Source organism: Taudactylus pleione, unplaced genomic scaffold, assembly GCF_031769625.1.
Source record: "Taudactylus pleione unplaced genomic scaffold, aTauple2 ptg000007l, whole genome shotgun sequence".
NCBI classification, from domain to species: domain Eukaryota; kingdom Metazoa; phylum Chordata; class Amphibia; order Anura; family Myobatrachidae; genus Taudactylus; species Taudactylus pleione.
The window spans coordinates 22,747,300-22,891,478 of NW_028284410.1; the positions used below are offsets into that span (position 1 = coordinate 22,747,300).

At 47.1% G+C, this 144,179-nt stretch overlaps 1 protein-coding gene and 1 long non-coding RNA gene across 8 annotated transcripts; one reads left to right on the forward strand and one right to left on the reverse strand.

Moving 5' to 3' along the window:
• Positions 1 to 6,543: 6,543 nt before the first annotated feature.
• SRRM1 (serine and arginine repetitive matrix 1) lies at positions 6,544 to 88,003 on the reverse strand. Of its 7 annotated transcripts, none has more exons than XM_088462536.1 (18): positions 87,891 to 88,002; positions 82,037 to 82,126; positions 77,981 to 78,103; positions 76,082 to 76,252; positions 74,750 to 74,853; positions 74,423 to 74,623; positions 71,859 to 72,047; positions 71,133 to 71,252; positions 63,884 to 64,155; positions 63,690 to 63,770; positions 35,247 to 35,333; positions 28,421 to 28,562; positions 28,276 to 28,314; positions 26,460 to 26,564; positions 8,535 to 8,996; positions 8,239 to 8,425; positions 7,788 to 7,955; positions 6,544 to 7,475 (listed from the first exon to the last, which is right to left on the reverse strand). In XM_088462536.1, exons 1-18 carry the CDS (start codon positions 87,909 to 87,911, stop codon positions 7,371 to 7,373), a joined length of 2,667 nt encoding a protein of 888 aa, XP_088318662.1. In that variant the 5' UTR covers positions 87,912 to 88,002; the 3' UTR covers positions 6,544 to 7,370. The 7 variants fall into 7 exon arrangements, with proteins under 7 accessions (XP_088318662.1, XP_088318663.1, XP_088318668.1 ...); XM_088462540.1 differs by having other exon boundaries at positions 7,383 to 7,548; positions 7,754 to 7,955; positions 87,891 to 88,003; XM_088462538.1 differs by having other exon boundaries at positions 7,383 to 7,548.
• A 3,780-nt stretch (positions 88,004 to 91,783) lies between these two features.
• On the forward strand, positions 91,784 to 100,917 carry LOC148542972 (uncharacterized). Its single transcript, XR_015875242.1, has 3 exons — positions 91,784 to 91,864; positions 100,664 to 100,720; positions 100,826 to 100,917. It is a non-coding gene; the product is annotated as an uncharacterized LOC148542972 (long non-coding RNA).
• Positions 100,918 to 144,179: the final 43,262 nt, after the last annotated feature.

Genomic DNA, 144,179 nt, shown 5'->3' on the forward strand with positions numbered 1-144,179 from the left:
CAGCCGGAAGGAATGCCAGAATATCTGGAAATCCTGGACACCAGAGGATCGTATTGATAGGTATAATACCATAAGAATTATGGCTGCCACAGATTGTGGTAGGTCCCAGCAAAAGCTGATCCATGTGCTCCAATCATTCCAACGATGACAAAGCCATGGAAGCCGTAAGACCACTATAGGGACGTAGTCAAAGACAAACGACCCAGGTCCAAGGCAAACCCCAGGACCCTGAGACAACAGGTCTGGGTAGCGAAGCATCAGGAATGGAGTATCGATGGAGAGACTCCGAAAAACCAAGTACCCCTGACATCTGGGGCAATCAGGAGCCACCTGCAGGAAAGCATCTCTGTCTCTATTGAAACACTTCCCTCGAGGAAGAATGGAGACTGGAGAACACAGGTACGCAAATTGGAAGAACCCCTTCACCGACAAAGAGTCACTGAAGGTTGCTTCAGAATCCCCAGAGTTGGACTGTAACACCATAGTGTGATAGAGTCAGAAGGCCATGAGTGTCACCTCAGGAGGGCCCCCCCCCCCCCCCTGCTCACCAGGAGATGAAACCTCTCTTGGGGAAGAGACTAGTCCCCGGGATGCACGTCGTAACGGCTGAGGACTCCCGCTTCCCAATGGAGAGCACCCGAAATGAACACTGTCGAGATGGTCGGGAGGAGACCCTCAGACAATGCCCGAATGTATGACATACCTGACATTGCCACCCAACGAACAGTATTGCTAAAAAGGAAGCCACTGTTCTGACCCTGTCGGACTGAACTTTTTCAGGGTCACCTGGAAACAAGGGCTATGCCAGAGTGAAGCCCAAGACAGGCTAAAGTTCCAACAAGTTAATTGACAGGGTGGAATCGACAGACATCCAATTGCACTGAAATGGATGCGAACCAGACACTGTCCTTAGCAAAGAATACCCTGGACGAGATGGCCATAGTCACCCGAAAAGGGACCGACTTGCCTCCGGGGAGAGCATCATCGTTTGAACAGTGATCCGACAGAAAAAACTCGTTCCATCTGGAGATAAGCCAATTATGGAAAGGCCTGGAATGGAACTGAGCCCATTCCACCCTTCCAAAGGCAGACACTGAATAGTGGACCATGCATCCCAGAGTGTAAAGACATATGGCGACTGCGCAGACATCCATGTACTCCTAATGGAAGAGTGGAGATGCCGTCTTAAGCCAGAAGAATTCTCAGATTTTGAGAATCCAGCAGGGCTCCTAGGTGAAGAATACCCAGAGAGGGATGCAGGGAGGACTTTTTTCCCCTTGATTAAACGTCTGCACCCTGAAGAACCCACAGTCAACCAGACCCGGCTGTAAAGTACCCCGGTGATCCTGCTAAGAGCAGGAGGCCATCCAAGTACAGGAGCATTGGGATATACTGAACAGAAGAACTGTCAGAAAATCCAAAACGCTGGTAAACCCCTGTGGGGCTGAGATCAGTCCCAACAGGCAGAGCCCGAAAAATCGTAAGTGCTGTGATACAGCAAACCTCAGTCCATGCTGAGGTAAGGTCTCTGTAAGTACCCGTAGGCACGCGTCCTGTATATCCAGTGATACCATAAAGTCCCCGGGTTCCAAACATAGTATGATGGAGCATAGGGATTGCTTCCTGAACCCAGGTAGCTTTAGGAACTGGTTCGGGGAATTGAGACAGAGAATAGGCCAAAGAGGACCATTCAGCCACCGCACCAGAAAGAAAGCAGAACAACCAGTCCCTCGCTGAGAAAGTGGGGATGGCCCAATTAGCTCCGCTTACCGCAACAACTGTATAGCTTTCTGGATTTGTAAGGCCCTGTTCCGAATAAGGGCCTGCGTACCATCACATGGAAATAGGCCGCCTGAGCAAAGAGAGGGCGTACCCTCCTACCCACGGCAACTAGACACTAGTACCGGGCAAACTGAGAAATCGCCATCTCCCAGTGGTAGGCCTGTCTCGTCAGGCTGACGATATATCCGTTGGTTCAGAAGCAGGATCGGCTGGCAGTCCAGGCCTGCTCGGAACTGGATATGTCGGCCCTTGTAAAGGCCGACAGTCTATGAAGAAACAGACCTTTAGGCTGACCCAGAGGACAAAAAGACTTAATAGTCTGAGGCCCCGTAGTGAGCATAGCCGACGGCGGGAAATTTGTACTGCCACTGTCAAGGTCAGATATACCCTATAGATGGGTATCTGCACCTCTGCATTCCCAGAGCGCAGCCATAGGGTATTACGGAGGATACCGTCGCAGCCGGAACTCTGAAAGTTTGGAGCTGGTATCCAATATAGGCATGTCCACCTATGACAACTGCATATATTACGTGAGCGACCAAATACACTTGAACCCCAGACGTGTTGGAGGGGAAAAACATTACAAATGCATCAGCTCAGTATGCAATAGTATTAACCAACCATGCTATCGCCATGGTAGGATGGGTAACAACCCCTGAAAGCGAGTATACTGATTTCAGGCAGAGTTACCACCTACGGATCAGAAGTATCCGACCACGCAGGAATGGGATGCGTAGTAACGTCTGTAATCCGACGAGTAACACGCCCATCCACCCCAGGAGGGGCTCATGATGACCCTCAGGGAATTTGGGACAGGAGACCAAACACTGTTGTAATACCTCATATCTGGCAACAGCCAGAGTCCCGCCCTGCGATCCACCCGCTAGTCAGCAACAGGGACCCAGAAGGCATGTAATACTGAGGGTGTATGATACAGGTGCAGGTCAACATTCACTCTAACCAGAATGGACCTGCTACCAGCCCTAAAACAGGGATAAAAATACTTGAGATAGGCTTCCCCCCGTGTAAGAGGGAAAGAGCCCAAAACAGTATCCAGTTCACGGTAGAGCCAAGTGGGAAGTAAGCACAGGGCGTCCACCACGCCAATTTGCGTTTCATAGAAAAACGACTTCCACCCAGGGTGGCTGTTGTGGTAATCCCTGCAAGGGGCATGACAGACTATTGTGGCACCAGGGGGAATTCATATACTCGAAAAAACCCCTGTAGGGAGCGGTAGTCTGTGTCACAGGGAAGAGTGCAAGAAACTGCGAGATACCCTGAGATGAAAAGGGCAGTATGGTGAAGTAACCCCAAGTGAGGTACCACAATGGGGCCCGCCCGGCGATACGCAATTAAGAGGATCCCGAGAAAACAAACCGCCCAAGGGGGTCGTGAAAGGGACCGGCACCCGATGACGCCACATACAGAACCCTTTAAGAGTTAAATCCTCCGCACTAACACCTGCAGCACATGGCTTGCAGGATAGTAAAAATGGGTGCAGTATAACGCTCTATCTCCTGGTCAGACATATCTGACCAAGCCTTGTGATCAAGCAGCGCTATACTGGTCCTGACTGAAACTAAAAATTAGCTGCAGGGACCCATTTTCAGCGTATGCAACACACAGTTCCACTCAAAATATGGCAACGTGCAGCACGCAACAGTATGTGACAAACCTCACAAATATTAACAAGTATATAAATGTGAGGTCTCAGAACCACCCCAAGTACAGTTGTATTAGGGCAGATAAGGAAAGGGATAGATATACACTGACAGGTGAGAGAATAAAGTACAGTCAGCACTAGCATAAGTCACATACCATGCAGATATACACATATATACATAAACATGTCATATAATATACTGCACTATTACACTGCATGCAACTTACCCAGATTCAGTGTCTGGGAAGGCTACAGCGCTGTGTACACTGACCTGATGGTGAGGTACGCAGGGGGACAGGACTAACTGCCATCTCCAGAGATCTCTGCTGCACCACAGAGAAAATGGCCGCTGGAGACCTCAGAGGAAGCGTGGCCCGCGGAGGAAGCAGCTCAGCGACGCCAGACTATGGATACTGAAAGGCGCGCTGAGCTGAGGGGAGGAGCCGCTGTAACAGGGAAGGCTGTCTCCCCTGGCCGGCTATTAACCCCCGGGACGCCAGCTCCCTGCACCGAACACTAAGTCCCTGGTGGTCTAGTGGACACACGGGGTATGGGGGGCCCGCCGCCACTGCCGGCGCCTCCGGTCTGTCCCCAGAGACCGGAGGCACAGGACTGCATTTCAAATGCGCGGATCACCGCAAGCGGTGACCCGCGCCTTACCTGCTCCCCGTGGATCCGGCAGCAGTCCTGGGCGCCCGCAGAGTCCGGCTAGTACAGACTCTGGGGTCCCGCTGAGATCCCCAGATCTGTACTGGCGTCTCAGCGCCAGCGGGGTGACGGAGCGGCAGCTTAGGCGTCCTATGGACAGTCTGACGCTGCCGCTCTGAAGAATCCAAAGGAAAAATAAAAAACTCTGTCCTTCAGAAAAAATAAAGCTTAGGGGCTGCTAATCAGCTCCCCATTGCACTAAACGGTGACCCGATTCCGGCCGGGCACCAACTTAAACTGAGGTGCCTCTGGCTGGGGGTGGGGTTATAGGGAGAGTGGACCCAAGTGCATCCTGGGAGCTAAAAGCTTCAACTGCGTGGTGCCCGGATTTGGTTCCCAACCTATACCCCAAGGTCAACCCTGTGGACCCCCTAAGGACCCTGAAGTAGAAAGATTAATAAGGTGCTTCCAAGTAACTTGCATGTATACGGTTTATGATAACTATCACAATACATGCAGCTTTTGATTGAATTTTTATCAGCCTTATTTAAAGCCAGGGTGCTTCCTTAAACCACTTCCTCAGACATCATAACATTAGGCTACGTAAGCTTATCTCTGGCATAGGGTTCCCAAACTTAGTCCTCAATGCACAGTTCAGGTTTTAAGGATATTCATGCTTGACCATAGGTGACTTAATTAGTGATTCAGTCAATGTGATTTAACCACCTGTGCTCAACCATGGATCTCTCTAGCACCTGAACTGCTGGGGTGCCTTGAGACTGGGTTCAGCTGCTGTCTCATGCTGCAGCCAAATCGAACTCCACAAACTGCTGGATGCGACAAGACCACACACTTGAGCGAAGGAGACTCTGTGGCTTTTTGCAGATAAATATTTTTTACATTTCTGATTAAGTTTAACATGGTTTTAATTTAAAATGCGGTCACCATTTATTATTTTTTCTCCACCTGGACATTATACTTCCGCTACTTGCACACCCTGCCAGATGTAACCTATACAGTGCACCCCAGATGGCTGCCTCGGATGGTTCATTCTTGGGCAGGATGAACAAACATGGATCTATTAATTCAGTGCATTTCATATTTCAAATGTTTCAGTCACCCGTATAGGTCATGCCCGTACTGCAGCACTCTCTGCTGTATTTACTAATCCCTGTATGTACTTCCACCCCACTGTATGATATACTGGTGTGCTACAACTCCACTGAAGTGCACCCTCCATGGGCAGGATGTACTTCATGTGGATCTATTCACAAAGGTCAGTTTTCCCAAATGTTCCTTGGGTCCTTGTATGGTTTATCACCCACAGTGCAACTTTCGTAGTGCGCCCATCATGACTGCCTCACCTGGTACACTAGTGGATGGGATGAAAAATACATGGACCTGACCTGTTATGTTGGGACCCTACTCCTAGCATCAGGACACTGCAACCAAACCCATTTTGTGTCATCTCTTCTAGGCGTAACCTATTCCACAGAGGGTAATCCTACGTAGTGCGTCCAAGACGGCTGCCTCATTTGGTACCTTTGTGGGTGGAATATATAACCCATAGAAGTTATTTCCCAAAGTGTCTGCATCAACCCTGCAATATGCTTATTGTGCTCTCTGGGTTTCGGTTGATTTTAATTTTCTCGGTGTGGTTTTCTATTTTTTGCAACACCAAATCCTTGTACAATGTACTATGTTTTCTGGTGTCTGTAAAGCAACTTTGAGTCCTATGGGAGAAAAGCGCTATATAAATAAAATTATTATTTATGCAAAACATTTGCTTAATGAAACCTGTCTAACCCAGGCTTCTCAATTAAAACCAATATTTATTTTATCCAAGTATATCAATTCGAGCATCCTCTACTAGTTTCTTCTTTCCTTTGTTATTAATGCACCTCAGCCACTGTATGAACCTGTGCTCTTCCAATTCAAAGCAAAAGGTGGTTTCCAGCTACATAGTCCCCCCCTCCCCCCTCTATCTTCTATTTTCTTCCACGGTGATAGAGCAATGGGAGTGCATAGAAAGCCTTTTTGGCTGGCAGCATCGAATACTGTAGTATGTACACAAGGATATTAATGCCACTTATGTGTTAAGGCCCCCCCATACATCAGCAATGGATTGTCACAAGCATCGGTGAAAACTAACATGTTGTATTTCCCTGATTTGCAGATCCCAACAAAAATCTGATTGTGATCAGCAAATCAGGGATCTTTTAACATGAAGAATTTCCCCAATAGATTGGCGATCATCAATGGTTCCCGATCTGCATTTCCAACTGGCGGTTCCAGGCAGTGAATCGGCTGCCAGATGTATGGGGCCCTTTACACAGGGAAAATTATGCAGTTGGATATCCCTTAATGAAGGGAGAAGATAGAAATAAAATAAAAACTTAAAGTACATGTAATTGTAGCAGGACAAGTTGTGAACACACACAAAACAACCCTTTAAATGTAGAAATTCACCTTTGTTTAATCCACAAGCTTTACACAACTCATGTTTTATCTTTTGCAAAAAGAAAAATACAATAGTCAGAGACCAGGTCATTTCATCTAGATTTGGGAACAGGTAATCATCTGGCAGAGAAAGCAGTTACGCAACTTTAGGAATGGAGGCAACAACCCAACCCCTTCAAAAAAATAAAATAAAGTGAAGTTCCAGTGTTCCATGTTAGCTTCTCAAAAGAATACACGTCCACAACATTGTCAAAAACAGGACGTGTTGAATATAGCAGAGCCAGAGGTATACTGGTTTAGTGGCCTCATACACAGGTATAGAACACAATGGCGATATCACACTACTCAATGTTAATGTATTAACAGAAATGCTAAATCTTGAACCCAAACAAATGCTTGGGACTGCCTTCTCACACTGAGTATGCGAGTCACGTAATGGTTATGAAAATAAACAAATGTCTGTACACTTTATTAAATCTGGGAAAGTCATAACATGACAACAGAAAATGAAAAGCACAAAAAAAGAAAATTTGGAAAACATTTTAACCAAAAGTCACACTGACACTACAGCATTGGGCCAATACAATAAATGTTCAAGGTTTGCATAAACAGTGTATTTCCGCTGACTCATCTCAGATTTGCAGTTGTTAAAAATTGGCCCATCACTGTATTCATTTATTAAGTGTATGAAACAAATCCTGGACCTAGTAACACTTGGAATACTCTAACCTTCCAAAATCATTAAACCATCTGAAAAAGGAGGGAAGGTGCAAACAAAATAAAAATTTACAATGTAGCAAATGAGAACATAACAGAACTAGGATTGAGGGGAAACCTGCGCTTTCCTCATGGAACGCAGAGCCTTCTCTCGTAAATGCTTCTCCAAATCGTCCAGATTTCCTTCTCCGTCACTTTCAGTCTCCTGGTGGGGGGGAAATGTATAGGATTTGTGTTTAGGGAGGCACACGACCGGCATCAGCAGAATTTTTATTACACTGCAGCAGAAGACAGAAAAGGAGGCAGAACAGTGATTGGTGACCAAAACTAATCAACGGGGCCCCTCTACACTTCCCACCCACCAATTTATCTTGTGTACAGGAGATAGTATGCTTTCTGTAACAAACATGCAGAAGCAGCTTTAGATATTGGGGAGTCGCATTTTTAGGGAGATAAATTGGTAATGAAATGAAGGTTACATACTGGCAAAACTGGGTAAAATATGCGCCTCCCTCACCTTCTTTGCTTCAGGGTCTGCATCGAATTGAGCTGCTTCCGGGGAGGCAACAGCTGCAGCCTTTTCTTTCTTATGCTTTTTGTGTTTCTTGTGCTTCTTCTCTTTCTTGTGTTTCTTGTCCTTTTTCTTCTTCTTCTTCTTCCCTCCACCACCATCCTGATCTGAAGTCTACAAAGTTAAAAAAAAAAAAAAAAAGGTATGAAAAAAACCATTAAATTTAATCATGGTACAAAAATTTAATTTTATGATCTGGCGTTTGATATTTGGGTACTAAAATTAGTTTTGTTTTATTGGCAATACAGACGGTACTGTAACGATAATAGAAAATTCTAAGCTTGACAAATTCACAGGGTATGTAACTTTACTGAAAGCAAAACTTTATATACTATCATGTTAGTACATAAGCAAATCTCTGCAGATGATCTACTGTATGATTAGAGCAGTTGTATACCTGAGCAGGAGATGGGCTAGGTGTGAGGCTCTTTGCTTTCTTAGCAGGAGGTGGAGCTGGAGACCAGTTGCCAGAGTGGGAACGAGATCTAGAGGGCGAAACGACTTGTTTCTTGGGAGCTGGGTCAGGTGATCCGGAAACAGATCTTGAGGATGAGTCTCTTGTAGGCTGTGGACTTAGAGACTCCCTTTAAAGGAAAATAAACAGAAAATACTTAAAGATCACTTACTACAAGAAATGGATAAGCAACAAGTACATTCTATTTAATGCAATTATATATAAAAAAATAAAATTACTTTTTTTTCGGTTCTGGTGTCCTGGATACTCGTCTTATAGGCCGTGTAGTTGGGGAAGGGGACTTTTGCCTCCTTGGAGGAGATGAAGATTGCCCTCTCCTGTGTGCTGATGGGCTCTCAGAGCCACGGGCTGCCAGTGGATGTGGAGAGATTGATAAACGTTTAGGTTGGGGTGGGGAACGTACTTCACGTCCTGACCTGCTTGGGGAGGCTCCTTTTCTGTGCTTAGAAGGCAGTGACGGAGAACGCCTCTTTGCACTGGGAGATCCTTTGTGTTTTGGTGGTGGCGAATGTGACACTCTGTGCTTTGGTGGAGGAGACTGTGACACTCTTCGCTTTGAAGGTGCCTGAGCAAGTGGTGAAGAAGTTCTCCTTTTGGGTGGTGGAGAGGGGGAGTATCTCCTTTGAATGGGTGGCGAGTATCTTCGGTGTGATGGAGACTGCCGGCGAGGAGAAGGAGACCTACAAAGTAAAATAAAAGGAGTAAATTGCAGCTACAGACACGTCTCTACAATGCAGTAATGTTACTATAAAGTTAAAATAAATAATGAAAGCAACTGCAATTTAGGCTATAAAAACTTCACATGGCTTTAGAAGCTATAGGCATTTGCTTCAAACACAGATTTGTCCTCATACACCTAGACTCAATATGACATGCAGCGCAAGTGAGCTGCCAGATCTCATGAGACTTGGCTTGCACATAGCGTCTTGTGCCCAAAAATCCTCCTTGGTCGCAATCAGCTGCGACCAAAGCTTTGATTCATTCATATGCAACACATCTGTGTACGACTAAATCAGTATAAAGCTGGGCATACACGCTACAATTATCAGGGCGATCCGCCCGATATCCGCGGATCACCCCAATAATAGTAGCGTGTGACAGAGGGTTAAATATCGCTCGGTCGGGCATGCCGGATAGACCAACATGCCCGTCCGATGCGATATCTGTGAGTTAAAATGTCAGTCGCATTGGGCAGTGTATGCCCAGCCGCGGACGACAGAAAGACATTTCCTGTGTTCCCTACCATGGAAGGAACAGGGAAAGGTCTCCTCCTCCAGGGGCAAAGTGCAGATGTCTGGGCTAATAAACTGATATCTCTCAGTGTATGCCGCCATCTGCGGGCTGACAGATAAAATGTCTGTCGGTATGACAGGCATTTTATCTGGCCGTGTATGCCCAGCATAAGAAGCACAACAAATCTTATTGTGGAAAAAAAGTGTTGCTTATCAAATTAATCAGTGCAGTCACATGAAGCAGTTTGTCGCATCGGTTTGCGCCCGAAACACTTTAGGCAAAAACAAGAGATATGGTAAGAACTTACCTTTGTTATCTCTGTTTCTACGAAGTCCATAGGGTCCACAGGGTGACCTTGGGGTATAGCTGGATCCTGGATCCTCGGGCACCACGGAGTTAAAGCTTTTAGCTGCTCCCAGGATGCACTTGGGTCCAACCTCCCCTATACCCCGCCCCCGAGCCACAGGCACCTCAGTTGGTAAGCAGCCCAGGCCGGAGGAGGAGACGAAACAGAGAGAAGGAAGACTGGAACACACAAGAACCATACTCACAGAAATGGGAGACGGAAAACCGGTGACCAGTCACAGAGCCCTTATGAAGCCAGGTGCGTCAGGGCGGGTGCCCTGTGGACCCTATGGACTTCGTAGAAACAGAGATAACAAAGGTAAGTTCTTACCATATCTCTTGTTTTCTACTTCAGGGTCCATAGGGGTCCACAGGGTGACCTTGGGGATGTCCCAAAGCAGTCCAACTAAGGGCGGGGACGCTCCTGTGCTGATAGGAGAACCCGGCGCCCAAAGGATGCATCCTGAGAGGCAAAGGTGTCAAACGCATAGAACCTCAAAAAGGTCTGAATGGAAGACCAGGTGGCCGCCTTACAGAGCTGAACAGCAGAGGCGCCACGGCTAGCAGCCCAAGAAGGGCCCACGGACCGAGTGGAATGAGCCTTAACAGAGGCTGGAACAGCTAAACCCTCCTGCATATAAGCCTCAATAATAACAGAACGAAGCCAACGGGCTAGAGTCTGTTTGTTGGCAGGCCAACCCCTCTTGTGAAAACCAAAGAGGATAAACAAAGAATCCGACTTCCTCACAGAACTAGTCCGGTCCACATAAACCTGGAGTGCCCTTACAACGTCTAAGGAAGTCTCCCCAGCCGAAAGATCAGGTGACTGAAAGGCTGGTACAACAATTTCCTGATTAATGTGGAACCTGGAAACCACCTTAGGCAGGAAATCAGGACGAGTGCGAAGCACCGCTCTGTCCTGATGAAAAATCAGAAAAGGGGGACGACAAGAAAGCGCCCCCAAATCTGAAACCCTCCTGGCAGAAGCAATTGCCAAGAGGAAAACAGTTTTAAAAGTTAGCCACTTGAGCTCCACTGACTCCAAGGGCTCAAAAGGAGGACCCTGTAAGGCCCTAAGAACCACCGCCAAATCCCACGGGGCCACAGGTGGCACAAAGGGAGGCTGGATTCTCAAAACACCCTGGAAAAAGGTGTGTACGTCCGGCATAGCAGCGATCCTGCGCTGGAACCACACCGACAGACCAGACACGTGTACCTTCAGTGAAGAAAGACGTAATCCTAAGTCCAAACCGGACTGAAGGAAAGCCAGAATACGCGAAACTCGGAACACCTGGGGATCATAGTTTCTGGCCTCGCACCACTGAAAGTAAGTGTGCCACACTCTGTGATAGATCCTCGCGGAAGTAGGCTTGCGCGCCCTCAGCATGGTGGTAATAACGGAGCTAGAAAAGCCCCGAGACCTCAGGACGGCTGTCTCAAGAGCCACGCCGTCAAAGATAGTCGACCCAGATCCGGGTGAAGACAGGGCCCCTGAGACAACAGGTCCCGCCGTTGAGGTAGGAGGTACGGAGCGTCGATGGACAGGCTCCGCAGATCGGAGTACCACGGCCTTCTGGGCCACGCTGGGGCCACCAGGATCAGTGTGCCTCCGTCCTGTTTGAACTTGCGCAGGACCCGAGGCAGCAGAGATATCGGAGGGAACAAGTAAGCCAGTTGAAACAGCCATTTCACCGACAGCGCGTCTATCAGACTTGCGCCTGCGTCCCTTGTCCTTGACCCGTACACAGGCAGCTTGTGATTGTAACGGGACGCCATCAGGTCCAGCTCTGGCAGCCCCCACTTGTCCACGAGTAGTTGGAATACCTCTGGATGAAGCGACCATTCCCCGGGATGCACATCGTAACGGCTGAGGAAGTCTGCCTCCCAATTGAGGACTCCTGGGATGAAAACTGCCGAGAGAGCTGGAAGATAGCGCTCCGCCCAAGCCAGGACGCGGGACACCTCCGACATCGCAGCTCGACTGCGAGTCCCTCCCTGGTGATTGATGTACGCCACCGTGGTGGCGTTGTCTGACTGCACCTGAACGGCCCTTCCGTGAAGAGCGGTGCCGGACGACTGCAGGGCTCTGTATACTGCCCGCAGTTCCAGGATGTTGATGGGGAGAATCGCTTCCTCCGCCGACCAACGACCCTGAAGTGACAAGGAGCCTGTCACCGCCCCCCAACCCCGGAGACTGGCATCTGTCGTGAGCAGAACCCATTCCGGGATCCAAAAGGGGCGCCCCTCCAGGAGATGCGCTGTCTGCAGCCACCAGGCTAGGGACAGACGCACCTCCGAGGACAACACCAGCATCTGAGAGCGGATCCTGTGTGGCAATCCGTTCCATTCTGAAAGAATCAGCCCCTGCAGGGGCCTGGAATGGAACTGGGCAAACTCCACCACGTCGAATGCCGACACCATGGACCCCAAAACTCTCATCGCTGAGTGCACCGACACTCTGCCACTGCTCAGACAACTGTGAATCCGCAGCTGTAAGGAGGAGACCTTCTCTGGAGTCAGAAAAATCCGTTGCTGACGAGAGTCCAGCAGGGCCCCCAAATGAACCATCCGTTGTGATGGGATGAGGGAGGATTTCTTCCAGTTGATCAACCAGCCGTGCGCCTGTAGACAAGCGACCGTCAGGTGGAGATGCTGGATCAGTACCTCCGGGGAGCTTGCCAGCAAGAGGAGGTCGTCTAGATACGGTAGCAACCGTATCCCCTGGCTCCGAAGGTGAGCCGCCATGACCGCCATCACCTTGGTAAATATCCTTGGTGCCGTGGAGAGACCAAAGGGTAGAGCCCTGAATTGGTAGTGGTTGTGGAGAATAGCAAACCGCAGAAACCTTTGGTGCGATGTTGCTATAGGCACATGGAGGTAGGCGTCCTGGATATCCAGGGAGACCATATAATCCCCCGGTTCCATCGCCAGTATGATGGAACGCAAAGTTTCCATCCTGAATTTGGGAACCCTGAGAAACCTGTTCAGGGACTTCAAATTGAGGATGGGGCGATGAGAGCCATTGGGTTTCTGCACCAGAAACAGCGTAGAGTAATACCCCATCCCACGTTGAGACTGTGGTACGGGTATAATGACCCCCGCCGTCAGCAAGGCCTCTATGGCTTCCTGAACCTGCAAGGCCTTGGTTTTGTCCTGAGAAGGACTTGTGCAAAAAAACTGGCAAGGCGGCCTGTGCCGAAAAGACAGGGCGTACCCCTGGGAGACCACTTCTCGCACCCAGGCATCCGTGGTGGTATTGTGCCAGCACTGGGCGAATTGAAGAAGTCGGCCTCCCACTCTGGGGTCCCCCAGAGGGAGGCCCGTCCCATCACGCAGAAGGCTTATCTTCTGGCTTGGAAGAAGGGCGCCTAGCACTCCAGGCTTGCTTCTTTGGCTTTGTGGCGGTCTTGGGTGCGGACTGCCTCGGGAAGGACTGACCCTTTGCCTTGCCCTGAACCCGAAAGGAACGAAACGCCGAGCTCCGGACCTTAGCAGGTGTAGTAGCTGAAGGGAGGAAGGCTGACTTGGATTTTGCCAGGGTATCTACTATTTTGTCCAGGTCCGGACCAAATAGTAATTCCCCATTAAAAGGTAAGGCCTCCAAGCCTTTCTTTGAATCCGCGTCTGCTCTCCAAGACCGCAACCACAAGGATCTACGAGCAGACACTGCTGCCGCCGAAACCCTAGAGGTCAACAGGCTAGCATCCAAAGATGCTTCTCCAATGTAGGAGGCGGCATCTCTCATCTGTCCTAACAACGCCCCCTGGACGTCCGGAGATTCATCCGTAAACGTGTCCTCCAAGGCGTTGGCCCACCCCTCAATGGCCTTGGCCACCCAGGAGATGGCCATGGACGGCCGGGCTACAGCCCCTGAGAGAGAATAAATAGACTTTAGACAAGTCTCCACCTTCCTGTCCGTAGGATCCTTCAGCGAGGATATAGACGGCAATGGCAAAGTAGCACTCCTGATGAGGCGTGTTACATGGGAATCGACTGCAGGCGGAGTTTCCCATTTCTTACAATGCGCTTCCGGGAATGGATAATTGGACGCCAAGCGTTTCTGTGGCAGGAAACGCTTACTGGGCGTCTGCCAGGCCACCGCCATGTGATCAGTCAACTGATCAGACAAGGGGAACGCTGTAGAAGTAACCTTAGCTTTTTTAAAACTAGGATACCTTGACTTGGGAGCGGGTGCCTCATCCTCAATCAGAAGAATAGCCCGCACCGCCTTAACCAGAGCCCGCACATTGATGGAAGACTTAGTGTCTACCTCCTGGACTGAGGCATCTGAGGCTGAGTCATCCTGTACCTCACCATCATCCGAGAACCCCTCAGAATCCGAAAGATGCGCAGCCTGTGCCATGACTGAGCGTTTAGACGCCCTGGAGGGCACGTCACTGCGCAACATCGACTGAAAAGCCGAAGATGCTGCCGCCAAATCTTGGACAGTGTGGGAAAGCGCATCCACCCAGGGTGGAGGAGCTGTCACAGGAGCCTGAAACGGCACCACAGCCGGCTGTGCCACAGGGGTGGACTGAATATACATTGGCAACCCCGCATAGGGACCAACAGGCTGAGACCCCGGGGGAGTCTGCAATAATTGTGGGACACCCGGGGAATGGGGGATGGCAGGCTGGGGCAACGCCCTAGTAGGGGCGGCAGTCGGGACCGACAGACGGTCCGCGATGGACACCAGCACCTGGGAAAACATCGCCCATGGTGGCTCCTGCGAAATGGGAGGTTTAGACGTACCAGGGACCGCCTGGCACCGTCCGCACAGGCCGTCCTGTGACAAATCCTCCCTATCCACTCCTGCAGAACAGCGCCTGCAGGAGAACAATGCTGGAGCCCCGGAGTGCTCAATCTCCTCCTCAGACATGACTTAGGAAGAAAACGTGCGCACTCACCAGTGTGCTGAACAACAGCCCACAATATGGTACTGTGTAGCACACAACTGTATGTGACGGACCTCACAAATACGTGATCTATATAGGTGAGGTCAGTAGAAACACCCTTCCCCCGCACACCTGTAGGGCTTGTAGGAGAAGGAAAGGGATAGGTACAGGCTGACAGTAAGTAGAAAAAAGACACAGACAGGCAGCACTAGCAAAAGTCACATACCATGCAGGAAGATATACTCACTGCACCTTTCCACTACAATCAACCTCCCAGATTCAGTGTCTGGGAGGGCTATAGTGCTGTGTACACTGTCCTTCTGCAGGGGAGAGGTACACAGGGGGACCGGTCCGCGTGCTCCCTGAGAGTATCCACGCTGCCAGTAAGAAAATGGCCGCTGGAGACCTCAGAGGAGGAGTGGCCGAGTATCTGCAGCTCAGCGACGCCAGACTCCGAGCTGAAAGGCGCGCTGAGCTGAGGGGAGGAGCCGCTAGACAGGGAAGGCTTCCTCCCCTGGCTAGCATATTAACCCCCGGGTTGCCGGCATCCCGCTTGCCGCGATATTAACCCTGGTGGTCTAGTGGTCTGGCGGGGTATGCCTCCGCTGGAGGGGGGGCCCGCCGCCACCGCTAGCGCCCCCGGTCTGTCCCCTAGACCGGGGGCATGGGACTGCATTTACAAGGAACCCGCGCACCGCCGCTAATCAGCGGTGCGCGGCTTACCTGATCTCCCCGGCGTCTTCCGGCAGCAGTCCCGGGGGAAGCCAGAGTCCGGCTAGTACAGACTCTGGCTTCCCCCGCCGCGATCCCCAGTTCAGTGCTGGCGTCGCGGCGCCAGCAGGGAGAAGGAGCGGCAGCGTGGGCGTCTGTACAGACAGCCCAGCGCTGCTGCTCTAGAGAAAAAACTAATAGTAAAAAATAAATAAATTTAACTAAGTTCAATAAAAAATTAAAAGCTTTAGGGGGCTGCTCCTGCAGCCCACCCCGCAGGGTGACCCGACTCCGGCCGGGCACCATCTAAAACTGAGGTGCCTGTGGCTCGGGGGCGGGGTATAGGGGAGGTTGGACCCAAGTGCATCCTGGGAGCAGCTAAAAGCTTTAACTCCGTGGTGCCCGAGGATCCAGGATCCAGCTATACCCCAAGGTCACCCTGTGGACCCCTATGGACCCTGAAGTAGAAAAAAAAAAAAAAAAGACGCTTGATGCGAAAAAAAAGTTGCACAGAACCTGGTGCGCAGAGATGGGCTGTTTGGCGTGACACATTTTGCTACTAAGAATGTAAACTAAATCAATCAAACATTATCCTTGAAAATGTGATCTGAAATTAAAGTAGATGTTTTTGAATTGTCCACTATATGTGGAGTAAAAATGCCATTTAACTAACTTTGAAAACCACAGGCAGATCACGTAAAAGGTCAATTACTATATTTTTTGCGGTGTCTGTATGACTTCTATAAATGAGACACACACACGATCCTCCAACATGACCCCCTTCCTCCAGGTACAAAAAACTCTATTTCCCTTACTGTGATTGCAGTCACCTGTGTTGGACTAACAAGTTGATGTGAAAAGGGTTTCAACACAGGTGATGGCAATCCTAAATTAAGTGGGTAGTCCAGGAGCAGAGCATTTTGTACCTGATGAAAGGGGTCATAGTATGTCATTTAACAGTCCACACACAGTAAGATGGTTTGGGCATGACTGAACACTATGGTGATAACTTTAACATACATACACAGTGTTCGCAAATACTCGCTATAGCGCGTATTTTACCCGATATCGGGCACTGGGGACTCACTTTTTTTAAAGTAGCCGGGTCCCGGGGACGAGCTGTGCTGTGGCTAATCCCTGACAGCTTGATACAACACTGCGCATCCCCCTGCAGAGACAGACATAACGCTGTCTGTTAGAGCAGCCAATGAGAGTCAGATAGACTCTCATTGGCTGCTGCTGTGGAAAGCCATGCTGGGATCAAGTGTCTGACCCCAGCATCGGCACAGCGTCCGTGCCGGACGCTGGGACAGTGTTTGTTCCCAGCACCGGGGAAGCCACCGCGACGGGTACCTGGTGAAGGGACCACCTGGTCCCTTCCACCAGTGGGGGCGAGAGAAGCTTGGCTCCGGGTGCGAGCTGAGCAGAGCTCGCTGCCCGGAAGCCAAGTAGCAGCGGCGGTTGTTTGACACTGGACGCAAGCTTTTGGCTCACGGTCCAGCAGCAAATAGGAGGCAGACGCGACAACCCAATCGCGGCTCGCCGCGTTATAGCCCCGCTCACTCGCGGTGTCTTGAAAAGACGCTGCTGAGCGGGAACGTTCAGTCCATCGGCGGAGGGGAGGAGTGAAGACCTCCCGAAGAGAAGAGCGGTGCGGCAACAGTTCCGGCGTCCGTGCAAGAGGCCATAATACGCTGTGATCAATAAGGAAGAGGCGGTTCCGCTGGCCAGGTCGGGCCAGCGGCAGAAGACTGAAGCTGAGGACCGAAGAGGAGTGCGGGGGAGGAAAGCAAAAGAGCTAATGAAGCTCCCCCCCCCCAACCTCTTCCACCGTACCGGTAGTTGGCCTTGGGCCACCGGAAATTTACTCCTTCCTAGACCACCAGGGTTGTCGGGCACTAGGCCCGTGGGAAACATTCAGGCAATAGGCCTGTGGTTCTATAGGCGGGCACAAGGCCTGGGCAACATAGGGGGCATTAGACCCAACTGAAGGTATATGCCCCCAAATAGGTGTGTGACTTGGGCATTAGGCCCAGGTCACGAGAGGGCCCACCTATTTGCCCTTTAGTGGACTGGGCCTAATGCCCAGGTCACTCACACCTATTGGGGCAGATACCTTCATTGGACTGCATAGGTGGTCTGACAGGCATACGGGGGGGGCACCTGCTGCATAGGGGGACTAAAGGGCATTAATGTGCGGCATAATGTGTAAAGGGCATTAATGTGCGGCATCATTTTGTAAGGGGTATTACTGCATGGCATAATGTGTAAAGGCTGGGATTTGCTGTGGCATAATGTGTAAAGGGCATTAATGGACGAAATAATGTGTAAAGACCGGGCATTTATCCTTTGATAAATATGCCTATTACCTAAAGTGGCTAACCATAATATCACTTTAAAACGGGACATGTGAATTAATTACAAAGGTTCTGTGACTGGCTGACTTCATGCCTAGATTTCACCTGGTTTTAATGAGCCACAGAACCTGTGTAATCCATGAGTGTCCCAGTTTAAAGGGATGATATGGTAAGCCTACTTATTCACTATGGGTTTTGTGAACAGACAAGTCATATTACCTGAAAGATCATGGAGACATTAAAACATGCATTTAAGGGGCTTGTAGTGATATCTGATGCTGTTGGGGGTATCAGATCTGCATTTTAGGGGCATGTGGGGAGGTCGGAGGCATTTGGGGAGCTCTAAAGCATAAATTATGATAGGACCCAGAAATGGTCAGGTAGGACCCCATTTTTTTTTTTTTTTTAAAGGTGGTGGGTCCCTGGGACCCACAAATTTTGTCGCTCACCGCGATCACAGCATACACACTATTAATTTTAAGCAAAGTCTATTTAAGAGACAAAGTAATGTTTTTAGCATTTATTTTTGCCCAATCAAAAAGCAGCATCTCTATTACTAGAAAAAAAAAAAAAAAAGGAGAAACAGAAGGGGGATGTAGTTATGAGACAAGCAGCTGCAATGCCACTGGTCCCAATACCCACGGGAAACCCGACAAGGGACTTAAAACGCCTATCTTAAGCCTGACGAGGTAAGTCCAGGAAGCCCTTAGCATTAGCCGCAGGGAGGCGGGGGTTAGGTTTAGGCACAAAGAGGGGAGACTAAGGTTTAGGCACTAACAGGGAAGGTTAGGTGCGGGATGGGAAGGGATAGGCTACAATAAGGGAGGGTTAGGGCAGGGGTGGGGAACCTTTTTTCTGTCAAGGGCCACTTTTAGATAAACATTATTTCTACTTCAGGGTCCACAGGGTGACCTTGGGGTATAGCTTGATCCTGGATCCTCGGGCACCACGGAGTTAAAGCTTTTAGCTGCTCCCAGGATGCACTTGGGTCCAACCTCCCCTATACCCCGCCCCCGAGCCACAGGCACCTCAGTTTAAGATGATGCCCGGCCGGAGTCGGGTCACCCTGCGGGGGGGGGGGGGGGGGGGGGGGCTGCAGGAGCAGCCCCCTAAAGCTTTTTATTTTAACTTAGTTTAATTTTTACTATAAGTTTTTTCTCTAGAGCAGCAGCGATGGGCTGTCTGTACAGACGCCCACGCTGCCGCTCCTTCTCCCTGCTGGCGCCGCGACGCCAGCACTGAACTGGAGATCGCGGCGGGGGAAACCAGAGTCTGTACTAGCCGGACTCTGGTTTCCCCCGGGACTGCTGCCGGAAGACGCCGGGGAGATCAAGGTAAGCCGCGCACCGCTGATTAGCGGCGGTGCGCTGGTTCCTTTTAAATGCAGTCCCATGCCCCCGGTCTAGGGGACAGACCGGGGGCGCTAGCGGCGGGACCCCCCCCCCGACCACTAGGGTTAATTAAGCGGCAAGCGGGATGCCGGCAACCCGGGGGTTAAATATGCTAGCCAGGGGAGGAAGCCTTCCCTGTCTAGCGGCTCCTCCCCTCAGGTCAGCGCGCCTTTCAGCTAGTAGTCTGGCGTCGCTGAGCTGCAGATACTCGGGCCACTCCTCCTCTGAGGTCTCCAGCGGCCATTTTCTTCAAGTGGCAGCGCAGATCTTCAGGGAGCACGCGGACCGGTCCCTGTGTACCTCTCCCCCGACAAGGACAGTGTACACAGCACTATAGCCCTCCCAGACACTGAATCTGGGAGGTTGATTGTAGTGGAAAGGTGCAGTGAGTATATCTTCCTGCATGGTATGTGACTTTTGCTAGTGCTGCCTGTCTGTGTTTATTTCTACTTACTGTCAGCCTATACCTATCCCTTTCCTTCTCCTACAAGCCCTACAGGTGTGCGGGGGGAAGGGCGTTTCTACTGACCTCTCTTATATAGATCACGTATTTGTGAGGTCCGTCACATACAGTTGTGTGCTACACGGTGCCATATTGTGGGCTGTTGTTCAGCACACTGGTGAGTGCGCACGTTTTCTTCCTAAGTCATGTCTGAGGAGGAGATTGAGCACTCCGGGGCTCCGGCATTGTTCTCCTGCAGGCGCTGTTCTGCAGGAGTGGACAGGGAGGATTTGTCACAGGACGGCCTGTGCGGACGGTGCCAGGCGGTCCCTGGTACGTCTAAACCTCCCATGTCGCAGGAGCCACCATGGGCGATGTTTTCCCAGGTGCTGGTGTCCATCGCGGACCGTCTGTCGGTCCCGACTGCCGCCCCTACTAGGGCGTTGCCCCAGCCTGCCATCCCCCATTCCCCGGGTGTCCCACAATTATTGCAGACTCTCCCCGGGGTCTCAGCCTGTTGGTCCCTATGCGGGGTTGCCAATGTATATTCAGTCCACCCCTGTGGCACAGCCGGCTGTGGTGCCGTTTCAGGCTCCTGTGACAGCTCCTCCACCCTGGGTGGATGCGCTTTCCCACACGGTCCAAGATTTGGCGGCAGCATCTTCGGCTTTTCAGTCGATGTTGCGCAGTGACGTGCCCTCCAGGGCGTCTAAACGCTCAGTCATGGCGCAGGCTGCGCATCTTTCGGATTCTGAGGGGTCCTTGGATGATGGTGAGGTGCAGGATGACTCAGCCTCAGATGCCTCAGTCCAGGAGGTAGACACTAAGTCTTCCATCAATGTGCGGGCTCTGGTTAAGGCGGTGCGGGCCATTCTTCTGATTGAGGATGAGGCACCCGTCCCAAGTCGAGGTATCCTAGTTTTAAAAAAAGCTAAGGTTACTTCTGCAGCGTTCCCCTTGTCTGATCAGTTGACTGATCACATGGCGGTGGCCTGGCAGACACCCAGTAAGCGTTTCCTGCCACAGAAACGCTTGGCGTCCAATTATCCATTCCCGGAAGCGCATTGTAAGAAATGGGAAACTCCGCCTGCAGTCGATTCCCATGTAACACGCCTCATCAGGAGTGCTACTTTGCCATTGCCGTCTATATCCTCGCTGAAGGATCCTACGGACAGGAAGGTGGAGACTTGTCTAAAGTCTATTTATTCTCTCTCAGGGGCTGTAGCCCGCCCCGTCCATGGCCATCTCCTGGGTGGCCAAGGCCATTGAGGACACGTTTACGGATGAAGCTCCGGACGTCCAGAGGGCGTTGTTAAGACAGATGAGAGATGCCGCCTCCTACATTGGAGAAGCATCGTTGGATGCTAGCCTGTTGACCTCTAGGGTTTCGGCGGCAGCAGTGTCTGCTCGTAGATCCTTGTGGTTGCGGTCTTGGAGAGCAGACGCGGATTCAAAGAAAGGCTTGGAGGCCTTACCTTTTAATGGAGAATTACTATTTGGTCCGGACCTGGACAAAATAGTAGATACCCTGGCAAAATCCAAGTCAGCCTTCCTCCCTTCAGCTACTACACCTGCTAAGGTCCGGAGCTCGGCTTTTCGTTCCTTTCGGGTTCAGGGCAAGGCAAAGGGTCAGTCCTTCCCGAGGCAGTCCGCACCCAAGACCGCCTCAAAGCCAAAGAAGCAAGCCTGGAGTGCTAGGCGCCCTTCTTCCAAGCAAGAAGATAAGCCTTCTGCGTGATGGGACGGGCCTCCCTCTGGGGGACCCGAGAGTGGGAGGCCGACTTCTTCAATTCGCTCAGTGCTGGCACAATACCACCACGGATGCCTGGGTGCGAGAAGTGGTCTCCCAGGGGTATGCCCTGTCTTTTCGGCACAGGCCGCCTTGCCAGTTTTTTTGCACAAGTCCTTCTCAGGACAAAACCAAGGCCTTGCAGGTTCAGGAAGCCATAGAGGCCTTGCTCACGGCGGGGGTCATTATACCCGTACCACAGTCTCAACGTGGGATGGGGTATTACTCTACGCTGCTTCTGGTGCAGAAACCCAATGGCTCTCATCGCCCCATCCTCAATTTGAAGTCCCTGAACAGGTTTCTCAGGGTTCCCAAATTCAGGATGGAAACTTTGCGTACCATCATTCTGGCGATGGAACCGGGGGACTATATGGTCTCCCTGGATATCAAGGACGCCTACCTCCATGTGCCTATAGCAACATCGCACCAACGGTTTCTGCGGTTTGCTATTCTCCACAACCACTACCAATTCAGGGCTCTACTCTTTGGTCTCTCCAAGGTGATGGCGGTCATGGCGGCTCACCTTCGGAGCCAGGGAAAACGGTTGCTACCGTATCTAGACGACCTCCTCTTGCTGGCAAGCTCCCCGGAGGTACTGATCCAGCATCTCCACCTGACGGTCGCTTGTCTACAGGCGCTCGGCTGGTTGATCAACTGGAAGAAGTCCTCCCTCATCCCATCACAGCGGATGGTTCATTTGGGGGCCAGGCTGGACTCTCGTCAGCAACGGATTTTTCTGACTCCAGAGAAGGTCTCCTCCTTACAGCTGCGGATTCACAGTTGTCTGAGCAGTGGCAGAGTGTCGGTGCACTCAGCGATGATAGTTTTGGGGTCCATGGTGTCGGCATTCGACATGGTGGAGTTTGTCCAGTTCCATTCCAGGCCCCTGCAGGGGCTGATTCTTTCGGAATGGAATGGATTGCCACACAGGATCCGCTCTCAGATGCTGGTGTTGTCCTCGGAGGTGCGTCTGTCCCTAGCCTGGTGGCTGCAGACGGCTCATCTCCTAGAGGGGCGCCCCTTTTGGATCCCGGAATGGGTTCTGCTCACGACAGATGCCAGTCTCCGGGGTTGGGGGGCGGTGACAGGCTCCTTGTCACTTCAGGGTCGTTGGTCGGCGGAGGAAGCGATTCTTCCCATCAACATTCCAGGAGTCCTCAATTTGGAGGCAGACTTCCTCAGCCGTTACGATGTGCATCCCGGGGAATGGTCGCTTCATCCAGAGGTATTCCAACTACTCGTGGACAAGTGGGGGCTGCCAGAGCTGGACCTGATGGCGTCCCGTCACAATCACAAGCTGCCTGTGTACGGGTCAAGGGACGCAGGCGCAAGTCTGATAGACGCGCTGTCGGTGAAATGGCTGTTTCAACTGGCTTACTTGTTCCCTCCGATATCTCTGCTGCCTCGGGTCCTGCGCAAGTTCAAACAGGACGGAGGCACACTGATCCTGGTGGCCCCAGCGTGGCCCAGAAGGCCGTGGTACTCCGATCTCCGGAGCCTGTCCATCGACGCTCCGTACCGCCTACCTCAACGGCGGGACCTGTTGTCTCAGGGGCCCTGTCTTCCCCCGGATCTGGGTCGACTATCTTTGACGGCGTGGCTCTTGAGACAGCCGTCCTGAGGTCTCGGGGTTTTTCTAGCTCCGTTATTACCACCATGCTGAGGGCGCGCAAGCCTGCTTCCGCGAGGATCTATCACAGAGTGTGGCACACTTACTTTCAGTGGTGCGAGGCCAGAAACTATGGTTCCCAGGTGTTCTGGGTTTCGCGTATTCTGGCTTTCCTTCAGTCGGGTTTGGATTTAGGATTACGTCTTTCTTCGCTGAAGGTGCACGTGTCTGCTCTGTCGGTGTGGTTCCAGCGCAGGATCGCTGCTATGACGGACGTACACACCTTTTTCCAGGGAGTTTTGAGAATCCAGCCTCCCTTTGTGCCACCTGTGGCCCCGTGGGATTTGGCGGTGGTTCTTCGGGCCTTACAGGGTCCGCCTTTTGAGCCCTTGGAGTCAGTGGAGCTCAAGTGGCTAACTTTTAAAACTGTTTTCCTCTTGGCAATTGCTTCTGCCAGGAGGGTTTCAGATTTGGGGGCGCTTTCTTGTCGTCCCCCTTTTCTGATTTTTCATCAGGACAGAGCGGTGCTTCGCACTCGTCCTGATTTCCTGCCTAAGGTGGTTTCCAGGTTCCACATTAATCAGGAAATTGTTGTACCAGCCTTTCAGTCATCTGACCTTTCGGCTGGGGAGACTTCATTAGACGTTGTCCATGCACTCCAGGTTTATGTGGACCGGACTAGTTCTGTGAGGAAGTCGGATTCTTTGTTTATCCTCTTTGGTTTTCACAAGAGGGGTTGGCCTGCCAACAAACAGACACTTGCCCGTTGGCTTCGTTCTGTTATTATTGAGGCTTATATGCAGGAGGGTTTACCTGTTCCAGCCTCTGTTAAGGCTCATTCCACTCGGTCTGTGGGCCCTTCTTGGGCTGCTAGCCGTGGCGCCTCTGCTGTTCAGCTCTGTAAGGCGGCCACCTGGTCTTCCATTCAGACCTTTTTGAGGTTCTATGCGTTTGACACCTTTGCCTCTCAGGATGCATCCTTTGGGTGCCGGGTTCTCCTATCAGCACAGGAGCGTCCCCGCCCTTAGTTGGACTGCTTTGGGACATCCTCAAGGTCACCCTGTGGACCCCTATGGACCCTGAAGTAGAAAACAAGAGATATGGTAAGAACTTACCTTTGTTATCTCTGTTTCTACGAAGTCCATAGGGTCCACAGGGCACCAGCCCTGACGCACCTGGCTTCATATGGGCTCTGTGACTGGTCACCGGTTTTCCGTCTCCCATTTCTGTGAGTATGGTTCTTGTGTGTTCCAGTCTTCCTTCTCTCTGTTTCGTCTCCTCCTCCGGCCTGGGCTGCTTACCAACTGAGGTGCCTGTGGCTCGGGGGTGGGGTATAGGGGAGGTTGGACCCAAGTGCATCCTGGGAGCAGCTAAAAGCTTTAACTCCGTGGTGCCCGAGGATCCAGGGTCCAGCTATACCCCAAGGTCACCCTGTGGACTTTGTAGAAACAGAGATAACAAAGGTAAGTTCTTACCATATCTCTTGTTTTGTGGGCCTGGTGCAGGCCATGCTCCCTCCATGTGATGTCACACGGGTCAGGGGCGCAATTGCTGATTACAGCAATGCCCGGAGGATCCTGAGGATGCTCCGGGGACCTGTAACGGTAGTGGTGTAGCCGTCTGAAGCATCCTAAGGACGCCCCAGGCGGCACTGCTGCATAGATTCTGGCTGCAGTGTGCCATTCTAGGCTCCCTGCTAGCCAGATGAGGCCAGCAGAAAAAAGCTCAGAGGGCCAGACCAAAATGATTTCGGGGGCCTTATACGGCCCCCGGGCCTGAGGTTCCCCATCCCTGGTTTAGGGGAAGAGAAGGGCCTTTTTGTAGTAGAAGGAATAAAGTCTCTCTCAAAATGGGAACCTAAACCTACAGGACCAATAGCACCTACCCAGACTAATTACTACACAGGCAGCCCTCACTACCCGCCACCTCCAAAAATGACACTCCCCTTCTTCAAATTAATCAAATGAGTTAGCAATCTATTGTAGTTGCTGCAGGTGGACAGCAACATGGTCTCCACTAATGGTACATACACACGATTTTTTGAATGATTATCGATAATATTCATCGTTCAAAAAAATCGTTCAATTTCTGAGTTAAAACAATGAACGATTATCGTTTATGCGCGTTCACGTTTGTAGTTCAGTCAGACTGACGATTTTCAGTAAGGGAATATGCAAAAATAGTTTTGTAGTTAAAAAAAAATAATCGTTCATTACATTTAGAAAATGAACGATCTTAGTAAACGATTTTCGTTAATTTTTCCCTTGAAAAAATGAAGAAAAATAGTTTTCTAAAATTGTTCATTTACTAAATCGTTGTGTGTGTATGCAGCTTTAGATTGTGTTTGGCGGACTGTTCAAACACAATCTTCAACCACAACCTTGATGGAATAGGACCAGATTCCTGCTTAGCTAGGTCCTAAACCCTAAAACTGGCAACAGCATAAAGAAAAAACAAAACCCTCATACCTCAGTTTTTGTTTCTGCGTTTAAGGTACAGTGCACACAGCTGAAAAGGGGAAGATATATGGAATACATTCCTAACACTACAAATGGTGACAATATCTGCTAGAGAGCACATAAAACTGCAAAATCATAGCTCTCATTGTTTCAAGCTACCCATGGCAAAAGTTGCTTAATTCTTCTTCCCCTATGTACGCACTAACAGTAATGCCTCTTAAAGTGATGTTCCATAAAAAGTTTGGACTACTACGAGCTCTCCTTGAATTTGAACAGTGAATACATTTGCATACATGAACTTAAGTTAAGCATGAATCCACATGCCAACATCCTGTAAAGGGCACCGGAATTGTCTGACAAACTAGAAATAAGTTCATAAAACAATGTTAGCAAGACATTTTAGATAATGGATTAGGAGGCAAGCATCTAGAAGAAATACTATGACTCCTTATAATCCTTAGCTTTTATCCACTGCACAATTTACAATCTTGAAAAGAGCATTTGCAATCATCTCACTGGAGATGTATTAAGCCTTGGAGAGCGGTAACATGGAGAGAGATAAAATACCAACCAACCAGCTCCAAACTGTCAAATTACTGGCTGTATTTGAAAAAAATTAGTTAGGAGCCGATTGGTTGCTACTTTAACCTCTCTCCACTTTCTCTCCAAGGCTAAAGCTGGTTACACACCAAACAGTGTACAGAGGACAATCTCGCTCACGACAAGACTAGGGGGTCCAGGCATCACCAAGCGCATACACACTTCCCGATTCTGGGAGCAGCGGTGGGGGACAAGCTCCATTCGGCAGCATGGCTCCCACTGACTATCGCAGGTCGGACCTGCATGCATGTGTACCCGGCTTTAATTCATCTACTCCTAAATATCCTTTGAAAATTTGCATTAGTCAGTTACCTGCGCCTTTGCGGAGAAGGTGAACGTCGTCTCCTAGGGGGTGGAGCTGGAGAAGGGCTGCGACGTCTTCTGGCTGGAGGTGGAGATGGGCTCCTCCTCCTTCGGCTATAAGGAAACCATATGCATTCGTTTAACATAATGCAGTTAACATCCACAAAAATTCTAAAGTGGCAACTACAGATTAAAGATTTGTCCTTTGCCCACTTATCACAAGGAATTTAGTTATGCTAACCAGATTGTCAGCAAATTACCCTTTCACGACAATTATATATAGATATTTATCTGAACCGACAGCCAGGGACAGTGCTATGCATGTGGCAACAACAGCTGCAGCTGTCGAAATAGTTAGCTGCAGTTGTCTCGGTGCGCCAATAATGGCAAGGGTGCATAGAATTCTGTTCACTTTCCTGCATTACTACATTTAGGGAAGTGGTAACTGCAGTACTTAATGTACTTAGGGCCCCTTCATACATCTCCCCCTCCGTTCCAAACTGCTTGCACAAGAAACGTTAGCACAAGAACTTTACACTTGTAGTTCGATCGACAGGCGTTCTATGGTCAAGCAGCTACACACAAGCAATGCTAAATGCTGGCTGGAGTGGTGTAAAGCGCATCACCACTGAAACATTCTCTGAAGTTAAAAACACTTTACCATATGACACAAGAAAAGCACTACCGGCATACTGCCAACTGTAAAATTTCATGAAAGAACAGTGGTCTGGGCTCCTTACTTCCAAAGGAGGGAAATGTTAATGATACAGTATGCAAATGGCATTCTAGAGAATGGTGACCTTCCAACTTTGTGGCAAAACTTTGGGGAAAGCGCTCTGTTTCAGCATGACAAAGCCCCCGCAAAGAAAACAAGGTCCATGAAAAAACGTTTACAGGGATTGGTGTGCGGAAAACCTTGCTGGCATACACAGAACCCTAACCTCAACCCCATTGAGCACCTTTGGGTTTAAATGGAGCCCCTAACAAAGCCAGGCTTTCATCTCAAAACATCTGTCCCCAACAGATTCAGGTCAATGATATTGTGGTTAGTATTCTTATGGCTAGATGGATGTGAATCCCTCAGCCACGTTCCAAAGCCTATAGGAAAGCAGTCTCAGAAAAGTGGAGGGCGTTAGAGCAGCAAAGGCAAGTCCATATTAATGCCCATGGCTTCAGCATCAGACAATAAGCACATACAGATGTGTCCTCATACACTGTGGCTCAAGACGTACTAAATAGCCCCTCTTGGAGCACTAGTTACCATGTGACGCACGTGTACTTGTCTCAAAATGTGCATCTACTCATTCCTTAAATCATGTTCCATTGTGCTTCATCTGCGACTTTGTATGGGTGTTATACCAATCTGTGTGTGATTAAGGTCTCAGCCTAGCGTCAATAAGACAGAGTGACTTTTCACTGCTGTCTGCGATACGACCAAGAAAAATACAGTATCGCACTTGTCAGAGCATCTCAGTCACGCCGGGTGTATGAGGAAGCATCTATATGGGTGGTATATTCAGATGCCCACATAACACATACCTATGTATATATACACACATGGGAACAGCGAAAGGGGACTGCTTACTTGTATCATGCTCTAAACTACACTAAGGGGTAAATCATTAGTCTGCAACCTGATGGCATTGGCGAGTTCCAGGTGAATTTGCTCTATGTTTTAAAGGGGCAATCATTTAAAAAGGCAAAACCAGACTAACATTTACCCCTAGACTACAGGATTAGATTTAGTCCACTACATAAAGCAGCCATGCTACGTTCTAAATTATCTGTAGCAATTACTGGACTTCACACCCAAGATTGAACAAACCTTTTAAGAGGCGAATGCCACCTCTTCACATTCTGCATCCTGAGAGCAGGGAGGAAAAAATTTAAGTTGATGAAAACGGATATCTTGATATCGGCTGGAAAACTGGTAATGCAAATAATATAAACTACAGTATAGATGTACTTACTGTGGGGACGGGTCCTTAGGCCTCTTCCTTGTAGTAGAAGGGCTCCTTGATGGAGAACGCCTGCGCCTTCTCCCAACTTCTCCATTCTTTACCCCTGTGCGCTTTGGTCTCTCATCCTCTGAAGAGGATGACGATCCAGAATCTAAAAATTAATGGAAGAGGAATGCAACATTAATCTCGAAGACAGACTATTTTCTAAAAACGTAAAATGTAACAAAAATAGTTTTGTAAAAACTTGTATAGAGCCAAAAACCACAAGAAAGGAACAATCACCATCCCTGCAACTAGCACATTTCATCTCACACTATTTTTCTTCTGTAACATTTTGGGCCAGATTGAATTAGCTGCAAAATTTACAGCAAGGAGGAAAAGTGCTAGTAGCCTCGGACATTTACGCCCTGAGCTATTAAATTATAAGCACTTTTCCTTGCAAGGTAATATCCCGGAAAAAACAAGAGATATGGTAAGAACTTACCTTTGTTATCTCTGTTTCTACGAAGTCCATAGGGTCCACAGGGTTGACCTTGGGGGGGTATAGCTGGATCTGGATCCATGGGCACCACGCAGTTAAAGCTTTAGCTGCTCCCAGGATGCACTTGGGTCCGTCCTCCTCTATACCCCGCCCCCGGCCACAGCACCTCAGTTGGTAAGCAGCCAAGGCCGGAGGAAGAGACTAAACAGAGAGAAGGAAGACTGGAACACACAAGAAACCATACTCACAGAAATGGGAGACGGAAAACCGGTGACCAGCCACACAGCCCATTTGAAGCCAGGTGCGTCAGGGCGGGCGCCCTGTGGACCCTATGGACTTCGTAGAAACAGAGATAACAAAGGTAAGTTCTTACCATATCTCGTTTTCTACTTCAGGGTCCATAGGGGGTCCACAGGGTTGACCTTGGGGATGTCCCAAAGCAGTACAACTAAGGGCGGGGACGCTCCTGTGCTGAAAGGAGTACCCGGCGCCCAAAGGATGCATCCTGAGAGGCGAAGGTGTCAAACGCATAGAACCTCAAAAACGTTTGAATTGAAGACCAAGTGGCCGCCTTACACAGCTGAACAGCAGAAGCACCACGTCTAGCAGCCCAAGAGGGACCCACAGAACGAGTGGAATGAGCCTTAACAGAGGCTGGCACAGGTAAGCCCTCCTGTGCATAAGCCTCACAAATAACAGAACGAAGCCAACGGGCTAACGTTTGTTTGTTGGCAGGTCAACCCCTCTTGTGAAAACCAAAGAGGATAAACAAGGAATCAGACTTCCTAACCGAAGCCGTCCGGTCTACATAAATTCTAAGCGCCCGGACCACATCTAAGGAAGTCTCACCAGCTGAAAGATCAGGGGACTGAAAAGCTGGCACAACAAGTTCCTGATTAATGTGGAACTTCGAGACCACTTTGGGCAAAAACTCAGGACGAGTGCGGAGCACCGCTCTGTCCTGGTGAAAAATCAGGAAAGGAGGGCGACAGGAAAGCGCCCCCAATTCAGACACCCTCCTGGCCGAAGCAATTGCCAGGAGAAAAACAGTCTTAAATGTCAGCCACTTGAGCTCCACCGCCTCAAGAGGCTCAAACGGAGGACCCTGCAGGACCCGTAGCACCACCGCCAAGTCCCAAGGAGCCACAGGAGGCACAAAGGGAGGCTGGATCCTGAGAACACCTTGGAAAAAGGTGTGAACGTCTGGTAGTATTGCAATCCGCCGTTGAAACCACACGGACAAGGCGGACACATGAACCTTCAGAGATGCAAGGCGTAAGCCGAGATCCAATCCTGACTGAAGAAATTCCAAGATCCTAGAAACTCGGAACACCTGAGGATCATAATGTCTGGACTCACACCACTGAAAGTAAGTGTGCCACACTGTGTGATAAATCCGTGCTGAAGCAGGCTTGCGTGCCCTGAGCATGGTACCAATAACCGAACTAGAGAAGCCCCGAGACCTCAAGACGGCTGTCTCAAGAGCCACGCCGTGAAAGACAGCCGACCCAGATCCGGGTAAAGGCAGGGCCCCTGAGACAACAGGTCCCGACGCTGAGGAAGAAGGTACGGAGCGTCGATGGAGAGTACCAAGGACGTCTGGGCCACGCCGGAGCTACCAGCACGAGCATGCCGCCGTCCTGCTTGAATTTCCGCAGAACCCGAGGAAGCAGGGATATCGGAGGAAACAGATACGCCAGGTGAAACGTCCATTTCACCGACAGCGCGTCCACCAGACTTGCGCCTGCGTCTCTTGTCCTTGAGCCGTAAACGGGCAACTTGTGATTGTGACGGGAGGCCATCAAGTCCAGCTCCGGCAGTCCCCACCTGTCCACGAGTAGCTGAAACACCTCTGGGTGAAGCGACCATTCCCCGGGATGCACGTCGTGACGGCTGAGGAAGTCCGCTTCCCAATTGAGGACTCCGGGAATGAAGACCGCCGAGATCGCTGGAATGTGACCCTCCGCCCAAGTCAGGATACAAGACACCTCCGACATCGCTGCCTGACTGCGAGTTCCGCCTTGGTGGTTGATATACGCCACCGTGGTGGCGTTGTCGGACTGCACCTGTACCGCCCTTCCGTGAAGAGCGGGGACGGACGACTGCAGGGCCCTGTATACTGCCCGCAGTTCCAGGATGTTGATGGGGAGAAGTGCTTCTTCCGCTGACCAACGACCCTGAAGCGACAAAGAGCCGGTCACTGCCCCCCAACCCCGGAGACTGGCATCCGTCGTGAGCAGGACCCAGTCCGGGATCCAAAATGGGCGCCCCTCGACCAGATGAGCTGTCTGAAGCCACCAAGCCAAAGATTGCCGAACGTCCGGAGACAACACCAGCACCTGAGAGCGGATCCGGTGAGGTAACCCGTTCCATTCTGATAGAATCAGCCCCTGCAGGGGCCGGGAATGGAACTGGGCAAATTCCACCATGTCGAATGTCGACACCATGGACCCCAGAACTCTCATAGCCGAATGGACCGACAGGCGGCAACGGCTCAGGCAACTGCGTATCCGCAGCTGTAGGGAGGCGACCTTCTCCGGAGTCAGGAAGATCCTTTGCTGACGCGAATCCAGCAGGGCTCCCAAATGAACCATCCGCTGTGATGGAATCAGGGAGGACTTTTTCCAATTTATCAACCACCCGTGTGCTTGCAGGCAAGCGATCGTCAGGTGGAGATGTTGAAGCAGTACCTCCGGGGAGCTCGCCGGCAACAGGAGGTCGTCCAGATACGGCAGCAGCCGTACATTCTGGTTCCGAAGATGTGCGGTCATGACTGCCATAATCTTCGTGAACACCCTCGGTGCCGTGGAGAGACCAAAGGGTAGCGCCCGGAACTGATAGTGGTGTTGAAGGATAGCGAACCTCAGATACCGCTGGTGTGAAGATGCTATCGGAACATGGAGGTAGGCGTCCTGGATGTCCAGGGACACCATGTAATCCCCCGGTTCCATCGTCAGAATGATGGAACGTAACGTTTCCATCCTGAACTTGGGAACTCTGAGGAATTTGTTCAGAGACTTCAAGTTGAGGATAGGGCGATGAGAACCATTGGGTTTCTGCACCAGAAACAGAGACGAATAATACCCCGTCCCTCGTTGTGATAGAGGAACGGGAACAATGACCTCTGCTTTCAGCAAGGACTCTATAGCCTCCTGAACCTGTAACGCCTTGGTCTTGTCCTGAGAAGGACTTGTGCAGAAAAACTGGTGGGGTGGTCTGTGCCGAAAAGACAGGGCGTACCCCTGGGAGACCACTTCTCGAACCCAGGCATCCGTGGTGGTATTGTGCCAGCACTGGGCAAATAGAAGAAGTCGGCCTCCCACTCTGAGGTCCCCCAGAGGGAGGCCCGTCCCATCAGGCCGCAGGTTTATCTTCCTGCTTGGAAGAAGGGCGCCGAGCACTCCAGGCTTGCTTCTTGGGTTTAGAGGCAGTCTTACTCGCAGACTGTCTCGGGAAGGACTGACCTTTCGCCTTAGCCTGAACCCGAAAGGAACTAAAAGCCGAACTCCGAACCTTAGCAGGCAGTGCCGCCGAAGGGAGGAAGGCCGACTTGGATTTAGCCAGGGTGTCCACTATTTTGTCCAAGTCCGGACCAAATAGTAATTCCCCATTGAAAGGTAAGGCCTCCAGACCTTTCTTTGAATCAGAGTCCGCTCTCCAGGACCGCAACCATAAGGATCGGCGGGCAGACACCGCTGCAACCGATACCCGCGAGGTCAGCAGACTAGCATCTAAAGAAGCTTCTCCAATGTGAGAAGCAGCGTCCCTCATTTGTCCCAACAACGCCCGCTGGACATCCGGAGCGTCGTCCGGGAAGGTATCTTCCAAAGCATTGGCCCACCCCTCAATGGCCTTGGCCACCCAGGAGATGGCCATGGACGGTCGGGCCACCGCCCCGGAGAGGGAGTAAATAGACTTTAAGCAAGTCTCAACTTTCCTGTCCGTGGGATCCTTCAGCGAGGATATCGACGGTAATGGTAAGGTGGCGCCCCGAGTTAAACGGGTGACATGGGAATCCACCGCCGGTGGAGTTTCCCATTTTTTACAATGTGCCTCAGGGAAGGGGTAATTAGAAGCCAACCGCTTCTGAGTAAGGAATCTCTTACTGGGCGCCTGCCAAGCTACCGCCATATGATCCGTCAACTGATCCGACAGGGGAAACACCGCAGAAGCCACCTTAGGTTTTTTTGAAACTAGGAAACTTTGACTTAGGAACCGGTGCCTCATCCTCTATAAGAAGAATAGCTCGCACCGCCCTAACTAGTGCTCGCACATTAATGGACGACTTGGTATCCATTTCCTGGACCGAGGCGTCCGAGTCAGTGTCATCAGGGACCTCCCCATCATCTGAGGAACCCTCTGAGTCCGATACCTGAGCAGCCCGTGTCATGAGTGGGCGTTTTGAAATCCTAGAAGGCATGTCAGTCTGCAACATTGACTGAAAAGCCGAGGAAGCGGCCGCCAAATTTTGCACGGAGTTGGAGAGCGCATCCACCCATGGTGGAGGAGTCGCCATAGGGGCCTGAAAAGGTACCACAGGCTGCTGCGGCACAGGGGAAGCCTGTATATACATAGGCAACCGCGCATAGGGACCTACTGATTGAGACCCAGGAGGACTCCGCAATAACTGCGGGACACCCGGGGAATGGGGGATGGTCGGCTGGGGCAACGCCCTAGTAGGGAGAGCAGTCGTGACCGACAGACGGTCCGCAATAGACACCAGCACTTGAGAAAACATCGCCCACGGTGGTTCCTGCGCCAGAGAAGGTCTGGATGGGCCAGGAGCCACCTGGCATCGACTACACAGGCCATCCTGTGACAAATCCTCCCTATCTACTCCTGCAGAACAGCGTCCGCAGGAGGCCAACACCGGAGCCACTGAGCGCTCAACCTCCTCGTCTGACATGACAGAATATATTATATAGTCAAAAAATATATCTGGCAACAGGGCAGAAGAAAACGCACTCACCGGTGTGCTAAACAACAGCCCACAATACGGCACTGTGTAGCACACAACTGTATGTGACGGACCTCACAAATACGTGATTTATATAGGTGAGGTCTGCAGAAACGCCCCTCCTCCACACACCTGTAGGGCTTGTAGGAGAAGTAAAGGGATAGGTATAAGCTGACAGTAAGCGAAAAATAAGCACAGACAGGCAGCACTAGCAAAAGTCACATACCATGCAGGAAGATATACTCACTGCACCTTTACACTACAATCAACCTGCCCAGATTCAGTGTCTGGGAGGGCTATAGTGCTGTGTACACAGTCCTTATATCGGGGGAGAGGTACACAGGGGGACCGGTCCGCGTGCTCCCTGAAGATCTGCGCTGCCACTTGTAGAAAATGGCCGCTGGAGACCTCAGAGGAGGAGTGGCCGAGTATCTGCAGCTCAGCGACGCCAGACTCCGTGTTGAAAGGCGCGCTGAGCTGAGGAGCCGCTGACAGGGAAGGCTTCCTCCCCTGGCTAGCATATTAACCCCAGGGCTTGCCGGCATCCCGCTTGCCATATATCCCTGGTGGTCTAGTGGTCCCACGGGTTATTCCTCCTCAGAGGGGGAGCCCGCCGCCACCGCTAGCGGCCCCCGGTCTGTCCCCTAGGACCGGGGGCAAAGGACTGCATGTGCAGGCAATACCCGCGAGCCGCTGCTATTCGGCGACTCGCGGCTTACCTTGTCCCCGGCGACTCCGGCAGCAGTCCAGGGAGGGACCCAGAGTCCGGCTAGTACGGACTCTGGCCTCCCGCCGCGATCCCCAGTGCAGTACTGGCGTCGCGGCGCCAGCGGGGAAGGAGAGCGGCAGCGTGGGCGTCTGCATAGACAGCCCGTCGCTGCCACACTAGAGCCTCGGTTTTAAAATAAAAATCTAACAGGCTTTTTTTTTTTTTTAAATAAAAATAGAAAGCTTTTGGGGGCTGCTCCTGCAGCCCCCCTGCGCAGGTGACCCGACTCCGGCCGGGCACCAACTCAAACTGAGGTGCTGTGGCCGGGGGCGGGGTATAGAGGAGGACGGACCCAAGTGCATCCTGGGAGCAGCTAAAGCTTTAACTGCGTGGTGCCCATGGATCCAGATCCAGCTATACCCCCCCAAGGTCAACCCTGTGGACCCCCTATGGACCCTGAAGTAGAAAGTGCCTGTAGCTATGGTTTACACGTTCGTGAAACCAACGATAAGGGCACTTAAGGTGGATTTGTGATAGAGTCTGAGGGAAGCTTGAATAGAAATCCAAGGTAAGTGCAGCCTGCGGGCCACAACTGAATTGCCTGGCCACTGCATTAGTCTATGGTTAATTACCACGGCTTATTGAATTCGGCCTTTTATTTTAACAAGAAAAATGGTTATAATTGTACCCGAAGATGACTGTTGATTCTGTCTTCTATACTGGCGACGCTGCTGCACTGAATCAGATGTTCCAATTCTGCCTCCTTTTTCATCATCTACATAAGAAATTAAAATATAGATAACATTTTTGTACTTGTTAGGAGCTTTACATTTTTAGGTGTCTATAGATATAGAGACTTTAAATGAATTCTCCTTTAACTAAAATGCCGTATATGCTGCTAAAAAATAATAATTAAAAAAAAATAAAAAATGAATGTTTCATAATTAAACAATGTTTGAGAGATACTAGTCACCTGCAGATGACTTCCTGTAACTTGGCTGTGCATGCGGCCTCCGAAATATTTTTAGTTGATTTCTGTTCTCATCAATGAAAGCCTTGACCTCCTGAATTATAAACAATATAGTTGTATGTGGAGAATTCAACTCTGCGCAAAGGATGCGATGTGCCAGCATTGCAAGTTTTCCTTAGCACCCCACTTGCGATGTTGGCACTACTGTAAATGGATATGTGCGGGCCGTACACAACACAGACAGCGACATCCAGACTGAGAATCCCGACAGATTGTGGAGGTTAGTATTAGGGTCAGGGGGAGGATTTAGGGTTAAGTGGAGTGTTAGGCTGCTGGATGGAAAGGTTAAGATTAGGTTGCGGGTGAGGTGGTTTAGTGTAGGGGTTATAATACTTACAAAAATCTCTCTGTATCCCAACTGTTGGAATGATGCTGTCGGTATTCTGACCGTCAGCATCCTGAATGTGGTGATACCGTACCCAGCCCATATGTGCGTAGTAAGCCATCATTTGAATTTGACCTTAAGCAACTACTGCCTAAAGTCGTACAGTGGTGGCCAAAAGTCTTGCATCACTAGTTTGACAATTTGAGGCAGCTTGCATTACACTACATGCACATGACATACTGTTGTTTTAGGGAATTTTTCTTCTTCACACTTCCATAGGCTTAGATCATGGGTATAGGGTGGAGCATGAGTCATCAACTAGTTAAACTGCTTCTCCCAGCCACCACTGGCTCCTCCCCCAATACCCCACCGATCAAGTCACATTAGAGACTGCTCTGCAGTCTCAGCTTTTTTTTCCTTTAGTATTTATTTTATCTATTTTTTTTTCCTGAGTGGGCAGCGCTAGGCGTCCTATAGAACGCTACCACTGCCGCTCCACTGGAGAGTGGGTCAGTGACCTCGGCTGGTCCCTCAGCAAACTCCGGGGACCCACAGTAAGACGCTGGGGGGAAGGGAGCATGGACAGTGCTCTAAGGTAAGATCAACTCCCTGCTTACAGGGAGCCGCGCTGCAGTGACGGTTAACACCGGTGTGCTTCATCTAACAGTTTAGTAAATACCTCGTCTGTAAAGCCCCGCTTATTGTGGAGTGAGGTCACATTCATTGCACTCCCCCTTTTATTGCACACAGTAGTTTACCTAACTGGTGTGTGGGGACTGCCTTCGGCGACACCTCCCTGAATACGCCAGAGATTGTCTAATCTAGGAAGCTAAACAGGGTCAGGGCTTGGTTAGTACTTGGTCCACCTGTCAATACCAGGTGCGGTAGGCTAGCGTTTCAGTTTTTAAACTTCGATAGACTGTTTCTGCAGAATTCCCATCTTTTGCACAACGTGTGGACTCGCCCTAATAGGCACCTCCAGGTTTCTAAGCACATTGGGACCGGGCATAATGAGCCTACTCCTGTGGATGTTGACATGGCCCGCCTAGTCTAGAACGATCCCCTTCCTAGTCCAAATACAGCATTCCTTGGGATCCGACAGACAAGAAAATGGAACTTCCCTCAAAAAAGGACTTCGGGCTGGATGCATGATATATTCTGCAGAATATGACTCCTGCTTATGTAGTTAAAGCCATTGGAGGTTGGAAGGATGCTCTTTAGGAGAGCCTCAGCTTAGTTTCATATTGAAACGAGTTGCGTCAGGTGAGAACAGAGAGTGGCCTCTTATGTAGGAGAGGCAACAATAGCTACTGGTGTCCTGACTTCAGGGTGTCAGCATCCTTGGTGGCTGTTAGACTAGCGCTCTTGCTTAATTTCGTTGGGATCCAATTTTTGACAGGATTGCAGCCACAATGATGGCGTAAAGGTCGATCTTCCTCCCTTCTGTGACCTAAGTCGAGAACTTATAATTTTGGTTCCTCTCCTCAGAGGGAAGACCAAGGGTCAACCTTTCTCAAAGCTCCGGGCTACTCTCACAGGCCCCGAGCTAAACAGCCCAGATCTATCAGTTATCCTAACTCCAGGCCTACTGACAGACTTGCGCTTGACTAGGCAGACCTCCACCTAGGGTTGTTCCTGCGTGGGAGGCCGACTTTTGCTGTTCGGATCACATGGATGGTGATCGTACAGAATGCCTGAGGGTGAGGTTCTCTCTCCTGGGGCTACACCGTAGCCTAGCAGGAAAGGCCTTAGATCCTATGTTTTCCAACTGGGGGACTCTGGTCTCACCCCTGCTAGCCTCCTGAATGTGTGTTCCAGTTCCCCTGAGAGAGGCAAGGAGTTTTTGCTAGTCTCCTCTTTATTCACCTGGAATTCTTCAGGCTTTTTGGTGAGTCATGGAGTCTCTATCCATCATTCTGGCATGGGGGATTTTAGGGCCTCCATGAATTTCCGGGAGGCCTATCAGTTTCCTATCTAGCCTAGTCACGAGTTTCTTCTGGCTTGTAGTCGGAGAGGAGCATATTAATTTTCAGACATTGCCAGTTGGTCTTTTCAGAGCTCATCGACTTTTAAAGAAAGTCATGGAATATCTTTTATGCGCAGGGGCATCAGGTTTCTACCATCTCTAAACAGCCTTATGATCCTTGCCCGGTCTCCGGATGTTCTCAAGGAATACATCGGTCTCTCAATAAGTCTCTCCAGTCCCTCGGAAAGCTGGAGACAGGAGATGTACCATCTGGGGGCCTTGCTGGATTACAAGGTTCAGCGGATCTTCCTCTTCCAGAAAAGCTTGGGACCTATAGGCCAAGATTCATAAGGTTTTTAGTAATCGCTGTGTGTCAATACACTCTTACATTCAAATCCTTTGCTCGTTTGTCTTCACATTCGTCATGACGGATTATGCCCAGTGTACTCCCGGCCTCTATTCAGAAGGAGGATTGTCACTGTGGAACAGGTCCCACAGATAGCTCACACCTTCCTGGGAGGTTCGGTTCTTCCTATTGTGATCCAGACGTCCTGCTTAGACAGGGATCGCCCTCTTCGGGATTCCACACGGGGCACAACCTTCCAGGGTCAGTGAAAAACTTCCATGAGCCGGGTACATTCAACTTTGTGGATCTCCGAACAATTTTCAGAGCTCTCTGCCTGGCTCGGCTGCTGCTAGGGCATAGTCCGGGTCCAGATTAAATCCGATAACGTGACTGGCAACGCCTACATAAACCATCAGGAGAGTAGAGTTCTCATCTGGGCAGTGTTTCAACTTCCGGCTCTGTCGGTTGCCTTCCTTCCTAGAGTCTGGGTTGGGGGAAGAGAGCTTCCTCGGCCATCTGGGTATCTACCCAGACGAACTGGGACTTTGTCCGGACGCCTTTCGGATCCTAGTTCTTCGCTAATTGTAGCCAGACATCGCCTTGGGTCCTCCGCAGGCTGCACTAGGAGGGAGGCATGGTAATCCTGGTTGCCTCCTATGGGCCTTGGTGAGCTTGATATGCAGATCTTCTATCAACACTCTGCTGCATCTTCCTTGTGGCCGGATCGTCTGTCCCTGGGCCCGTGCTTCTATCCGAATCTGGCCCGTCTCGTTGCTGTTGACTCGGTCTTTTGCACTTCAGGGTTCTCCAGGTCGGTCATTCATACTATGCTGTATGCCCGTAAGTTCTCCTCTGCAAGACTGTCACTGCTTGGGCGGATTTACTTTGCTTGGTGTTCTGTCCGAAATTTTATTCCCAGAAGGTTTCCCTCTCTTGGGTCCTCTCCCTCCGCAGGTGGGGCTGGATTGTCTCCCCGCCTCTCTTCTTGGAAATTGCAGGTTTCCACACTTAACCATCAGAGCAATCTGCCTCTGAAGAGGACAGACGTACAAACTTTCCTTCAAGGTGTTCTCCTCGGAAGGTGTTGTTCCTCGACTCCTTGGAGTTTGTCTTTAGTGCTTCGAGTTCTTCACTCGTCGCCCTTTGAGCCCATGGGCTCTGCTGACATTCCGTTCCACCTATACAGGAGCAGCCTTTGCAAAGGCCTGGAATGGAACCGAGCATATTCCATCATGTCGAAGGCGGACACCATGAATCCCAGAACCTGCATCGCTGAGTGGATCAACACTCATCGACTGCGGAGACCTCTGCGCACTCGTAGTTGAAGTGTGGAGATCTTGTTTGATGTCAGAAAGATTCTCTGATCCTGAGAATCCAGCAGGGCTACCAGATGAATCACTCTGAGGGATTCAGGGAGGACTTTATATTTTTTTCAATTGATTAACCATCCGTGCTTGTGCAGGAAAGCAATGGTTAACTACAGACGACGGTGAAGCACTTCTGGGGATCCTGCTAGGCGCAGGTGGTCGTCCAGGTATGGAAACATTTGGATACCCTGACCTTGCACGTGGGCCGTCCTGATAGCCATAATTTTGGTAAACACCTGTGGAAAGTCCATAGAGCAGAGCCTGAAATTGGAAGTGTTTCTGTAGTATAGCAAACCGGAGATATCGCTGATGTGAGGGCGCTATAGGTACGTGTCCTGAATATCCAGAGATACTATAAAGTCCCCAGGCCGCAAAGCTAGGATGATGGAGCGTAGTGTTGCCATCCTGAACTTTGCCACCCTTAGGAATTTGTTCAATGATCTGAGGTTGAGGATAAGCCGATGAGACCCATTCGGCTTCTGAACCAGAAAGCAGAATAACAACCAGTCCCTCATCGAGATAGTGGGACTGGCACAATTACCCTTGCTTGCAGCAAAGACTGTATGGCTTTCTGGATTTATTAGGCCTTGTTTGGGTCTGAATGAGGGCCTGTATAGATAAACTGGTGGGGAGATCATCTGAGAAATGAGAGGGCATAGCCATTTGAGACCACTTCTCTTCTTACCCAAGTATCCGTGGTGTTTTGACACCAGCACTGGGCGAACTGAATTCGGCCTCCCACTCTGGGATATCCCAGAGGGAGGCCCGTCCAGTCAGGTTGAGGGTTTATCCTCGGGCTTTGAAGCAGGGCGTCTGGTGTTCCAGGTGTGCTTGGTCCTGGGTTTGGCGGCACTAGTGGAAGCCGACTGCCTAGGAAAGGACTGACCTTTCGGCTTTCCCAGGCCTAGTAGAAGTAGTTACAATCTTGTCAAGGTCTGTGCCCAACAAGATCTCCCCATTGTAGGGTAACCCTTCTAGGCCTTTCTTGGAATCAGCCTTCCATGAGCGTAGCCACAGGGTACGGCGGGAAGACACAGCGCAACTCTGGAGGTTAGGAGACTGGCATCTAATGTCGCTTTTCCAAAATAGGAAGCTGCATCTCGAATGTGAGCAACAAGACATCTGATCCCTATAAGCATCTGAGGGAAAAGTGTCTTCAAGTGCATCAGCCCAGCTCTCTATAGCATTAGCCACCCATGCAAAAGCCATGATTGGACGGGCAACAGTCCCTGAAAGAGTATATCGATTTCAGGCAAGCTTCTACTTTCCTATCCATAGGATCCTTCAAGGAAGTAACTGTAGGAAAAGGCAACGTAGCGCTTTTACAAACGCATAACATGTGAATCCACCGCAGGGGATGTTTCCCATTTTGCACAATGAGCTACAGGAAAAAAGTAATATGAGGTCAGTATGAAATCTCTTACCAAGCTGCAGCTATGAGTTCAGCTAGATTATCCAATAGAGTGAATTCTGCTGAAGCTACTTTCTGTCGTTTAAACAGAGGGCACTTGGATTTAGGAGATGGCTCGTCATCTTCTATTAATAAGATGGATCTGACAGCTCACACCAAGGCAGGATTCATTTACGACAGACTCATCCTCCTCCGGTGGGGAGTCAGGGTTAGAAAGATCAGCATCTGTGCGTGGACTGTGACGATAACACAGGACGTGTAAAGGGTTTACTGGGTAGAGGTTTCCCACCTTGCAACATGGTTTGAAAGGCATTAGATGTAGCCATTAGTCTCTGTACTGAGTTAGAGAGTATGTCTACCCATGGTGGGGGTACAGGAGGTACCTGTATTGCCTGAATCTGATGTGACAACCCCAAAGGGGGCATTACGTCCTACTGTGATGACCCCCCTCGGGTGGAATTACAGCCGGATCAGCTAGGCGGTCTGCAATAGTGGCCAGTGCCTGAGCAAAGGAGCCCAGGATAGGATAGATATATATCTAAATCCTCCTCACTTAAGCCTGCAGCCCATAACTTGCCTGATAGCAATATGGGGGCATATGCCTGTTAATACTCCTGCCTTTGCTAAACATAGCTGCAGAGTAAATGGCACTGGGTATAATGCAACCACCGTGTATGTAAGATACTAGTAGGAAGCAATATACTGGTCCTGTCTTATGGCTGTGTACAGCACAGACCAAATATGGCACAGTGCAACAAATGTATGTGACACAACCTCACAAATACTTAGTTCTATAAATGTGAGGCACAGGCAAACCCCTGAATACACCTGTATGTTAAGGTAATAGTCTGAGAAAAAACACTGGTCTTGACTGACGCTTGAATAAGCTGCAGTAGCCCATTGTTTAAGTATGTGACACATTGGGGGCGTGGCCATGGCAGCAATGTAGATGGACGTGTTCTCTAGGGCTCTCCAACTGAACATCCTGCATCCCCTATCCTGCGACCAGAGGGCTGACTCTGGTGGGTGACTTACCCTCCCCTGGGATCCAGGCTTCCGGTGGTCCGGTCTGTGGGCGCCAGGGACAAAGGAGAGACGCGGGCGTCGTCAGTGAAGTCTCTTGCAGAGGTGCAGTGGTGCTGCTGAGGTCAGACTGCTAGCACTGACACATTGCGGGCAGTGGCGCCTTGACTGCTCTGGTGCACTTCCTGAGTGGGCCCCCTTTGCTGTGATCCTGCTTGCCTGGTCGGTGTGGTCTGCCCTGACTCACTGGCTGTTTGGTGCTGATTCCTGTGGAGGTGGCAGCCATTGTTAATGTAAAATCCTGCTGCTGTGCTCCCTTCTTCTCAAAAGCCCCCTGCTAGAGTACTGCAAAATTGCATGCTGCATAACCCTTTCACTGCCAGAATGGGTAAATCAGGCCATGCTGCTGCAGCAGCTGCTAGACTGGGGCGTTTCTCCAGATTATCTACTCAGACCCCACCTGAAGTGACCCTTCAACAGGTCCTGGAGGCAGTCAATTCAAGCGAGCAGAGGCTGTCTGATAAGATAGGGAAAGTACAGTTTGATTTGTCCTTTGTACGCCAGGATTTGCAACGAGTCCGTGAGAGAGTTGAGGAAGCTGAAACTGGCATCTCCACTTTGGAGGATGTACAAGCTCCTTTGAAAACGCAAGTAGCCGCCCTGACCTCCCAACTCTCTTCTATGCAGCATAAAAACAAGAGATATGGTAAGAACTTACCTTTGTTATCTCTATTTCTACGAAGTCCATAGGGTCCACAGGGTGACCTTGGGGTATAGCTGGATCCTGGGGCACCACGGAGCTAAAGCTTTTAGCTGCTCCCAGGATGCACTTGGGTCCAACCTCCCCTATACCCCGCCCCCGAGCTACAGGCACCTCAGTTGGTAAGCAGCCCAGGCCGGAGGAGGAGACGAAACAGAGAGAAGGAAGACTGGAACACACAAGAACCATACTCACAGAAATGGGAGACGGAAAACCGGTGACCAGTCACAGAGCCCATATGAAGCCAGGTGCGTCAGGGCGGGTGCCCTGTGGACCCTATGGACTTCGTAGAAACAGAGATAACAAAGGTAAGTTCTTACCATATCTCTTGTTTTCTACTTCAGGGTCCATAGGGGTCCACAGGGTGACCTTGGGGATGTCCCAAAGCAGTCCAACTAAGGGCGGGGACGCTCCTGTGCTGATAGGAGAACCCGGCGCCCAAAGGATGCATCCTGAGAGGCAAAGGTGTCAAACGCATAGAACCTCAAAAAGGTCTGAATGGAAGACCAGGTGGCCGCCTTACAGAGCTGAACAGCAGAGGCGCCACGGCTAGCAGCCCAAGAAGGGCCCACGGACCGAGTGGAATGAGCCTTAACAGAGGCTGGAACAGGTAAACCCTCCTGCATATAAGCCTCAATAATAACAGAACGAAGCCAACGGGCAAGTGTCTGTTTGTTGGCAGGCCAACCCCTCTTGTGAAAACCAAAGAGGATAAAGAATCCGACTTCCTCACAGAACTAGTCCGGTCCACATAAACCTGGAGTGCCCTTACAACGTCTAAGGAAGTCTCCCCAGCCGAAAGATCAGGTGACTGAAAGGCTGGTACAACAATTTCCTGATTAATGTGGAACCTGGAAACCACCTTAGGCAGGAAATCAGGACGAGTGCGAAGCACCGCTCTGTCCTGATGAAAAATCAGAAAAGGGGGACGACAAGAAAGCGCCCCCAAATCTGAAACCCTCCTGGCAGAAGCAATTGCCAAGAGGAAAACAGTTTTAAAAGTTAGCCACTTGAGCTCCACTGACTCCAAGGGCTCAAAAGGAGGACCCTGTAAGGCCCTAAGAACCACCGCCAAATCCCACGGGGCCACAGGTGGCACAAAGGGAGGCTGGAAACACCCTGGAAAAAGGTGTGTACGTCCGGCATAGCAGCGATCCTGCGCTGGAACCACACCGACAGACCAGACACGTGTACCTTCAGTGAAGAAAGACGTAATCCTAAGTCCAAACCGGACTGAAGGAAAGCCAGAATACGCGAAACTCGGAACACCTGGGGATCATAGTTTCTGGCCTCGCACCACTGAAAGTAAGTGTGCCACACTCTGTGATAGATCCTCGCGGAAGCAGGCTTGCGCGCCCTCAGCATGGTGGTAATAACGGAGCTAGAAAAGCCCCGAGACCTCAGGACGGCTGTCTCAAGAGCCACGCCGTCAAAGATAGTCGACCCAGATCCGGGTGAAGACAGGGCCCCTGAGACAACAGGTCCCGCCGTTGAGGTAGGAGGTACGGAGCGTCGATGGACAGGCTCCGCAGATCGGAGTACCACGGCCTTCTGGGCCACGCTGGGGCCACCAGGATCAGTGTGCCTCCGTCCTGTTTGAACTTGAGCAGGACCCGAGGCAGCAGAGATATCGGAGGGAACAAGTAAGCCAGTTGAAACAGCCATTTCACCGACAGCGCGTCTATCAGACTTGCGCCTGCGTCCCTTGTCCTTGACCCGTACACAGGCAGCTTGTGATTGTGACGGGACGCCATCAGGTCCAGCTCTGGCAGCCCCCACTTGTCCACGAGTAGTTGGAATACCTCTGGATGAAGCGACCATTCCCCGGGATGCACATCGTAACGGCTGAGGAAGTCTGCCTCCCAATTGAGGACTCCTGGGATGAAAACTGCCGAGAGAGCTGGAAGATAGCGCTCCGCCCAAGCCAGGACGCGGGACACCTCCGACATCGCAGCTCGACTGCGAGTCCCTCCCTGGTGATTGATGTACGCCACCGTGGTGGCGTTGTCTGACTGCACCTGAACGGCCCTTCCGTGAAGAGCGGTGCCGGACGACTGCAGGGCTCTGTATACTGCCCGCAGTTCCAGGATGTTGATGGGAAGAATCGCTTCCTCCGCCGACCAACGACCCTGAAGTGACAAGGAGCCTGTCACCACCCCCCAACCCCGGAGACTGGCATCTGTCGTGAGCAGAACCCATTCCGGGATCCAAAAGGGGCGCCCCTCCAGGAGATGCGCTGTCTGCAGCCACCAGGCAACACCAGCATCTGAGAGCGGATCCTGTGTGGCAATCCGTTCCATTCTGAAAGAATCAGCCCCTGCAGGGGCCTGGAATGGAACTGGGCAAACTCCACCATGTCGAATGCCGACACTATGGACCCCAAAACTCTCATCGCTGAGTGCACCGACACTCTGCCACTGCTCAGACAACTGTGAATCCGCAGCTGTAAGGAGGAGACCTTCTCTGGAGTCAGAAAAATCCGTTGCTGACGAGAGTCCAGCAGGGCCCCCAAATGAACCATCCGTTGTGATGGGATGAGGGAGGATTTCTTCCAGTTGATCAACCAGCCGTGCGCCTGTAGACAAGCGACCGTCAGGTGGAGATGCTGGATCAGTACCTCCGGGGAGCTTGCCAGCAAGAGGTGGTCGTCTAGATACGGTAGCAACCGTATCCCCTGGCTCCGAAGGTGAGCCGCCATGACCGCCATCACCTTGGTAAATACCCTTGGTGCCGTGGAGAGACCAAAGGGTAGAGCCCTGAATTGGTAGTGGTTGTGGAGAATAGCAAACCGCAGAAACCGTTGGTGCGATGTTGCTATAGACACATGGAGGTAGGCGTCAAGGATATCCAGGGAGACCATATAATCCCCCGGTTCCATCGCCAGTATGATGGAACGCAAAGTTTCCATCCTGAATTTGGGAACCCTGAGAAACCTGTTCAGGGACTTTAAATTGAGGATGGGGCGATGAGAGCCATTGGGTTTCTGCACCAGAAACAGCGTAGAGTAATACCCCATCCCACGTTGAGACTGTGGTACGGGTATAATGACCCCAGCCGTCAGCAAGGCCTCTATGGCTTCCTGAACCTGCAAGGCCTTGGTTTTGTCCTGAGAAGGACTTGTGCAAAAAAACTGGCAAGGCGGCCTGTGCCGAAAAGACAGGGCGTACCCCTGGAAGACCACTTCTCGCACCCAGGCATCCGTGGTGGTATTGTGCCAGCACTGGGCGAATTGAAGAAGTCGGCCTCCCACTCTGGGGTCCCCCAGAGGGAGGCCGGTCCCATCACGCAGAAGGCTTATCTTCTGGCTTGGAAGAAGGGCGCCTAGCACTCCAGGCTTGCTTCTTTGGCTTTGAGGCGGTCTTGGGTGCGGACTGCCTCGGGAAGGACTGACCCTTTGCCTTGCCCTGAACCCGAAAGGAACGAAACGCTGAGCTCCGGACCTTAGCAGGTGTAGTAGCTGAAGGGAGGAAGGCTGACTTGGATTTTGCCAGGGTATCTACTATTTTGTCCAGGTCCGGACCAAATAGTAATTCCCCATTAAAAGGTAAGGCCTCCAAGCCTTTCTTTGAATCCGCGTCTGCTCTCCAAGACCGCAACCACAAGGATCTATGAGCAGACACTGCTGCCGCCGAAACCCTAGAGGTCAACAGGCTAGCATCCAAAGATGCTTCTCCAATGTAGGAGGCGGCATCTCTCATCTGTCCTAACAACGCCCTCTGGACGTCCGGAGATTCATCCGTAAACGTGTCCTCCAAGGCGTTGGCCCACCCCTCAATGGCCTTGGCCACCCAGGAGATGGCCATGGACGGCCGGGCTACAGCCCCTGAGAGAGAATAAATAGACTTTAGACAAGTCTCCACCTTTCTGTCCGTAGGATCCTTCAGCAAGGATATAGACGGCAATGGCAAAGTAGCACTCCTGATGAGGCGTGTTACATGGGAATCGACTGCAGGCGGAGTTTCCCATTTCTTACAATGCGCTTCCGGGAATGGATAATTGGACGCCAAGCGTTTCTGTGGCAGGAAACGCTTACTGGGCGTCTGCCAGGCCACCGCCATGTGATCAGTCAACTGATCAGACAAGGGGAACGCTGTAGAAGTAACCTTAGCTTTTTTAAAACTAGGATACCTTGACTTGGGAGCGGGTGCCTCATCCTCAATCAGAAGAATAGCCCGCACCGCCTTAACCAGAGCCCGCACATTGATGGAAGACTTAGTGTCTACCTCCTGGACTGAGGCATCTGAGGCTGAGTCATCCTGTACCTCACCATCATCCGAGAACCCCTCAGAATCCGAAAGATGCGCAGCCTGTGCCATGACTGAGCGTTTAGACGCCCTGGAGGGCACGTCACTGCGCAACATCGACTGAAAAGCCGAAGATGCTGCCGCCAAATCTTGGACAGTGTGGGAAAGCGCATCCACCCAGGGTGGAGGAGCTGTCACAGGAGCCTGAAACGGCACCACAGCCGGCTGTGCCACAGGGGTGGACTGAATATACATTGGCAACCCCGCATAGGGACCAACAGGCTGAGACCCCGGGGGAGTCTGCAATAATTGTGGGACACCCGGGGAATGGGGGATGGCAGGCTGGGGCAACGCCCTAGTAGGGGCGGCAGTCGGGACCGACAGACGGTCCGCGATGGACACCAGCACCTGGGAAAACATCGCCCATGGTGGCTCCTGCGAAATGGGAGGTTTAGACGTACCAGGGACCGCCTGGCACCGTCCGCACAGGCCGTCCTGTGACAAATCCTCCCTATCCACTCCTGCAGAACAGCGCCTGCAGGAGAACAATGCTGGAGCCCCGGAGTGCTCAATCTCCTCCTCAGACATGACTTAGGAAGAAAACGTGCGCACTCACCAGTGTGCTGAACAACAGCCCACAATATGGCACCGTGTAGCACACAACTGTATGTGACGGACCTCACAAATACGTGATCTATATAGGTGAGGTCAGTAGAAACACCCTTCCCCCGCACACCTGTAGGGCTTGTAGGAGAAGGAAAGGGATAGGTATAGGCTGACAGTAAGTAGAAAAAAGACACAGACAGGCAGCACTAGCAAAAGTCACATACCATGCAGGAAGATATACTCACTGCACCTTTCCACTACAATCAACCTGCCCAGATTCAGTGTCTGGGAGGGCTATAGCGCTGTGTACACTGTCCTTCAGCAGGGGAGAGGTACACAGGGGGACCGGTCCGCGTGCTCCCGGAGAGTATCCACGCTGCCACAGAGAAAATGGCCGCTGGAGACCTCAGAGGAGGAGTGGCCGAGTATCTGCAGCTCAGCGACGCCAGACTCTGAGCTGAAAGGCGCGCTGAGCTGAGGGGAGGAGCCGCTAGACAGGGAAGGCTTCCTCCCCTGGCTAGCATATTAACCCCCGGGTTGCCGGCATCCCGCTTGCCGCGATATTAACCCTGGTGGTCTAGTGGTCTGGCGGGGTATGCCTCCGCTGGAGGGGGGGCCCGCCGCCACCGCTAGCGCCCCCGGTCTGTCCCCTAGACCGGGGGCATAGGACTGCATTTGAAAGGAACCCGCGCACCGCCGCTAATCAGCGGTGCGCGGCTTACCTGATCTCCCCGGCGTCTTCCGGCAGCAGTCCCGGGGGAAACCAGAGTCCGGCTGGTACAGACTCTGGCTTCCCCCGCCGCGATCCCCAGTTCAGTGCTGGCGTCGCGGCGCCAGCAGGGACAAAGGAGCGGCAGCGTGGGCGTCTGTACAGACAGCCCAGCGCTGCTGCTCTAGAGAAAAAAACTTATAGTAAAAAATAAATTTAACTAAGTTAAATAAAAAATTAAAAGCTTTAGGGGGCTGCTCCTGCAGCCCACCCCGCAGGGTGACCCGACTCCGGCCGGGCACCATCTAAAACTGAGGTGCCTGTGGCTCGGGGGCGGGGTATAGGGGAGGTTGGACCCAAGTGCATCCTGGGAGCAGCTAAAAGCTTTAACTCCGTGGTGCCCGAGGATCCAGCTATACCCCAAGGTCACCCTGTGGACCCTGAAGTAGAAATGGCTGATATAGAGGGCCGGCTGAGATTCAATAACGTTCGCTTTGTTGGCTTGCCAGAAAAGGAGGAAGGGTCATCCCCTGAGGCCATTTGGAAAAATGGCTTGCGGATACGTTTGGTCGGGATTCCTTCTCGACTCAGTTTGCAGTGGAATGGGCACAGACTTCCTGCTAGACCAATGATTCCTGGAGCCCCTCCGCGCACCTTCATAGCAAAATTCTTGCATTACTTTGACCATGACTCTGTGCTCCGCATGGCTAGGATAAAGGGTCCGCTGGAACGTAACGGGGTGAAAGTATCTGTGTTTCCAGATTTTGCCGCTGATGTGCAGAAAGATAGGGCTAAATTCATACCTGTCCGAAGACGTCTATGTGAAATGAATATACAGTATGCCATGCTGTTTCCATCTAAATTGAGGGTTGTGGTAGATGGAGAATCAAAATTTTTTGTTACCCCTCGTGAGGCTGCAGCATGGCTAGATCGCATGGCACCGGGCGCCAGATATTTGGCTCCTGATTGATATGTTTAATTTTGAACGCTCGCAGCCGGGCTACTTTTTCTTCCTATATGCGAAGCTGTTTGCTCTATTATATTGTAGGTGCACAGTTATTTCTACTTTGTGTCTATTCGGATGACGCTACCTGTTGCATAGATATATGTAAATTGCATCAGCTTTCTTCATATTCATATATATGTTTATATTAGATTATATTACGTTAAATAGTACTGTATTGGATTAAGGGAAATTATATACTATGTTCTATTGGTTTTAAATATGTTGGAGAGCCCCATTGCTTTGGTGACTTTGATCTCCATTTGCTCCGCCACTTAGCTGGGATATACGGCATAGTGGGTAGCGAAGTTTAGGTTCTAGTTTGGGATTAGGTATGCCAACATTTGGGGTGGTATACAGGGAGGGGGGAGGTTGTTGGGGTTATATAATGTTTAGTTATATACGGTATCTTATTTTTATTTTTGCCTGCATTGTATCGCTTATTGCATAATCAAAGTATTTTAGATGGAGGGTCTGATATGGACCTGATGGTATTTTTGGTAAACACATTTAACATTTTTGTCGATGCTGAATCTTTTGACATGGAATGTGCGTGGTGCTAATGACAAGATCAAACGGTCATTAATTTTTAGACTCCTTAAACAATATTGTCCGGATATTGTTTGCCTGACGGAAACCCACTTGGTGGGAAGCAGAATCCTATCATTGAAACGCCCTTGGGTGGGCTGGGCATATCATGCCTCCCACACCACATCCTCTAGGGGGGTACCAGTACTCAAACAAAAATGTGCCTTTTATACTGAACAGAGTCCAAACTGATACGTATGGGATATTTGTATTCTTAGACTGTAAAATTTATTCTACTCCGCTTTTGTTGTTAGCAGTTTATATTCCTCCTCCGTTTAGCTATGATGTACTTAAATTGACTACTGGATTTATTGCCGACTCCCCTAATACTCATGTTATATGCCTGGGGGACTTTAACAACATTATGAACGGGTGCTTGGACAGGTGGCGGCAGACACCCATTAATCAGGGGTTGACTGACACTAGCTTTGCAAGATTTATTGAGGGCTTAGGTTGGATTGATTGCCTGGCGTAAAAAGCACCCTGCAGTACGCCAATTCTCATGTTTCTCCTCCTCATATAACTCTTTTTCAAGGATTGATATGGTACTGGTTTCATCTGATCTGGTTCCCATGATAGGTAAAATTGAATACATGACTAGAGGGGTGTCAGACCACTCTCCGAAGACACTGAGTTTGGATTTAGGTGGGCCGAGAGGACAGAAATTCTGGAAGCTACATCCCTCTTGGTTGATGCAGATGGGGGCCAGGTCTGAGCTTGAGGCATTATGGTCGGGCTATTTTGGAGACAACATAGGATCATGCTAGGTCTGACATGATTTGGGATTCATTTAAAGCTTTCATGAGAGGGACTCTATTGAGAAGGGTTGCCGAAATTAAAAATTATTATAGGGACAGGGAGGTAGAGTGGAATGTACTTGTAGAAATTCTGAACTGCAATTCTTACAAGATGGGCTTGATGTTTCTAGAATCAAATGGTTGGCTGCTCAGGAGGCTTGGTCTGCCCACTTAACAGATAGGAGGAAATTGGAGTTGACGATTAGTTCTAATTCCCATTACATGTATGCTGATAAACCAGGTAGCTATCTAGTAAGATTGGTCCAGCCCACCAGACCTGTTACTATTTCAGAGATTGTGGGAGGGGATGGCGATGTGGTCACATCCATCTCTGGTATAGCTGATGTTTTCCTGTCATTCTACAAGGACGTCTATAAATCCCATTGGTCATGTAATTTAGAAGAGTTACGTGCGTATATTACATCGATTGAGTTGCAAAGCCTTTCCTCAGAAGCTAGGGCCTTTCTTGATGCTCCACTGACTACAGAGGAGGTAGGGGGGGGCCATTGATTCCTTCCCTGGGGGTAAGGCGCCGGGTACGGATGGTATCCCATTAGAGGTCTACAAAAAACATGCTAAAGTATTTGTCCCTAAACTATTAGAGCTATATAAATGACCTTTTTCAATTTAATTCTCTTCCACCATCCATGTCAGTGGCCCTAATTATTGTATTATTAAATCCAGACAAGGACCCCAGGTTCCCAGACTCGTACCGTCCTATTTCTCTAATACCAACGGACATAAAAATTCTTGCCAAAATTCTGTCTTTAAGACTAAATCAGGTCATCACCTCTTTGGTCCACTCGGATCAATCCAGCTTTATGCCAGGCAAATCCACTTCTATAAATGTGAGGCGCCTGTTTACTCATGTTCAGGCCTCTCATGGGGACGAGTCCTCCTCAGTCATTGTGTCTTTGGACGCAGCTAAGGCTTTTGATTCTGTGGAGTGGCCGTTCCTGTGGGAGGTCATGAAATGTATGGGTTTTGGACCAGTGTATTTGCGGTGGGTTCAGTTATTATACTATAGGCCAGTTGCTAGGATCTCTGTCAATGGATTTATCTCCTCTCCTTTCTTATTAGAAAGGGGCACGAGGCAGGGCTGCCCACTGTCCCCGGCCCTTTTTGCGTTGGCAATTGAGCCTCTTGCTTGTGTATTAAGGTCACACCCTAAGATTGTAGGTCTTAAGACAGACACCAGAAACCATACTGTGGCTTTATACAACGATGATCTGCTGTTATTTTTAACCAATTATATAGAGGCTATGCCTATAGTTTTACAGGTTATAAATATATTTGGTGTTTACTCTGGGTTAAAAATTAATTGGAATAAATCCTATATCCTTCCTCTTAGAGGACAACCACCTGAACTTCCTCCCATACCTCTTCCGCTGCGATGGGTATCCCAATTTAAATATTTGGGCGTCTACATTACAAACTCCCCGCTTGACTTTATAAGGCTCAATCTGGATCCACTATTTGACTACCTAAAAGTAAAAATTTGGAGTAAGCTGCCAATCACGGTTACAGGCAGGATAAACCTGATAAAGATGATAGTACAACCTAAGATAGTGTATATACTTCAACAGTCCCCAGTGTTTATTCCAGCCTGAGTATTCCGTAAACTGGACAACAAGCTATCTTCCTTGATATGGGTGAACAGACGACCTCGAGTTAGACTTAAAATACTGATGAGACCTAAGTATGCCGGTGGGTTAGCGCTCCCTAATTTTCGACTATAATATTACGCGACACAACTAACGTATGTGAGAGAATGGCTTCAAAATAACTCCCCTAATGCATTACACTCGCTGTTGGTGTCTCAGGCCTCCCCTGGTCACACACCCTTACAGGCCTTGTTGAGTGACAGGGTTAATAAACCTCTTCCCCAGATACTAATACAGGCTATCAAGGTCTGGCGGGCTACCATTAATAACACGCACTGTTCTGGACTGGATCCTGATGTACCCTTATGGAACTCCAGGGCATTATCTGAATTGAGTTCACTTGAGGTTAGACAAATGTGGGGCACCAAAGGTATTAACTCACTGGGTCAGTTATATGACTGCTCTACACTTAAATCCTTTATTCAATTACAGGAGGAGTTTTCTTTACCGAAAAACTAATTTTTACAGATATCTGCAACTGCAGCATGCCCTCAGTGTTCAGTTTGATGCTAGTCCGCCTGATATTCAGCCTTTTCCCATCAAGAAAGTACTCACTTCATTGGGTCCCCGTAGGTCTTTGTCCTTTATTTATTCATACCTGTCATCTTTTCAACATGAATCCAGGCTACTTGATCTTAAAGGAAATGGGAGGCATATGTGGGCTTAATAGATGACAAAGACTGGGATATGGCTTTGAGTATTCCCCGAATCGCCACTGCCTCCGTGAGATTCCAGCAAATCCAGCTATATATCTTGCATAGAGTCTATCTAACTCCAACTAAGCTGGTGAAATTTGGGGGCCTTGCCTCTAATGTTTGTCCAAGATGCCAGATGGCTGTTGATACATTCTGGCACTTACTCTGGGAGTGCCCCACAGTTCAGACATTTTGGCGCAGGGTTATACAGGTTCTTTCCAATATTGGGATTCAAGCCCCTCTCCTCACCCCGTTGGTATGCTGTTTGGGTGTTCTGGACGATACCACTCTTGATAAATATGAAAGGCAGTTGGTTATCAACTTGTGTACTTTAGCTAAAGTCAGTATAGCTCGCAATTGGTTGGCCTCTCAGGGTCCGGACTTCCGTGCTTGGCTGGCGCTGGTTCGCACCACTGCCAGACAAGAGAAATATTTGTATTTAACTCGAAAGGCTGAATTTAAATATGACCGTATTTGGGGTAGTTGGTACAGGTCCAGTTATGCTCTCCCTGAAGTGTAATGGCCAATTGTTGTTTAAATGATTGTATGATTTACTGCAGACTTGGGAGAAGCTCCTCTTCTCTCTTATATACACACATACACAAATATATAAGATACAGTTTTGTCTATAATAAAAGTAGATTTTGTTTACCGTAGGATATGGGTGTGAGTATTAAATATGGTGGAATAGATGTCTCCTAATTGTGATATTGTATTAGAATATTTGTGTTTAGGGATGAGTGGTACCAATTGGATGTGTTTGTAATATATGCAACATTTTTACAAAGTCGAGATGTATAAAATTTGAAGACATGTTACAGTTATTTAAAATACTAAATATTTCTATACCATATTACGGTGTAAATATACCCTTATTTTATACGATTATGTATATGTTTTTTACTGAAATATGCAATTATTATTGTTTGTATTGAGTGTTGGTTTTGTGAAAACGCCAATAATAATAAAAAAAAATCAATAAAAAAAAAAATAAAAAAATAGTATGCGACACATTGGTCCTATCTGACACTTTGGTAAGCTGCAGGAGCCCTTTGCCTAAATATGGTACAATGCTGCACACAACAGTATGTGTCAGACCTCACAAATATTATCTTTTATATATGAGAGTTAAAAGAACCACCTTAGCTACACCTGTATTAGGGTAAAATTAGAGGAAAGGTATTAGGAAACAAAGACACAGACAGCCGGCACTAGCATAAGTCACATACAATGCAGAACGTATATTGCAAAGTGGCACTACAATCAATTGCCCAGATTAAGTGTCTGGGAAGGCTATAGTGTTGCATACACCAACCCAAAGGAGAGGTATGCAGGGTGACTGGTCCACACGCTGGCCTGAGAGATCTGCGAGTGCACCATCCAAGAAAATGGCTGCCAGAGACCACAGAGGGGGCGTGGCCACAGTAGGAAACCGCTCAGCAAACACAGACCGCAGTGGAAAGCTGCGCTGAGCTGAGGGGTGGAGCTGCTAAAAAGGGAAGGCTGTCTCCCCTGGCTGGCAATTAACCACCAAGACGCGGCTCCCTCGCCAACTACAAGTCCCTGGTGGTCTAGTGGAGCGCAGGGTATTGTGTGCCTGCTTCCACAGCCAGCACCTCCGGCCTGTCCCGAGACCGAAGGTAGGACTGCTAATACGCGGGTCACTGAAAGCGGTGACCCGCTCTTATCTGTCCCCGTACATCCGGCCGCAGTATGGGATGTCCTGCAGGGCCCGGCTAGCAGAGACCCCGGGGTCCCGCAGAGATCCCCAGATCGGTACTGGCGTCGCAGCGGAGCGGCAGCGCAGACGACCTATGGACAGTCTGCTGCTGCGCGCTCTGAAGATAGTTTTTTTTTCTACCAAATAATAAATGAAAATCAGCTTTTGTGCTGCTAAAAAGCCCCCCTGCGTTAACTGTGACCCAACTCCGGCCGGGCACCAACTATAACACTGAGGTGCCTCTGGCTCGGCGGCGGGGTATAGGAAGGATGGACCAGTGCATCCTGGGAGCAAAAGCTTTAACTGCATGGTGCCCGGAATCAGATCCAACCTACATCCCAATGTCTCCCTGTGGAGCCTATGGACCCCGAAGAAGATCATAAACTGTTGCCGACCATTCAGAGAGCAAACATGGAGACATGAAGTGACCAGTCTATAGATTAATGCACTGCAAAATGTGATCTGGATGTGGCCAAGTGTTTCTTGGCAGATCAACAGATGTATCTCCTTAAATACTGCAAGTATCCTGGCAACAGTGCATTGGTTACAGAAAACCCCTCATCGGTGAGCACGGTCACACGAATATGGGTTATTTTGCCAACGCAGGCCAAAGGCTTCATTGTTTAAGACACTGGTCGGGGAACAGGGGTAAATTACCCCAAATGGGGTAAAAATGAAATTCCTGGGGGTAATGAACGGACAGCCGGGCATGCATATCAATCATTGCATGCCCGGCTGTCCGTTCAATACCCCCAGGAATGGAGGTCACTGGCGCCGGGTGTGGCGCCAGTGACCTCCAGCCCAGCGCCGCAGGGAGGCTCTAAGCCGGACGCCCGCTGAGATGTTATTACCAGCGGGCGCCTGGCTCCCTCCATGCAGCGCCGCATTAGCCGGAGTTCTCTTCTGAACTCCAGCTTCCGGCTCTCCCCATGCGCACTATGGGAGAGACTTCATGACGTCTCTCCCATAGTTCCGAGGAGCAGCCGGGCGAACAGGATGGCGGCGGATGCAGGATCAGGGATTAAGGTGTTTTTTTTTTTCTTTTTTGTACAAGCGGCACTACAGGGGCATTGCTACAGGGGCATTATATGGGGCTCTACTACAGGGGCACTATATGGGGGCACTGCTACAGGGGCATTATATTTGGGCACTGCTACAGAGGCATAACTACGGGGGCACTGCTACAGGGGCATTATATGGGGGCACTGCTACAGGGGGCATAACTACGGGAGCACTACTACAGGGGCATTATATGGGGGCACTACTATAGGATTTCCTTCTCTTCAAATCAAGGGGGTAACGTCGGCGTATCTAAATATACTTTGGGGTAAACGGTAAAAAGTTCCCTGACCCCTGGTTTAAGACACATGGAGAGAACGCACTTCAAATATGTCCAAGAATGCACATGTTGTATGTATATGCCTACTGATACTGATTGGTTGACAGATAGTGGCCAGGCACAAAAAATTTGCACAACGCTGTATGTTTTAACACTGTTTACCTGTATTAATACATACACCAGAGGTTCCCAAATTATGCCATTACAGTCCAGGTTCTAAGGATATCCATGCGTGAGCCCAGATTTTAAATCAAGTTGACTGCGGCACCAAGTCACTTGTGCTCATACACTGACAGCCTTAATACCTGGACTGTAATGTAACTGTCCTACACAAGAATATATAAAACATTACACAAACTCAAAGTAGAATGCGGAAAATGTCACCTTATGCCACAAAACATGCTGAACACGCTAGTTATGCAATACAAAAATATATGAATGAGGCAGAGCTTTGTTGTGAGAATTGGCCATACATGGATATCTAATTATTTCCCCACACGTGGGAGACTGGCAGAGAAGGAGACCTACAACCATCTTGTCCAAAAATCAGAATTCATTAAGGTCAAAAATCAGTCACTTCGGATTTCTTCGAAGAGAAAAATCTCAGACTGACCCCCACCAGGACTAAACTCTTCATCTAGGCCCCACAAAGAGGTACACTTTAAATTCTTCACTAAACTAATTACCGATTTAGTCTGTCTGAACCCAGGCTGGCTCCTCAAAGGTTAGAAAGTGACCCCTCTAATCCTTATTTGAAGTACTTTTGAAAAGGGAGACAGGAGAGAAGGAACAGCTATGCTAAAACCCGTGTGTCATTTGTTCTGCAAAGTGAATGAATGCTGCAATGGACTGGTTCTGCCAGATCTGATGTGCTACCCACAAGCATTTGGGGCAGCCAGCCTTCAGATATACACGCCGTATGCAAATAAAAAACAAGAGATATGGTAAGAACTTACCTTTGTTATCTCTGTTTCTACGAAGTCCATAGGGTCCACAGGGTTGACCTTGGGGTATAGCTGGATCTATGGGCACCACGCAGTTAAAGCTTTAGCTGCTCCCAGGATGCACTTGGGTCCGTCCTCCTCTATACCCCGCCCCCGGCCACAGCACCTCAGTTGGTAAGCAGCCAAGGCCGGAGGAAGAGACTAAACAGAGAGAAGGAAGACTGGAACACACAAGAAACCATACTCACAGAAATGGGAGACGGAAAACCGGTGACCAGCCACACAGCCCATTTGAAGCCAGGTGCGTCAGGGCGGGCGCCCTGTGGACCCTATGGACTTCGTAGAAACAGAGATAACAAAGGTAAGTTCTTACCATATCTCGTTTTCTACTTCAGGGTCCATAGGGGGTCCACAGGGTTGACCTTGGGGATGTCCCAAAGCAGTACAACTAAGGGCGGGGACGCTCCTGTGCTGAAAGGAGTACCCGGCGCCCAAAGGATGCATCCTGAGAGGCGAAGGTGTCAAACGCATAGAACCTCAAAAACGTTTGAATTGAAGACCAAGTGGCCGCCTTACACAGCTGAACAGCAGAAGCACCACGTCTAGCAGCCCAAGAGGGACCCACAGAACGAGTGGAATGAGCCTTAACAGAGGCTGGCACAGGTAAGCCCTCCTGTGCATAAGCCTCACAAATAACAGAACGAAGCCAACGGGCTAACGTTTGTTTGTTGGCAGGTCAACCCCTCTTGTGAAAACCAAAGAGGATAAACAAGGAATCAGACTTCCTAACCGAAGCCGTCCGGTCTACATAAATTCTAAGCGCCCGGACCACATCTAAGGAAGTCTCACCAGCTGAAAGATCAGGGGACTGAAAAGCTGGCACAACAAGTTCCTGATTAATGTGGAACTTCGAGACCACTTTGGGCAAAAACTCAGGACGAGTGCGGAGCACCGCTCTGTCCTGGTGAAAAATCAGGAAAGGAGGGCGACAGGAAAGCGCCCCCAATTCAGACACCCTCCTGGCCGAAGCAATTGCCAGGAGAAAAACAGTCTTAAATGTCAGCCACTTGAGCTCCACCGCCTCAAGAGGCTCAAACGGAGGACCCTGCAGGACCCGTAGCACCACCGCCAAGTCCCAAGGAGCCACAGGAGGCACAAAGGGAGGCTGGATCCTGAGAACACCTTGGAAAAAGGTGTGAACGTCTGGTAGTATTGCAATCCGCCGTTGAAACCACACGGACAAGGCGGACACATGAACCTTCAGAGATGCAAGGCGTAAGCCGAGATCCAATCCTGACTGAAGAAATTCCAAGATCCTAGAAACTCGGAACACCTGAGGATCATAATGTCTGGACTCACACCACTGAAAGTAAGTGTGCCACACTGTGTGATAAATCCGTGCTGAAGCAGGCTTGCGTGCCCTGAGCATGGTACCAATAACCGAACTAGAGAAGCCCCGAGACCTCAAGACGGCTGTCTCAAGAGCCACGCCGTGAAAGACAGCCGACCCAGATCCGGGTAAAGGCAGGGCCCCTGAGACAACAGGTCCCGACGCTGAGGAAGAAGGTACGGAGCGTCGATGGAGAGGCTCCTGAGATCGGAGTACCAAGGACGTCTGGGCCACGCCGGAGCTACCAGCACGAGCATGCCGCCGTCCTGCTTGAATTTCCGCAGAACCCGAGGAAGCAGGGATATCGGAGGAAACAGATACGCCAGGTGAAACGTCCATTTGAACCGAAAGCGCGTCCACCAGACTTGCGCCTGCGTCTCTTGTCCTTGACCCGTAAACGAGCAACTTGTGATTGTGACGGGAGGCCATCAAGTCCAGCTCCGGCAGTCCCCACCTGTCCACGAGTAGCTGAAACACCTCTGGGTGAAGCGACCATTCCCCGGGATGCACGTCGTGACGGCTGAGGAAGTCCGCCTCCCAATTGAGGACTCCGGGGATGAAGACCGCCGAGATCGCTGGAATGTGACCCTCCGCCCAAGTCAGGATAAGAGACACCTCCAACATCGCTGCCTGACTGCGAGTTCCGCCTTGGTGGTTGATATACGCCACCGTGGTGGCGTTGTCGGACTGCACCTGTACCGCCCTTCCGTGAAGAGCGGGGACGGACGACTGCAGGGCCCTGTATACTGCCCGCAGTTCCAGGATGTTGATGGGGAGAAGTGCTTCTTCCGCTGACCAACGACCCTGAAGCGACAAAGAGCCGGTCACTGCCCCCCAACCCCGGAGACTGGCATCCGTCGTGAGCAGGACCCAGTCCGGGATCCAAAATGGGCGCCCCTCGACCAGATGAGCTGTCTGAAGCCACCAAGCCAAAGATTGCCGAACGTCCGGAGACAACACCAGCACCTGAGAGCGGATCCGGTGAGGTAACCCGTTCCATTCTGATAGAATCAGCCCCTGCAGGGGCTGGGAATGGAACTGGGCAAATTCCACCATGTCGAATGTCAACACCATGGACCCCAGAACTCTCATAGCCGAATGGACCGACAGGCGGCAACGGCTCAGGCAACTGCGTATCCGCAGCTGTAGGGAGGCGACCTTCTCCGGAGTCAGGAAGATCCTTTGCTGACGCGAATCCAGCAGGGCTCCCAAATGAACCATCCGCTGTGATGGAATCAGGGAGGACTTTTTCCAATTTATCAACCACCCGTGTGCTTGCAGGCAAGCGATCGTCAGGTGGAAATGTTGAAGCAGTACCTCCGGGGAGCTCGCCAGCAACAGGAGGTCGTCCAGATACGGCAGCAGCGGTACATTCTGGTTCCGAAGATGTGCGGCCATGACCGCCATAATCTTCGTGAACACCCTCGGTGCCGTGGAGAGACCAAAGGGTAGCGCCCGGAACTGATAGTGGTGTTGAAGGATAGCGAACCTCAGATACCGCTGGTGTGAAGATGCTATTGGAACATGGAGGTAGGCGTCCTGGATGTCCAGGGACACCATGTAATCCCCCGGTTCCATCGCCAGAATGATGGAACGTAACGTTTCCATCCTGAACTTGGGAACTCTGAGGAATTTGTTCAGAGACTTCAAGTTGAGGATAGGGCGATGAGAACCATTGGGTTTCTGCACCAGAAACAGAGACGAATAATACCCCGTCCCTCGTTGTGATAGAGGAACGGGAACAATGACCTCTGCTTTCAGCAAGGACTCTATAGCCTCCTGAACCTGTAACGCCTTGGTCTTGTCCTGAGAAGGACTTGTGCAGAAAAACTGGTGGGGTGGTCTGTGCCGAAAAGACAGGGCGTACCCCTGGGAGACCACTTCTCGAACCCAGGCATCCGTGGTGGTATTGTGCCAGCACTGGGCAAATAGAAGAAGTCGGCCTCCCACTCTGAGGTCCCCCAGAGGGAGGCCCGTCCCATCAGGCCGCAGGTTTATCTTCCTGCTTGGAAGAAGGGCGCCGAGCACTCCAGGCTTGCTTCTTGGGTTTAGAGGCAGTCTTACTCGCAGACTGTCTCGGGAAGGACTGACCTTTCGCCTTACCCTGAACCCGAAAGGAACGAAAAGCCGAACTCCGAACCTTAGCAGGCAGTGCCGCCGAAGGGAGGAAGGCCGACTTGGATTTAGCCAGGGTGTCCACTATTTTGTCCAAGTCCGGACCAAATAGTAATTCCCCATTGAAAGGTAAGGCCTCCAGACCTTTCTTTGAATCAGAGTCCGCTCTCCAGGACCGCAACCATAAGGATCGGCGGGCAGACACCGCTGCAACCGATACCCGCGAGGTCAGCAGACTAGCATCTGAAGAAGCTTCTCCAATGTAAGAAGCAGCGTCCCTCATTTGTCCCAACAACGCCCGCTGGACATCCGGAGCGTCGTCCGAGAAGGTATCTTCCAATGCATTGGCCCACCCCTCAATGGCCTTGGCCACCCAGGAGATGGCCATGGACGGTCGGGCCACCGCCCCGGAGAGGGAGTAAATAGACTTTAAGCAAGTCTCAACTTTCCTGTCCGTGGGATCCTTCAGCGAGGATATCGACGGTAATGGTAAGGTGGCGCCCCGAGTTAAACGGGTGACATGGGAATCCACCGCCGGTGGAGTTTCCCATTTTTTACAATGTGCCTCAGGGAAGGGGTAATTAGAAGCCAACCGCTTCTGAGTAAGGAATCTCTTACTGGGCGCCTGCCAAGCTACCGCCATATGATCCGTCAACTGATCCGACAGGGGAAACACCGCAGAAGCCACCTTAGGTTTTTTTGAAACTAGGAAACTTTGACTTAGGAACCGGTGCCTCATCCTCTATAAGAAGAATAGCTCGCACCGCCCTAACTAGTGCTCGCACATTAATGGACGACTTGGTATCCATTTCCTGGACCGAGGCGTCCGAGTCAGTGTCATCAGGGACCTCCCCATCATCTGAGGAACCCTCTGAGTCCGATACCTGAGCAGCCCGTGTCATGAGTGGGCGTTTTGAAATCCTAGAAGGCATGTCAGTCTGCAACATTGACTGAAAAGCCGAGGAAGCGGCCGCCAAATTTTGCACGGAGTTGGAGAGCGCATCCACCCATGGTGGAGGAGTCGCCATAGGGGCCTGAAAAGGTACCACAGGCTGCTGCGGCACAGGGGAAGCCTGTATATACATAGGCAACCGCGCATAGGGACCTACTGATTGAGACCCAGGAGGACTCCGCAATAACTGCGGGACACCCGGGGAATGGGGGATGGTCGGCTGGGGCAACGCCCTAGTAGGGAGAGCAGTCGGGACCGACAGACGGTCCGCAATAGACACCAGCACTTGAGAAAACATCTCCCACGGTGGTTCCTGCGCCAGAGAAGGTCTGGATGGGCCAGGAGCCACCTGGCATCGACTACACAGGCCATCCTGTGACAAATCCTCCCTATCTACTCCTGCAGAACAGCGTCCGCAGGAGGCCAACACCGGAGCCACTGAGCGCTCAACCTCCTCGTCTGACATGACAGAATATATTATATAGTCAAAAAATATATCTGGCAACAGGGCAGAAGAAAACGCACTCACCGGTGTGCTAAACAACAGCCCACAATACGGCACTGTGTAGCACACAACTGTATGTGACGGACCTCACAAATACGTGATTTATATAGGTGAGGTCTGCAGAAACGCCCCTCCTCCACACACCTGTAGGGCTTGTAGGAGAAGTAAAGGGATAGGTATAAGCTGACAGTAAGCGAAAAATAAGCACAGACAGGCAGCACTAGCAAAAGTCACATACCATGCAGGAAGATATACTCACTGCACCTTTACACTACAATCAACCTGCCCAGATTCAGTGTCTGGGAGGGCTATAGTGCTGTGTACACAGTCCTTATATCGGGGGAGAGGTACACAGGGGGACCGGTCCGCGTGCTCCCTGAAGATCTGCGCTGCCACTTGTAGAAAATGGCCGCTGGAGACCTCAGAGGAGGAGTGGCCGAGTATCTGCAGCTCAGCGACGCCAGACTCCGTGTTGAAAGGCGCGCTGAGCTGAGGAGCCGCTGACAGGGAAGGCTTCCTCCCCTGGCTAGCATATTAACCCCAGGGCTTGCCGGCATCCCGCTTGCCATATATCCCTGGTGGTCTAGTGGTCCCACGGGTTATTCCTCCTCAGAGGGGGAGCCCGCCGCCACCGCTAGCGGCCCCCGGTCTGTCCCCTAGGACCGGGGGCAAAGGACTGCATGTGCAGGCAATACCCGCGAGCCGCTGCTATTCGGCGACTCGCGGCTTACCTTGTCCCCGGCGACTCCGGCAGCAGTCCAGGGAGGGACCCAGAGTCCGGCTAGTACGGACTCTGGCCTCCCGCCGCGATCCCCAGTGCAGTACTGGCGTCGCGGCGCCAGCGGGGAAGGAGAGCGGCAGCGTGGGCGTCTGCATAGACAGCCCGTCGCTGCCACACTAGAGCCTCGGTTTTAAAATAAAAATCTAACAGGCTTTTTTTTTTTTTTAAATAAAAATAGAAAGCTTTTGGGGGCTGCTCCTGCAGCCCCCCTGCGCAGGTGACCCGACTCCGGCCGGGCACCAACTCAAACTGAGGTGCTGTGGCCGGGGGCGGGGTATAGAGGAGGACGGACCCAAGTGCATCCTGGGAGCAGCTAAAGCTTTAACTGCGTGGTGCCCATGGATCCAGATCCAGCTATACCCCCCCAAGGTCAACCCTGTGGACCCCCTATGGACCCTGAAGTAGAAATGAAATGCACAACCCACACAACAACCCTACTGGATTATTATTCCCTAGTGAGGGATACTGGTGGCATGCACGGTTGCTGCTGCATAATGTGTCTCAAACTTATTTCTCCAAGCCATAATTCAGCATCTCCTCAGTCCACCCCTAGCAACCTAAACATCCTGAATTACTGTAGCTGCTGTCTTGTAGTGAAAATTAAATGAAAATACAGGGGAGATGATTTTTCAAAGCTTGGAGAGATAATATACCAACCAGTCTAGAAAAATGATAGTTAGAAGCTGGTACTTTATCTCTCTCCAAGATTTAATATATTTCTTCATACATTTTGCTGCTATAAGTAGCACTGTGCTAAAGCACCCTGCTTTGAATATTTAATAATTTCCAGTCTTGTTTTATTATTTTGCTACCAATATGAACTATCGTATTGTCATGAGGGACCAACTTACCAGAATCGGATACATCTCTTTTGCGTGGCTTTGGAGGTGGTGATGGGGTCTTCCGCTTTTCTAGAATTGAGTGTTTTGGTGCTGAAATTATTCAAATGCATGAATTCAAAAAGGAGGACACTAAAATATATAAAATTGGTCTAGTGAAGAACAAAAGAAAGAAAAATAATTTTATCTAAATAATTAGCGATTACCTGGAACCCGAATAGGGGAAATGGATCCTCTAATCTTTCTTGGACGAGAAGACTGCTGTGGTGATGGAGAACGTCTTTTTGGAGGTGGGCTTGGGGGAGGAGACTGCCTAAATCGCCTTCGTGGTGGGCTTGCAGATGGGGAGGAGCGACGAGGCTTGCGTGGTGGACTGGAAGAGATTCTTTTAGGTTGCTTCTTAGGGGGTGGTGGTGGTGATCGCGAAGAGGAAGAGGAGCTGCTGCTTCCAGACAAAGATGCTGAAGAATGTCTTCTCCTGTGTATTGAAAATAATTTAGAGACCTCAAATTTTGATGCACATAATTGCACAATACATTGTCTCAGTTTCCACACAGGACACTGGAGTATATACAATGGGTATAAACGAGTGATGAGTGGAGCCTGGGACTTTAAATTTCTTTAGAAGTGTAGTTGGCTCCTCCCCCTCTATACCCCACCTGACCTAAGTTAAGATTAACCAAGCCCGAATGGAGACGGAGAGCATAAACCACAGAGGTAGGAACAAGGAGGAGGAACCAACTAAGAAGTCAAAGACTGAAACCAAAGACTCGCTGCAGACAACAAAGATGCAGCAAAAAACTTGCCAAACAAAGCAGCAAGGAGCAGCGCTGGGAGGGCGTCCAGTGTCCCCTATGGAATTGGAGACAAGGATTTGTCGGTAAGTACCAAAATCCTATTATCTCAATAATCAACTAGAGGACACTGGAGTACATACAATGGGGACGTCCCAAAGCTGACCTCCTGGGTGGGAAGGCGCTGACAAACTTGCAGAACCCAGCGACCAACAGAAAATAAGGGTCACCAGAGAACAAATGGGAAAACCTAGCAAGGTATGAACTGGACTTAACAGCCGTTTGGCAAGCTAAGAAATGCTTTGCTAGACCACAACGGAGAACCCCACTAAACAGTGTATTGAGAGATCAACAAGAATTTGTTGGAGCATGGCAGAAACATTAGAACAAGACTGAAGAAAAAACGTAACCACATCCAGAGATGATGCAGACCAAAGAGGCAACACAAAGATGACCATCATGGAAGGTTGATACCACTATGATTATCTTGAAAGGCCAATACCACCATCTTCAAAAGAGTTTGGCAATGAAAACAAACTAGGGAGAGGGATTGGACAGAGCTGCAATCCCTGACCCTACCGAGTGACGGCCATGGCCAACTGCAGAACAGTCGTCCAGGACTATATTTGAGGTCGACCTAGGCTACGAGCTCAAAGCCATCCGTATGTAGGAAAAATGAAAAAAAGATTGGCTGCCCTAGGAAAACACCACCAAGGGAGAGTCCATAAGACAGGAGAAAGCACCAAGGTGACTGGACTTAATCAGACTCCCAGCAGAGTTTGTAGATAAGGTTGCTGGGCAACTGATGCAGAAAATAATAATCTGCACCCTCCGCTAGCCAAAGACCAGCTTTCACACCTACCTGGATGAATGACATGGCCAGGTAAGCCGGAACAAAAAAAGGTATAGAAATAACAGGGAGAGTACACAAAGTAACAGAAAACAACCAAAGTGATGGAAGGATGCCGTTTATGCCGGCTACCTGGCAAACCAAGCAGGAAAACAGATTACGGGCCATCTTAGCATCTCAGGACCACGGCTGTAACAGCCACACCGCTAGAATGCTTCCTTAGCACACTGCGCTATCTTAATACAGCCTATTGCTCTGTACTAGAAAATAGCAGCCATCCCAATTGTAGGAGCGCGGCTACATTACGAGGTGTTACCTCAACCTGGGATTCTGGTATGGCCGGGTCCCTGCGGAGCTTCTTGCTGCAGTCTGAAGTCCCCTCCAGAACATAGGAGCAGTGGTACATGAGTTGCCATGCTGCCACTAAGCCCTACCCCTAAGCCCTGGCAACCGACATCTGCTAACACTATGCTCACGCTTGCTGCGAGTCTAGTAGACAATTCTACAGCGTGCCTAGGAGCACAGCGGCGACCCTGATGCAACCTGCCTGTAAGGAGACCACTATATATGCCCTAGTAGTTGTGGGGGAAAGACAAGGATAGTAGTGGCAGCTCTGGAGATTTGCAAGCCTTGTTAAAAATCCCTGTCACTGTTGTGCTGGGGCTCCATGACTTTGTATAACACCCAGTTCCCCTGGTAAGCAAGGGAAGATGAGTATACTTACCGCTGCTAGCAAGCCAGTGCGTGGTAGGCACACACTTTTCCAATGACCCAGTGGCCAGTGATACCGGATACTAGCCACATTAAGCTGTGGAAGTCCCTCCGGTGGCTCCCACGTTGCAAGCAGACTGTTGAAACCTTGATCGAAGTCAAAGCAAAGAAAAAAGTAAAAAATGGCTGGAGCCAGTCCTAAAAGCACCTGCCTCCCTCGAGGCAGTAATCTAAAACTGAGGTCGGACGGGGTATTGAGGGGGGTAGCCAACTACGCTTCTAAAGAAATTTAAAGTCCCAGGCTCCACTCATCACCTGTCTATACCCATTGTATATATTCCAATTTCCTCTAGTGGATGAAGGAGAAATTACCTCACCATAAGTATGCATGTTAAGGTGCCTACACGCTGAGCTATATTTTACACGATTTGTCCAATTCAGACGCATTGTGGTGACAAAACGTGTAAAATAAGCCCAAATCGTGAGTGTCCACTCATGATCACGATGCGCGTCCCCACTGGTCGTACATTGCATCTTCAGATCTGCCAATCTGGGACACGATGCACTGGAAAAAGTTAGGAATGCACGATAGATCGTTTGTCACATTGGACACTTTTTACACCAAATCGTGTGCAGGACTGCCGGGGGAGAGTTCAAGGGAAATCGTACACAATGTCGGATAGTGAGCACATTGTCCAGTGTCCCCCTGTGGAATCGGAGAAACCAAAATCTCGTTTTCTCCTTCATCCACTAAGGGACACTAGAACTACGACATTGGGGACGTCCCAAAGCCCCCATCGTAGGAGGGAGTGCGCTGAGAAACCTGCAGGACTCTACGGCCAAAACTAGAGGCTGCAAAGGTATCTAGAGAGGACCAAGTAGCTGCCCTACACAGTTGAGAAACGGAGGCTCCCCTGTGCGCAGCCAAAGAAGTACCTACTGAGTGCGTAGGATGAGCAACAATGGAAACAGGCAGGGACAGAGAATTGGACAAATACGCCTGACAAATAGTAAGGCGAATCCATCTCACTAAGGTCTGTTTAGACACCGGCCAACTCGCTTGGCAGCGTCATAAAGGACAAAAATGAGCATCAGATTTTCAGATCCCTTCCGTGCGAGAGACAAATTCGGTGAACCCATATCACATCCAGGGAGTGAGAAGCTCCCGAAATATCCTTAAGCGCAGGAACCACAATAGGCTGATGTGAATAGCAGAAACGACCTTAGGCAAAAAAGAAGAGCAGGTACGCAGAACCGCCCGATCCTCATGAAACACCAAATGAGACCTGAAAGGGCGCTTAGTCCCGAAACTCATCTAGCTGACGCCAGCGCCAACAGGATCAGCTTCCAGGTAAGTAATTTTAAGTCAATTTTGTCCACAGGCTCAAAGAGCGCAGACTGAAGAAAAGTAAGTACATTGCTGAGTTGAGTTCCCAAGGAGAGGTAGGTGGAACAAAGGGGGCTGAACTTGAAGAAAGGTCGGAACCTCAGGAAGCAGCGCCAAAGTACGCTGAAAGAAAGCGGACAAGGCAGACACCTGCACCTTAAGGGAACCCACCCTAAGCCCAGCTTGGGAACCACAAAAAGATTGGAGTAGAATCCCAGAATCTTTTGTGAAGATGGAACAGGAACACCCAGGAGTCTGACCAAATTTCGGTCCAGATTTCTGCAAACCACAGAAGGCAAGCCCCCCACCTTGGGGTCTGAAGCCAGTCATGCTACAGGCAGGTTTGGGATCGGGACGACAGGAGCTGGCAGCCTGGCGTCCTCTGGCACAACTTTTTCTGGAAGCTGAGGAAAGCTCCCCTTGGTCTGCCTTGGAATTTTGCAGAAGTGCGAAAGGAAGGTCTTTAAAAAGGTCCACCGTGGAGTTGGCACTGAAGAAGGCAAAAATGAAATCCATTTGGCAAGCTTGGGTCCGAACAAGATGTCACACCTGTGAATGGGAGTCCTTCCACCACCTGCTTGGATCCGCATCCGCCTGCCAGGAACGTAACCACAAGGCTCGATTAGTGGCAACAGCTGAGGCTGAAATCCTGGAGCGTATCTGGCCAATATCACGGGAAGCTTCGCCCGCAGATTCCTGTATGTGTTCCGCAAGGATGATGAGTTCCGACCTGGGAGTACTGGATCTTAATCCCTCCGCTAGTTGCTCAGCCCACTTTTCTACCGCTAGTTGACTCTAGAGCCTACAAGGGCCAGTCTAAGAAGGGCACCAGCTGCCATGTAAATGGACTAGAGAATGATCTCCATCTTGCGCTCTGACCCCTCTTTCAAGGTCGTTCGTTGCACCTGGTACAGGAAGGGTAGTTTTCTTGGAAAGGCAAAGAACAAGACTCCACCGGTGGAGGATTTTCCCATCTATTTCTATTATCTGAAGGGAAAGGATACAGGGATAGAAAACTGAGGAAGATGCGATTTCTGGTCTGGAGGCTTCCAGGCTGCAGTCATCTAATTTGAGACAGGAAGAGTAACCCTGGGTTTAAGGTTCTTACCGAAAAGATCCGCATCCACGGAGTCCTGAAACTCTATCAGATACATGAAGAACCTTCCGAACGGCGAGGATCAATGCCTTCACACCCTGACGGGGCTTCTGGTTCCTGAAAACCTCCATGTCCGAGTCCTCCACCGTTTCGCCTTCCTCCTCTTTCGAGGAATTATTTGATTCTTCTTTTTCAGACTGGAGAACGGCAGGGAGGGTACGCTTCCTGGACTGTCGGCTGATGTCGACATTAGATATTCCTCTTTTAGAAGAACCCATAAGCTGAACTAGGCTATCAACAGAACGTGTTAACTCCTGAGCCCAGTCAGTGACTAAAAGGGAGGACTGAGAAGTACCAGGAGCCTCTCGTGCAGCTTCCCTATCTTTCCTGGAAGAGGCTAACTCTGATGTTAAGTCCGCCATAACCCCAGTGAAAGACTGCATCCAGTCTGGTAGAGTATTCACACCCTGTGGGCAATACAGAGCTCTGCACCACATACCTCATTTAAAAACTAGGGCTGATGGGGCATAGAGGGGGGAGGAGCTAGTCACATCTTTAGAAATTCTTAAAGTGCCAGGCTCTACTCGACCCAAGTTTATACCCAGTGTCGTAGCTCCAGTGTCCCCTAGTGGATGAAGGAGAAATTACATAATTGTACATCACAGGAAACACCCACAAACAGTGGAAGACAAGCTTTGCATCACTAGTACTACATGCCTTTTCTGTATATTAGACAGCAGTTTGAGGAAGCTTGCATTGAGCTACGTGCATGCTTTAAACCGTTTAGGGAATTTATTTGGCTATTCTAGTGTAACTACTTTTATATGATTGACACGTATCTTGATTTCAGAAAACTTGTTTTAGTCAGTAAAATAATTAATTTTTCTCAGCATATACATTGGAAGGGTGAAGCGATCTCAGTGGTTAGCATTTGGTTTGCCAGCCATTGGACAGCTCTTATTGACGAGTCCAGGTTCTCTAGAAGAGACATACTAGATTCCAGACTGTACCAAGTGTTGCAGTTAGCACCATTTTTGTTGTGGGCTTCTTTGAGATCTCATACCAAACCTCGTGTCACAAATTTTTCATAGGGTTTAGATCAGGAGACTGACCAGGCCAATTCAGCAACCTTTGTGTTACACTACATACACCAATTCTTCATGCTTATGACTTTTGCTCTATGACATGGTGCATGGTCATCTTGAAAGCCTAAATCCTCATCCGGGAAAAAAAAAAAAAAAAAATTCTTTCAAAACGGAAGCATTCTTGTTTCAAGTGTTGTGATGCATTTTGTTGGTCTCATCATTTGAAGATGTTCAACACTAGTGGCTGACAAGCATTCACAGGTCATGAGGGAGATATATTAAGCTTTGCATAGAGATAAAGTGGAGAAGTTGCCCAAAGCAACCACTATCATCTCAAACACTGCTAGATAAAGGAGTTAGAAGCTGACTGGTTGCTTTGGACAATTTTCCACTTTCTCTCTCACCAAGGCTTGATGCATCTTCCCCATGACTTTTACCAGAAGCTTCACAGTCACGCTTAACATACAGTATGAAATTCTGCGTGTGGAAATCGGCGCACATACTGGCTTGCTTGATTGCGGTAAAAGCAGAATTTACTTTAGTCACTAAAAAAAGACTTGCTCAATGGTCCAGGGTCGATGCTCATTGGCATCTACTTTGAAACGGTCAGCGCGGCTCTCTCCTCACCCGCTGACGCACCAATAATGTTGACACACAGGAATGTCCTAGTTTGCTTTTGCCGACCATTTAGATAGCAAATCTGGAGAGATCAAGTGAGGGCTGTTTAGGCAAGTGCGCCGCAAAATGCGATCTTGATGTGAAGTCTTCCTTGACCTACAAGATCTACAATTGGTAGATAAAGTCTCCTTAAAATTTGGCAAGTATCCTGGCAGCACCAGAATGGTTACAGCCTATCCTTTTAGCAATCACTCCTTCAGAGTACTATCACCAGAACACAGTTTCCTTCACTGACACAGGTCAGACTTTGTTGCTTACAACACTGAGAATATGCACATCAAATATGTCAAATAGCATGCATGGAAACATATATAAAATGTTTTTGGAACTATACTATTAACCATTCACTCCTCATTTAACAATTTTATAATATTAATGATTTACCTAGTACACACTTAAACAGGGTATAAAGTGCCCCTGCTTACACACCAACTGGGCAACTGACTGCGGCACCTGACTGGTTGATGGATATCAGGGCAAGCGCAAAAAAAACCAAACTGTTTCAATGCATTTTTCTAGCATTAAGTTTTCAACTGCTTTATTGATATATAGATCTAAATAAACACAACTGAGCCAGGTATTATTCGCCCTTCACAATGTTATATAACGCTACACTATAAACTCAATGTTGAATGTACAAAATGTCACCTCAAGTCACGAAAACACAATGTGCTAGTGATGCTAAACTTTTGACTATCACTGTAGGTGTAGCGCTTGGACTAAACTCCCATTTTCCAAACCTTATAATCAGGAGGCAGGACACATCCAGTCTTAGCAGCTCCAAGCCCCCACAGTTAAACCCTGAGAGCAGAATCCACATATTTACTTCTGAGGTTGTTAAAATCAATACTTACCGCCTAACTGGACTTCTACTTCTTTTGTGTCTAGGTGGGGGAGGCATTCGCCGAGGGGGGCTCCTTCTTCGTGGCGATGGTCTCCGTCGGGGACTAGGTCGTCTTCTTGGGCTGTAAGACCTATTAAAATGAAAGTCATCAAGAACAGATATACAATTATTGTGCTGGGATTAGGTGAGGGATGATGGTAAAACTAAAAGAGAAATGGGGGCCCTGCTCATGAGAGCTTGTAATCCATAGGGGAAGGGCAGATAGACATGGGTGACACAGGGTAAGTGTGCGAGAAACAGAGGAGTTATGCTGGGTACACACTAAAGCACAACCTCGTTCGTGACGGGACCCAGAAACACACTTGACGATGCCGAAAGCGACAGTTGGGGCCATGCTGCATTCAGCAACATGGCCCCCGCTGACTATATCGCCTATCGGACCTGCAGGTCGCTGATGACACGATAAGTGGATGATATGTTGTCCGTTCCGCCGGATCGAATGACATATTGTCTAGTGTGTACCCGGCTTTAGAAATGAAACGGTTTTCATAAAGTGGTTTCAGGAGAGGAGGATACCCATTTACATTTAACTTAAGGTAATTCATATTTATGAAGACCTTTGATGTGCACTCATGCATCAATGTGTATATTAAATCACTCTTAAGCAAAACTTTTGTTAAATACATGCAGTAACATTCCACTTCAATGGAAATCTCAAACAAAAAAAACAAATTACCTTGATCTTGATCGATGCCGCCTTCGTGGCCTTGGATGGGAAGGAGAGCGAGATTTTGACTTTGATTTAGAGCGTGAACGAGACCTGTGGCGATGTCTCTCTTTCTCCTTAGTTTTGCGAGAATTTGGTTCTGGCGATGTATCCTTGGTATCTGGGACAGGATCTGGATTGGAGATCTTCAGTATATCACTGTGATAGAGCAAGTTTAATTAATAAATGATAATGAAAATGTTTTGGGAACTATGCTATTAACCATTCACACATTAGGAAGTTAACATTACAGACTTGTTTGCCTTGACCAGCTTCCTAAATTCACTAAATTAGCAAATAATAGCCGATTCAGCAAACATCTGGGAGGAAAAAAATGTTTAAAGCTCTGCCTAAAATTAAAGTTTTTAGTCACATATCGACAGCATACTACAGAATTGTAAGTTTACAGCTTGTGACTGTCATTTAGATTACAAAAAAATAAAAAATTGTGTACGTTTTTCAGCTTAAGATTGATTTTGTTTTTCAATGAATTCACAACAGTATGGGGTCAATCCAAGTACAGTACCCCCCCAGACTCGCACATTTCTGTTCACAGAAGATGAGTCCGGGGTGAGATTGGGCTGCGAGGAGAGCGAATTGCTGTGCTGTTGCCTGCGTTTTTATGCCATTCCAACGGCAATTCATCCTCCTTGACACCTAATTGGATTGTCTCACTATGGGCCATATTCAATTAGGAGGCAAAATCAGCCATTTTAGTCGTCGTTGGCGTACCGGCTGTTCGATATATCTTCCGCCATCGTCCGAATTCCAGCCGATATTGCAGACAACGAAAAAAAGGCAATTTTTCGCCTAAAAACTGGAGAACAGTTTTCTCCAGCCCACGGCAGGCGAAAAACAATGTGCAAAATCAATATTTGTGTGTATAAAAATCTGGGGATTTCTTACAGAACCCTTTGGACAGCCCCCTTTTAATTATACTTTAGTGAAAAAAAATAATTTGTAAGTTGCGTATTTTGGTGAAAAATTGTCAAAATAATTTCTTTTACCGGGGAAAAATAAGTTTAATGTATTGGGTCTAGTATTTCGGAGGGCCATAAAGATGCGCCAAATGTTTCAAACATCGCACGTGGCTGGAGCAGGTGGTTTTTTAAAACTGCTAAAAAAAAAACCAGAAACACCTGCGCCAGCCCCGTGCGATGTTTAAAACACTTGGGGCAAAAATGTACCGAAATTTCGGTGGTCGTTTTTTGCCAAAGTATGCAATTTATGGGGGGGTGGGAAGGGGGAGAATCATTAAAGCATCATTAGGGGGGCTGTCCAAAGGGTTCTGTAAGAAAACCCCACATTTTTACCACAAAAATAGGGATTTTGTACATTTCCCCCCCTCTTTTAAAATGGAGAAACGTTTTCTCCATTTTTACATGAAAAATCGCGATATCACCGAAAAATCTGCGAAATTCTCGGGCGCGATAATATCGCCGCTAATTGAAGTGTGGATTTAGATGCGCAGACTTGTACTTCAGCTGAAAATGTCCTGACTTAAACAATATTTTTGAGTGCACAGTCTGTTGCCACCATGACTGCCGGAGTATTCTATATAATATTTTCTTCTACCACTGGGTTTATTCAATTTGCAACTGTTGGACAACAATGTCTTTTTTTAGGACATTCAAAATGCATTTGGTATTGAGTTGTACCATTATTTAATTGTAAACATTTTTATTTTTCCTTCAATCCATTCTGGAGCCATGTTATCCCTATTTCCGTAGTCAGATCACATGATAGTGACCTCCCTGCGACGTATTAAGATCCCTGCGGTGATTAATGTAAATACTCATCACAATAAGCTAAATCTCCCACAATACCCCACAGCTGACGGTCCGACTGCCGTGGTCAATGTTTACATCACATGCCGCATGCACACACACACACATATATATATATATATATATATATATATATTTTAAAGGATTGCCTCCTTACAGTTGAGCTCATTACAGCTATAAAGTGCAGCTTGATTAAGTGACCTGCATTTACAGCTAATTCACCAACTCCACAGAACTACTCGCACTTGCTTCTGAGGGGCACTACCTCAGCGAACAAGAGGCTATTTGCATACCAATCAGCATTGTCCATTTTGGTGGTTTATTAATCTCGTTATCCAGCCGTTATTACTGTTTTTATACTTCTGCTTACGGTACGTGCTTTTTTTTCTATTTGTACTGACTAAATATATGTTAATACAATTTTACTATGATTAAACCATACTACTTTTAAGATCAAGCTGCACTATACATCTAGATTGTTTTAGTGCTGTAACACCCCTTACTACTGTAAAACTATAGTTAACATGTCAGCTCTTGGATAATAAACGTATGCTCAAAGTGAAAGCCCAACTGGATTAAATAGTTTTTTTTAATATGGCAACATGCATTACATTCATTTTTTAAGCAGAAAAATAAAATGCTATATCACTAAGTTTCAAGGAACAACTGTGCGTAAAACTATTTTAGGATACTTGCTTGGCTTTGATATGCCAAACATATTTGGATCCAAAGTAGTGCTGTAATCACCTAGTTGACGTTGCCTCTTGTACAGATGGTTCTTTCACTTTAAGAGACGGCTCAGGTTCTTGTATCTCAGGCTCTTCCTTCTCAAAAACTGGAGAAGGACTAGGACTTTTTGTCTTGTGTCGGGGTGAATGAGAGTGGCTTCTCTTCCTCTCTCTTCTGCCTGGAGATCTCCTCCGTGGTGAGGATGACCTGGATTTGCGCCTAGAATAAACAAAAGCCAATGAATATATTAAAAGTTGAAAATTCTCACTGAAAGCAGAAAGTAATTTTAGCAACTACACAACTGGATTCAGACTACAACCAGGGAAACCGAAAACCGCCAAGTACCTTCGTGGACTTCTGGATCGATCTCTTTTGTCTCTGTCTTCTTTGTCCCTTCTATCTTTGTCATCATCTTGTTTTTTCAGAGATGACAACTTCTCTTGTTCAATCTGAAACGGGAGGTGGATGGGGGGGTAGAATAAAAATCACCAAAAAGGTGCCAACAGTTGTAAGCATTTAGAAGATATGCCACTAATTTCTGTCTTCAGTTTTACCAATATGTGATATAACTGTAATCAAAGTACTTGTAAACACAGAGGAGATGTATCAACCCTTGGAGAAAGATAAAGTACCAACCAATCAGCTCCTGTAACTTCAGCGTTTTAGTTAGGAGCTGACTGGTTGGTACGATCTCTCTCTCCACAGCTTAGTACATAAACCCCAGACTCTGATAAAATGGTCAACAGAAACCTAGACAGAGTGGAGGCGGAGATTTTGTGGGCAGATTCAAAATTCAGTCTATAAATTCTTTGGGAACTTGTAACACAACTGATACATGATCATAAAGTGTCTCATGAATCAATAATGCCACCAATATGTATACAGGTGATTGGTACACTGTAATCAAACACTACCAGATTAAGTGAGGACCAACAATTTAATTCCACCACTCCCCAAAAGAGAGGTGGAAATGTACCAAGATCTCTAGGTAGAGGTCAGTGCAATGCCCATGCTCTTCTTTCAGATGGTGATGAATGTTCTGTACTTTCCCACGCTACTGATGTCATTCTGCTTATTAAGACAACCAAATGCACTTCACCATTCACTCTCCATAATCATTTCTATGGGTTTACGCCTACCCGTGTCAACAACTGGGAGTTCCGGGAGGCAAAACATTACCGTTGGAGCCCTGCTGATTCCTGCAGCAATACTGCAGGACTGTTTCCATGGAATTTACGCTCAGGATAGCGAGCACTTCCTTGGGGCCCTTTCACATTTTAAATATTTACTAAGATCAGATGCTAAGATCCCAGGAGACCGTAAAGGCCCCATATACACGGCACGAAATACGCGCCGATCTGACGGATCGGCACGATATAGGTGCTATATTGTGCTGTGTAGGGGTACGATATCGTGCCCGATATTGTGCTGCGGGGTCATACATCGCATCCCCAGGTCTTCCTGCAAAACCATCTGATCTGGGATGCGATGTACGATCCCATTCAGATAAAGGAGGGGAAAGCCGGCATATCGTGCGGCCCGCAGGGACCGCGTGATTGCCGGCGGTGACAGCATGATCCGTCTGTCGACGGATCGGCAGTCGCCCTAAACGGTGCATTGCACAGTGTATGGCCACCTTAAGGCTCTTTGACCCAATCACATCCTAACTACACATACCTGTCTCTGCTTTATTTCTTCTTTCTTTAGTTCAAGGAACGCTGTTGGGATACCAGCAATATTTTCCTGAGCACTCAAAAGAAGTGGCCATAACTCGCCCATAAATTCCCGGGCATTCTTGCCATTTAGAAAGCCTGTCAGGTTAATCTGCATCATTTTGGAATCTGGGTTCTGAAATAGAAACAGGAAGATTTTTACAGGTGAGTACTGAAAAGGAAAGTCCAGGGAGTGTGTTTTCCTTATATAGCAGATTATATAAAACTAGTTTATACAGTTGTGGGAGACAATTTAACTGTCCCTCAGACATTGCAGGTTACATTTCGCTAAAGACCTAATATCTTGCCTTAGCAAACAGCCTGTTAATCCTTTGTGGAGTTGCCAAGATTTTCGCAGAGATGCATTCTACTCCTCTGTCATTTCAGAGTCTACTCTACATGCGCATTAAGAAATAGTACTTATCACTAGAACAATAACTTACTATACACTTTGTAGGCTAGAGGTATTTCATGCATGTCCCTGCAAAGTATACAGTCCATTGACTACACTGGTAGATAACATGTGGAAAAAAATGTATGGTCCACAAAGGCTTAAAAGGTTAAGTTGTTGACATTACTGGGCAGTGTGACACATTATGTGCATAGTCAAGCAATAGGTCTCCGTAAGACAAGCACAGAGCAACAGCACAAAGTACAGATTCCAGCAGTCTTCAGTCTCTTCTTGGAACCTTGGGGGAGGTTTTGGGTATCTCCAAGTTCCCCTGGAGAGAAAGGTGTTCGCTTGGGCTTGCTTCCGACTGCCTACAGCAACTCAACCACCTTGAGTTTAATGTTATATCATTTATCTAAATTGCAAAAAATGAACAAGCAATAATGAGTACACAGCCACAAATAAAAGGTAATCAAAGAACTACTCATTAAACTCATGCTTCAAGTTAACACAAGTATAAAAGTTACTTAAATGTAATTTCTTCTACCCATCCACTTTCTTTAAATACAGGAATCTACTTAAATACTTGCAGCCTAATACTACTATATATATTGAGGAAGATGCATGTATCTCACCGATATTAAAATGCAAGTGGTGTGCTTAGCTTGAAGAACAAAGTATACAAGTGTCCAACAGATGCCTGGACCAACAGCTTTTTTTTGTTAATGGTGAAGTGTGTAAGGAAGGGAAGCCACCTTCTACCTGAAGTACCTAAAGCAGAACTGGCCACATTCTGGGAAAGCACTTAAAATGTGAATTGATGATTAAATGTTCAGGCGGGAGTAAGGATTGAAGTAGTACTATGAAAACAGCACTATTCTGTGGAGACAATATTTAATAGTGGACAAACAATAGTCTATTCGATAAAAAGACAGCTTATATCTGATCTAAATACATAACCCTCTCCACACATTACATCACTCAACATGACAGCTTGCATTTATGCAAAAACATCTCCTAAAGAGGGTTTTTTTTGTTTTGTTTTAATTGTACATATTTTTTTCACTGCTTTTTGTTTTTGCTCATCCACCATAACACAACTCACCTCCAGAACACACACTGCATCATCAAGAGTTGGGTCAGAGCGACAATGGACACTCACTCTGCTGTGCCCTAATTAGTTGATGGTGCTATACTTCACACGCAAGGAATAACTTCCATTTTGGTTCAGGCCTTTTAAATCATAAATCACATCATCATTAGAAAACTGCCATCTAACCGATCATGTCACACAGCAAAACAATAACTTCTTCCTGAACTGCAGTCTGAATAGCATGTACCGTCAGCTAAACTTAATCCATCAACACTTGTTCTAAAAGATTTGCAAGTTTGCACAATGTATACACTAGAGTCAAGTGTTGCTTTTCACAAAGAAATAAAACAGCAATATTTAAACCCTTCAATGAGGAATACCTTCACTTCCAGCTGGTTGAAAATGAAGTCAATAACCACATCGTCTTCAAACCCCAATATTTCCGTTACACGCTTGGTAATCCAGGGCTTGATTACTTCTAGATTTACTTTTACCATATCCACCTATAAAATAAATATAAAAAAAAAACATTTCACAAGGAACTATACTATTCAGAGACTATAGGGAATAACCGTGATTGGATGGATCCATTCACATCAGATAAACTAGTGGTTCTCAAACTCAGTCCTCAGGATCCCAAACAGTGCATGTTTTCCAGGTCTCCTCACAGAATCACAAGTAAAATAATTGGCTCCACCTGTGGTTCTTTTAAAATGTGTCAATGAGTAATGAATATACCAGTGTACCTGCTGGGTGAACTGGAAAATGTTACTTGTGTGGGGTCAGTGAGGACCAAGTTTGAGAACCACTGATCTAGAAGATTATGAGAAATGTGTAAATAAGCCTTAATTTGAAAAACAATATGAACACCATTTTTTTTTAAATTGCATTAAATGCTTGTCTAGAAGTGCAGCCGATTGCTTTAATTCCCCGAGGATCGACATATGGTACATCAGTAAAATTGTCAGATTGCATCTTTATCAGGTTTATCCTTAAACAGAATTTTAAACAGTTTACCAGTAAAGAACAATAAACCTTTCAGACTTAAGATCTTGGAAATTACTGGGTCTATCAACTCTGCAAATTCCTGGGTATCAGTCTGACCCTGGTAAAGAGCAGGGTTGAGGACCAGGGGACTTCATCCTGGGTTGTTTCTTTTCACACATACCAAAATCCTGGGACGATGCGCGTTTGATGTATATGTGAAAAGAGCATAAGTGATCTTAACCAATTCCTGTCCCGACCAAAGTCCTTGAAGGGTACATTGTTGTATCAGTCCCCCAAGACTAGCATTAGTCACAATTGTCCAGTAAAAAAATGAAAATGGACAACCTCTGCTGAAATGGTCTTTTCTATCGTGGCTGCAGGACATTCTTGTCACAGGGGACAAACTGAATAATTCACAGGTTGAAGAGAGTTTTTCCATTTAACCAAAAACTCCATTTGGAATGATCTTGAGTGAAAAAAAGCTATCTAGACTGCCTCAAATGTGGACACCATCTTCCCCAAGACTCATGGCCAAACAAACCGAAAACCGTTTAAAAGCCAAAGAGTCCTGACAAGACTTCTTAATGTCTGAATCTTTTTCTAGTGACAAAAATGCCATGCTGAGTCATAGAAAATTATCCAAGCACTAATTACAATAAAATTCTGATAATTTATGAACCGTCCACAAGACTAACACCAGAAAAGTCATCTGAGTATGAACCAGGAGTCGGGAGAACAAATCTACCTCAATTAAAAGGTTGTCTAAATACAGAGTAACTATAAATACTGTTGCAACGACTCCATCATGAAGGATTTCATCTGAACATGGACATTGAGCTATTTTAAATGAAAATTAAGCAAAAAGTACCTACTGGTTTTGGACAAGGAACAGGTACGAATGAAATCCCAACCTCCTCTGAGATGAAACTGGAGTAACAACTCCTGAAAAACGATTAAATTGCCTCTTACAAGGCCTGCTGTTTTATCTTGTCCACAGGAAAGTCTTTGGTTTTAGAAGGTTAGAATATTTCTCACACGTGTTGTTGTTGAAATGAAACCCTGCTTCAAGAGAAGATGGGTGCCTACCACAGGCAATCCCTGGTGGGCAAAGTGCCCATCATGAGGACTTTTTATCTGTGGGTTTTGTGATCTGTTTCTTTGTAAACCAGGTCGCTCCTCCTTTTCTCTTGTCCTGAACATGAGACAGGGAGCATGCCTTTGAAAACAAAACTCTTGCCATACTATAAAACAAGATGTAGGAAATCTAGGACACCTAGATTTAGGAGCATTAGCAGGAAAAAGAAGCTTAATTCTCCCTTTGCCTGATTAACAATCTTTTCCAAAAGAGAACAGTTGCCTGATACACTGGACTCCAATGGAAGCAGCAGAAATACTAGGGTAAATTAAAATTGCATACAAGGCAGCGTTTGCAGTGTATTCGGATGCATCCTGAATACATGCCAAGTCAATAGTCTAAACATCGATCTATCAGCCTGGGTAGCATCGAACTGTAGCTCTTACCAAGGGAGAATAGCTTTATTGACCCAAGCTGTAGCAAGCATGGGTATGAGACATTATAGCTGCTACCAATATGGACTCAAGGATGGATTAGCATTGCTAACTGAACGATCCTTTAAAGAAGAAACATTTAAACAAAGGTATAGTTGTTTTAGAAAGCATTGCTGTTGTGGCTTTAGCAGGGATTTCCATTTTACCCGAACCTCCTGAGGAAAGGGGCAAAAAGATAATTAAAAATAAAGGTGTGTATCCACTACGCGACACAGGTAAGACAGTACGATTAAGACATCGTAATTGTACTGTCGTTCCCCATCCCCAGCAGTTCCTACACTGAACGATTAGTCGTTCAGTGTAGGCACCCTCCGTCATCCCCGAACATGGTCAATCTGTCGTTATCGGCAGATTGACCGGCATGTTTGGGTGATGATGTCGGAAACGACCAGCGGGAGCATCGCTGGTAGTTTCCGACATTTTCATGAACGATTTGTGCCCGATTAACGAGAAACTGAACGTTATCGTTCAATCGCTCTGTTAAATCGGCTAGTGGATATCCGCCTCTAGAATTCCTACAGATTTTAAGCCTGTGTCCACGTGTCTACCGACAGGTTGTCAATTTCTCTCAGGTAGGACAGAAGGGCAACTAATTAAATATTAGTTATTGCTGTAATTAAATTCTTACCCAATGCAGGTTTCACTACGTCAGTGCTTCCATCCAGAGGCAAATACGGCTGATAGGTAGCAGTAGGATAGGACTGGCAAAGAGAATCTGCTCGAGATGGTCCCGTATTTAGAACAGGTAAAAGTCAAATAGGCCAATCCATTAGCAGAGGCACTAGTACTTTTCCATTTGTCACACATGCACCAGAGACAGGACAAATCACTGTAATCACTGTCTATGTGATTGTTCCAGTGTCCCCCAACAGAAGAGGAAGTCAACTGACAGTATTTTTTTTTATTTTACTGTCACTTGCAAAAAAGGTAATTTCAAGCAGGCCACTAAGTAGAGGAGTAACATTTATAGCCACTGAAGAATTTTTTTTTTTTTTTTTTTTTAAATTAAGTATTTTATCATATCTTCTCATGAGTAAAGGTCTTTCCAATAGTTAGTACTTTTAAACTATGGATATGAAATACTGCACACAGCATATACAGCCTTATCTAAAATAACTGATAAAAAAAAAAGGAGGCCATTGCAAACTTAGATGGCAGACCCTGTGTGCACCTGCTGCTGCGTTTTAATAATTAAAAGAAAAAAAAACCCACACTGGTCCGCTGCATAAACACAACTATCCAACACAGCCACTACTACTAACAATGGCCGCTGTTACTGACTACCTGCCCAGAGCACGCGCATAGCGCAGGTTAAGACAGATGACGCTTTGCTGGTGACTGTTTTGGTGGTGCCGTTGCATCTGAATACTGGCCCGCAGAGGAGTAATGGAGTTCAAAGTAAAGAAACAGGAGAAAAATGATAAGCAGACTAGAAACAGTGAGGAGGCAGGCACAGGAAGAAAAGAAAAAAAAACATGGGCAACCATTGGGACAACCGCTAGTACTAAGTACTACAATTTACGTACAAATGTTTTTATATAGCATTCTCTATTGAATCCAGAGAATAGCAAATACATTTTTAGTCTTCCTGCTAGCCTGTTTTAGCAGGGCGTTGTGCCCTGCCTGATTTTAAATCTGCAACATGCACCCTGCATTACCAGTGGAGACGGACACTGGCGAGGAGGGTGTATAGACTCCCAGAAAGAAGTACAATTTGAAAGAGTGAAAATTAAATACCACATTTTGTCAAATTATTGCAAACTTGTTGCTAGATGCCTTTTTGAATATAAAACTGTAGTATTGGGGGCACCTCAGATCAGCATTATAATTGGATTCAGAAATAGCAAGAGTTCATCTTTGTTTAACACATTCCAACCTACCTTTTTTTCTAGACATTCTGCAAATTTCAGCTGCTTCAAAAGCTTCTTCTGTTTGTTGCTGAATCGATTATCCTGCTCTGCACTGGTGCCCTGTAGATCAGATTTTTATTTTAATTTCCACATCACACAATCTCTTTTCCACATTGGAGAATGGTGTTAAAACCAATTAGACTTCAGTACAGTTGAGCAGTGTTATAAATGGGGATGGTCTGTGCTGCACGAGCACAAATATTTGATCAAAAAGGTGAATTTTACATTTTATATTAATGCAAGTCCATGTCCATTATGTTCCATTAATGACATACATTTTCTAGCAAAATAGCTACTTGTACTTGAAGGTGATGAATAGCACTTTGGGAGAGGATTGTGTGCAGTCCTGTGCATACATTGGACAGATTAAATTACTTACCAATTTCCAGGCGCAGTAAACCCGCAGCTAACTCGTGTTAACTCATATCTCCCGAGTTAAGTGCCCAGAGCTATGGAATTACACTGCGCTGTAAGTAGGGCGGTCTTAACAGCATTTTAGACCCTGGGCAAAGCAATACACTTGGGCCCCTACACACCCAATCATGAGAATACTACTGTGAACGGTCAATAAAATTAAACCTTTTGTATGTATTGGTACTTTCAACAAAAACAATGTGTAATTATATAAAAACATGATATAAAGCGAAGTTTACAGACTCCATATCCCTCTTCTCCAGATCGCAGGGCAGTTCCTACTCTGCACTGCAGCTGTGATTAAAGTTTGTTGGCCCTCTGAGATGGTGTCCCAGAGGGACTTGTTACCTGTGCCCCCTGCCAATCCGGCTCTGTGGCCGCAGGCTGGAAGACAGGTAGAGAATGCTGCCTGGCCACTGTGTAATTCACATTCAGAGCATGAATCAATCTCTGCCTGCTTCAACTGGCTGCCCAATAGAGAGCAGCTGCAAACTTCATATAGATGCCCCCTGGCTCAACCTGGCCACGCCTGAAGGCTCCCGGGATCTTGGGGCCCAGGGCAGATGCCCAGTGTGCCCATACATTAAGATGGCCCTAGTGGTAAACCCCATAGGGTGAACTTAGTGCAAATACACATTAAAATAACTCTCTGTGGTGTCCCACATGGAGTAGTGGCAGTAATTAAATAGCTCAGGGCAGAGCTGCAGCAGTGCAGTAAGTCCTGAGGTTAATTGAGCCTTAACTTAACTTCTGATGGTCAGTAGTTTTGAAATGCCCAACACAAAAACCATTTGTATTTGGAAGTTTAAGACCACTAAGAGTGCGGACAAAGCAGTGTGGTCTGAAAATAAGCAGAGAACTGCAATCAATAAACACTTCAAGATTACTCTTCTACAGGTACATAGTAGATCAAATCAAGAAAACAAGTTGACCAGCTACATCTATTGGTTAAATTAATAATTTATGTATCAAGACTAATTTAAAAGGGTAGGGTGGGTGTGTAGATATAATATATAGATATCATCTACATATCTATTTATATATCTCACATTAAAACCCAAAAGTAGTTAGCGGACAAAAAATATCAGTCACAGTACATAACATCTAATACAGGTTGAGTCTCCCATATCCAAAATGCTTGGGACCAGGGGTATTTTGGAGAACGGAATATTCCGTATTTTGGAAAATTTGCATATCAGAATGAAATATCTTGGGAATGGGACCCAAATATACACACAGAATCCATTTATGTGTTATATACACCTTATACACACAGCCTGCAGATCATTTTATACAATATTTTCAATAATTTTGTGAATCAAGCAGTTTGTGCACAGAAATTAAATTCATTTATGTTTCACATACACTTTATACACACAGCCTGAAAGTAATTTTATACTTTATTTTTAATAATTTGCGCCTTACAAAAAGTTTGTGTACATTTAACCATAAAAAAATTAAAGGTTTTTACTATCTCAGTCATGCTAAAATAATTCCGTATTACACAATATTTGGATATGGGAGACTCAACCTGTAAAGAAAAATTATATTTTGTCAGTTACCATCCTTTATACAAAATAAAAATATTAACACCAGTCACCAAAGCTATCTATACAGCGATGAGCTATCTGCAGTATTTGTTCATAGGGGGTCATTCCAAACCAAATCAACAGGGTTTCAACCTGACCGTTTCAGATTGTAATGAAATTTCGTATATTAATTAATTCCCTGGGTGTTAAGATAAATTCAAAATCTAAAGCTGCATACACACAAAGATTTTCTGTCCAACCATCCAACTAGTTGATTGGTTGCTTTCATATGTTACCAGATTTTCATGCCAAATGACAATCAACAATTTGCTCCCAAATGCCGGGAAACGGACAAAAACTGTTGTTTGAACAAATTGTTTAGAGCAAACATTTAACAAACTTGTCTGATGACCATTTTCATTTGTTTTCTGGCATTTAGGAGCAAATTGATGGACAGTTACTCCCATACGTTACCAGATTTCCATTCCAACCAATCAACTGGTTGGACAGAAAATCTTTACGTGTGTATGCAACTTTAGGCTGATAAGTACACTGGTTTTGAAGATATATGCCTTTAAAGCTGCCATTTTTTAATGACATATTTGCTATTAACAGTATTCAAATTGCTTTTGCAACTCACTTAATTTAGCTAGAGTTGGGCAATGTCTCATTTTAAACCTTTTTATGGGTTTTCATCTGATATATAACAGCAGTATATTTCAATAAAAAAAAAAAAAAATTGGGATTTTCTAAGAAAGCCGTAATTTTAAAAAAAATCTTTTAACATTTTTTCATACTGTTAATAAATCCAAAAGTTTTATTTGGGGGTCATGCCATAATCACCCAATAAGTACATATATGTATTGACTATATAAAATTACCAAGCATGGATACTAACTTAATCAGTGATGTGCGGTGAATGGCTGGGGAGGTACTGGCTATTATCAGAGCCTCATTTACAGATAATATAAACTCGAGGGCTCATGTGGGTAATATACAGAGGTGCAGCAATATATAGTGCGTTTTGATCAGGGATGTGTGGAAAAGGAAGACAGGGGAGGCAGTGCCTCACCTGCCATACACTTTTTACTCCAGAGTTTTGACTATAAAATTAGAATACTACAAAAGAAGATACTTATAATATTTTATTTAAATTTTTCTTATTTTTATAGTCAAAACTCTGGAGTATACTGAAGTATTACAGGAAAGGCTCTGCCTCACCTGACCACACATCACTGAACTTAATGCACAATCCTCCAAAGAACTCAACTTTTCTTTGACAAAAAAAAAAATAAAAAATTGGTACAGACAATAGTCCATTAGTACAAGTTCATGGGTGACCTACAACACTGGTTGAGATGCTGCAAATTAAGACTGCAAATAAAGTTTTATCATCATTTAACACACGTGTAGCTCATGCCTATACACCATATATTGGTAACTGGTGTTAAAGTAAAGACCCTTTATTATTTCATACAATAAATGATTCAAAAAGCGTTCTATGTAGAAAGTACATTTCACTCTTGTCTAATTCTGGTGTCACTCCTAATCGACATTCATAGTTCTCAGGGAATGAAACAAACAGTATTATTTCAATGTAAACTTTCAGTTGATGCAAAAGTATTCTATCCAGGAGCTCACCTAACAAAGGTAAGATACGTTCACATAAAGGTATCTAATTATTCAGCTGCTCAAAACTGTGTACACCAGGAAATGTCTCCCCCCTTAGAAAACAACTCACCGGGGAACAGACCATATTCATTGAGCGTTCCCCATAGGTTTCTATGGGGGTTGTGAAGCTGTCAGATTAACCATGCTGCAGAATGCAAAGCATTCAGGAGTTTGGCCCCCACATCTGATGATGGTGTTGTGCTGCTGTTGTCTATGGGCTATACTTCCAAATATTTACCGGGAGAAGGTTCTTAAGGCACCCTCTGTGACAATGGTCGTGGTACATGCGTGGTTATCAGACGGTGCATGTGGTCTTAATGGATGATGCGGTCAGTTCACTCAGATTTCATAACCCCTATCCCTGAGTGTGCTAGTTTATACATTCAGGAACTATTATAGAATACTGCAATGAAACCATGGGCGCAAATATTGCGCTCAGATCGCATTGAAGTATGTGATCATTAGTAAATTGTGATGTAGTCAGCATCCCGACAATCACAATACCGACAGCGGCATCCCGACTATCAGAATCCCAACAGATTGCGGCGGTAAGTTTTAGAGTCAGGGGAAGGCTTAGGCTTGCGGGATAGGAGGATTAGGGTTATAACACTTACAGAAATCTGTTGGGATTCTGACTGTGGGGATGCCGTATCCAAGCCAATAAATGGGCCCCTTTGTATACACTGTATAATTTGTATATACAAATGCTTAAATGTAATAGCCTTCAAGTTGCCAGCAGCAGTGATTTCGGTTATGTAGCCAGGATTTAGAGTGACAATTTTATTTTTTATTTTTTTCCAAAAGTTGGTGTTTTTTTTTTAGATGGCTGCTTTAAATCTCAAAACTTCATCACTGTAATATCGTTGCTGCGGGTAACTTGGCTCAAAGGGCGGAATTCAATTGTTTTCGCGCCCCAGAACTCCCGTCTAAAGTGACAGGAGATCGCGGGTCGCTATTCAATTGTTACAGCTATTCACGCTGATTGTGCACAAAGTGGTAGGGTTTAGCCGCATAAATTGGCTAACCCCGACCAAAGTTCTGGGTGCGATCGCGAAAAAGTGCCGTTTGGGTGCCCAAACAGGTCAGTTTTCGCCGAATGGAGCGCTGGCAGCTGATCGCGCCGGAGCAACAATTGAATAGCTCCGTCGGGCGCAATGGGGGCAGGAAACAATTGAATTCCATCCAAAGTGCCCTTATTGTGCCAAAGTTCTTTGCTAACATTACTAACCATGTACAACAATTGCTTTTCCTTTGCAGAGGAGAAGCTCTGTTAAAAATCAGATAGCTATCAGGATGGGAAAAAGTCCTGGCAACCAAAAAAATGGGCATAAAGGCAATGCAACCCACTGGTGCTAAAAATCAGCAATATAATCCTTCCCTGGCACTTAATAAACGGGGTGGAATATCCTTGTGAAGACATGCACTAAAAAAATGGGAGGACATAAAAACAGAGTAAAATTGTACATCACACCACATAAGCAGATACACCAGTTACAGCAAGTTGGGCCTAACAACTAATACAATCTGCTACTGAGAACCAGCTTGTCCCATGTGCTGAGAATAGCTTCGAGCAGCTGCAGGCCACATAAGTGATAGTATCCCTGTGTATCAGCACAGGATTGTGTGAAGGGCAAGGGCTGGTATGTTGCATCCAAAATTAGGAAGAAAAGAGTATTGCGATCAGACCTTCTGCCTACAACACACAGTACCATGTGCTGCAGCAGAGACTTCCCCCGCTGCTGTGCACGTCTGACATGGCTACACATACTTACCGAGACAGACAGTCAGCAGACGCCCGTGTAACATAGCGTCACCTACTTATCATCGCTGCCTCACAGCAGGCAGCCACCGCCGTGTAACACCAGCACCGATGCGGTGGAGACAGGAGCCGCTGTCCAGGCGCCGGATCCCCGCCTGCTGGTAATGTCTGATCCCAACACTCAGCACCAACAGCGCGGTAACGACCCGGGACAGCAGGCAGCGGCGCACAGGCTGCGGAGACACAGTTGGGGGCGTGCGGGCAGCACAGGGAGAGCCATCTCAGGTGTCTGCTCCGGTACAGGCCAAGGCCTTCTAGCGGTGGCCCCGGATCGCGCCTCTCGCAGGCGGGACACCCTCCACTCGGCCAGGATCCCCGCCACAGGTATCTAACGACCCCCTTGTCCCACTCTACGTACACTGCCCCCAGTACCCCCGGCCCCGTTACTTACGCGGAAGAAGCCCGCATCCATCTTGCCTCGTCCTCGCCTCCTAACGCAGCTCAGTTCCCCGCTACCCACAAGCCACTGCGCGCTCTGAGAGAGAGGGCGGAGTAGAGTAACTGTGGTCACGTGGTGAGATGGAAGAAAGGCGACACGTGACGACAGTTCCGGGCGGTGGGCCTGACAGTCAGTGCGACGGCGGCGCCGCGCGCTAAGGTCTACTCATTTTGTCTCACTCACTCTGTGCATATACCTACTGCTACTTACCTATGTTTTCACTCCTGGGACAGTCCTGTGAATAATCTTGTGTAAATAATAGCTTTTAATATGATTCTATTAGGGGTATTCAATATGGGTGCGATAACATCGTTGTTTGCGTTAATATCACTGGTTTTAGTTTTACACCGTATTCAATTTCATAGACTTATCGCAGTTTTGAAAAGTCTTTGATGAAAAACGGTGATAACTTTTCACCATTGAATAGGTGTCGAAAAAAAGTGCAGAATTGGGGTTTAGGGGTGCAGGCTTAAACAAAATAGCCTGCACCCCTGAGATTGACATTTAACAAAGAACTGTGTCAAAAAAAGTAAAAAAAAAAAAATAGGGACACCCCAAAAAATTAATTTACAAATTGGGGTGCAAAAAAAAAAAAAAGGGAAAAAATTGTTAAACAATAGGGAAATAGGTTCAGGGCTATTCTGCAAGTATGCGGCAGGTGTTTTCTAGAATAGAATCATAGCGGCAGGTGCACAAATGCAGAATTTTTAAAAACTGACTTTAGGGACTTAAAAATATGCTAGTACCCATTTTCATGTACCCCAAATTTGATGGGACCACTTAAAAAAACGAAAAAAAATAACCTAAGTGATCTTCTGCATCACTTCTTCAATGTCGGAAAAAAACCACCTGCTGCGGCTATTTAAATCCCCGACTTTCAATTAAAGGCTAAACCGGGGGTACCCATAGTGTTCCCCCATGTTTTTACAACTTTAGGGGGGTCTTACAATTATTTTAAGGAAAAATTCGTAACTTTACGCAAATCCAACTTCAGAGTTTCTCGTTTTCGTTAATTTTATTTTGAATACGGGGATAAGCGGGAGTGCGCACCATACCTTTACGCAGAAAAAAACTCCGATATGAAACGTTAACTTCGCCAGGGAAGTTAACCTTTCATATTGAATACCCCTGTATGTCATTAAATATATACATATAATAATAAAAATAAAGCGCTTTTCTCCCATAGGATTTAAAGTCGCTTTATAGACATCAGAAAACATGGTACATTGTACAAGGATTTGGTGTTGCAAATAATAGAAAACCACACCGAGATAATTAAAATCAACCGAAACCCAGAGAGCGCAATAAGTATATTGCAGGGTTGGTGCAGACACTTTGGGAAATAACTTCTATGGGTTATATATTCTACCCACAAAGGTACCACATGAGGCAGCCGTCTTGGGCGCACTACGTATAGATATATATATATATATACACTAATTTTATACACCCTGCAATAAGAGAAGCCAGGGGAAGGTGATTTTTTGGATAGGTCATCACTGTAATACCCCTTTTCCACCTAAATTCTGGGTCTGACCCGGAGTTGGAACAAAGTTCCTATCCGGATCAGACCCGGAATTTTGCCGGCGTCGACTTGGGATATTCCCGAGTCGGCGCCGCTCACACCGGAGTCGGGTCTGCATAGACCCGGCTTTTCCGGACTGAAAGTGGTCGCTTGGAGATGTCATCTCCAAGCGCCACTGAAGCCGGACCAATCGGCCGGCTAGCAGCGCACTCCAGGTCATCGTTACCCGGAGTGCGCTGTTCTCACAGCAGAGTTTCACGGGCTACGCCCGTGTGAAACCCTGCTAGTTACCTGGGTTGGATTGCCGGGTCACTCGACCCGGCGATCCAACCCTCTCCCCTTTTACACCAGGGAGCTGCCCGGGTTAACCCTTTAAAAACCCGGGTTTTAGCTCCGGTGTAAAAGGGGTATTACTTGGAATAGAGGGATAGAAACGGAGCAGGTGTGGTTGCAGGTAATACTTTCCTTATCTCCCGGATCACAATGCAAGTGATTGCAGCCTTGTATAGTAGTGGTGGTGGGGCCATTATAATGCAATTATGTTATCACACCCTCAGCACCGCAGACTTCTCCGCGCCATGCCCCCTGCACTGCCAACTCGGCTGCCCAAAAGTCGGAAAATATGGACCAGGGGCTTGATTCAGCACAGTACGGAATTGCACGCAAGCAGCTCTGAAATTCCGTCCATGCAATTATGGTAATGTAGCAGGAGGCGTACTGCACATGTGTAGTATGGGTCCAGCACCTGTGCAGGTTCCCGACCATCGGGAATCTGCGTTAGGCAGTGCATATATGTGCATTGCTGAATCAGAGCCCAGGTCCACAGGCTGATCGGTGATCTTGCTAGGAACCACCGTTCATCACAGTGTGGCCTGGGAAGAGAAGGTGTGAAGCAGCAGCTGCCCTGAGCCCTTTAAACTTTGGCTGCAGAAAGGTGGTCTTTCTGCAACCATGGGTGGCCAATTCTAATAGGATCATCTTTCACTTTGGCTTGGAGAGAGGCGTAGACTAGGAAGGGAGCTGTTGGTGTATAGGGGTTGGCACAGTGCACTGAGACTGGCAGCTGCAGGAAGATTAGCCTTAAGCAGCTACGGTGGGTGTTTCTGACAGGTCGAATCAGATGCAACAGTGAAAGTCCAGTCTTGTGTGGTCGCATCTTATGCAACCATGCCAGGCAAGTAGTTATAGATTTGTGTCTGAAAAATTTCTATATTTTTTTTTTTATATTGGACAACTGTATATATAACAGGGTTCCTGTTTCGTATTTAAACTGGAGATGGACATCGGCAGCCTGTAATTGAATGGTTTGAAGTGCTTTCGCTATCAAACGATGTCATGCAATGGTAGCTAACCATTGCATCAAAAGCATTAGATGGCAAATCCATTGTGATGGTTTATGTATTCGTAGTTATCCGGATTCGCACATGTGCAATACCTGGCTAGCCGGAGTGAATGGAGTCCGGCTGTATATCACTAGCTGGGAGGCGCAGCAGGACAGTCACAGGACAAGGCATACAGGGCTTCCTGTCTGTGTTGTACTAGATACTTATTGTTTATATATATGTATATATATATATGTGGCGTTACATCGATCTGCCATACGCTCAGCTCTAACTGGCAAACCGTCTGATAAACCAGTGTACCGGCACTTCTATATGGCTGGCCATAGTTTGGCCACGTTAAAACATATGATTATCGATCATGTCCCGAAGACATTACAAGGAGGTGACCGTGGTGGCCAATTACTTAAATGTGAGACACGCTGGATTCACCAGCTAAATACCATCAACCCGCGGGGACTAAATGAGAAAATACAATGGAGTGTATTTTTTTGAGTGTTTATTTGCATATTAGTAGTACCTGGGTATCCTTTATGAATATAATGTGCACTTTGAAATATTCCAGTTAATGTTTCCACTCTGGGTCATTTAACATGCAGGCGACTATATCTATTTAATAATTCTTGTGAAATATGATGTATGTAGTTTAGAATAACTACTGATTGATCCTGTCCCTCGATTAGTGCAGTTGTCTTAAGTAGTATATTGTTATGTGATTTTATAGTAATGGGTCTATATATGTAGATGTCTATAATGTACGTTACAATATGTTCAGTGTTTTTTATATATTTCCTTTTCGTGTGGATTTTCTTTGGTAATTCATTCTTCAATTATTGTTTAGTTCATGTATTGTGGGAACAATGTAGTCTTTGTTTCTTTTATAGCTGTTGTGGGGTCGGAGAGACGACATGCTAGCATAGCATCGCGTTACCATGGTAGCGGCGGTGACAGAGCGGCTAACGTCATCAGCCGGGGACGCTCCAGTCATCACTCTGCGTGAGCTGCTGGACGCGCTCCTGCACCCGACCTCACTCAGCTCTAATTACTTCTGGGTATTTACGGTAAAACTCAATGTATGTTTGTCTTATTGTCTGCATTCCTTGAAAAAAGAGCCTGAAGGCTCTGAAACGTTGGAGTAAATATATGCTTTTTTGATTCAATACAAGTCTCCGAGTGCCGCTGCATTTTTCCCTGTTTACCTGTCCATCATCAGCGGAAGGCACCTGATATGTTGCTCTATTATCTAGAGTGCCGGATCACCAAGATATCATATATATATATATATATATATATATAGTCATCCCCAGGGGCGTCTTAAGAGAGGAGGGGGCCCATGTGCACTCCTCGTGCGGGGCCCCCTCCTCTCTCCCCGGTGGCCGGCAGCCGACTGACGCGGCTAGCCAGTCACCGGAGCCTTGGTAGACTTCGGGCACTAGAGTGTGCCCGGAGTCTACTGCGCATGCGCAGAACGCCGGAAAATGGCCGCGGCGTCCATTTTTCTGGCGTTCTCCGCATGCGCCGTAGACTCCGGGCACACTCTAGTGCCCGGAGTCTACTGCGCATTTGCAGAAAACCGGAAAAATGGCCGCCACGGCCATTTTCCGGTGTTCTGCGCATGCGCAGACACCCGACGTGGGACCACGGACAAGTAGGTCTAAAATAATGTGGGTGCAGTGTGTGCAGTGCGGGGCCCCCCTGGACCCGAGGGCCCGTGTGCCCTGCACACACTACACCCATTATAGATACGCCACTGATCATCCCCCTGTCCTATTGCAGTTCATTCCTTCTCTCCCTCTGCAAATCAATGCTCCAGTCATCTACAGACTATCCCTCCTCTCCCCTTGCAGACCTCACCCTCACTCCTGCAAATCTACACTCCTCTACCCCTGCATATCATCACTTTGCTCCCCTGCAGGTCATCTCTTTGCTTTCCATGCAGACAATCACTCCTCTCTCCTGTCTCCTCCTGAGCCCTGTGACCGCTAGCTAGCTGGCTGCTGCAGTGGCAAAGTCTGCGCTCTGATTGGCTCTCTAAGACATTGAGAACCTATCAGAGGTAGCAATGTGCTCTGCTGCCTAGAGAGCGGAAGGACCAAACAGAGCCAACCTTCAACAAACCCAAGATGCCCTGATGCAGAGAGTAGGAGCCTGGGGCAGCGCAGCTCTCAGGATATAAAAAAAAAGTTAACGATTGGAACACCATTAAAACATTACTATTCAATGGTGGAAAACATTGGAAAATCACCATCGAACGGTAAAAATCCTGTCATTGAAGGTCTGTAACCATCGAATTTCGATGTCCATCCCTAATATAAACCCATTGCTCATGGCTGTGCTGAACCTATTATTTCATTGGTAGTATTCAAACATCAATGTTGGTAATTATTTTATGCATTAAGCTGGGTACACACTGAAGCTGGGCCACCATCAGGTGGGGACTGCTGGGGCCGGAGTCCCTGGCCCGGGGAGAGCGAAGAGCATGGGTGGCAGTTTTACAGATATGCACCGACAGCCAGCGAGAAACAGCGAGCAGTGCACTGGCAGCTGCATTTCTATATGGTGCCTGCCGCGAGCCAATCACAACTTGCTTAATGTCAACCAATAAGGAGTGGCTGCAGCTGCCGCTCCTGATTGGCTGCCGTCCCGCAAGCTGTGATTGGCTCACGGCCAGTGCCATATTAGAAATGCCATCGCTATTTGTCTCGCTGACTGCTGGTGCATATCTGCTGAAAATTGAGAGAGGGTTCTTTGTGTCCTTTCAGGATTTGGATTGCTCAGATTCAAGTGAGTAGTAGACTATAATAACATGGCTAGTGTATAATAATAATTCAGCCTTCCCACCTGTCATTTTTGTGTAATTATTCATCTGTGGGCAGTGCATGAAGCTACAATATGCACTTGCGAACACCTTCACTCCATTACTGCACCAATCCAGGATGTCACTACTGCGCCATGATGCATTTTATATCATCATACATAGGTAATACAAAACTTTGAAGCAGTTTACAGGAGGAATATATATATAAATGCGCCAATTGATGTCCCACCCCTCCAGTGTAGCTCTGCCCACCTCTGCACCACCACGGGGGGGAAGGCCTGCCTATTTTGCCAGTACCAGGCCCTACAATTTCTGATGGCAACCCTGTACTCGAGCAATGTCGGGATGATTTGCTGTTTGTAACGACAAATTGCTTACATCACTCTGTGTACAGGTGATTGCAAGCTCCCACGGCCACTAGAGACGGTCGCTAGGTTTTATGTGCAGCACATCAAACCTAGCAATATCATGGTATGTTAATGAAGGATGGAACAGTGATCGTTCCGTCGTTGATCAACTCATTCAAGTGTGTATGTGCAATCCCTGTTCAAGGGCATCCGTACTGATGTTGGAACGAATGTGTGAATTGAACACATATGAGTAAAATCAATTAGACAGCAGGGATGTTAACCCTAAGTCCTATGCTTATTAATAGGTAACATATACATTCATATAAACAACCATATCATTACTTCATAAAATATATGCAAACCAGACTTTGTGAAAATGAAAATAAAATCAAAGATATAGCCAATCAATAATAATAATTAAAAATATATCTAAAAAATATACATTTTAAAAGAACCATCACCGGACATTTTAAAAGGACCGTGTAATTGATTTTACTCATATGTGTTGAATTTACTAATAGAGATTACTATTTAAACATGACCCACAATCCTCTGATGAACCTTAACACTGAAGGGAAATGCATTAGGACTGTGGGTTTATCTAATCATTATCCACTCCAAGCCTTCCTGCTAGAGCTGTTACTTGCTGTGCTATATATGGATCTACTACTTGGAGCGATTACATGCTACGTCCGCTCTCCGTGACTACATATGACTGGTATCATTCTGTCTACATAATGAGTGTGTGAGTATGCAGTGCAATTGTTGGATTTGAGCTATACTTTGCTGATTACATACATGAGCTGTGTATGCCCACTGGGCCTGATTCAGAGCCGCTCGTAAGCGGCCGCTCGTTCGCTCCGAGCGATGTTCGCACAACTGCGCATGCGTATGGGTTGTAATACGCATGCGCGAACCATTCATTGCGGTCGAAATTCATGTGCTCGCAAAATAGCGAATGCCTGACAATTTGAGTGACAGAATTTGAGGCGTTTGTGGGTGGTAACAGGGGAAGGTGCTTGAAAACGGGGAGTGGAGATCCGAACGCAGGCGTGCCAAAAGGTCAAAACGGGCGTTTTAAGGGTGTGCATAATTAACAAAGCAGCGTCATCGACCACGTCACTTGGTTGTTTCTTAGCCTGAACTGTTCGCATGATTGCGGTAGGAAAATCCAACCACAAGCACTGCTAGCAGTTCAGACGCCTTTCGATGCACTTGATTAATCAAATAAATAGCGGAGATGATGTAGGAATGAGAGCGGCCAGGGGGCGTCTTTACAAAATAGCGAGCGCATGTTTCGTTCGCTCGTTCAGACATAGAGGCGTCAACAGACCGCAAAGAGCGAGTGCTCAATTTTAATAGCCGACCCCTTTTTCTGAACGAGCGAGCGCAAATAGCGTCCGGCTCTGAATCAGGCCCACAGCACACACAGGAACTGCACACGGAACTCATTCAGAGCCGCTCGTAAGCGGCCACTTGTTTGCTCTGAGCGATGTTCGCTCAACTGCGCAGGCGTACGGGTCGTAATGCGCATGCGCAAACCAGTCATTGTGGTCGGAAATCGTGCGCTAGAAAAACAGCGAGGGGCTGCTAATTTGATTGACAGAATATACCGTTTGTGGGTGGTAACAGGCGAAGGTGCTTGAAAACGGGGGTGTGGAGATCCGAACGCAGGCGTGCGTAATGGTCAAAAGGGCGTTTAATGGGAGTGCATAATTAGTAAAGGAGCGTCATCGACCACGTCACTTGGTTGTCTTTTAGCCTGAACTGCTCGCAGTGATAGCGGTAAGAAAAACCTACCACAAGAACTGCGAGCAGTTCAGATGCCTTTCGATATACCCGATTAATCTAATAAATACCAGAGATGACGTGTGATGCGAACGGCAAAGGGGCGTCTTTACAAAATAGCGAGCGCATTTTTCGTTCGCTCACTTGCTCAGACATAGAGGCGTCAACAAACCGCAAAGAGCGAGCGCTCAATTTAAATAGCCGGCCCCTTTTTTGGAACAACCGTCCGCAAATAGCGTCCGGCTCTGAATCAGGCTCTCAGTCCTTATACCACACTCCAATTGCGTGCTGGCTCTCTACACCAACAACAGAGCCTATGTATTAGGACACCAGTATAGAACTTTAGCGGAGGCAATTACAGCTTGTACAGCTTTTTTTTACTTCCACTGATGGCTATTGTCCCAAGGATCATGCCCTATTGATGCAAATCCATGCAGCATCATTACACAGTGGGCCTGATTCAGACCCGTTCGCAAGCGCTGAGCACTCACAACTGGGTCGATGTTTGCCCACTGGGCATGCGCACGATGGAACTGGCTCCGTCGTGCGCATGCGCGAGACCCAGCTAGCGACGGCTGCTCCGTCGCTCAGGGTCTCGCACCAAAGGGAGCGAGCTGTCGATGGTGAGTGACAGCTCGCCCCATTTGGTGGCCGGGCCGGGGGGGGGGTGGCCGGCCAAACGGAGGCATTCCCAACGGAACGCTTGCCGTTTGGGGGCGGCCCCACTGTCATCACTGGGACACCAGTATAGAACTTTAGCGGAGGCAATTACAGCTTGTACAGCTTTTTTTTACTTCCACTGATGGCTATTGTCCCAAGGATCATGTCCTATTGATGCAAATCCATGCAGCATCATTACACAGTGGGCCTGATTCAGACCCGGTCGCAAGCGCTGAGCGCTCACAACCGGGTCGATGTTTCCCACTGGGCATGCGCACGACTGAACTGGCTAGCGACGGCTAGCACAGGGTCTCGCACCAAAGGGGGCGAGCTGTCGATGGTGAGTGACAGCTCGCCCCGTTTTTGGTGGGCGGGCTGGGGGGGTGGCTGGCCAAACGGAGGTGTTCCCAACGGAACGCTTGCCGTTTGGGGGCGGCCCCACTGACATCACCAGTGATGTCAGTGGGAGAGCTTCCGGCTCTGTTAGAGTCGAAAGCTCTCTGGGGCTTGCGGCAACGAGACCCTACCACAAAGGTCTCGTCGCAAGCCCGATGGTCGCGATGGTCTTGTCCATCGCGGCCATCAACCTGGCCGCTCGCTATAGCTGTGGGTGGTCACCCACAGCTATGCGAGCGGCCAGGAGGCCGCTCTGAATCAGGCCCAGTGTTCATATACAAGACTGCATCTCACTGTGTTTCTTAAGCTGAGGTAAACTCTACCTGTTAACTTCTACGGAGTATGTATTGCTGCTGATAATACAGCCTGGAGATTATTGGGACACTTTCTATGTGAATTTAAACTGGATATATTCCTAATAATGCGCAGAACAAAAAGGCTTTTGAGGAACCAGTGCCAATTGCAATTGTTGCTGTATTTTTCCGAATTGTCACATTCAGACAAGCAGGATTGGATTTTATGTTTACAATTGATTCATGCTACACATGTTTCATTTAAATTAGTGTAATTGAAGCTAATATTTCATTATTAGAAGGATTTATTCCTTGTGTTTTTATTTTGATGTTTATTATTTTTATTTCCATTTTTTATTAATTATAATAATATAGACTTTTTTTGTGTCCTTGTATATTGTTATGTGAATAAAAATATGTGCAAACCAGACTTTTAGATTGGAACATTACCAATTGGACTAGCGCAATTATATTGTTTTTTTTATTTTCTAATTTACATTGCAGGGTGCCGATCCCTCTGTTAGTTACAGCTGTCCATTTTTGGTTCTTTGTATATCGATAATTAGATACTGTGATTAGGCGCCATCAGATTTGATCTTTTTGATTCATGTCACTGGCATGACTGACTCCTCTCCTATTCGGGATTCCTCCGGAGGATCCTGCATTGCTATGCCTACTGCTGCCGCTGCTCCTGGGAGTCGTTCATCATCCCAGAAAGGAAGTTGGAACACCACTACTTCTTTTACTAAGCAATTGACCCTCCAACAGTCCTTAGCGAGGAGGATGAAGTACAACAGCAGTCATCCTGTTGCAAAGTGGATAACTAAGGCCTTGACAGCTATGTTGGTGTTAGACGTGCGTCCGGTATCCGCCATTAGTGCAGTGGGATTTAGACAATTGATGGAGGTAGTGTGTCCCTGGTACCAAATCCCATCTAGATTCCACTTCACTAAGCAGGCGATACCAAGAATGTACAGAGACGTCAGAAAAAGTGTTCTAAAAAATCCGGTTGTACCCAATGTCCACTTAACCATAGACAAGTGGAACAGGGCAGACTAAGGACCTGATTCAGAGCCGCTCGCAAGTGGCCGCTCACTCATACGCGGCCGATGTTATCAGACCACGCATGTGTGCACTTCTTTGTGCGTACGAGTCCTTGCAATGCCATATTCCGTCGCTTGCACGGCCTGCGAGCAGGAAGTGACTCCCGATAGTTGATTAACAGGAAAGGCCGTCTGTGGGTGTTGACGGGGGTGGTGGTCTAAAAACGCAGGCGTGCCCCAGCATTCGCACGGCGTTTTAGGGGCGTACATGCATTACCTGCTGCGAGCTACATAGAAGGCCAGAAGGAGTAATACATTACTCTGCGAGCAGGTTTCAGGTCTGGATGATCGTACAGCTTGTGGTAAGGTATGGGCTCCCGCAAGCCCCATAGTAGATTCGATACTATCTAATGTAACTGATGTTAGGAGTGCAAGCACCTAATAATCGTCTAAGTTGTTGCTAATAACAGGGATAATTGACTGACCAATTATTCCGGTGCGTTTGCATTTGCGAATTATCTTAACAAATTTACTATTGATGCCTTAGCAAACATGTTTATATATATATATATATATATATATATATATATATATATATAGGTACGTTACTTTTGCATATTATTGACACCAGCTGTTTAAGATAATCAAATGGCTTTTTCCTGTGTTTCTTAACCCTGTATATTTGTTAATTATATTACAAATGAAAATTTTCGAATGTCCAAATTTTTATTGTACAATGTATTTTATTTGTGCTTTTGTAACGTAATTTTGAGCCATTTAAATTCCTGGCTTGAAACATTTGTTTGCAAACAAAATGAAAACCATAACTTTAAATGAATAAACATTTTAAAATCACGAGAAAGGAGATGGAGGTATGGGTTGCAAGAAATATGGGGACTGCACATGAATGGCTGGAGGTCGAGATAGGCAGTGCTATTTGCGGTGTTTTTTACGCCTCGGCTGAAGATTCGGCTTCGCAACAGTCGACTGGCGTGTAACACGCCGAGTGGCCTGGCCAGAGCTTGATGTTTTGGCTTTGGCCTAGGCATAGGGCTCGCCATAATTTGGGGGGTGGCTGATGGGCTGCCAGAGGGGGTGGTCCTTGCTGGAATTTCTGGAAGGGAGGGTCGCTCCAACATGGCAAATCTGTTTGCCTGCTCCTGGGCATCAGCCATCCAAATCTGGGCCGCAGCAGATGTCTCCAGGGCCTCCGCCACCCTCAGCAGAGTGGCCTCTATACTCAGCAGATGTATTCTGCTGAGTCTGGTCGACAAACTTGGTGAGGAGGGACAATGCCTGGGCGGGTGGTGCCCTAGGAGTGGGCTCCACAGGGTCCCCAGATGGTGAAATTGGGTCATTCCCTGCAGAGCCTCCATATCTGCTGGGCCCAGCCCTCACCTCAGGAGAAGACTGTTCCTCCTCTGGTTCTGTAAAGAAGCAAAATTGCAAAAATCAGATTGTGTATGTTTTTTTTTTTTAAAAGTTGTTTGGTTTGTGATGGGTGTTTAAAATAAAACAATTACCTTCTCTACCATGTGGAGCAAAGTTGGGCATATCCGTGTCCATAATGGACATGCCGACTACCTCCTCTTCCTCAACACACCCCTGAGCCATCTCTTCCAAAGATGTTAATGTGAGGGACTCAGGGGTGGAACCACCACCTGTCCCCAAGGCATGCTCAGCCCTATTTGTGAGCTTCCTCTTCAGCCGATACTTGAAGTCCATCCACCTGTCAATGTTTTTTCAAAAATTAGTATTTAAATTACTATGTAAAATTTGACACGTTAAATAGCAAACAACATTAATAATAGCAATACCGTACCATCTTCGAACCTCCCCATTGGTTCAGTGCATGTTCCCCGCCATATTGACAGCCCTGCCTATCTCATCCTATATCCGTTTCTTCTGTACAGCCCCCATATTTCGGGGTGCATGGACAATATTGAGGGTCTACACCTACAAAATGTACATTTGTAGTTTAGTTTGTGAAGCATGTGTAATTCAAACTGTCATTCATTTTAGTGTGAAGTGCAAACACTGGTAAAGAAACTTACTTAATTGAGCTGGTGTCTGGTTTTTAAGCTCCTTAGAGTCCATGGTCTGAATTTTGTTGAAAGCATGAGTACTAGTGTTGGTTTGAGGCGTATTTATAGAAGCTTACGCATGATTGGTTGTGTATGCATCATTGCTTATGCGGCGAGGGCTGTGCGTACGTTTTTTTTTTTCTATTTTGTTTTTTAATTATCAAATCACTAAAAAAAAAAAAAAATCTGGAGTTTGCACCCTATTTAAGATTCAGGTGTTTGGGCCATTACTTGCGCTTTATTGATGGTTGTTGGCTGGTGTTTGTTGGAGTGTTGGCACAATATCTTGTTAACTTTTCAGCCTGGTAAGTACATCTGAGTTCTGCATGCATCTGTAGTTTGAGTTTGTCTTAACCTGACATGTTTTCCATGAAGTGTTTTTGGAAAATCCTAAATGGTTATTGTTTCATTTTGTATCTTTTCTGTAGTTGTTTGGGTTTATATTTGCCTACAGCTTTATCAAGCATCCTTATTTGTTGTCCCTGGTAAGTACATCTGAGTACTGCATGCATCTCTAGTTTTGAGTTTGCCTTAACCTGACATGTTTTCCAGTAAGTGGTTTTGGTTAATTCCTATATTTTTTTTTTCAGAAAAATTAAAGAAAAACACGCTCTGTTTTTGCCGTCTACTTCATTTTATGTATTACATTTATAGAAGGCCATGTTTTTTTGCTTTGATATGTTTATTTTATTTTTTTTATGTCGAAACAAAAGCTTGGAGGAAGCCAAGATGTCCCTTCCCAACCCTGTAAGAATCTGCATAATTCTGTTTTTTTTTTTCATTATAATTTTTTACGTAAGGAAAGGGGAGTGGGGATATCCTAAGCACTGGTGATGAACGCTTCAGAGATATAGTTAGGAGGTAAGTATATTCCAATATTTATTAAATTGTGTTGTGAAAAGATGTCTATGATATTCTCAGTTATGGAGGTGCACCCTAGAGAGTTTTTGTGGGGCCATCCACTGAGAAAGCCTCCGGCGAAATGCGCGTCTGGGCGACCACAGGGCGTCCCTGGTGCACAAGGGAACCCTGTCTACTGATGACCACCACGAGCAGCTCTCATTACTATTAAACAGGTATTCTGGGAAGAGTGCTGAGCGTGCTCCCCCTCTCTGTCCCTGCGCTGACTAATCTTATCAGGGCACATTGGGGATAGCCCTCTACACAGATTCCCTCCTCCCTGCACTTATTCTGTGTGATAGGGAGCCCCTAGGACCGCTCACTCACAGTTCACTGTGTATATACACACACTATGAGAAGTAGCACACTAAGGGATTTACCCTATTTTCCACACACATATTCTTCACTGAATATCTATCTTGCTAAGGCACTTTCATTAGCAGACTCAAAAGTGTGGAGCTGCACTGGTATTCACCAGATTCACCCTTCTTAGTGATTCTGTCTAACAGCAGATGCCTATGTACTATCCTCCTATCTCCATGTATAGGGAGGGATCCGCTCACAAGGCGTCCTATGCATATGAGTATGACACCCTGCAGCAGCCATTCCTGCCATACATCAGTGGAGAGACTTTTTCTCTTTTAGAACATTGTGGAAATTGAAATAATCATTACAAATATCTTGGATGTATATTTCTGCCTGATGTGGGTTAATACTGCTGTAAACTACTGCTTCATACTAAGTGGATGATTTGGTATGATCTCACAAATGCATATGTTCAGGAGGATGCCTGTGATATCTGATCGGTAGTATTTTGATATCTGCATATGTTAATTTACTAATTGGATATTATTATGCTTTTTCACTGCTCAATTACCTGTTATTGCTCAATTACCTGTTATTCTGAGAATGTAGAGGTATAGGTCATATATACTTAATCAGAACAGTATCTTATACTTTGATACCTATTTATTTCAAATATTATTTACTTAAATTCACAGATACATAACAGTGTATTTAACCTGTACATACAGGACTGTTATTTGAATTGGTGGTCATCAATGCTACTAACAAAAAGGAAAAAAATTCCCTCTTTTCCTGATCTACATATATATGTATATTTTCTTTGATAATAATTTTCTCCACCTGTCTGACGTTTAGTGTTATGACTATTGTGTCTAATTTACCATAACCAGGAATTAAGAGTTTTTCTCTGATTACAGTCAGGCAGTTTTTTTGTAACTGGACCTATAATTGGCCAGATTCAATGTTTGTTTTTTGTTCTATGTTATGTATGTATAGATTTTTCTTCTGTTGATATTTGATGTCCAAAAAAATTTTTTTAGTGGCTACTATTAAACGTTAATTTTTATTTTTTTATACTAAAGAGGTAGGTTGAGTTCCCCACAAAAGAGAGTACTTCTTTCCCCCTGTTTTCTCTGTTTTTTCATTATCAGCCAACATTATTTTTCTCACACATTTCAGAAAGCTGTGGGAGAGTTGGTAGTCTCACTGCTCTCACACCCCTACCTACCTGATCATCCTCCGAGGCATAGGAGGCGTGCAAGGCCCCAGATATATAGAACACGTGTCACCCTTTTTGGAATGCCAGATGTTGTGTTAAGAACCTACTGCCTCCCACCCAGCATTATCCTACACTCTCATTAATAGAGAGTGATCTAGAAAGTCAAATTGACATTCCTACAGCAATACCATTGCAGTTTATGTCGGTGTTACATTTCTGCGCCTCAGGGTCCTTCCAGACCACTGTGGGTCTGGTGGGTGGCATCTCTCAGCCATCCTTTTCTAGGATCCTGAGGCGTGCTATAGATGCTTTTTTTAAGTATATTGGACCTTTTATTAGTATGCCTTTGGATATGGTAGCCCTTGGTGTTGGAAAGCAGCAGTTTAGGGACATTGCTGGCTTTCCACACATCATAGGGGTAGTGGATGGCACTCGCAAAGCCCTTTAGCCTCCTGCATTGCACGAGCATATATAGGAACAGAAAACATTACCATTCGTTGAATGTGATGGTGCTATGTGATGCCTCACTCCAGATCCTGTCCTTGAATTCCAAATTTCCAGGAAGTGCACATGATGCATTCGTAATACAGCAATCAGGGATTTGGCGAAAATTATCCACACCGCAAGCTGGTGACGCGTGGCTTCTGGGTAAGTAAAATTTGTGTTAGTCAAATGAAGTACATGTGACTGTATTTTTCTGATATGTATTTGTCTGGATCTTTTGGTGCAGGAAACAGTGGATATCCTTGCACGCCCTGGCTGCTGACTCCTTATTTGGCCCCCACACCAGGGCCACAAACACGATATAATGCCGAGTTTACTGCCACCAGGTGGTGGAGAGCTGTATTGGCCTCTTAAAGGGCCGATTCAGATGCCTCCACCACTCTGGTGGCGAACTAATGTATTCGCCGGATATGGTTTCCAATATCGTGGTCCTGTGTGGGATATTTCATAACATCGCCATAAGGAGTCGAGTCCCAATGCAGCCAGAGGATGCCTTGCTGGAGGATGGCCCCCATGAGGTAGGTGGTGTGAGTGTCCAGGGGGGCCATCCGCAATGCTGGGGTTGCTCGGTTTTTCAGTTATGTATTTCACATTGGAGCATTGTTTTTAATATTATGTACCATATTCCGGGCATTGCTATTTAGATGATTAACAATGTTTTACTTTTGAATTTATGCCATGTATGTTACTAATTTTTTCTTTTCTTTTTTTTGTTCTCCCTACCCCATTTTTACCTTCTAAAAACATGTACAACACATTCTCAATACCATTGTATGTTGCATTTTGCCAAACAACACTTGGGATGGATTGGACCAACATCTTGTGATTCTCCATCTTCGACCAGTTCTTGATTTCTGATGTAGCAACCTTTGTTATGTGTATTTCCTTTTGTAAAAAATTAATTGTTTGCACATTTTTGTGTGTTTGCCTGTAATTTATGTTAATAAATGGCACATTTCCACATCACATACATTGTATCTTTGGAGTGTAAAGGGAAACAATATGAACACCCCTTTAAACATTTGTTTTGTAAATGTGTGATTGAGGTAATATGGATTGCACTTTTGTCACAAGTGGGTTTAAGCCTAGACAGCCTTTTTTAGACAAATACAACAAAACACTTAAGGGCCCCAGATTTACCCAAGCTTTAGGAAAATATGTTATGGGTAGTAGGGGAAACCTGTTTTTGTTTTTAAACTATTTTCTAATCTTTTTGAAATGTAAAAATATGCACAAATCATAAATATTGTTAAAAACAATCACGCCTGTTTTGCAAAAAACAACCACAAATGTGGTTACAGTTAGCCATTGAATTATGAATGTATGTGTAAATCTGAAATTTATAAAGTATGTGAATAACCAAGCAAAAAAGACAAACATTTGGCCAACTTGATTCTAAACTTCATTAACAATTAATATGGAGTCTGTGGTAGTAACAAAATAATATTTAATTGTGGCAAATATAATAAAAACAAAACAAACATAAAACTAAATATAAAAAATCAGGGCTGCTCCAGGGGTTGGTGCACATTGTAACAATGTCCCAAACCAAAATCCCCCCCAAAATATTAAAATAAAAAAACAGTGTTAAAAATACATCTATAGACATTCCCATTATCTTGCCCAAAATCCCAAAAAATTGAGGAAGCCTTGTTTACAAGTTAAACCAAACAAAGTCCTACACATTACATTTAAGCTAAGAAACACATTGAAATAAATTTAAAAAAGGCTGAACGGGGTGCAAATCTGCATTTGTGCCCTCCCTTGAAAAATTAAATAATAGCAGACACCAAAAAAAGTACATTAGCTAAAGTGCCATGGCCTCAAGATAAAGGGCCAGGTAACAGAGGGTAGCCCACTATATGTTGGTGATTAAATAGACAAGTGTTAATAAGGGCAAATGTCTCAAACACTAACAGCTACACAAGGCCTGTGTTGGGCTGTGGCATGGTACATGGCGTGGAATGTTTCTAAAAACAAACAGTGAAAAAAACTACATTGTGGTACTTATGTGTGTGTAAACTCACACCTTCAACCATTTTTGGAGTGTTTTGAGGCAAATTATAATGTTGACCATAAATTTATAATTATGATTTATCAACAACAGGGAATAGTAGTGAGCTTATGATGATGCTGGTCTAAATAGTGGTTTGTCAAACCAAAACAAAGTGCTCTGGGTAAAGGCATTACGGTTTCTTTTGTTTATGGATGAATGTGGATACATTTCAAATATTTAGCTTTTTCATTGCTAAAAATAACATGGTGACACCAAGTATGCTTCAACATGCACCAAATCCAAGGTTGCCTTCTTTGTATTTAATTGTTAGCACATTGTAAAGAGTGTAGGCATATGAAATTGAAAAATGTTGAATACAAACCTGTAGCAACGTCCAATTATAATTACACCATCAAGACATAGGCACAATATTATTGTGAATGTTATTTCAGCAAATTATCAATTGTGATTATGTAAACAAGGGCCTGTTTTTTAAATATTATATGCTCAACCTTATCAACACTACCATGTAGATCTACACACATACATGCTAGTTACAATAAAGGACATATTGTTACATTATAAATCATGTCAAGTACACATTACCTGGAATCCTTGCCAAGGCTGGGGACGGTGCAGACTGCTCTTCCAAGAGGTGAGGGGAGGGAGGGGTAATTTGGTAGGAGTGGGCATAGGAGGGAGGGGTAATTTGGGAAGATTGGGCCTGGTCGGGAGAGGTAATTTGTGATGAGTGGGCAGGGGAGGGAGGGCTAAATTGGTAGGAGTGGGAAGGGGAGGGGTTTGGCGGATTGTTGGTCGCATTTTCAGTGCGGCGTGCTCTTATACACCGTCTCCGCTGTTGTCCTAAGTGAAGGTATATATTTGTTAAACATTTTTATTTGTTTCGGATTTAGATTTTATACAACAAGAATTTAGCATCCTACAACATTAAAGAAGTAGTGTTTTAAAATCTAATTGACAAAACTAGCTTACATACTGAGAATAATATAAAGTACAGTAGGCCCATACTGTACAATAGCTGCAACATACATTACTACTTATTAACATATTTACACTACACTAAAAATTAGTATACTTTAAAAAAAAGGTATGTGCTAAGTAATCAGTTTTAAAATTCATACTTACGCTGATGTATACGCATCCGCAAATTCGCCAGAAGGGCAGGTGAGCATCTCCGCAAATCAGACCACCTCCTTTCTAATTGAACAATACGAAAGCGACAGCGCACCTCTATGTACGCCTCTCTTTTTAGGCAATTGGGGGGGGGCTAGAGTGCCCAAGCGCCGGTCCATAATTTGCACCAAATGTCCAGCTCCCGGCTGTCACTCGCTAGCTAGAGGAGGAGCATTGTACAGGAATGGGCATCAGTTTGGTTGCAGGCGACTGGCCGTGCGAAGGCAGCCATTATTTTTTTGCTCGCTCAGCTTACAAGTGAGCGGCTCTGAATCAGGTCCTAAGGACTATATGACTGTGGCAGCCCACTGGGTAGATGTATCGCCTGATGGAGCAACAATAGCAGTGTCACCAGTAGCAGCAGCTCAGAAACGCCAGCTCGTTCCAAGACAGGCTACGCTGTGTATCACCGGTTCCAGTAAGAGGCACACCGCCGACAACCTCTTAGAGAAACTGAGGGAAATCATCGCCCAGTGGCTTACCCCACTTAGACTCTCCCGGGGATTTGTGATATCTGACAACGCAACCAATATTGTGCGGGCATTACATCTTGGCAAATTCCAGCACGTCCCATATTTTGTTCACACAATTAATTTGGTGGTGCAGAATTATTTGAAAAACGACAGGGCCTTGCAGGAGATGCTTTCGGTGGCCTGAGAAATTTCGGCCATTCAGCGACTGCGTGCCGAAAACTGGAGCGCCAGCAAACATTCTTGAACCTGCCCTGCTATCACCTGAAGCAAGAGGTTGTAACGTGGTTGAACTCAACCCTCTATATGCTTCAGAGGATGGAGGAGCAGCAAAAGGCCTTTCAAGCCTATACATCCACCTATGACATGTTCTCCAACCCGTCGAGCTTGCTACATGTGAAGTCAGTTCAGACACTGCCAGCTTGAGTCAGGTCATTCCCCTCACCAGGCTTTTGCAGAAGCAGCTGGAGAAAGTGAAGGAGGAGCTAAGATGGAGCGATTCCACTCGGTATGTGGGACTTGTGGATGAAGCTCTTCATTCGCTTTGCCAGGATTCAAGGGTGGTCAATATGTTGAAATCAGACCACTACATTTTGGCCACCGTGCTCGATCCTATGTTTAAAGCCTACGTGGTGTCTTTCATTCTGGTGGAGACAAGCCTGCAGAGGTGCAAACACTGTCAGCTGGAGCGGATCATGACACGGCAACAGCTCCTTTATTTTCTCCCGCAACTGGGGCTGCCAGGAAACAACTTAGAAATCCTAACCAACCCGCTGGCGGTGATGCAGGGCGGACAGGACCAAGTTTGGACATCTGGTCCAGACTGAAGGATCTTAAAACTGTTCTGACATGTCTACTGTCACTGCATATGATGCTGTCGCCATTGAAAGAATGGTGGAGGATTACATCATCCATGTAGGCATGTACTGGCAAGAAATAGAGGCAATTTGGAGGCCCCTGTACAAATTGGCTCTATTTTACCTTGTCCCCCCTCCAGTGTGTACTCTGAAAGAGTTTTTAGTGCAGCCGGGAATCTTGTCAGTGAAAGGCGTAGGAAGTTGCTTCTACAAAATGTGGAGAAGCAAAGATAGGTGTGCCAAGCTTGTGGTATCATATTCAAAAAGATTTGAGGCTGTAATTGCTGCCAAAGGTGCATTAACTAAGTATTGAACAAAGGCTGTCAATGCTTATGTACATGTGATTTCTTAGGTTTTTTTTTTTTTTTATTAAATATGCAAAAATCTCAAACTTTTTACATGTCGTCATTATGGGGTTTTGTGTGTAGAATTTTGAGGACAAAAATGAATTTATTTCATTTTGGAAAAAGGCTGTAACATAACAAAATGTGGAAAAAGTGAAGCGCTGTGAATACTTTCCGGATGCACTGTAGGTTAATGCACAGATGTACTGCAAGAGCAGAGTAAAAGACTGTACTGGAGATACTGCAGGTCTGTGGAGTAGTGTGAGCATATGTGGTGCTACAGGAGCAGTGTGAGAGAGAGAGACTGTGCACTGGAGTTGCTGTAGGTCTGTTGGAGCAGTTCAATGGTGAATGCACAGGTGGTGCTACAGGACTGCAGATTCAGTGTGAAGGTGGGCACACTCATAGCGATCTGAACATGATCCCACGATGTGTGCGATTTCACTTCAACTCTCCCCTGGCAGCTCCCCGGCAGTCCTACACATGGAGTGAAAAGCATCCAATCTGACTTAAGATCTATCTTACATCTTAATTTTTTTTTTTTTCCCAGTGCATTGTGTCCCAGATTGTCAGATCTGCCCTACTGCATGGCAGATCTGACAATGTGATGTGCGACCAGCGGGGACACGCATCGCATCGTGATCGTGAGTGGGGACTCACGATTTACTCTCAATTTGGCCATATTTTATACGATCTGTCGTTTCAATGTGTCGGAATCGGCCAGATCGGGTAAAATATCGCTGTGTGTGTGGCCAGCTGGAGACTGTGCACAATAGATGCTGCAGCCAAGACACTGGGATATCCACAAGGGATTCCAGAAGTAAACACAAAAGCAATTTAAGCTCTAGAAAGCCAGAAACTGAATACTGCACCTAAGATTCAGAGTCTTCTAGGAAGATTCCAGAAGTAGATGCAGGAATTCTGGTGCACAAAGATAACTAGAAACCATGAGCTGCAGATTCGCTGACCATAAATGTAAAGAGGGCATCAACAGGAGCCTCCTCTAAAGTACCTAGCCAGGATGGGATTGTCCCCCTGCAAAGGGAAGTGGTTTCAAGATGGCAGTGTGGGATGCTGAGGCAGCTGAAAGACATTGGTACAGAGAAAATTACAACAAAGAAGTGCCGCTGCCCAGAGTCACCCCACCTCCCGGATACTGGATAAAAACTGACACCTGTAATTTACGCACAATAGGATGCTGCTGTATAACCATGGTAGTCACCTATGGAGAATCCTTAAGCAAGAAATAAATAAATAAACATCGGCGCATAAAGTGCATAAATCTCTAACAATTGAAAAAACATAACCTGCAGCCTGTGCTCAGGGGCTCCGAGAAGGAGGGAGCGGGTACAACTTACCTGGGCCCGGACTTGCTAGAGAGGCCCGGCGGGGCCCAGGGTCCGGTGCTCCCTCTTATCCCTTAGCAGCCGCAGCAGTCTCCTATGTGGGGGGGGGCTATCACACCGATCGTGCTCCCCTACTGGCTTTGCGCCGGGCTGAGGGGCTCACAGCTCCCCCCTTCCCGGTGCACAGCTCCGCTAATTGGTGCTGCAAAAATTATAAAATAAATGTAAGCCTAAGGAGGCATGGCCACACTTCCTGCGATTAGGCCTCGCCTCCTCTTCAGAGCTCGACTCTTGACACCCCTGCCTGTGCTGTCCCTTGCTGTTGTATATATCCCACCGCTTGTGAAAATTAGTCTGGAGTGGACTTTAAAGTCGATAATCTGGTCTGTGGTACAGCAGATTGTTTATTTCCAATAGTGAATGCAGTGGACCCAGTTGTATAGAGAACGCTGGTGAAATGGCTTAACGTGTTTCCCTGTCTGCTGACAGCTTTCTCAGAAGCAATAAAAATCAGTGGAGAGGAGTCACAGCTAGGCAAAACCTTTATTGAGAAGAAGGACCAGTGACTGACTAAACCTGATCAATGAATCAGTAAGAGGGACTGTGGGCATGATTCAGAGCCTCTCGTTCGCTCCGAGCGATGTTCGCACATCTGCGCATGCGTATGGGTCGTAATGCGCATGCACCAACCAATCGGTGTGGTCGGAAATCGTGTGTTCGCAAAATAGCGAGTGTCTGCTAATTTGAGTGACAGGATGAGGCATTTGTGGGTGGTAACAGGGGAAGGTGCTTGAAAACGGGGAGTGGAGATCCGAACGCAGGCGTGCCAAACGGTCAAAACGGGCGTTTTAAGGGTGTGCATAATTAACAAAGCAGCGTCATCGGCCACGTCACTTGGTTGTCTCTTAGCCTGAACTGTTCGCATGATTGCTGTAGGAAAATCCAACCACAAGCACTGCGAGCAGTTCAGACGCCTTTCGATGTACTTGATTAATCTAATAAATAGCGGAGATGACGTATGATGCGAACGGCCAGGGAGCGTGTTTACAAAATAGCGAGTTCATATTTCGTTCGCTCACTCAGACATAGAGGCGTCAACAGACCGCAAAGAGCGAGCGCTCAATTTAAATAGCCGGCCCCTTTTTCTGAACGAGCGAGCGCAAATAGCGTCCAGCTCTGAATCAGGCCCTGTAATTGCTGCAGGTACCAACAACTATATACCATAGATACAGTGGATTGCACTGCAATGGTAGCTGCTGAATCCAGCCAGTCAATGGAGCTGTGGCATAGGGAGCTAGGACAATATACAGAAGCTTCAAAGTGGTATGGCAAGCTGTGTAGAGGGCAAGCAAACTCATTGCACCTTTCCCAAGTTTGCATCCTGAACACAAATGCCATTGGCATTAGTGCTTACCGATGTGTGTGGACCAATGGAGGTAGAATCCATGACTGGAAATGTTACTTCCTGACACGCATCGATGAAGCTACAAGGATGACACGTTTATTTTCTTAAGGACAAAACTGAAGTAACAAGATCAAAGTACAAGAATCATGTAGAAAACCAAACAGCTCTGAAACTGAAGGTACTAAGGGCCTGATTCAGACCCACTCGCAAGCGGCTGTCCGCTCGCAAGTGGGTCGATGTTGTGCACTGCGCATGCGCACGACGGCAGGAGCTCCGTCGTGCGCATGCGCCAGACGCGACGAGCGAAGGACTTTCCTTCGCTCGTTGTGTCTGATCAAAGGGGGCGTGCTGTCGATGTTGATTGACAGCACACCCCCTTTGGTGGGCGTGCCTCCCTGACGGGGGCGTTCCCAAGGAAACGCCTACTGTCAGAAGCTGGCCCACTGACATCACTAGTGATGTCAGTGGGAGTGATTTTGGCTCTGATAGAGCCAAAATCACTCCGGGCCTTGCGGTTGAAAACCTCAACCGCAGGCTCCGGCTCGCAGTGGCGATGGTCGCGATGGTCAAGACCATCGCGACCATCAAACTGCACGCTCGTATAGGCTGTGGGTGGTGACCCACAGCTATACGAGCGTCCAGGAGGACGCTCCATAATTATGGAGGCCGGCCCTCATTCAGAGCGTGCGCTCTGCTCAGAGCGTACGGCTCTGAATGAGGGCCTAAGATCTGACAATGGCAGAGAATAAAGAGCTAGCCAACTACCTTAGAAGAAATAGCATACAGCATCAGCTTCTGTAACTATCGCTTATACACCAGAGCAGAAAATCGATCACCTATAGTAACAGTCAAAGACAAAACACCATTGAAGGTGTGGACTGGTCCAAAAACAAACATCAGTCTTTTACTTGTATTGGAAGCAGAGCTTATGCTTATGTACCTAAAGAGAGAAGACACAAACTTGATTCTAAATCCATCGAGTGCCTCATGCTAGGATACTGTAAACAGAGCAAAGGTTACCATCTGGGTATGCTGAAACCACTGGCTGCACCATTGGATGCTGTTTCACTAGCTTCAGCAGCGTGAATTTCCCGGCCATCCTGAGTAACCTGAGGATTACTCAGATGAACAGTGTTCACACCGATGATTCATTGCTGCATCCTCAGCCAGAGCAGCGGATCAGAGAAGTCCGTACAAAGACACAGCAGCTGTGAGATTAGCATACATCTCTGAATCAGGCCCTAAGTGTCATTTATATGTTTGCTTTTGAGAAGGCCGTCAACATTGCTACCAAACATTACTTTGCCAGGGAGCTGATAGAGGATGCATTATTCAGTGTGTTTCATGTTTGAGGTGAAAACAGTATTACCCACATGTTGACAACAGTTTTGATTTCTCATGTCCAGAATGTTTTCTTTCAGGGATGTGGACTGGAACATATTTAAATGTTGATATATTTTCATGCTTTGTAATGTTATGTTTGCATAACCCTCCTTGTTGTTTCACATTACAGGTGAGATGTCAAAGTGCGTGATGCTCACATTGTGGCATGTGATGAAAGGCGTGTGATTGAGCAATGGGGGGTGTTTGGATAAGGAGTGATCCTGCGCTGTCTCCATCCTCAGTGCAAACCGGTAAGTGAACCGGTGGTGTCTAGGCTCAGCTGGAGGCCTGACCTCCAACATGCGCTACTGCCCATGAGTGCTTCATTCCTAGTGAATAGACACACTTCTGAGACTCCTGTAGATATACCAGAGCCCACAGAGTACCTACTGCAAGTACACTATATCACCACTGCTACATTATGCTACTATCCGCTTGGGTTTTTACTACTCTCATGCCTGGCACACTACAAAGCCGAGGGATACCCTAATGCTTTTGCTGCTTCAATACTACTATTTGTAAACCTGTTATACCCGTGTCTTATGAAATTTGTTGTTCTACCTGGTTCACTAAACCAAAGAGGTGGTTAAGCTGTGCCACGCATAGATTAACCACCACCAGCATCAAACAACTTCACAACACTTAACACCTTATACACTCTGGCCCAGTGTATTGACTGTTATCCAGTGGGACTATTTCCACCCAGTGTCATTCTGCTGCACATCTTCGCCCTCGATACTCTAATAGGTTATGAGCCTCAAGTTAATAGGTTCTGATCCCTCATCCCCATACTAATACTATGATACAAATGGATGGCTTATGTTTTGGAAGATACATAGAAAATGCTCTACCTAGATAGCAATTTAGACAATTGTCTCATAGACACTGTTAACATATAGAGTATGGTTTGTGGTGTGGGCAATCTTTTTCCTTTTTGAAATTTGAATCCAAATTTAAATAAATGGGAAAATGTTTAAAAATAAACTTAATTTAAACAAACCTAACATATTTAAAGACCTTTACATTTAAAAATGCTTTTTTCAAGAACTAAATATTATTTTAAAGTGATAAAATTATTTTAATCAGTACAGGTATTGTCACGGTACGAGTACGACCATAACCTCTGTGCAATTCACATGGGAAAATCTTCTGACAAAAGCCAGCGAATGTTACTGCCTGTGGTACTATAGGGCAAAAATCATTCAAATCAAAAGATTCTGCTTTCCTGTTAAGCTCAGGATCCTCCATGTCACTTCTGATTGACACCAACAGGTCTCCAAGACTACAGCAGATGAGGAGGAAGAAGGCAAGGTGTAAAGATATAAGAAATGCAAGAAAAAAGGATTGAATGTGGTGCAGGAAGAGAGTTTTGAGGAGCATAATTGAAAGGTGGGCAGGTTGAGAAAATTGAAGAGGTACTGTAGGTGGGGGGGAGCTCACAGGGGTAAATGGATGTGTGGAAAATAGGGAAGATCGGAGATCCTGATGTGATGGTCCAGATGGAGTGGGTGGAGCAGAGGGTCAATGGATACAGCATGTGAAAATAGCTGCGCTCTCAATGGGCATAAAGTAACCGCATTCCAGTGGCATCGCTGGGTTTGGTGTCATCCAGTGTGCCTACTACTTATCGTCACTCCCATTGTGTATTCTTTGTGCATGCCGAAAGTGAGCGCGTTTGCGAAAAGGGCATGGTTTCGTGTCTGTGAAGCCATGCTCCCTATTGAATGACGTATTGGGGGCGTGACTGTGTGTCATGTCCCTGTACTCGCTACACTGGGGGCTTGCCCAGCGGTCTGGTAGCTGCTGGGCAGCCCCAGACTCTCCAGACACGTTGGGGCAGATGTATGAAGCTCTAGGAAGTGATAAAGTGTAGAGTGATAAACGACCAACCAATCAGCTACCAACTGTCATTTTCAAACACAGCCTGTATCATGACAGTTACGAGCTGAGTGGCTGGTCGTTTATCACTCTCACCTTAATAATTTTCCAGAGCTTCACACTTCTGCCCGATTTAGTCATCAATCACTGCTATCAGTTCTGCTTGGTGTCACCATCCGTGGAGGTGACACCAAAAGAGCAGAGCAGCTGCTATTTTGGTGTCACTACCTTGGATGTTGTCATCCAGGGCAGCCCGCACCCCCCTAGTGACACCACTGCCGCATGCTACCTCTGGCAATAGGCAGTATGTGGCTGTGCTCTGGGCGCTTTTGTTGACCGCCATCTTAACACTGTTCTACCACCAAGGGTAAAAGAAATTGTGGAATATAAAATCATGGACAGTCTACAGTGCCTCCTGTACCCTCTGAAAAATACAATCTTGTTAGAACTCAATTAGAAATGAAGTGCAATTGATATAAGTTTAAAATGGATATAAAATTAAAAACTGTATGATAATTTATCTTTATCCTAAACAGTATTTACTGATCATCCCTTTTACCTCCCAACATGCAGAAAATCAGATACACGATGTGTGAAAAGGGGGTGAGACCTCGTCAGCTAGCCACACCCCATGATGTGCCATTTTAGGGGCATGACTAGATGTCACATACGCATTTCTGATCATGCAGGGAGGTTCGGACTGGGCTTCAATGAAATCCCCGGTGGGCCTTGGTGATTTGTAGCCACACCCTCTATTGTGGGAGGGCATGGCCTATGGCGCAATTCGTTTATAGCAGGTGCAGTGCAGCTGCTTGCCAGACAACCATCAAGGCTGTGACTGACCCGGCCGGCAGCTACACCCAGACCACTGAATGCGGTGAGTCAGACTTAGCACTGCAGTGCACTCAGGGGCGTATCTATAATGGGTGCAGTGTGTGCAGGGCACACGGGCCCCTGGGTCCAGGGGGGCCCTGCACCGCACACCCTGCACCCATAGCATACAAACCTCTCCGGAGTCCCACGTCGGAGCGGGGGTCAGGCGCTCTAAAAACGACTGGAAAATGGCCACGGCGGCCATTTTCCCGTCGTATGCACAGTACAGGGAAAATGGCCGCCGTGGCCATTTTCCTGGTGACCTGTGCATACTCTATAGACTCTGGGCGCACTCTAGGAGACTGCACATGGGCCCCCTCCTCTCTAGAAATGCCCCTGAGTGCACTACTGGGTAATAATTCCAAGTAGTCTCTGCAGAGGGGTCAGAGGAGCATGTGGTAAGCTCTTACTGGATGAGCCCATCACATGCTCCCCTGACCCATGGAGACTAGCAGCAGCAGCACAGCCTCATGGGTGTGACTCATAGTGAGGCTGTGACGGCTGTGGCTTCTGGCGAGTACTGTGGGCCTGATTTGCAAGCAGGTCGATGTTGGCCTAGTGCGCATGCGCGAGCCCCGTATAGCGAAGGGCAAGCCCTCGCTCCGGGTCTCGCTACAAAGGTGGCGTGCTGTCGATGTTGAGTGACAGCACGCCCTCTTTGGTGGGTGTGCCGGGGCGTGGCTGCCCAGATGGAGGCATTCCCATGGGAATGCCTACCGTCTAGGGCCGGCCCCACTGACATCACAAGTGATGTCAGTGGGTTGACTTCTTGCTCTGTAAGAGCAAGAAGTCCACTGGGACTTGCGGCAACAAGACCCTACCACAAAGGTCTCGTCGCAAGTCCGATGGTCGCGATGGTCTTGACCATCGCGACCATCATCCTGACCGCTCGCACTAGTTGTGTGAGCGGCGAGGAGGCCTCTCTAAAAATACAATAGGCGGGCACTGATTCAGAGCGAGCGCTCTGAAAGAGCGTCCGGCTCTGAATCAGGCCCTGTGTGTGGGCAGTACAGGTGGCAAAATTTGTTGGCACTACAGTGTAGCATAATGTGGGGGCATTACAGGTGGCATAATGTGAGGGCAGTATAGTGTGTGAGCACCGCAGGTGGCATAATGTGTTTGCACTACAGTGTAGCATAATGTGTGCCTGCTACAGCTGGCATAGTGTGGTGGACATTCATGTGGTATAATGTATTGACACTACAGTGTAGCATAATGTGTAAGCATTACAGGTGGCATAAAGTGTAGGCTCTATAGTGTGGTATGTGTGGGTACTACAGTGTGGTATAATGTGGGGGTACTACAGTGTGGCGTAATGTGGAGATACTGCAGTGTGGCATAATGCGGGGGCTACTATAGTATGGCATATTGTATGGGCACTATAGGTGGAATAATGTGGGCACTACAGTGTGGCATAATGTAGATGCACTACACTGGTATAATATGGAGGACACTACAGTGTGGCATAATGTTACACACAACTGACCAGCATTGCAAGGGTTACTGGGTGACTAACCACTACCTCTGACTTTTTTTGTGCTTGCCACTACCTCCCTTACCTCCCCATACTCACCACTACCTATCTGCACTTCTCCGCGACCCTTCCTTATCGAACACTATCTCTCTGCACTACCTCCCTGAGCCCTCCATACGCACCACTACCCAACTGCATTTTTTCCTTGACCCTTCCGTACCCAACACTATCTCTCTGCTGTTTATATTATCCCCCTGTCCCCTCCATACCAAACGATGCACTGCCTAAATGACCACCCCATGCCTACCACAACCTCCTTTGCCCACATAACTGACTGCCTGATCACTGACCTCTCCCACTAATATATATATATATATATATATATATATATACAGAGACCACTCCTGTGTAACAAACAAAGGTGACCGGTGCCCTTCCTGAAAATAACATGCACAACAAACTGGATGGATGGCACTCCTGGTTAATTAAACTGAAAAAACCACGCTGGAACAAGTGCTGTAGCTGTCAACGTTTCAGAGTCTCAGCTCTTTTATCAAGACATGTCCTGATAAAAAAGCTGAGACTCTGAAACGTTCACAGCTACAGCACTTGTCGAGAATGTTTTTTTTTATTTAAGCAAACAGAAGTGCCATCCATCCAGTTTGATTATATATATATATTGTGATAGGATCATTGGTAAAGTGGTCTGTGGCAGGTACATTTGTCCCAGATTCCTGTCTTATGTGTTTTAAACCTCCAGGAGAAAGTCTGCAGTGTAGCAGGCTTGAGTCTCGGCTTTTTGAAAAGCCGGTTTGGGACCTGGGGGTTGTGGGTGAGAGAAGAGGAAGGGCTCCACCCACGGCCACTCCAGGTTTTGGTTCTCTTAGCCTGGTAACAGGCTTGTTAGGGTTTCCACCTGAGAGTGGCCAATATAAGTCTAGTGTGTTGAGGGCTGATTGTCTCACCTGGGAGAGCAGACAGGGAGTTTGCTCAGAGACACTTGAAAACCTAACTGTAAGTGTTGTGCTGTGCCCTTGTTGCTGGTGAGGGCATTAGGCCCTGCCAGGTTCTGGTAGTGAGGGAACTACCTGTGAAGTTAGTGCCCCGACAGGGCTAGGATTTATGTTTATGTTTTCTTTATGTTTGTTTTTGACATTGTACAATAAAGACTGGCGCCGACCAGCTTGTACTTGCATCCAGTCTGGCGTACTGTTTCCCAGCTGCTGTGTGTGAAAGGAAGGAGTCCTCTACCCAGGAGAGGGACCCCCTAACCTAACTGTGTCACAATATATATATATATATATTTTATTTTTAGTATATAAAGGGGTCATAAATTATACCAATACTTTTTCCCATTATAGTTGGCCATGCCCCTCCAGTGACTGGCCACACCTCTTTGCGGGCCTGTGGCTAAACATTTCTTAGAGGCTAGACACAACTTAGCTTCCTTGAAATACAGAATTATTGATTTCATACCTCCATTAATCAGAGGCGGAAATAGATCTCTCTGTCTCCTACAAACAGAGGCCCTGATTCAGACCCACTCGCGAGCGGCTGTCCGCTCGCAAGTGGGTCGATGTTCTGCACTGAGCATGCGCACGACGGAGAGAGCTCCGTCGTGCGCATGCGCCAGACGCGACGAGCGAAGGAAAGTCCTTCGCTCGTTGTGTCTGATCAAAGGGGGCGTGCTGTCGATGTTTATTGACAGCACGCCCCCTTTGGTGGGCGTGCCGGGGGCGTGCCTCCCTGACGGGGGCGTTCCCACGGGAACGCCTCCCGTCAGAAGCCGGCCCACTGACATCACTAGTGATGTCAGTGGGAGTGATTTTGGCTCTGATAGAGCCAAAATCACTCCGGAGCTTGCGGTTGAAAACCTCAACCGCAGGCTCCAGCTCGCAGTTTCGATGGTCGCGATGGTCACGACCATCGCGGCCATCAAACTGCACGCTCGTATAGGCTGTGGGTGGTGACCCACAGCTATACAAGCGTCCAGGAGGACGCTCCATTTTTTAGGAGGGCGGCCCTCATTCAGAGCGTGCGCTCTGCTCAGAGCGTACGGCTCTGAATGAGGGCCAGAATCGCGTTGGATCCACAGGTTAGATACTTTGGCCCCCAAAGGGTTAAATGAACAGCTTGGGTTGCATTGTTTTTTGTGAAACATACAAATTTCTTATTTATTCTAGGCCAGTATATTAGCGTTTATATTAGTATTTCAGCCAAACATCCACAGATTCAACATTTTCATTTTTGGTTTCTTTTCTCTTTCCATTTTTAGGTCCATAATGTTTATGTGTTACTATATTGTCTTAAGTAGTTATATATTTAACAATTACGATCTTGATTACTTAATCTTGTTAGAATATTCTATATTTTTACATTTGCTAATTATTTTTGAACCATACAGGCTTCCGTACTTGTAGTTCTGTGGTGGTGGGTGTCTCACATTTGTGACGTCATAGGGCCCGCGCCTCCACCGGGATCCGAACTTCCGGTGCACTGGGTGATAGTTTGTATAAAGGTAAGATCATTTTCTATGTATCTCTTGATGAAAATGCGTTGGCATTGAAACGTCGATTGCACTAAGTGGTGTCAGTTTCATTTTTGTTCAAGCCGTTCAGAGTGCCGCCAGTCTGCCACATATATATATATATATATATGTTTTATAGTATTTTATTTTTAGTATATACAGGGGTCATAAATTCATAAATTATACCAATACTTTTTCCCATTATAGTTGGCCATGCCCCTTCAGTGACTGGCCACACCTCTTTGCGGGCCTCTCTCATTGCATTCCCCTGTGGGCCCTTCATGCTGCAGTCCGCCACTGCATGAGGGGGGCGAGCCCAGCAGCTACTGCGCTGCCCCAGCCTTCTCTCGATACTAAATGTCCCCCAGCCTCCCGACCAGCCGCAGGTCGCTGCGTCCTGCCTGTGGGACCGCGGGAGACTGCCCGTAAAGCAGGACTGTCATGCTGAAACCGGGACTGTTGGGATGTATGGTTTTACACTTTTTAAAATAATCCTCTTTTCCCTTTTTAGGGGGTAATTTCCCCTAACTTGCGGTATGCAGAATGTTTTTAGCAGAAAATAGTTTATGCAACTGAACTGTGTTTTTCTCTGCTTGACTTTTAATTGTCTTCAATTAACTTGCACACTTATGGCATAAATCTGAGTTGCATGCAATTCCGCCTGTGAATGGATCCCGCATTTATTAGCAAACTGTACATTCATATGCAATTTAGGGCAATTATGGATGAGTCGTATGGATCTCAGTTGGGTGTATGGGTGGCAGCATGGGTGTATCTGGGTGGCAACTGGGCATTTGCATGTAGGATAAGTTTGCCGTGGGTGTGCAGATGGGATTGCTGGCTATTCTTAGATCAGCAAATGCAGAGATCTGGCCAACATCAAGGATAGGACTGGTGCAAATGATGATGGCTACTTTCACCAGCAAAATGGATTGGGCGATATGGTCGCAGAAATGTGGAAATCTGCATTTATTTCCAAATACTAAAGGCCTGATCCAGAATTGTAACAGTTTTCTTTTTTGAAATTCGTTTCAGTGTCAAATTGCAGTAAGGGGTTTAAAGGTGTTTCAAAAAGGTTATTCTCTATTAACTTTATTAGCAGATTTTGCATGCTCAAAATGAAGGGAAGCACAGATGGTGTAATGATTAGCATTACTGCCTCACTGCACTGAGGTCATGGGTTCAATTCCACTACAGCCCTAACTGTGTGGAGTTTGTATATTCTTCCTGTGCTTGCGTGCGCTTCCTATGGGTGCTCTGGTTTCCTCCCAGACTCCAAAAATATACTGGTAATTGGCTTCTTACAAAATTAACCCTGGTGTGTATGTGTGCGAGCATGTTATAGGGAATATAGTGTAACCTCCACTGGGGCAGGAACTGATGTGAATGGCCAGAGTAAAGCGCTGCGGAATATGTGTGCGCTATATAAATAGCTGATAATAAATAAGTACAATCAGAGCCATAACTAGACTTTTTAGTGCATTGGCACCCCCCTATTTTTCAAATGGGGACAAAACGCACCTGAAAAAGGGGCATGGCCTCATGGGGAAAGGCTAGGGAAAAGATGGGGAGGCCAGGAGATGCTGGGGATAAAATAAGAGGAAGCTACAAGTGAGAATGGTTATAAATAGAAAATTGACAGGCCCGAACAGCGCCCTCCTGCCTTGCGGTGCCCTGTGCAGTGGCACAGGTCGCAAAACCCTAGTTACGGCCCTGAGTACCATATAACAAGAACTATTGCTGATTAATGATCATATATTGGTAAACAATCTTTTACCAGCTGACTTTTAAAATGTCCTTGTAGATGGGGCTGAAATAATCTGTCTTCACTAGGGTAAATTCATGTGTCATTCTATAAATATAGGCGCTGTAATTGTGACATGCAAAGCACACCAACACATTTGATGTAGCACAAAATCTAGTATGTACTGTTTTACCTGCAGTTCAGCTAATGAGCAGAAGGTGGCACAGTTTTCACAGACATTGAAAAGTAATTCCTTATCTAAATGCATTAGTTTAGCTGCTTTATGTTTCTGTGCAAATTGTAGCAATTATAGTAATGGTAATATCGCTATTTTTTTCTCACAACCCCAGAAGTTGCAAGCAAAAAAGTATGATATAAAGTATATTTAATCACGCGACAATTACCTACACATCATACGGAAACAGAACGTGCCAGGCTACTGATTGTATTGCCTCTTATTTGTGTTAGCTTAATGGATTGTACTTTATATAGGCATACCAATGATGTTTACAGTTTCACATTTTAAGATTTATTTCACTTTGATGCATAATATGCGCACAATTTAGTCCTGATTTAGATTTGGTTATATGCCGTTATTTATTGCATACATATACGCAATTCTTTACTGACATACACACCAAAATGTGTCTACATCTACATTGTGGATAGCATAGACTTGCATTCCCTTATGTATGGAGAGGCAGGACAGGGTTGGTCAGTCATAACTTGAGTACATTATGGGCATGTTCACATAAATGTATCATGCCCCCTGGAGTTGCAACATAAGTGGACATGGAAGCATCCCCAAATACGGCTCTTACTAAGAATATATGTTTTGGGTACCTGGTATAAAGATATATGGTGGTCATTAATGCATCTAGATTTGGACAAGTCATTTGATTTGGGCTACTGCAGGAAAAAAATATTCCCATTGTATTTTTAAATAGATAAACACGGATGCGGGGATGTTTGTATTTAATTACATTTTAGGGTCGTATTCAATTTGGAGCGAATAGTCCGTTTCGGCGATACTTTTTTGCTGATGACGTAATTTTCGACGATTTCATTTATCCCCATATTCAATTTGGCCGACTTTTCGCCGGTGCGTAAAGTTAATGCATCAGACCCGGCGAAAAAGTATCGCCTATGAACAGGTGGCAAGAAAAAGTGCAAATTTTGGGTTTTGGGGTGCAGACTTCCAAATACCACCCTGCAGCCCTTGGATAGGTCCCTAAAGGTAATCTGTGTCAAAAAATTTTTTAAAAAGTACCTTCAGACACCCCAAAAAAGTACTTTCATTTTGGGGGTGAAAAAAACCCCAAAGTTGGGGTACAAAGTTAAAAACTAGCAAAATAGGGGGGTCCCCAAGTATGCGGCAGGTGTTTTTATGATTGCAGGTAGTTGCGGCAGGTGGATTTTTCATGTTTTTTTAAAACATCACATTGGCAACTTGTGTAATATGCTAGTACCCATTTTCATGTACCCCAAATTTGATGAGACTAGTTATTTTCTCCAAAAAAACTACCAAAATGCTGTTCTTCACCATGTTCAATAGCACCTATTGAGACCTTTTAAAGTGCCCAAATACCTTCAGCAGGGCTATTCGGGGGTATCCAGAGTGATCCCCCATGTCAGTGCATCTTTTGGGGGGTGTCAGGCTGATTTCCCCAAAACTGACAGAACTTTTCGCTGAGTTCAGTTTCGCCGGGTCCCGTTTTCACCGATTTGGAATTGAATACGGGAATAAGCGGGGACACGCGTGATACTTTTTCGAACCCAAAACCCGCGATGACAGTGAAAAGTCTGGCAACGATTGAATACGGGCCATAGTTGGAAATGAGGCTCACAATTATTACTTCCTCCCACTTCTGCCTCCCAAGATTTTGCTCGTGCTGCTCCCTACCTTTGGAACTCTCTCCCTTTCCCTATCAGACTCTCCACCTCACTACAAAACTTCAAACGGAGCTCTCAAGACCCACTTCTTTATCAAAGCTTTCCAGCTCTCATCCCACTGCTCCATGCTGCTCGCTCGCTGTCTCTCCCCTGTGTGTCTGCCCCTCTCCTTTAGATTGTAAGCTCTCACGAGCAGGGCCCTCTTCCCTCATGTCCTTTTTCTGTCCTCACTTATACCTTCCCACTGCAAACAACCAAACCTTTGGGTTTTTCTGCCCTGCATCATATTTGGGGATTATAACTGTTGCTCTGCAATGTTTATATAAATGTCCATGTCCTGCAATGTTCTGTACTGTAAGTCACTTTTTTCTTGTTCTGTTCATACGGTTTCTGTACTTTGTAAGGTGCTGCGGACCTCTTGTTGAACCAAATAATCGAAAGATAATAATAATAACTGTTAAGACACTTTTCTCTCGTGTCCTATATATGATGCTTCATTCCATTATACACCACAGTTATGGCAGTACGACTTTCAACTCTCATCTACTATTAACACTGTGAAGCCACGTCTCTACCATTGGGAATAAGTATATGCATTTGTACGCTGGATGCAGAAATACTGTTGCTTTGCAGCTAGACATATCTCTACATACACATGGCAGTGTGCTATTTTTGTTACAAATTGCTTACATGTAAGCAAATCAACAAAATTTATATGTAAAAAAAAATAAAAAAATCAGCCATGTATACATACAGTAATCAGTCGCATCTCCACATACTGACGGATGTAATTAGGTGGTAGCACAACAGTCGCACATAGGCTAAGTTCAGTGAGGGCGGGCTAAGTGCATGTAGACGGAATTGCAGTCTATGCAGTGTTGACTGAACACAAAGTTACACCTGTTTTCAGATAGATTTCTTGCACCAAGGATAGAACTGGGGTAAGTACGCACTAATAATGATGGTGGCTATGAAACCAAGCATGGAAAGGGGTGGTGTGTGGTTGCATCATGAGTACAATCTGAATATCCATGCACGCAATGGTGTAATAATGGGCAACATGCACACAACTATAAATCTGCTCCTTAGAAATATTTTGACACCGTGATGATGCTTTACAGCGGCCAAAGAGCATCATATGACATTAACAGTGCCCCTCCCAAGTATTGAAAGCTGTTTTTCATAACCACCCTTTCTAAAGCTGGATTAAGGATACAATGAAATAGTTTAGCTACAAAAAAGGTGATGGTTTTGTGGCCTTGGTAGTAAATGTAAGGTCTACATAAAAAAGAAGGCTGTACTGTACGGTAGGGGAGATTTTCTGAGGAAACCTCTTTCCAAGTCTTGTTTAATAAATTCATACATTGCCTGTTTTCCAGTACTCTATACAAATTTCTTGTATTAACCCTTTAGGGTGGACCTTAGGGTGGAAGTCTTATGGCCAGCAGGGTGGAAACTGTAAGCAACAACACCATGCCATTTGACTAACGTTTGGTATACTGGATTTGGGTATTGTTCATAATTAGTAAGTGCCTGAATTTCCAGGGGCAGCCTCAAGTATTATGAAGACTAACCCCAAATGAATAATTCTCTTACAAGTGCTCATATTATGTGTGTAGTAAAAACACCATTGCAGCATCCACCTGACCGTCAGTATGTTGGCAACTTTGCTCATGCTCAGCCCTGCGGAAAATTGCCGCACCAGACCAATTCAGTTACCAGGGTTTCCTCGCGCGTGAGTCCCGAAGACCACGCACGCGAGTCTCCGCAGTCGGACTTTACCTCACAGCTCATGGAGGTGTGAGGTAAAATCCTCGTAAAAACAACCAAATCGGCCTCTCGCACAGGGAAAAAACCCATTGATTCTTCCGTTTAAGTGGAATCAGTGTGTTTCGGTGCGTGAGTCCCGATTTTACGGCGCAGGAAAAAGGCTATTTGATTGAATAGCATTTCCCTGTGCCGCAGGGATTTTGGACGGCAATTGGTCGCGGGGAAAACCCTGCAGCTAATTGAATCTGCCCCCATGTGTTCAAGGTCTGGCCAGACAGGGGGCTGTGGATATCCTCAGCAGGCCCCACAGATTTATAGCCCTACCCTGTACCATGGGGGGGAGGAACCTGCCACAAACTAATACTAGCTAAATATATAATCTGGTGGCAGTCTGCATGATTTTTGAACAGGTGACAGGCTGATCAAATCACATTCTTTCAGTGAATAATGCAGGGATTGCATCGATGTTGGTGGGAGGAGCCCTGCAAGGGGCACATGCAGAATGAACAAGGAGGCCGTATCAAACACTAGTGATGGGTAAAGCGAGACACGTGATTCAGCTCGGTGGAGTAGCTCAAGACAGTGCATGGTTCTTCTGGGAATGCAGACTGCCAGGACTGTGCGGGTACTGATTAATCCATTACACGTTTGCAGCACTTGAGTTCTAATTCCGGCACATGACCTGGCAGCAGGGGCGTTTTAAGCGAGGAGAGGGCCCGTGTGCAGACTCAGTGGGGGCCCCCTCCTCTCTGACGGTTCAGTAGATTCTGGCTTGGTGCCAGAATCTACTGCGTATTCGCAGGTCTTGTGAAAATCAGCACAGCGCATGTGTGAGTCACTGGGAAAATGGCCGCCAACATTTTCCCAGTGATTTTTGCAGCACTCTGGAGACTACAGACAGGAAGTATAACACTATATGAGTGCAGGGTGTGCGGTGTGGACCCCCCTGGACACAGGGGCCCGTGTGCACCGCATTCGACTGTCATTTGCTCCCATACATTACCAGGTTTCATTCCAACCAGCCAGATTGGACAGATATCTGACAGAAAATTGTATAGTGGATGCCCAGCTTGAGAGAGCGAGTACAAAATAAGAGTACATGGGAGAGGGACTGATAGTTATTTACATGTATTTAGTCAACAAATAATGAGATTTACAAAATAGCGTATATGGCTACATAGATGACAAGAGCCCTTGAGGATCATGTAAGGACGGGGCTGTAATGATGTGTACTGTTTGTGGGTGTGTTCTCAGTTTTTTTACTTATGTGTTCTACCTCCCCTAAATGTAATCCAAAGCCCCACAAAGAGGAGAAGTCTCAAGCTCTGTGGGACAGTGTTAAGTACATTTAAGGACTCATGCCATGTGGGTGGTCAGAGGTGCATTTAAGGGCTTTGTGGGAAGGTCTTATGCCATGTGTGGCGGATGTTGGATTACACTACTACATGTTGTCAATTACACTGTTTTTTAATCATTCTTCTCTAACTGTTTTAGATATGACACAAAATCTTATACAGGTTGAGTCTCCCATATCCAAAATGCTTGGGACCAGGGGTATTTTGGATATCGGAATATTCTGTATTTTGGAATAATTGCATATTATAATGAAATGTCTTGGAAATGGGACCCAAATATACACACAGAATGCATTTATGTGTTATATACACCTTATACACACAGCCTGCAGGTCATTTTAGACAGTATTTTTTATAATTTTGTGCATCAAAAAAAGTTTGTGTACATACATGAAATTCATTTATGTTTCATATACACCTTATACACAAAGCCTGAAGGTTATTTTATACAATCTTTTTAATAATTTGTGCCTTAGACAAAGTTTATGTACATTAAACCACCAAAAGTGAAAGGTTTCATTATCTCAGTCATGCTGAAAATATTCCGTATTTCGGAATAATCCGTATTTCGGAATATTTGGATATGGGAGACTCAACCTGTAGTCCGATGGTACCCAGAACCAGTAAGGTAGGTCCCCATATTGATCATTTTTGTCTCAGCACGATCTCACTATTTGTCAGTCAATGAAAACCTTTTGACTTGGCTAGAAGATTAAAATATTTAAAAATATACATGAAGATGTTTACTGTAGTAATGTAAAAAAACTAATGATCTATATACAGTATCTCCAGGTGAACAACAGTTACAACACGCTACAAAAATTGTTCCATCTTTATGTCTGTGTTTGAATGTCCTGTTAGCACAGGCACTTGACTTCCTGATGGCACCATTGCTATTTGAGAACTATCATCTGCCCCTATGATGTTCAGAAAACCTGCAATTTGTTGAAACGGCTGTTTTATGTCCACAAAGGATTCTTCATCCAATTGCAAATTAGTAATCTGGGTGATGCATGAAACGAATGCCTGCAGTACCTACTACCTGACTGAAATAAGTTAGACATATTCCTGCTGTGGTAGCCTGAAGTGGTATATCACCTGTGCATCTGGTATCCCAATGATGCTTACATGTAACCTGTAGACAGTCGGGAAGCCGACGGACGAAATCCCGACAGCTGTCTTCCCAACTGTCTAATCCCGGCAAGGTACAAATGACAGGAGTCGAAATCCCTACGCCGGGAGCCCGACACCCGGCTTACCAATCGAAGGTAAGCCGGGCGTCGGGCGTGGACAGCCGGTTGGGGGGAGGGTTAGGTTAGGGGCTCCTGGAGGGGACTTAAGGTTAGGCACCCCCCGGGAGGTTAGGGTTAGGCTAGGGGAATGGGGGGGGTTGGGTTAGGCACCCCCGGGGGGAGGTTAGGGTTGGGCACCCCACCGGAGACTTAGGGTTAGGCTGTGGGGAAGGGGGGGTTAGGTTTAAGCACTTAGAGGGGGGTTATGGTTAGGCACTTGGGGGGGAGGTTAAAATTAGGCACCTCTAAAGAAGGGTTAGGGGGTAAAAAAAGGTTAGTTTATACTTACCTTTAGTAGCTTCGGGATCTTCACCCCTGCCGGGCTTCCGTTGTCGGGTTTAGTCATACTGATCCCGTAGACAGTCCCTGAGTCATAAATGTTTTAGGAGTCACTGGCATAGGAGGCGAAAATGTCTTTGGCTAATATCACTGGCCCCCATCGTCCATAAGGTTCTGTGTGGCAGAAAAATTATTCTGAAAAAATTGTACGAGGCGAGTGGATGATGGTGTTTTGTTACATTTAGAAGAAACTGAGCTATTTACTGTTACTGTATGTATAATTTTACATGATTTGGACACAGAACCTTTAGCCACAAAATATATCAGTAAATAGACTACCAACATTTACTTGTTGCTATGATTCCCAGGACATAACACCTTCATCTATTAAAAATAGTAATTTTTCAGAAAATTGTTACATAACACCTTCATCTACTCACAACTGATACTGATAGCAAAACCATGGTTAAAAGTACATATAGTTATATCATCTGAAAAATACATGATACATTCCACAACAAAGTCTGAACAGGTAACATAATAAAAACCTTCCTTATTGAAGTATGAAAGCTGACATCATTGCCATGGTAACAACACATGTTGAAGGAGGGGAGGTTGTGTGTTTATATAAGAAAAATAAAATACTTTTTTTTGTATTCAGTTCTCTTATTTCAGTTAAAGGAAAAAGATTCTTCTTTGATACAATTGGTGTCATAAACTACATCTGGAAAGTCTATGAAGCTTGTTATAGTGCAGAAAAATACATACCAATATGAGAATTAGCAGGCCTATGTTTCTCTGATACCTGCTAATGCACTTGTGTTTTTACAGCAAACTTTATTAAAGCTATTAAGGAGAAATCCAAGGACTAAAACAACTACTGAAATACACTGTCCCCATTTATATGTGGATAAAGGATTACTGTGTTGTGTTGGCCTTTCCAAAGTCAGATCTTCTAGGAAAGTTCCTTGTGCCCCCCATTTAAACAAGTAGAAAAAAAGACTTTGAAAAATATTATTTGTTACATTTTCTTCTGCATTTAAAATGCCAATATTTTCTTTACACGTTTTCGTGCCTTTCAGAGCATGCCCTTATTAAAATGGAGTGTTAATTTTAGGTCCCTATAGAATGAATTCCTGTGTATGATTCAAAATTGGTTCCTCTCTTGTTACTGAAGTGACCTTTCTCAGTTTTGTTTGTTTTTATTACAAAATCTTGTTCTACATGCAATGCATTTGCCTTATGGAAAAAAACCCTTAAATGCTACTTAAAGAAAAAAAAAGGAGAATGTGTTATTAACAAAAGATCATTCACTCTATATATTATATGTATTTTCATTATGTTCTTTTACTATTCTGAGGTGTTTTATTATAATTGAGGAACAGCATTATCTTTATACATTTTATTTTGCAGGTCATAATAAATTAGTGTTCACATACATGTAGTGCACGCTAGAAGCTGAGACATAGGGGTAAATTTACTAAAGTGAGAGTTTTTAGAAGTGGAGATGTTGCCCATAGCAACCAATCAGATTCTAGCTTTTATCTTCTAGAAAGTGCTATATAAATGTTAAGTAGAATCTGATTGGTTGCTATGGGCAACATCTCCACTTCTAAAAACCTGCACTTTAGTAAATATACCCCCCAGAATCTGATTGGTTACTATGGACAACACTTCCACTTTTCCTCTTTAGTTTTAATAAAACTACCCATAAGTCTTCTATCCTTTTTGCTTGACAATAAACCTGTTTTATTTGTCCCTTTGGGATGATTATCGGCTGTATTCATCTTACCTCTCCTATGTTTTCTATCTGAACACAATTCCTTCACATAGGGCCTGATTCAGAGGTGGACACGGCTGTGCCCGCTCTTGCATCTGTTGCCAGAGATGCAGCTAAGATAATATGCAAATGCTAGTATCAGCCTTTCCCTGGTATACTAGCCTGCATCTGAATGTGCAAGGACTGGGGCGCCCACTTTCAGCATCTGCAAGCTGTAACACTGCTGGTGATTTTTTTAGATGCCACCCTTGGTGCACCATTGTTGCACCATTGACAGCTGCACCAGCCCTATGCAAAGCCGGCCCTAGGCATAGTCATTATAAGCAAATGCCTGGGGTGACTGGAATGCCTAGGGGGCATTCCAGACCTCTGCCGCTGCCCCCCTATCGTGTGTTGCGCCTCCCCCGCCGCCATAATTGGCGCTCAGCTCTGATCAGGCAGTGCACAGAAGCTCATTCTGGCTACAGGAGGAGATAAGATGGCCGTGGGAGGGCATGCCGCACATGCCCAGCCACGGCCAGTCCTCCCATGGACATCTGCTCTGCCTCCATAATCAATAATCGCCTCCCAGCACCCAACATCAGAGACCAGACTAGGCAGCATTTTCTGCAGCAGCATTAGCTGCATCAAGGAAGAAGGTGGCAGCCAGGACGAGGGAGTCCACTCTAGGTATTAAGTACTAGCTGGGAGAGGGGCGGGCACCCACTGAACTTTTTTTTTAATTTTTTTTATAATTGATAGGAAAGAGGGCTCGAACAGTCCCTAGAGCCACCCGCAGTGTGTGTCTACGCGGCTGGCTCAGTAAAAAGGCTGGACTGTCACAGTCAGTGTGCCGCCCATTCCCTCCCATCTGCCTTCCCATCCACCCGCCTGCTTGTGCCCTGATCCGTCCACCGCCGCAAGGTCTCTAGGGTGACTCCAGCGTTGTAGCGGAGCCATTCCCTGCCGGAAGGTCTCTGCAGCATCAAGCTGCAGAGTCCAACATTATGGCTTGTACCGCCACAACCCCGCTCACTTGCCCGCATGTGACCGACCGCCGCATGCCAGCCGGCCCCCGTGTGCCGGGAGCCTGTTCCCCGCTGGAAAGTCTGCAGCATTTATTACTCTCTGCAGTCCAGTATTGTGCCTCCGCCACCGCCCGCCCTCCAGGCCGTCTGTATATGCCTGTCCCACACACTGGTTACAGTGACAGCAGTCACAGCCACTCATACCTGCCTCTGCGGTGAGAGTGACAGTGCGCTGTGCTGCTGAGTGAGCCATGAGGCTTGGTTCTCTTCTACTGGGGGCTTGGGCTTCCCCCTTTTGTAGTACAGCTGTTGGTGCTCTGGAATCCCTGCTACCCTCCACACTCTTTAAGGATCCCTCTCCACTTCACCTTGTTGGAGTCAGACAGTCTCCTCCTCAGCTCTGTGAGTAATTACTCGGTGAGTAATACTTGCTTTCAGTTATTTCTCCTTTGTAGTGTGTACCCCACCTCCCCTGTGCAGGGCCGGCTCCAGGGTTCGGAGCACCCTCTGCCAGCTCTACAAAGTGCACCCCCACATTTACCATAGGCCACGCCCCCTATGTGATGTTATTTGGGGCATGCCGCATGGCATGTCTCCAGATAACATCAGGCTGGGGGGAGCCTCACTAGGTGGGCTTCCCTGAGCCCTCTCCCGTCACTTAATGTATGTGGCGCGCGTGCGCGCAGCATCCATTCAGACTCTGGGGTCCGGCACCGCCGCAGCTGGCACTGGGGGTCCCCAACCTCCCGATTTCACCACCTGCGGGCCACTTCGGCCCACGGGTGGGACAGTACTGTCCTGCTGAAATCAGGTTGTTGGGTATGGGTGCGTTCTCTATGGGTGGCGCTCCTGTTCGACCACACTGGTCGAACACCCCTAGAGACGGTCCTGCCCCTGTGTACCTCATTGCCCCTGTGTGCCTCATTACCCCTGTGTGCCTCCCCACTCCGTGTGCCTTCCCACAACATTTTCCTATCGATGCCAATGTGTGTGTTTTTTCCCTGTAGCCTATGAATTTCTTTATTTTCCTATCGGTGCTATTTGGGGGCAATTCATTTTACCGCGATGTTGAATACCGCAGGGAAGGGGGTCCCGGAGCCATTCAATTGACCACACTGTTAGTCCAAAATAAAGAATTTATTGGTGCAAGCAGAAATCAACTAAAGTGCCATCCATGATGATGTTTTTCAGTTTAGTGAGGTGCTAACAGTATCGCAAGGGGCACTTTAGTTGGAAAACCCTAGTTACCACTCCTAAACACCTGCCAGGCATGGAGGAAACAATTAATTAGCTCCAGGAACTCTTTCCCGATTCTATTCACATCATGTTTAATTGAATTTCCCCCAGTGTGTGAGTTTTTTTTCAAAGCAAAGCTTATGTGATTTACTGTATTTACTTTCCGCGGCGGGGGCCTATGTAGTTTGGTTTTTCCTATGGCTGCCAAATGTGTTTTTATTTTTTCCCATGCAAAGCTTAGGTGATTGATATATTTTCTGCGGAGGCCTATGTGTTTGTTTTTTCCCTACGGGTGCCAATGTGTGTGTGTTCTTTATTTTCATGCAAAGCTTATGTCATACTTGTCTACCCTCCCGATTTGGACGGCAGCCGCCAACCCCTCCTGCCCCCCTCCCCCCCAGTGCCGCAATTCATTTTAGCCCTGCCCCCTGTTGCACATAGATGGAAATCTCGGCATTGTGTAGGGGGGGCGGTTCCAAAATTATGCGATTGCGTGGCCACACACCCCGCTCCGCCCACACCCCCAATTTTGCTGATCTGGTCGTCCCGTCTCGGAAGGGGCAGCCAGAATGTCGGCATCTGTGGCTTATGTGATTTATATATTTTTTGCGGGTGCATATGAGTTTGTTTATTCCCTATGGGTGCCAATGTATGTGTATTTTTTTTATTGCAAAGTTATGTGATTTTTATATTTTCTGCCGCGGCCAATGTGTTTAGCTTTTCCTTATGGATGCCAATGTGTGTTTTGAGTGGCCACGCCCCTGTGATGTACGGCCACACCCTTTTTTGACGCACGCCTTTGCCGTGCAAACACACTGTGTCCCCATACCCCAACTTAAAAATTTCCACTTCGACCACTGTGTATATATATATATATATATATATATATATATATTTATATATATAGTGTACGTGTGTGTGTATAAATATACTCACAATACTGGCAAGCACTCCACAGGTCGTTGCAGACCTATACATTGCTCCTGGTGCCTTCCTTGGTGGATTTGCACCCCCTCAATACATCAAAGCGAAATAGGCAGCACTCCAGAGACTTGTACCTTTGTGAAACAGCGTGCTTTATTAACTCAATGTTTCGGGATTACGTCTCCTTCATGTATCCTGATGAAGGGGATGTAACCCCGAAACGTTGAGTTAATAAACCACGCTGTTTGACAGAGGTACAAGTCTCTGGAGTGCTGCCTATTTCGCTTTTATGTGTCTATCTATCTATATATCTATCTATCTATTTGTATATCTGCATGTACGTGTGTGTGCATATATATATATATATATATATATATATATACAATTTTATTATCATTATATACTGATGGTATATTTCCTTATTCTGGATTGTTTATATATCAATGTGTAGTTACTATGGTGATTGTTCACCTTTTATTGTTGTTATGATTAATGTATTCACCTAGGTGCTTCCTGGCTGTTTCGGCGGTGGAATGGTGATTGGATGGGCGGGCTGGTGCGTTCCACTTGTAGGAAGTGGTGGGAGGCTTTCGCACATGCCATGCTGCTGTGTTGGTTATATGGAAAACATGGTGTCGCTGATTGGCTGTGTGGACCTGTGCGCTCCATACAGTGAAAGTAGGATTATACAGTATTTCTGATTTGGGTCATATGTGCAGTCCACGTGGGGGAGGTACCCTGGCCAGCTGTGGAACGCACGCCGCTTATTGGCATGTGTGAGTAGCCATGTTAGTTATTTTTTTATATATATATACACTGCTCAAAAAAATACAAGGAACACTTAAACAACACAATGTAACTCCAAGTCATTCACACTTCTGTGAAATCAAACTGTCCACTTAGGAAGCAACATTGATTGACAATCAATTTCACATGCTGTTGTGCAAATGGAATAGACAACAGGTGGAAATTATAGGCAATTAGCAAGACACCCCCAATAAAGGAGTGGTTCTGCAGCTGGTGACCACAGACCACTTCTCAGTTCCTTTGCTTTTTGGTTAATGTTTTGGTCACTTTTGAATGCTGGTGGTGCTTTCACTCTAGTGGTAGCATGAGATGGAGTCTACAACCCAAACAAGTGGCTCAGGTAGTGCAACTCAACCAGGATGGCACATCAATGGGAGCTGTGGCAAGAAGGTTTGCTGTGTCTGTCAGCGTAGTGTCCAGAGCATGGAGGTGCTACCAAGAGACAGGCCAGTACATCAGGAGACGTGTAGGAAGCCGTAGGAGGGCAACAGCCCAGCAGCAGGACCACTACCTCTGCCTTTGTGCAAGGAGGAACAGGAGGAGCACTGCCAGAGCCCTGCAAAATGACATCCAGCAGGCCATGTGTCTGCTCAAACAGTCAGAAACAGACTCCATGAGGGTGGTATGAGGGCCCGACGTCCACAGGTGGGGGTTGTGCTTACAGCCCAATACCGTGCAGGACGTTTGGCATTTGCCAGAGAACACCAAGATTGGCAAATTCGCCACTGGCGCCCTGTGCTCTTCACAGATGAAAGCAGGTTCACACTGAGCACATGTGACAGACGTGACAGAGTCTGGAGACGTCAAGGAGAACGTTCTGCTGCCTGCAACATCCTCCAGCATGACCGGTTTGGCAGTGGGTCAGTAATGCTGTGGGGTGGCATTTCTTTGGGGGGGCCGCACAGCCCTCCATGTGCTCGCTAGAGGTAGCCTGACTGCCATTAGGTACCGAGATGAGATCCTCAGACCCCTTGTGAGACCATATGCTGGTGCGGTTGGCCCTGGGTTCCTCCTAATGCAAGACAATGCTAGACCTCATGTGGCTTGAGTGTGTGAGCAGTTCCTCCAAGACGAAGGCATTGATGCTATGGACTGGCCCGCCCGTTCCCCAGACCTGAATCCAATTGAGCACATCTGGGACGTCATGTCTCGCTCAATCCACCAACGCCACGTTGCACCACAGACTGTCCAGGAGTTGGCAGATGCTATAGTCCAGGTCGGGGAGGAGATCCCTCAGGAGTCCATCCGCCACCTCATCAGGAGCATGCCCAGGCGTTGTAGGGAGGTCATACAGGCACGTGGAGGCCATACTACTGAGCCTCAGTTTGACTTGTTTTACATCAAAGTTGGAGCAGCCTGTAGTGTGTTTTTCCACTTTAATTTTGAGTGTGGCTCCAAAACCAGACCTCCATGGGTTAATAAATTTGATTTCCAATCATAATTTTTGTGTGATTTTGGTGTCAGCACATTTAACTATGTAAAGAACAAAGTAATAAGAATATTTCATTCATTTAGATCTAGGATGTGTTATTTAGTCTTCCCTTTATTTTTTTGAGCAGTATATATATATATATATATATATATATATATATATATATATATATATATTAGGGGTGTGCACCGGCCACTTTTCGTGTTTTGGTTTTGGATCTGGATCTTTCTTCGTGTTTTGGATCTGGATTGGTTTTGCGTGTTTTGGGTTCTGGGTTTTGTGTTTTGGATCTGTATTTTTTTTAAAAAAAGCATAAAAACAGCTAAAATCACAGAATTTGTAGGTTTTTCTGCTCCTATGCTATTATTAACCTCAATAACCTTAATTTCCACTCATTTCCAGTCTATTCTGAACACCTCACACCTCACAATAGTGTTTTTATGTCCAAAAGGTTGCACCGAGGTAGCTGGATGACTATGCTAAGCGACACGAGTGGGCGGCACAAACACGTGACCCATCTAGGCGTGATACTGCAATGGCAGACAGGATGGCAGTTTGAAAAACTAGGCCCCAAACTGTACATAATGCAAAGAAAAAAAAGAGGTGCAAGATGGAATTGTCCTTGGGCCCTCCCACCCACCCTTATGTTGTATAAACAGGACATGCACACTTTAACAAACCAATCATTTCAGCGCCAGGGTCTGCCACACAACTGTGGCTGAAATGATTGGTTCGTTTGGGCCCCCACAAAACAAGCTGGCAATTAATCTGTCCCTGCACAAACTGGCTCTACGGAGGCAAGATGTCATCCTCATCCACCGATTCCTCACCCTCTTCAGTGTGTACATCCTCATCCTCACAAAGTATTAACTCGTCCCCACTTGAATCCACCACCACAGGTCCCTCTGTACGTTCTGGAGGCTGGTCTCCCTGGAAGAGCTGATAATTAATTTTGATGAACATCATCTTCTCCACATGCTGTGGAAGCAACCTCCTACGCCTTTCGCTGACAAGGTTCCCGGCTGCACTAAACACTCTTTCGGAGTACACACTGGAGGGGGGGCAACTCAGGTAAAATAGAGCCAGTTTGTACAGGGGCCTCCAAATTGCCTCTTTTTCCTGCCAGTACAGGTATGGACTGTCTGACATGCCTACTTGGATGCTGTCACCGATGTAATCCTCCACCATTCTGTCAATGGTGACAGTATCATATTCAGTGATATGCACCAGATGTCCAAACTTGGTCCTGCCTGCCCTGCATCACCGCCAGCGGGTTGCTTAGGATAGCTAAGTTTTTTCCTGGCAGCCCCAGTTGCGGGAGAAAATGAAGAAGGAGCTGTTGACGTGTCATGTTCCGCTTCAGCTGACAGTGTGTTCACCAGCAGGTCTTTGCACCTCTGCAGGCTTGTGTCGGCCGGAAAGAGAGACACCACATAGGCTTTAAACCTAGGATCGAGCACGGTGGCCAAAATGTAGTGGTCTGATTTCAACAGATTGACCACCCTGGAATCCTGGCAAAGCGAATGAAGGGCTTCATCCACAAGTCCCACATGCCGAGCGTAATCGCTCCGTCTTAGCTCCTCCTTCAGAGGAGCCAATTTGTACAGGGGCCTCCAAATTGCCTCTATTTCTTGCCAGTACATGCCTACATGGATGATGTAATCCTCCACCATTCTTTCAATGGCGACAGCATCATATGCAGTGACAGTAGACATGTCAGAACAGTTTTAAGATCCTTCAGTCTGGACCAGATGTCCAAACTTGGTCCTGTCTGCCCTGCATCACCGCCAGCGGGTTGGTTAGGATTTCTAAGTTGTTTCCTGGCAGCCCCAGTTGCGGGAGAAAATAAAGGAGCTGTTGCCGTGTCATGATCCGCTCCAGCTGACAGTGTTTGCACCTCTGCAGGCTTGTCTCCACCAGAATGAAAGACACCACGTAGGCTTTAAACATAGGATCGAGCACGGTGGCCAAAATGTAGTGGTCTGATTTCAACATATTGACCACCCTTGAATCCTGGCAAAGCGAATGAAGAGCTTCATCCACAAGTCCCACATACCGAGTGGAATCGCTCCATCTTAGCTCCTCCTTCACTTTCTCCAGCTGCTTCTGCAAAAGCCTGATGAGGGGAATGACCTGACTCAAGCTGGCAGTGTCTGAACTGACTTCACGTGTGGCAAGTTCGAAGGGCTGGAGAACCTTGCACAACACGGAAATCATTCTCCACTGCGCTTGAGTCAGGTGCATACCCCCTCCTTTGCCTATGTCATAGGTGGATGTATAGGCTTGTATGGCCTTTTGCTGCTCCTCCATCCTCTGAAGCATATAGAGGGTTGAGTTCCACCGCGTCACAACCTCTTGCTTCAGGTGATGGCGGGGCAGGTTCAAGAGTGTTTGCTGGCGCTCCAGTCTTCGGCACGCAGTCGCTGAATGGCGAAAGTGGCCAGAAATTTTTCGGGCCACCCAAAGCGTCTCCTGCTTGCCCCTGTCGCTTTTCAGAAAATTCTGCACCACCAAGTTTATTGTGTGAGCAAAACATGGGACGTGCTGGAATTTGCCCAGATGTAATGCCCGCACAATATTGGTGGTGTTGTCAGATATCACAAATTCCCAGGAGAGTCTAAGTGGGGTAAGCCACTGGGCGATGATTTCCCTCAGTTTCTCTAAGAGGTTGTCGGCAGTGTGCCTCTTACTGAAACCGGTGATACACAGCGTAGCCTGCCTTGGAACGAGCTGGCGTTTCTGACATGCTGCTACTGGTGACGCTGCTGCTGTTGCTGCGTAAGGTGATACATCTACCCAGTGGGCTGTCACAGTCATATAGTCCTTAGTCTGTCCTGTTCCACTTGTCCACATGTCCGTGGTTAAGTGGGCATTGTGTACAACGGCATTTTTCAGGACACTGAGGACACCTTTTCTGACGTTTCTGTACAGTCTCGGTATCGCCTGCCTAGTGAAGTGGAATCTAGACGGGATTTGGAACCGGGGACACACTACCTCCATCAATTGTCTAAATCCCACTGCACTAATGGCGGATACCGGACGCACATCTAACACCAACATAGCAGTTAAGGCCTCAGTTATACGTTTTGCTTCAGGATGACTGCTGTCGTACTTCATCTTCCTCGCTAAGGACTGTTGGAGGGTCAATTGTTTAGTAAAAGTAGTGGTGTTCCTACTTCCTCTCTGGGATGATGAACGACTCCCAGCAGCAGCAACAGCAGCAGCGGCAGCAGTAGGCGTAGCAATGCAGGATCCTCCGGAGGAATCCCGGATAGGAGAGTCAGTCATGCCAGTGACATGGCCTGCAGGACTACTTCCGATCCTGACTAAGGAGGAAATTGACGAGGAGGGAGTTGACGGTGTGGTTTGCAGGCGCTTGGATACAACAGGACAACGGGATTTAGGTGTCCCTGGACTGCTTACGGTCTTAGCCAAAGTTTCTGAACTTGACAGTAACTTTTTATGAACGCGCTGCAGGTGCCGTATAAGGGAGGATGTTCCTAGGTGGTTGACGTCCCTACCCCTACTTATTTCACCTTTACATATGGTACATATGGCAAGACAGTTGTTGTCCGGATTTGGATAGAAATATTGCCAGACCAAAGAGGTGGAATGTTTGGTCTTCTGCCCAGGCATGACCGTGATGGGCTTTTTCATCCCACGGACAACAACTGTCTCCCCCGGAGCCTGATTTAAACAAACCACATCACCATCAGAATCCTCCTCGATAACTTCCTCCTCAGCGCCAGCTACACCAGTATCCTCATCCTGTTGTACTTCAACAGTGACATCTTCAATTTGCATATCAGCAAGTGGACTGTGGGTGCTCCTTTCAGCACTTGCAGGGGGCGTGCAAATGGTGGAAAGAGCCACCTCTTCCCGTCCAGTGCTGGGAAGGTCAGGCATCGCAACCACCACCACACTTGGACTCTCCTTGGGGATTTGTGATATCTTCTTAGAAAGCACAGTTCTTCGCTGTGCTTTTGCCAGCTTAACTCTTTTGATTTTTTTAGTGGGAGGAGGGCTTCCATCGTCATGTGAAGCTGAACCACTAGTCATGAACATACTAGGGATCAACCTTAGCCGTTCCTTGCCACTCCGTGTCGTAAATGGCATATTGGCAAGTTTACGTTTCTCTTCAGCTGATTTAAATGTTTTTTTCAAGGTCATTTTCCTGAACTTTTTCATTTGGGATTGTATGTGCCCTCTATTATGACATTGGGCATCGGTCTTGGCAGACGACGTTGATGGCATGTTATCGTCTATGTCATGACTAGTGGCAGCAGCTTCAGCACTAGGAGGAAGTGGTTCTTGATCTTTCCCTATTTTATTTTTATCGGAGAAAGTTTGGTCCTCCATTTATGTTATATCGATTTGATATATACGTGCGGCTAAACACAGAAAATATTTTTTTATTTTTGCTGGAGAGTAGTGCACTTTGTGGGTTACACCAGCCTTTAAGAAATGAGCCAGCCGGCTCTTTACTTATGGGACACAGGCGCACGCTTGGCGCTGCTCCTTTGTTGATGCACGTGCGGCTACTGCGCACACAATTCACAAACACAGAAATTAATTTTTTGGGGGGTTTGGACTGGAGTGTACTTTGGGGGTTACAGCACCCTTTAACGGTCAAGCCAGCCGGCCCTTTACTTATGACACAGGCGCACGCTTGGCACTACTTTGTTGATGCACGTGCGGCTACTGCGCACACAATTCACAAACACAGAAAATAATTTTTTTTTTGGTTTGGACTGGAGTGTACTTTGGGGGTTACAGCACCCTTTAACGGTCAAGCCAGCCGGCCCTTTACTTATGACACAGGCGCACGCTTGGCACTATTTTGTTGATGCACGTGCGGCCACTGCGCACACAATTCACAAACACAGAAATTAATTTTTTTGGGGGTTTGGACTGGAGTGTACTTTGGGGGTTACAGCACCCTTTAACGGTCAAGCCAGCCGGCCCTTTACTTATGACACAGGCGCACGCTTGGCACTACTTTGTTGATGCACGTGCGGCTACTGCGCACACAATTCACAAACACAGAAAATAATTTTTTTTTTGGTTTGGACTGGAGTGTACTTTGGGGGTTACAGCACCCTTTAACGGTCAAGCCAGCCGGCCCTTTACTTATGACACAGGCGCACGCTTGGCACTATTTTGTTGATGCACGTGCGGCCACTGCGCACACAATTCACAAACACAGAAAATAATTTTTGTTTTGGTTTGGACTGGAGTGTACTTTGGGGGTTACAGCACCCTTTAACGGTCAAGCCAGCCGGCCCTTTACTTATGACACAGGCGCACGCTTGGCACTACTTTGTTGATGCACGTGCGGCTACTGCGCACACAATTCACAAACACAGAAAATAATTTTTTTTTGGGTTTGGACTGGAGTGTACTTTGGGGGTTACAGCACTCTTTAACGGTCAAGCCAGCCGGCCCTTTACTTATGACACAGGCGCACGCTTGGCACTACTTTGTTGATGCACGTGCGGCTACTGCGCACACAATTCACAAACACAGAAAATAATTTTTTTTTTGGTTTGGACTGGAGTGTACTTTGGGGGTTACAGCACCCTTTAACGGTCAAGCCAGCCGGCCCTTTACTTATGACACAGGCGCACGCTTGGCACTACTTTGTTGATGCACGTGCGGCTACTGCGCACACAATTCACAAACACAGAAAATAATTTTTTTTTTGGTTTGGACTGGAGTGTACTTTGGGGGTTACAGCACCCTTTAACAGTCAAGCCAGCCGGCCCTTTACTTATGACACAGGCGTACGCTTGGCACTACTTTGTTGATGCACGTGCGGCTACTGCGCACACAATTCACAAACACAGAAAATAATTATTTTTTTGGTTTGGACTGGAGTGTACTTTGGGGGTTACAGCACCCTTTAACGGTCAAGCCAGCCGGCCCTTTACTTATGACACAGGCGCACGCTTGGCACTACTTTGTTGATGCACGTGCGGCTACTGCGCACACAATTCACAAACACAGAAAATACATTTTTTTTTGGTTTGGACTGGAGTGTACTTTGGGGGTTACAGCACCCTTTAACGGTCAAGCCAGCCGGCCCTTTACTTATGACACAGGCGCACGCTTGGCACTACTTTGTTGATGCACGTGCGGCTACTGCGCACCCAATTCACAAACACAGAAAATATATTATTTTTTTAGCACTTGGGGGGAGCACCCCTGATGGACAGAGCACCCCCTGGACAACACTACAGCACCCCTTTAGGACTGGGACACTGCACAGGACTTTGGAGTAGACACAGCCCCTATGGAGAACTGACTGCACAACACAGTCCAGCCAGCCCCTATGGACTTTGAAGTAGTGGACACAGCCCCTATTAACAACAGCAGCACAGCACAACACAGCCAGCCCCTATGGACTTTGAAGTAGTGGACAACAGCAGCACTACACTACACTACACAGCCCAGCCAGCCCTAACTCCCACCCTCCCTCTTCACTGTCCACAGCCGAGTGAGAAAATGGCGCCGACGCGGGTACCTTATATAGGATCCAAAACCCGCGAGACTCGGAAGGCGGGATGATGACGTTTTGCCTTGATTTCAGATCCGAGTCAGGCGGGAAAAGTCGAGCCTGACTCGGATCGGACTCGGATCGGGGGGTTCGGATTTCAGAAATCCGAACCCGCTCACCCCTAATATATATATATATATATATTCTGTCATAGAACACACAATAATAGAGATAATATATGTATTTTATAGCCATATGGTAATTGCTCCATCACTGCCGGCATCTGCAAGTGTGTATTGCACTTGCCAATGCCGGCTCCCCCACCGGGTCGCTGAGGAGGTTGGGCACACTATCAGATTGGTGGTGGGATTATCAGCTAAGGGGCACCAGGCAAAATTTTGCCTAGGGCACCAAATTGGCTAGGGCCGGCTCTGGCCCTATGGCTGGTACAGTTTCTCTGTCTGACTATGGCCTCTGTGTCTGTAGCTGAGCGTCTGAGAACACAGCCGTTTTCACTGCCATGCCAGCGACACTCCCGTACGGCTGAAAAACTGACAGCCACGGCTCATGACACTGAGGTCCAGACTCAGTGTGGCTGCACAAAAAGCTCCTGTATCTATACAAAGGAGCCATCAGTGGGACCCTCGATCAGTGGAGACTATTATCTCAAGGGGAAAGGAGCAGGTAATATTACCCCAAATCAGTAACTAAAGGGTAGACCTGGTCTTGGACTGTCATTAAACGATTTCTTAATATGCAATAAAACAAGTCTCCCTATTGCACCATATATACCAACTGGCCGCAGGGACATTAAAAACAGACACTTATCTATAACTTTGCAATATTAACATTAAGGGGCCTATTCATCATACCTAGAATATCGAGGGAGGTAATTAGGTTTAGAACTCACATTGAATTCATCATTCCTCCTCCCTATAACTATCTATTCCGAAAAGCTGTCATTTTTGCGATGACAGCTTTTCGGGAAATAGATAGTTATCCCTCTCTGCTCTAACTTACTGCAGCTGGAATCCGTGCTGCGCATGCGCTGTTACAATCGTAAAACCAGCGCATGCGCAGCACTACTTACAGCTGCGGTAAGTTTGTGTGCGCCCCCCTCCGCTCACCTTCCCCTGTCCCGCACTTACCTGCCCACTGCAGCGCCTCCGGCTCCGTCCTGCTGGTCTTTCATGTGGTCTCCCAGCAGCACACAGTGCAGTTTAAAAAAAATATATATATATATTTTTTCTAAACTTTATTGTGTTCTGCTGGTAGAACACAATGTCAGCATTGCAGACGGAGCCAGAGGATGCATCAGAGCGCCAGAGGAAGACTCCGGGGGACCTGCACAGCTGGAATCAGGTAAGTCTGTCCTGCTATTCGCCACCTCACAGTGGCGAATAGTAACTCCCATCAAATTCCGAAAATACATAATTTTGGAATTTGATGAATACCATAATTTCCATATCCCCATACTAATGTATGGGGAGTGTGGAAATTAACGCAGGGGAGCTTAGTTATCAGTGATATCTCCTGTGCTAAGTGTGTTCATGAATACTAAAATAACGTTATTTAAAGAAAATAGTGTTGATGAATAGGCCCCAAAGTCTCTGGTAGGCATCTATCTCTTTGTTCGGCCTAATCTCGAGAACCACTGGACGTATTTTGATTTCACTATTCTAAAGAGCATTTGTAGAGGATGGTTTAGGTGTGTGAAACATTAATGTATGACAAAAGTGAGCTGAGCAGTGATGATTTTAGTGAAGCAAGTCAATGAAAAACTCGCAAGATGCGATTGCTCTCTGGCAAAAAGGGGCCGGATATGTAAATTAAGCGCTCGTGCTGCGTCGCGTAAGGACGACCACTGTGTGTTAGCGAGCTATGACAAAGTGCGCTCGCAAGTGTCTGAAGACGCCCCCTTGCCACTCGCAACACACGTCATCTCCGGGAAATGTATGATTTAATCAGGACCATCGTGAGCCATCGGAGCTGCTCGCAACCCTTGGGGTTTTGCCTTTCCCAGCCGCAAGCACTGCGATCAGTGCGGGCTGAAATACATGCAGGTGACGTGTACAATGGCGCTACTTAGCTAATTATGCACGCTCTTTAAACGGCGTTTTGGCGGGCTGACACGCCTGAGTTCGCAAAACACCACTCCCCCATTCATATGCACCTTCCCCTGTTACCACCCACAAAGCAGTGACCTGATAGTGGCTTGCAAGCTACCAAAATCAGAAAGCAATGAATGGCGAATTATACGCATGCGCATATGGGCGGCTCACAGCGAGCGGGTCTGAATCAGGTCCTTTGTTTTATTCCATGTAGAGATTGATTCATACGTTTTATCCGGTTTCTTCACAAAACTTGATGTAAGCCCTGTTTATTGACACAAAATTTAAAATTTAAAATTTTCCCTTTTTTACTGTTCTTATTTCATTTGTGTGAAGAACAATTCTTTAATTTCAAATAAGTCTAAATCCCGGTAAGAGTCTGCTTTGGCTTGACAATAAATAAAGCACGGGGGACCTGTTTAAAAAATGGATGCTAATGTGATCTCAGAAGCAATTTTGTATGCAACGCAGCTGCAAAAATATGCTAATGGTCGTAAAGATCACCCAAGCGTAGGGATGCCTGCTGCTGCCCATCTGCGTACGTCATCTCTTACCTGCGTAAATACCAGTAACATCGACACACAGGGCTGCCATCAGAAATTCTGGGGCTCGGTACTACAAAATAGGCAGGGCTCCCCCCCGGGGTCACCGTCTAAGGAAGAGTTGTGAAGAAGAGTGGTGGATAATGTGGGTGGAGCTATAGCAGGGGTTTTGCCTCAATTGGTGCATAAAACAGGGATGGCTAGGCATGGGGGAGGGGGTGGGGGATGGCACAGGGCATGGAACACTGGACAGGGGGAACACTGGGCTGGGAAGGGTGGACTGGGGTGGCAAAGGGCAGGGAAGGCTGGTTGGTCTACGGGGCAAAGGGCAGTAGGGGAAGGGCAGAGAAGACAGGTAGGCTGGCTGGATATGGGGTGGGGGCGCAGGGAAGACTGGCTGGCTGGCTGGACTAGGAGGAGGGTGCAGGGAAGAGTGGCTCGACTGTGGGAAGGGCAAGGCAGGCTGGCTGGACTGGTGGTAGGGAAGGCTGGCTGGACTTAGGCTGGCTGGACATGGGTTGGGGCAAGGCAGGCTGGCTGGACTGGGGGGGGCACAGGATAGGCTGGGTGGACATGGGGAGGGGGCACAGGGAAGACAGG

Excerpts from the sequence above, each read along its gene's own strand:
- SRRM1 (XM_088462536.1), bottom strand. The coding sequence starts at position 87,911 with ATGGATGCGGGCTTCTTCCGC. Across the intron at positions 71,253-71,858 it reads CGGCATCGATCAAGATCAAG|GTCTTACAGCCCAAGAAGAC; the intron begins GTAATTTGTTTT and ends TCATTTTAATAG. Across the intron at positions 35,334-63,689 it reads AAGAGATGTATCCGATTCTG|ATGATGAAAAAGGAGGCAGA; the intron begins GTAAGTTGGTCC and ends TTTCTTATGTAG.